At 40.0% G+C, this 122,430-nt stretch overlaps 2 long non-coding RNA genes, 1 other non-coding gene and 1 pseudogene across 3 annotated transcripts; 2 read left to right on the forward strand and 2 right to left on the reverse strand.

Moving 5' to 3' along the window:
- Positions 1–29,393: 29,393 nt before the first annotated feature.
- LOC135969247 (uncharacterized) lies at positions 29,394–30,187 on the forward strand. The gene is made up of 2 exons (XR_010584394.2): positions 29,394–29,528; positions 29,813–30,187. It is a non-coding gene; the product is annotated as an uncharacterized lncRNA (long non-coding RNA).
- A 13,761-nt stretch (positions 30,188–43,948) lies between these two features.
- LOC135969329 (uncharacterized) lies at positions 43,949–114,707 on the reverse strand. The gene is made up of 3 exons (XR_010584511.1): positions 114,484–114,707; positions 95,447–95,627; positions 43,949–44,531 (listed from the first exon to the last, which is right to left on the reverse strand). It is a non-coding gene; the product is annotated as an uncharacterized lncRNA (long non-coding RNA).
- Positions 71,247–72,122, reverse strand: LOC102144176 (calponin-2 pseudogene; annotated as a pseudogene).
- Positions 112,623–112,729, forward strand: LOC123571562 (U6 spliceosomal RNA). The gene has a single exon (XR_006695698.1). It is a non-coding gene; the product is annotated as a U6 spliceosomal RNA (small nuclear RNA).
- Positions 114,708–122,430: the final 7,723 nt, after the last annotated feature.

A 122,430-nucleotide genomic window follows, 5' to 3' on the forward strand; every position in this document is an offset into this window, starting at 1 on the left:
ACATATGTATATATGTTTATTCAGATTATCTTTTTTATATCTGTAGATTCTGGAGTGATGCCCCTTCTGTTATTCCTGATATTGGTGATTTGCATCTTCTTTTTTTCCTGGTCGGTATGGCTAGGTTTATCAGTTACACTGATGTTCTCAAAAACTAGCTTTTGAATTTATTAGTTGTCTCTATTGCTTTTGTGTTTTTCATTTTATTGATTTCCACTCTGGTTTTTCATTATTTCCTTCCTTAGCTTACTTTTGGTTTTATTTGCTCTCCTTTTTCTGGTTATTTAGTGTAGAACTTTAGAAACTTCTAATAAAGATCTTTACTTGTATTAATATCCCTCTGAATATTGCTTTATTGCCATCTCATAAATTTTGCTATAATGTATTTACATTTTTCCTTTTATTTAGACAATTATCTTTTGAAAGGATTTAAGTAATTTAAGAATGATATGTATTTATGCACATAATTACTATTTCTAGTGCTCTTCATTTCTACATGTAGATCCGTATTTGCATCTGGTATCATTTTCCTTCAGTCTAAAGGACGTCCTTTACTGTTCCTTATAATGTTCTTTTGATTTTTGTATGTCTGAAGAGCTCTTTATTTTACCCTTATTTTTGAAAGAAATTTTCACTGGATACAGAATTATAGGATGACAGTTATGTTTTTTTCTCAAGATTTTATAGTTTAAAGCTTCACTGATGTCTTGTTTCCAATGAGAAATCTGCTGCCTTTGTTTTTCTTTATTGTATTTTTTCCCCTTTGTTTTCTTCCTCTGTGCATAACATGTCTTTTGTTGTCCTCTGGCTGCATTTAGGATTTTTCTCTTTTTTTTTTTTTTTTTGTTTTTTTGTTTTGTTTTTTTTTTTTTTTTGAGATGGAGTCTCACTCTGTTGCCCAGGCTGGGGTGCAGTGGCGCAATCTCAGCTCACTGCAAGCTCCATCTCCCGGGTTCACGCCATTCTCCTGCCTCAGCCTCCCGAGTAGCTGGGACTACAGGTGCCCACCACCACACCTGGCTAATTTTTTTGTATTTTCAGTAGAGACGGGGTTTCACCGTGTTCGCCAGGATGGTCTCGATCTCCTGACCTCGTGATCCACCTGCCTCGGCCTCTCAAAGTGCTGGGATTACAGGCGTGAGCCACTGCGCCCGGCCAGGATTTTTCTCTTTATCAGTTGTTTTGAGCAACTGGTTTGTCTGTGTATAGTTTTCTTCATGTTTCTTGAACTTGGGCTCAATTAAGCTTCTTGGTTCTATGGGTGTATAGTTTCATCAAATTTGGAAAATGTTTGGTCATTATCCCCTCAAATATTTTTTCTGTTCCCTCCATCTCCTGTGGACTCCATTCTACATATATTAGGCTGCTTGAAGTTGTCTGAGAGTTCACTGGTTATTTGTTCTTTTTCTTTTCTTTCTTTTAGTCCTTTTTTCTCTGTGTTTTAGTTTTGAATAGTATTTATTCCCATGTCTTCCAATCTTCTGCAATTTCTACTCTGCCATCAGTTTTTTTCAGTGTGTTTTTCATCTCTGACACTGTAGTTTTCATCTCTAGAAATTCAATTTAGGTCTTCTTTTATATCTGTCATGTCATTACACAATGTGTTTGTTCTTATCTGTACCTTTTTGAATATATAGAATACTGTTATAATAACTTTTATTCTCTTTGTCTGATAATTTTAACATCTGTTTCAGTTTGGAGTTGGGTTTGGTTAATTTTTCTCCTCATTCTGAGTCTTTTTTTTATTGTTTCTTTGCATGCCTGGTAATATTTGATTGGATGCCCTACATAGTGTGTTTTATCTTGTTGTGTGCTACATATTTTTAAAAAACAGCTTATTGAAGTATAATTCACATACCATATAATTCATCAATTTAGAGTATGCAATTAAATGGTTTTTAGTCTATTCACAGATATGTGCAACACAACCATAGCCAATTTTAGTACATTTTCATCATTGTAAAAAGAAGCCTTATATCCTTTAGCTATCACCTCCTATCTTCCCATTACTACTCCGCTTCCCCCCAGGCCATAAGCAACCACTAATCTACTTTCTGTCTCCATAGACTTACCAATTCTGTGCTTTCAAATGACTGAAATCACATAATGTGTGGACTTTTGTGACTGGTTTCTTTCACTTAGTATATTTCATTGTATAGATATAACATATTTTGTTTATCCATTCATCCATTGGGTTGTTTTCACTTTTTGGCTATTGTAAATAATACCACTGTAAACATTCCTGTACAAGTTTTGTTTGAGTATATATTTCATTTCTCCTGGATATGTACCTAGGAATACAATTACTGGGTCATATAGTACCTCTATGGTTTATTGTTTGAGGAACTGCCAGACTGTTTTTGAAAGTGGCTCCCCATTTTCTATTAACATCTGCAGTATGTGAGGGTTCAGATTTGTCTGCCTTCTTGCCTGTAACATTCTTGTTGTTCTCTGACGTTTATTCTAACTATCCTAGTGGGTATAAAGTGGTATCTCATTGTGGCTGTGATGTACATTTCCTTGATGACCAATGACGCCGAACATCCTTTTATGTGATTATTAGTCATTTGTATACCTTCCTTAGAGAAATGTCTATTCAGATCATTTGTCTAGTTTTAAATTGTGCTGTATGTCTTTGTAAAAGTTATTTATGTGTTCTAGATACAAGTCTTTTACCAGTATATAATTTACAAATATTTGCTCCCATTCTGTGAGTTATCCTTTCGCTTTCTTGATTGTATTTTTTGAAGCAAAAAAGTTTTTAATTGTAATGAAATCCAATTAATCTATATATTTTTGTTGTTAATACTTTTGTTGTTGTATTAGTCCATTCTCACACTGCTGGAAAGATACTGCCTGAGACTGGGTAATTTACAAAGAAAGGACGTTTTATTGATTCACAGTTTCACATCGCTGGGGAGGCCTCAGGAAACTTACAATCATGGCGACAGGCAAGACAGAGCAAAAGAGCGAGGAAGTGCCACACTTAAAACCACCAGCTCTCATGAGAACAGCATGGGGGAAACTAACCCCATGATCCAATCACCTCCCACCAGGTCCCTCCCTCGAAACATGGGGATTACAATTTGAGATGAGATTTGTAATCTCAAACCATAGCCAAACAATATTATTCCACCTCTGGACCCTCCCAAATCCCATGTCATTTTCACATTACAAGACTAATCATGCCTTCCCGACAGTCCCTCAACCTCTTAACTCATCGCAGCATCAACTCAAAAGTCCAGGTTCAAAGTCTTATCTGAGACAAGGTAAGTCTCTTCTATCTATGAGCCTATAAAATCAAAAGCAAATTAGTTACTTCTAAGATACAATGGGAGTTCAGGCATTGGGTAAATGTTCCCATTCCAAGTGGGAGAAATTGCCCAAAACAAAGGGGCCACAGGCCCCATGCAATCCCAAAACCCAGCCAGGCAGTCATTAAATCTTAAAGCTCCAAAATCTCCTTTGACTCCACCCAGAGCACACTGATAGAAGGGATGGGCTCCCAAGGCCTTGGGCAGCTCCACCCCTGTGGCTTTGGAGGGTACAGACCCTGTAGCTGCTTTCATGGGCTGACGTTGAGTGCCTGGAGCTTTTCCAGGTGCAAGGTACAAGCTAATGTTGGATCTACCATTCCGGGGTCTTGAGGATGGTGGCCCTTTTTTCACAGCTCCACTAGGCGGTTCCCCAGTGGAGACTCTGTGTGGGGGCTCCAATCCCACATTTCCTTTCTGCGCTGCCCTAGCAGAGGTTCTCCATGAGGAGCCCCTGCAGCAGAACATCTGCCTGGACATCCAAGTGTTTCCATACATCCTCTAAAATCTAGGCGGAGGTTCCCAAACCTCAACTCTTGTCTTCTGTGCACCTGCAGGGCCAACACCACATGGAAGCTGCCAAGGTTTGGGGCTTGCAACCTCTGAAGCTATGGCCCAAGCTGTACCTTGGTCCCTTTTAAGCACAGCTGGAGCTGGAGCGGCTGGGATGCAGCTCATCATGTCTCAAGGCTGCATATAGCAACTATTTTTCCCTCCTAGGCTTCTGGGCTTGTTATGGGAGACACTGTCTTGAAAATCTCTGAAATGCCCTGGAGGCATTTTCTCCATTGTCTTGGCTATTAACATTTGGCTCCTTGTTACTTATGTAAATTTTTGCAGCTGGCTTTAATTTCTCCTCAGAAAATGGGTTTTTCTTTTCTACCACATGGCCAGGCTGCAAATTTTTCAAACTTTTACACTCTGCTTCCCCTTTAAACATAAGTTCCAATTTCAAGCAATCTCTTTGTGAGTATATATAACTATACACTTTCTGGAAAAAACAGGTCACCCCTTGAATGCTTTGCTGCTTAGAAATTTCTTCTGCCAGAAATCCTAAATCATTTCTCTCAAGTTCAAAGTTCCACAGATTTCTAGGGCAGGGGCAAAATGTTGCCAGTATCTTTTCTAAAGCACAATTATGAGTGGCCTTGGCTTCAGTTCCCTTTAAGTTCCTCATCTCCATCTGAGACCACCTCAGCCTGGACTTCATTGTCCCTATCACTATGAGGATTTTGGTTACAACAAGTCTCTAGGAAGTTCCAACTTTCACTCCTCTTCCTGTCTTTTTCGAATCCCTGCAAACTCTTCCAACGTCTGCCAGTTACCCATTTCCAAAGTCACTCCCACATTTTCAGGTTATATTTATAGCAGTACCCCACTACTTTGGTACCAATTCTGTGTATTAGTCTTTTCTTACACTGCTATAAGGATACTACCTGAGACTGAGTAATTTATAAAGAAAGTATGTTTAATTGACTCACAGTTCCTCATGGCTGGGGAGGCCTAAGGAAATTTACAATCATGGTGGCAGCGAGAGAGAGTGAAAGAGTGAGGAAGTGCCACACTTAAAACTTTCAGCTCTCATGAGAACTTTCTCACTATTAGGAGAATGGCATGGGGGAAACTGCCCCCCATGATCCAGTCATTTCCCACCAGGTCCCTCCCTTGACAGATGGGGATTACAATTCGAGATGCGATTTGGGTGGGGACACAAAGCCAAACCATATCAGGTGTCATACCTAAAACTGCTTTGCCAAATAAATCTAAGATCATGAAGATTTACCTGTATGTTTTCTTGTACATATTTCATATTTTTAGCTCTTACATGTAGGCTTTTGATCCATTTTGAGTTGAACATGCTTTATATGGTATGAAGTAAGTATACAACTTCATTCTTTTGCATGTGACTATCCAGTTGTCTGAGCAACATTTGTTGAAAATACTATTGTTTCCCTACTGGATAATTTTGGCACCATTGTTGAAAATCAGTTGACCATAGATAGATATATAGGCTTATTTCATGACTGTCAATTCTATTGCATTGACCTGTATGTCTATCCTTGTGCCACTACCATACTGTATTGATTACCATTGCTTTGTAGTATATTTTGTAATTGAGATGTGCATTTTACTTGGTTATTTCTTTTCAAAACTGTTTTGACTATTTTGGATTTCTTGCAATTCCATATGATTTTAAAATCAGTTTGTTAATTTCCACAAATAAGTCAACTGGGATTCTGATAAGGATTGCTTTGAATCTGTAGATCAAATAGAGATCATTGCCTTCTTAACACTGTTGTCTTCTGATTCATGAACATGGAATGTTTTCCCATTTATTTATATCTTTAATTTGTTTCCACAATGTTTTGTAGTTTTTAGAGTATAAGTTTTGCGGTTGTTTTGTTAAATTTTTTCCTAAGCATTTTATTTTATTGATGCTATTGTGAATGGAATTACTTACTTAATTTTATTTTTGGATTGTTGTTTACAAATATATAGAAATACAATTGGTTTTTGTATACTGATCTTATATCTACAATCTTGTTGAACTTGTTTATTAGTTCTAATAGTTTTTTAGTGCATCCCTTAGAATATTCTATATATAAGATGATATAATTGGTGAATACAGGTGGTTTTATTCTTTCTTCTCCAATCTTAATGCCTTTTATTTCTTTTTTTTGCTTAACTTCCCTGGATAGCACCTCTAGTGGAATGTTGAATAGAAGTGGTAAGAGCAGACATCCTTGTCTTGATCCTGATCTTAGGAGGGAAACATTTATTAAGTATGATGTTAGCTATTTTTTTTTTAAAAAAACTTTATTTTTAGAGCAGTTTTAGGTTCACAGCAAAATTGAAAGTACAGAGAATTCTCGTATACCCCCTGCTCTCATACATGCACAGCCTCCCCCACTATCAACATTCCCCACTAGAATAGTACATATGTTACAAGCAATGAATACATTGACACATCATTATCACCCGAAGTCTGTCATTTACATTAGAGTTCACTCTTGCATTGTATATCCTGTGGGTTTTGACAAATACATAAAGCCACATATCTACCATTATACTGTCACACAAAGAGTTCCACTGCCATAAAATTTATCTGTGCTCTGCTTATTCATCCCTTTCTCTCCCCTAAGCACTGACAACCACTGATCTTTTTATTTTCTTCATAATATTGCCTTTTCCAGAGCGTCATATAGTTGGAATCATATAGTAGCTATCCTTTTCAGATTGGCTTCTTTCACTCAGCAATATGCATTTAAGTTTATTCCACATTTTTTTCATGGCTTGATAGCTCATTTCTTTTTGGTGCTGAATGATATTCCATTGTCTGGATGTCCACAGTTTATTTATTCATTTATCTACTGAAGGACATCTTGGTTGCTTCCAAGTTTTTGGTAATAGTGAATAAAGATGCTATAAACATTTACTTGAAGGTTTTTGTGTGGGCACAGGTTTTCAATTCATTTGGGTAAATACCCATGAGCACAATTTCTGGATCATAGGGTAAGAATATGTTTAACTTTGTAAGGAACTGTCAACTGTCTTTCAAAGTGGATGTTCCATTTTGCACTTCCATCAGCAATGAATGAGAGTTCTTGTTGCTCCACATCCTTGCCAGCATTTGGTGTCATCAGTGTTCTTGTCATTATAGTGGTGTACAGTGGTATCTCATTGTAGTTTTGATTTGCAATACTCTAATGACATATGATGTTAAGCATCTTTTCACATGCTTATTTGTCATCTTCTTTGGATATAACTTCTTCTTCTTCTTTTTTTTTTTCTGTTGAGATGGAGTCTCGCTCTATTGCCTAGGCTGCAGTGCAGTGACATGGGGTCGGCTAACTGCAACCTCCACCTCCCAGGTTCAAGTGATTCTCCTGCCTCAGCCTCCTGAGTAGCTGGGATTACAGGCGCCCACCACCATGCCTGGCTAATTTTTGTATTTTTAGTAGAGACAGGGTTTCACCATCTTGGCCAGGCTGGTCTTGAACTCCTGACCTCGTTATCTGCCTGCCTCGGCCTCCCAAAGTGCTGGGATTACAGGCGTGAGCCACCACGCCCGGCCTAGATATACCTTCTTTATGTATCTTCTTTGATGAGGTGTCTATTCAGGTATTTTGCTCATTTTTAAATTGCATTGTTCATTTTCTTATTGTTAAATTTTTAGAGTTCTTTGTACAAGTGCAATGTGTTACCTGGATATATTGCGTGATGCTGAGGTTTGGGGTACAAATGATCCTATCACCCAGGTGCTGAACATGGTACCCAATAGGTAGCTTTTCAACTCTTAACTCTCTCCCTCCCCCAAGTAGTCTCCAGTGTCCATTGTTGCCATCTTTATGTCCATGAGTACCCAAATGTTTAGCTCCCACTTATAAGTGACAGCATGCACTATTTGATTTTCTGTCCCTGCATTAATTCACTTGGGATAATGGCCTCTAGCTGCATCCATGTTGCTGCAAAGGACATAATCTCATTCCTTTTTATGGTTACCTAGTATTCCATGGTATATGTGTGCCACATTTTCTCCTGGATAACATTTTCTCTTTCTTTATCAGATATGTCTTTGCAAATATTTTCTCCCAGTCTGTGGCTTTTCTTCTCAGCTATGGATTTTTTTGTAGATGCTCTTTATCAGGTTAAAGAAGTTTTCTTCTATTCTTAGTTAGATGTGTTTTTATCATGAAAGGGTGTTAGAATTGTCACGTTTTTCTGGATGTATGAAGATAATCTTGTGATGTCTTTTATTCCATTGGTGTGATATGTTACTGTGATGGTTAATTTTATATGTTCATTTGGCTGGCTTAAGGGATACCCATATAGCTGGTAAAACATTATTTCTGAGTGTGTCTGTGAGGGTGTTTCCAGAAGAGAGATTAATATTTAAATCAATAGACTGAGTAAAGAAGAATCATCCTCAGCAATGGGAGTGGGCATCATCCAATCATTTGAAGAACTGCATAGAACAAAAACATGGAGGAAGAGTCAACTGGCTGTCTTTGAGCTGGGCCATATATTTTCATTGGCCCTTAGACATGAGAGCTCCTGTGTTTTTGGCCTTTGAACTCCAGCTCTTATACCAGTGCCCCTTACCTCCTCAGGCCTTTGGCCTCAGACTGAGGGTTATATCATTGACTTCCTAGTTTTCAGGCCTTCAGACTCAGACTCAATTATACCACTAGCTTTCCTAGTTCTCTAGCTTGCAGATGGCATATCATGGGACTTTTCAGCCTCCATAATTATGTGAGCCAATTCCCATAATAAATCTCCTCTTACATATATGTGTTGATATGGTTTGGCTGTGTCCCTACCCAAATCTCATCTTGAATTGTACTCCTATAATATCCACATGTTGTGGGAGGGACCTGGTGGGAGATGGTTGAATCATGGGGACGGTTTCCCCCACACTGTTCTTGTGGTGGTGAATGGATCTCACAAGATCTGATGGTTTTGTAAAGGGTTTCCACTTTTGCATCTTCCTCATTCTCTCTTTGCCTGCTGCCATCCATGTAAGACAGGACGTGCTCCCCCTTGCCTTCTGCCATGATTGTGAGGCTATACTAATTTTCAGTTAGTGAACCAACTTTGCATTCCTGGGATAAATCCTACTTGGTCATGGTAAATGTATATGTTGCTGGATTCAGTTTGCCTATATTTTATTGAGTGTGCTGGATATTTTTTCCATTCTTGTAAATGATCTTGAACTTTTTTCATAGTAAACAGTTCTATCCTTTCAGATCTTTCTTTAATATTTTAGGAAGGAACAGGGCAGCATTTATTGTAGGGTTAGTTATTTCCTACTACTGAGGCAAAGCCCTTCAGGATACCATATGCCCTGTGAATCATGAGATTTCCAGGCTGGCTGGTGGGAACTAGCTCTATTCCCAGCCCTATGTGAATTCCAAGAACAGATTCCTTGAATTCTTTGAGAGATTCCTTCTCTAGCCTTAGTTAGTTTTATTATGTGCATATGTTGATTAGTACTCTGCCAAATGCTCAAGAGAGACTCTCTAAGAATCTCCCTAATTCTCTCTGTGCATGTCTTTCTTCTTTGGTGCTCTGTAAGGCTAACTCCAGCTGCCTTGGCCTCCTCACATTCTCGGCATCTTTCCTCATTTTTAGGGAAACACAAAACAATTGTGGTGTAATGAAAAAAGAACTGGGCTGACAGTGAAGAGACCTGGTCTCTCTAGGCTCTGCCATACCATTACCTTATTGTGTGACTTGCCCCTCTCTGAGCCTCAGGATTCCTGTGTTTAACAAGAGGAAGGCTTTAGATGATGCTTCAGCTCTAAAATGCCTAACAACTTACATGTGTCACATGCTTCACAATTTACAAATAACTCTCATGTATTTTCTCCTTTGTTCCTCCTTTAGATAAGTCTGCATGGTAGTCAGGGTAAGGGTCTCGCTCTTTTACAGGGAAGGAAACTGAATCTCAAGGATGTGGTATCACAAGCCTAATAAATAGTGGTATTTGGACTCAAATTCAGGCTTGTCTCCTGAAATCCAATGATATTTCCACTTCATACCCTAGATCTGATGATACTGGAGTTTCATTTGTTCACTCAACTAATACTAATTGATCATATATTATGTGTTCTAGGCTCTGCACTTTTGGGGCACTAGGCAATTTCAAGAATATCCCAGTAGGCCGGGCGCGGTGGCTCACACCTGTAATCCCAGCACTTTGGGAGGGTGAGGCAGGTGGATCACCTGAGGTTAGGTGTTTGAGACCAGCCCGGGCAACATGGTGAAACCTCCATCTATACTAAAGATACAAAAATTTGCCAGGTGTGATGTCACGAACCTGTAGTTCCAGCTACTTGGGAGGCTAAGGTGGGAGGATCACTTGAACCTGGGAGGCAGAGGTTGCAGTGAGCCGAGATCGTGCCACTACACTCCAGCCTGGGCGAGAGTCAGACTCTATCTCACACACACACATAAAAGTCCCAATACTCACCAGAAAATAGCACCAACAACATGAGCCAATTCTTGAGAAGGATGTTTTTGAATTAACAGACAGATGGTCAGGAGAGTTTATTCAGTGTACAAAGCCCCTCTTTTTTTTTCTTTCCCATTTCAACTACGATATCAGCAGAACTAGCCCAACCCAAATAGGCTTTTTTTTTTTTTTTGGAGGGGGTTTTTTGGAGGGTTATTTTCCAGTTCTGAGCTTGCTCAGTATGGTATTTCTTCCCCCCTCTTGGAGGCTCTGCATATGCTGAGCAGTTTTCTTATTTTCAGTTACTATTTGGAAAACATTTGATGTTGCAGCACAAATATGTCACTGGTATTACAGAGAGCCACTGTTGGCAGCAGCGGGGCTAGATCTTGATGTAAATCAGCCAAATGTCCCTGGGTCTGCCACTGTGATTCAGAGACCTTTCTGATATTCTCTTACAGGCTTTGCAGCAGTAGATTTGTGGCGGTGCTTTTTCCCAACTCTCCAAATTGCACAGTTCCTCCTTCCATGGCACTCAGGCTGCCACAGCTCATAAGAGCCTTTATAAAGACCATCTGGGAATCTGGCATTAGGAAGCTTCACACAAAGGATTGTTCTTGCAGGAGTTCATTCAATTATTCAGCAAGCATTTGTTGAGTACCTATTTTGTTCCAGGTAGTATTCTAGGTAATTGAGATATATCAGTGAATAAAGTAAAGGTCCTGGCCTCATGAAACTTACATAATAACAAGAAAAAACAGATATCAAACCTCATCCTGGCCAGGTGTGTTAGTTCATGCCTGTAATCCCAGCACTTTGGGAGGCCAAGGTGGGCAGATCACTTAAGTTCAGGAGTTTGAGACCAGACTGGGCAACCTGGTGAAACCCCGACCCTACGAAATATACAGAAAAATTAGCCAGGTGTGGTGGTGCATGCCTGTAGTCCTAGCTACTCAGGAGGCTAAGGTAGGAAGATCACCTGAGGTTAGGACTGTTCAAGGCTGCAGTATTCTATGATAGTGCCACTGCACTTCAACCTCAGTGATTGAGTGAGACCCTGTCTCAAAAAAAGCCCCCCTCAAACCCCAAAACCTGATTCATATATGAATTTTGTGATACTATGTTAGAAGGCCATAGTGTTTATAAAAATGAAAAAGTAGAACAGGGCAAGGTAAATTGAGAGTACAATGTATGTGGTGAGGGGGATGTGGTGAAGTTGGGACAGGATGCTGTATTAAGTAGGATAGTCAGGATAGGTCCTATTGAGAAAGTGACATTTAAACAAAGACTTGAGGAAGTTACCCTTAGGAAATTCTCAGGGAAGAGGGCAACATCAGTGCAAAGGTTCTGAGGCAAGAGTGAGACTCACATGTTTGAGGAACAGCAAGGATACCAGTGTGGCTAGAACAGAGAAATCAAGGTAAAGTGGTAGAAGAGGATTAGACAGGTAACTGGAAAAGGGATAATATAAGGCTTTACAGGACATTTGAAGGACTTGGGCCTTTTCCTTTGAGTGAAATGGGAAGCAAAGGAATGACATGATCTGATTTAACATGTTAGAATGATGTATTTGGCTGCAGCATTGAGAATATACTATAGGGGCCAAGGGCTGAAGCAGCGAGACCCTTTAGAATGTGAATGCAGTAGTCCGAGTAATAGATGAAAGTGGCTTGGACCAGGGTGGTAGCACTGGAGTTGGTGAATAGTGGTAAGATTCCGGATATATTCTGAAAGTAGAACCATCAGGATTTGCTGACAGATTGTTGTCAAGTGAGAGAGGTGGCAAGTTTGATGCCAATGTTTTTGGCCTAACCAACTCTAAGAACAGAATTGCATCCAATGAGAAAGGGAAGGCCATGGGTAAGGCAGATCAGAGGAAAAGGTTAATAATTTAGTTATAGACTTGTTTAGTTTGAGATACCTACTTGATCTCCAAATGGAGACATCAAGTTAGCAGTTAGGTAAGTCTGGAGAATGGAAAATAAATCTTGGCTGGAGGTGATTGAGAATTAGTAGTGGGTAGGTAGTATTTAAACCCATGAGACAGAATGAGATTACAAAGGTAGTGAAAGTAGAGAAGAGGTTCAAAGACGTTTTCCTGGGGCACCAAAAGATAAGAAGATGAAGATAAACTGAATAGTCCTATATTTATTAAAGGCACTTTCATATTGGAAAGAAGAAGTAAAACTGTCACTATTCACAGATGACATTGTTATCTACATAGAGAGCCCTTAAAAACATCTATTAAAAAACCTACTAGATCAAATGGTATTTCTATCTTTAGGTCTTTGAAGAATGGCCATACTGTCTTCCACAATGGCTGAACTAATTTACACTCCCACCAATAGTGTATAAGCATTCCTTTTTCTCTATGACCTAGCCAGCATGTAATTTTTTGACTTTGTAACAGTAGCCATTCTGACTGGTGTTAGATGGTAACTCATTGTACCATTAGACCCAGCTATCCCATTACTGGGTATATACCCAAAGGAATATAAATCATTCTAACTGGGTATATACCCAAAGGAATATAAATCATTCTATTATAAAGACACATGCAAGTGTAAGTTCACTGCAGCACTATTCACAATAGCAAAAACATGGAATCAACCTAAATGCCTACCAGCGATAGACTGGATAAAGAAAATGTGGTACATATACACCATGGAATACTATGCAGCCATAAGAAGAATGAGATCATTTCCTTTTCAGGGACATGGATGGAGCTGGATGTCATTATCCTTAGCAAACGAATGCAGGAACAGAAAACCAAATACCGCATGTTCTCACTTAGGAGTGGGAGTTAAATGATGAGAACACATGGACACATCGAGGGAAAGAACACACACTGGGGTGTTTTGGAGGGTAGAGGTTAGGAGGAGGGAGAGGATCAGGAAAAATAACAAATGGGTACTAGGCTTAATACCTTAGTGATGAAATAATCTATATAACGAGTCCCTATGACACAAGTTTACCTATATAACAAACCTGCACTTGTACCCCTGAACTTAAAATAAAAGTTAAAAAAAAATACTAGAACAAATTTAACAAAGTTGTAAGATCAAAGATCAATATACAAAATGAATTGCATATGTATAGACTAGCAATGAATGAAAACAAGTTAACAAAAATAGTATGATTTATAGCAGCACTCAAAAACACAGGAAATATTTATATATAAATCTAACAAAATATGTACAAAATATGGTAAAAACTATACAATATTGAGAAATAAATAAAACATCTAAATAAATGAAGAGATATGCTTTGTTCATGAATTGGAAGACTCAATATTGTTAAGATGTTAATTCTACCTCAATTTATGTATAGATTCAACACAATCCCGATAAAAATCTCAGAAGGATTTTGTCTTTTTTTTTTTTTTTAAAAAGGAATGACCAAACTGATACTAAAATGTATATGAAAAGGCAAAGACTCTAGAACAGTCACATGTTTTTTGAGAATGAACTAATTTGGTAGAATCACACTAACTGGCTTTAAGGCTTACAATAAAGCTGCAATAATCAAGACAATATAGCATTAGTAAAAGATAGCATTGATCAGTGGACCAAGATATAGTCAATAATGGACACACACATATAACCATTTATTTTCAAAAATGGTTCAAAAAGAATGTAATGGAAAATAATAATGTATTTAACACTTGCTGAAACCACTGAATATTCGTGTGCATAAATATTCACTTCAACCTCAAAACATAAACAAAAAATAAGACAAATTGATTATAGACCTAAATGTAACAGCTATAAGAATGAAATTTCTCGAAGAGAACCTGATATGGTTTGGCTGTGTCCCCACCATGTCTCATCTTGAATTCCCACATGAGAGGGACCAGATGGGAGGTAATTAAATCACAGGAGTAGGTCTTTCCCATGCTGTTTTTGGGGTAGTGATTAAGTCTCGCAAGATCTGATGGTTATTATAAGGGGTCGTTTTCCTGCACAAGCTCTCTTCTCTTGTCTGCTGCCATGTGGGACCTGCCTTTCACCTTCTGCCATGATAGTGAGGCTTCCCCAGCCATGTGAAACTGTGAGTTCTCCACTAAACCTCTTGCCTTTGTAAACTGCCCAGTCTCGGGTGTGTCTTTATCAACAGCATGAAAACGGACTACTGCAGAACCTAAGCTAAAATCTTTGTAACCCTGAGTTAGGCAAAAATGTCTTATATATGACACCAAAATCATAATACTTTTACGGAAAAAAAAATTTGATAAATTAGACCTCATCAAAATTTAAAACTCTATGAAACACACTGTTAAGAGAATGAAAAGACAAACTATAGATTTGGAGAAAATATTTCAAGACACATACCTGATAAAGGATTTGTAACCATAATATATTTTTTAAAACTCTCAAAGCCGGATAATAAGAAAACAAACATCCCAATAAAATATTCAAAAATGTTTGCAGAGACACTTCATCAAAGAAGATATTCGGATGGCAAATTAGCACATGAAATGATGTGCTCAGCATCATTACTCATTAGGGAATTGCAAATTAAAGCCACAACGAGATACACACCTATACTAGTGGTTAATAAACTATAATTCTACATCTTGAAAAGGAAGCAGAGCAACTGGAAATCTCACATATTGCTGGTGGGAATGCAAAATGGTACCAACACTTTGAAAAACATTTTGGCAGTTTCTTGTATAGTTCAATCTGCAGTACCTATACAACCCAACAATCCCACTCCCAGGTATTTGCTAAAGAGAACTTAAAACTTATGTTCACACAAAACCCTGTATGTGAATGTTTGTAAAGACTTTATATATAATTTTCAAAACTAGAAACAACACAAGTAGTCTTCAACAGATGAAAGGATAAGCACATTGTAGTACTTTCATACAGTGGAACGCTCTACCAAACTATCAAGGAATGAACTACTGATATACACAACCACATTGATGATTCTCAAATGCATTATGCTATGTGAAAGAAGCCAGATACAAATGGCTACATACTGTATAGTTTAATCTACATAACATTCTGCAAGAAGAAAAACTAAAGGGACAGAAAACAGACCAACAATTGTCAAAGGGTGGGAATACTGAAAGGGTTTGACTACAAAGGGGCACGAGAGTATTTTTAGGACTGCTTGAACTGTTTCATATCTTGATTGTAATAGTAGTTACACAACTATGTGTTCATCAGATATCAGGGCTATACACTAAAAAGGATGAATTTTATCACATGTAAATTATACTTCTGAGTTGAAATACGATATAGCCTATTCTTCAGGTTGCTGGAGTTAAATGAACATAAATGAAGTCAATGAACGTGAAGCAGTGTTTGTAGTAGGAAAGACCAATTGCCTTTTTTGCATTGGGTTTCTGTTCCTGGGTGTCTTACACAGCAGTAAAAACCCTGTATTTCAATTCCAAGTGCTAGTACTTCAAAGTGGTCACCAATCCTGACCACCACTGTTAAATGTACAATGTAAAATTGTCCCGGATTCTGATGGTCTTGGTGAGGAAATAGAATGTGGATTAAAGCAGTCACACAAAGTGTTTGGCAGTATAGGTATACTTGAAGTCCTGATAAATGTTTCTTGGGTTATTCGTTTCTTTCTCATAGGGTTTGCACCTCTGTTCCATCTGTAACAGAGGGCAGCTTTGAGCTGTGGCCCAATGGAAAATGGAAAATTCTGGAAGGATTTTTGAATGTGCCTATTGTACAAATTTAGCCAAACAGACTTTTCTTGACTTTTCTACATAGTTTGCTCCAGTTTGCCTCTGTGGGCTTTTGTTTAGATAGCAGCTTTAGAGAATTACAGCTTCCAGCCTCAGACCTCCAGATTCTATCTTTGCACATGCTGAAATTAGTCCCTGTTAATTTAGAGGCTTCAACTTGAAAAATTCCCTCAGACCTCTTATGGGGCCCACTGAAAGGAAGCAGCCTGCTTTGGCCTCTGCTCTCCTGCTGTCTCTTGAATTTACAAAGTTCCAAGCAAACAAAAGAATTATGGCACCTTGTCAGGCACAGAGGAAGGCTCTACATTTGTCCCAGGTCCTTGGAGCTCCCAGTTCTCATTATTGGCTTTGAGAGAAACTTTCAGTGGGGCCTAGCTAGACAATAGTCCCTAATCCATCATCATTAGATGGATTATAGTAGAAGAAATCAGCCTTAGACTCCAGAGTTGCCTGTAGCTTATCTTAATGGCACAAGAGCATTGAAATTTGTGTCTCTAATTAGCCAACCATATGGTTTTGCTGCATACATGAGCCCTACCAAATGGAGTCAATCAAAGTTTATGGGCTTGTTTCCATTCAGTCCCCAGCGTCATCTGCCCTTTCCCAACTCTGTACCATTGCTGTTGCTGTTCCCTCTACCTGCAATACTCCCTCACTCCCAACCTTCCTAGTTATGCCTGTTGAAATTTTCCTATTCTTTAAGGACAAATTTCCCACCCTTCTCTTCTAAGAAGTCACCCCAAGACTTTGCCCAGAAACACTCCCTTCACTGCCCTTCCTGAGTGATACATATGTTTCTGTCTTAATGTTCCATCTAGACCATGAGTGATGTGAGTAAAAAGACAAGGTTTTAGTCATGTCTATTCCTATCCATGCCTCCCCTTCCTCCACCTTCAACTCCACATTTCATCTTTGGGTCTACCACAGTGACCTGCTCAGAAAGGCCAATCAGAAAATGCTGACGTGGAAAGCCAGAATTCAGGATGAGCAAATGATTGAAATTCTACTTTCTGCATTAGCCCATGGGAAATTAGACAGGTTTGGAATGTGTGCCATGTGGCATCCAAGTATCTAATATTGTTTTGAAGTGTTTAGAAGTCTAATATATAAAGCTCAGTCATAATTAAGACTTCAAAACTCTATAGATTCATTCCATTTACACATAGAAATTTAAAAAAAAAATCACTTCAAACAAGCATGAATGTCTGCTTGAATTTGAGAAACTTGTGGATCCTGATTGTTTAAAGAAAACTTCAAAGCAGAAGGCAACTGATCAGTATTTAACTCAAAGAGTTCATTTGATTACAGGTGAGACACACAATTCCCTGTATAAATGGCAGCAAAAGCTTGCATTGTCAATTAGAGAAAGGAACACAAATCTGGAAGTTGAATTCATACCTTATCTGATTTGAAACCTGAATTATTTGCTGTTGAGATTTATATGAGATTAGATTTCTCTGCTTAAACACTAAATCAAACTTAACAGGAAGAGATATTGCAAATAAACAATGTTCTCTCAAACGGTGTTTTTAATATTTTCATTAAATGGAAATCTAGCTGAGCTTTTTATTGCAGACATTGATGGCTCTATAAATTTTTATGAGATATGCACTAGAATTCGTGCAACCTTATTAAGAGGGGGTGCTCCTTGCTGACTTAGGGATGCAGCATGGGTTACAAAGGTCTGAGTTAGCACCCAGGAAGGTCTGGATTCCAGTTCCAGCCCACTACTGACTTGAGCAAGTCTCTTCTCCTTCCTAGGTCTTGGTTTTTACATCCAGATATAATTGATTTATGTTTTTATTTTCTTTCAGCAGACCTTGGGCAATGAAGTAAAGATAGTTAAGTTGCAGTTCTCCCACTGTTTTTTTGTTTGTTTGCTTGCTTTTTGTTTTTCTGAGACAGAGTCTCAATCTGTTGCCCAGGCTGGAGTGCAGTGGCGCGATCTTGGCTCACAGCAACCTCCGCTTCCTGGGTTCAAGCGATTCTTCTGCCTCAGCTTCCCAAGTAGCTGGGACCACAGGCCCGCGCCACCACGCCCGGATAATTTTTATATTTCTAGTAGAGATGGAGTTTCACCATATTGGCCAGGCTGGTCTTGAACTCCTGACCTCATGATCCGCCCGCCTCGGCCTCCTGAAGTGCTGGGATTACAGGCGTGAGTCACCGCACCCGGCCTCTCCCAGTTTCATGTTATTACTCAGTATTTCGTTTGTTCTCAACCACACCCTATAGTTTTTAAGAATACTAAAAACTTAAAGACTGACACGGCATCAATACTTTTAAAATGTCTCTGGCATTTCCTCTCTCTGGATACATTAACTTTCGCATCATTGCGACTAATCAGTATTAAAGCCCAACAAGAACATGTCGGAATTCTCTCAATTTCCTCAGTTGCATTTGTTACTACGGAGAAACATCATTGAAAGTATTGTATTAAAGCAGCATGCTTTAACTTTCTCATTCTCCACCTGTGCCTTGAATTCACTGTTTAATGCATGCCTCTGCCATGTTGTGGCAGTGAGGAATCAAGAAGACGCAGGCATCAAAGCATGCTTGGAAATTGGATTGCCAGCACTCAGAATCTGGTGAATATGCCACTAACATCAGCAGAGATCTATTTCTGTGGGCCTTGACACGATATATGATGCCATCATGTCTTGGTACCCAGCGACCGTGGCCTGGTCACCGAGATTTGGAAAAATATCCAGTTTTGGCACATAGACAAGTCATCCAGATGTCAGCAGAAATTACTTACCTTTCATCCAGATGGTTTGACTTCATGTATCTGGGCCTTATTGAAGTGAGGTTTATTCAATTTGAAAGGACCATTTTGATGCTTTGTGTTGACTGGCTATCCAGAGACAGTTTCCTTTGTGGGTTTGAGTGCTGAGTTGGGAATCTCACTATAAGTGAATAACTTATGGAAACAGAAATCTCATGCCTAATGAGTTAGCCCTGCTGTTCAGAGACATGCTTCTCCATCTATCTCCTAAGCACTAACATTATTGCATTTACAGGATCTTAGTGAGATTCTCATCTGCTTCAAGAGGGGAGGTAAAGGTGAAATGATTTTCTTTTTAAAACCTGGTTTTAAAGTTGTCAAGTTGCTACAAAGTTGTCAAGGTTGGCCTGTAATATTAGCAATTTTGAGTACAAAAATAAGCAATGACATTTTATTTCCTGGAATTAGATTGACTTTGGTGACGATAAATGAACATTTTCTTTGGAATTACATATCTGCAGTTTAGACTTATAACTGTCCTTCCCCTCTAATATCTTTTCTTTTAATCAATGCTATTCTTTCAAGAACTATTAATACATTACTGAGAAAATGAGGGAATATATTCCACCTTCTCCATCTTAAAAACTTTCATGAAAAGGAGAATTTGTACCTGATACAAACACAATAAGAGAGATGACAGTCCATTTACGCTAGCCACTTCAGAAATCCGTGTTGGTTATTTTTTTGTCAGTACAGCTGAAACTGCTTACTGAAGTATTGATCTGATTATTCTTTTATGGAACTTTTTGTTCTTTTATGGAACAAAATCTAAAATGTTATCTATTTTTATGTTGGAAACTCACTTGAGCTTTGTTCTGTTTTGAACTTTATAACCTACTTTAAAAATTAAATTCCTTTCCTTCTATATGTCTTGATATGGTCTGAGGCTCAAACCAACTTGATACTTATTTTTACTTTGAACAATATGAATGCAAAGTGATATTACTGTTGGTGCTATTATTTTCTTTCACTGAATTCAACAAATACTTGTACTACTAGCAAGATACCAGGCACACTGTGTGTTGTCTATGGTCTGCTGCCATATCAGTCTTAAAAAGCAGTCAGGCTCCAAGAACCTCAGGTATAGCACTTTGACTTCTAGCTCCCACCATCCCTGGGATTTGAGCACCTCCATCAGGTGATCTTCTCTGCCTTTCTAAAGACTCAAAAACTCTTTGGTTTGGATTGATTACCTTGTAGGTTATCTACAGCAACCTTCCATGTGAATCTATATCTTCCTTCCACATCTCTGACACATCATAGCCTCTACTTATGAGATACAGAGGAACCAATGGGCCTTGGCTTTGCAGTCAGACAGACCTTGGGCTGAATCATAGACAGGCTACTCTACTTGTCTGAGCTTCAGTAAAAGAAGTATGATAACATCTTAATTCCAGGGTTGTCATGATGATTAAATGCACAATCAAGACGACTCTGGGTGAAGACTCAGGGGCCTCAGTGACAGTGCTGAGTTCTGTTCTTCCTGAAGGACAGTCTTCCTCTCCTCCTAGTTGAAGTCACTGGCTCCCAGATACTGGGACTCACCCTGTTACTTAGGAAGATTGGAGCGTCCTCAGATCAGGCTCTTAGCGTGCTCTGCTGCTAGTTAGTTTGGCTTCTGGTCTCATCTTCATCCTGCAGGACTTGCCTTTGTCTTCATAACTTGCCTTGCATTTTAGTGTCTCCAACCCTAACCCTGTCCTGGGGCAAAGTGGCTGAGAGCCTGCTTCCGCCCACCCTAATGCCCTCACACCAATTTCCCATTGGCCTGTGCCTTTTTGTGCCAACCTTCAGATGTCAGAGGCAAAATGCCCCACTAGCTCCCCAGACTCCCACATGCTAATTAGTCATATGTAGCAGTTCTCTGCTGCCACCCACCTCCCATTTTAAGTAGTCACCCCTTGAAAGGAGAGGTCAGAGCAAAGTTCCTCATTTCCCTCCCTTGTTCCAATACCATGGACTCCCTTAACTTTCAGGAAATATTGCTGCGACATTTCTCAGAATTAAGTTTGGGAAATATATTCATGTATTTTCAGAATAAAAGGAAACTCTGCAAAGTTAAATTGAGTATTATAAAGTGATAAGATTTTTTTTTTTCTTCCGAGGCTAAAAATACCTGATTTCTCTTTTATGTAGTCTAAAATCCAGTGAGCGTTCACACATGAGATAAAGACCTACTGTGTGCTGGAAATTGTGTCTGCCACAGTACATGCCATGCCACAGCAAGGCAGGGGCTCTGCTCTCCAGGACCTTATGTCTGGTTGGCGAGAAGGGTGACTATGTGGGAAAGTACTCAGAATCATCCCATATGTGATAGTAGAAGTCTGTCTCATTTGGGGAGGCAGGGAACAGGATTCAAAGGAGTGAGGGGTGACTTCCACATATGGGGATAAGAAAAGGCCTCACCCTGAACACTTGCACCAGAGGCCTTATGCACTGGACTTTGGCCCTAACCACACCTTGAACTCTGCTGGGAGGCTTTTGAAAAACTGTACCTTCTCTGCATCCAACTCTTCATAGGGTCATGGCTTCTATACATGCCCAAGTTTCTCAGCTTGTACAGCTGGATAGCCAGGGCTGTCCTTTAAATGGGGCAGCAAGTTTGTTCTTCAGAGAAACAGTATGTTTTGGGAATGGTCATTTCTGAAGTGCATCTAATGCAAGGAAACAGTGTTTTCTCCCTTTTGTTTCAAGATAGGAACTGGAAATGTCAAAATATATCAGGCTGATTTTTAGAAAAATCAGTACAGTGGGCTCTCTGTATCCATGGGTTCCTCATCTATTAATTCAATCAACCATGGAGTGGTTGTTATTTTTAAGAACAAAACATAACAATACAACAATAAAAATGAGACAAATTGGCCAAAGTGGATTATACCTGTAATCCCAGCACTTTAGGATGCCAAGGTGGGAGGACCTCAGGAGTCTGAGATTAGCCTGGGCAACATAGGGAGACCCTGTCTCTACACAGTAATAATAATAGCAATAATAATAATAATAATAATAATAATAAATTAGCTGAGTATAATGGTGCATGCCTGTGGTCCCAGCTACTCAGGACGCTGAGGTGGGAGGATCCCTTAAGCCTAGAAGGTCTGTGATTGCACCACTGCACTCCAGCCAGGGCAACAGAGTGAGACCTTGTCTCAAAAAAGTAAAATAAGGACATATTTTAAAATAATAAAATATATCAACTATTTACATAGCTTTACATTGTATTAGGTATTACAAATAATCTACAGATGATTTAAAGCAGGGGTGTCCAATCTTTTGGCTTCTCTGGGCCACATTGGAAGAAGAATTGTCTTGGGCCACACATAAAATACACTAACAGTAATTATAGCTGTTGAGGTAAAAATAAGAATCACACAAAAAAACCCTGAATGTTTTAAGAAAGTTTATGAATTTTTGTTGGGCTGCATTCAAAGCCATCCTGGGCCACAGGTTGGACATTCTTGATTTAAAGGATACAGGAGGGACTGAGCACAGTGCCTCATGCCTGTAATCCCAGCACTTCGGGAGGCTGAGGCGGGTGGATCATTTGAGGCCAGGAGTTCAAGACCACCCTGGCCAACATGGCAAAACCTGTCTCTACTAAAAATACAAAAATTAGTTGGGTGTGTAATCTCAGCTTCTAAGGTGGCTAAGGCAGGAGAATCACTTGAACCCGGGAAGCAGAGGTTGCAGTGAGCCGAGATAATGCCAGTGCACTCCAGACTGGGCGACAGAGCGAGACTCTGTCTCAACAAATAAATAAATAAATAATATACAGAAGGATGTGCATCGGTTATGTGCAAATACTATGCCATTTTGTATCAGGTACTTGAGCATCCCCATATTTTGGTATCTATGGGAATGCTGGAACCAATCCCCCACTGGTGCTGAGGGATCAGACTGTACATCTGATTACCCAGTGTCTCCACCATGCCATTGGAATCTGTTCCTCCTGTTACAGTTGAGAAACAAGTGAGTCTTATGGAAAGATGAGTCTGCTGTGGATATGTGTAAGAGAGGAAAAAGGCGTTCTGATGAGTGGGATAAAGATATGTGTTGGGGGCGGGGAGGTGGAAGAATGGAGAAGAAGAGGAGATAATGCAATGACAATAGCAATGAGCCCAGACTCAAACCATCTAGACTCAACTCTAGCCTCCCTATCTCTTACTATTGTGTAACCTTGGGTGAGTCTCTTAAGTTCTTTGAGTCTCAGATTCTTTTATTTAAAATGACAGAAGAAAAATTAAAGTCCTATCTCATAGGGAGGAGATGTGGAGTCATACATCTCGAGTTCCTGATACAGTACTGAGCACAATCTGTGCTCAAGAAACAGCATGGTGAGCTCTGGGACAGACAAGAAACAGCCCAGGTAGAAAAGGAGAATTTAACTTAAGTTCTCTCCAAACATTTTGGGTTTCAGAATAGCTGACAAAGTTAGAGGCAGGAAATCTAGGCAGGACAGTTAACCTCTCCTGTCCTTGGTTTTTTCATCTGCTAAATGAAGATTCTTTTTTAAAAATTGAGTTATAATTCACATACCACAAAACCCACCCTTTTGAAGTATATGATTCAGTGTTGACAGTATATTCACAGTTGGGCAATCATCCCCACAATCAATTTTAGAATATTTTCCTCAATCCAAAAGGAAATCTGTATCCATTGGCAGTCACTCCTCATTTCCACTCCCATCCCTGCAGCTCCTGGCAATCACTAATCTGCTTTCTGCCTCTATGAATTTGCCTATTCTGGACTTTTCATAGAAATGGAATTATACAATATGTGACCCTGTGTGCCTGGCTTCTTTCACTTAGCACAGTGTTTTTAGGTTGTAATATACATTATGTCATTCCTTTTTATGGCCAAATAGTATTCCATTTTATGGATATACTACATTTTGTTTATCTGTTTATCAATTGATGGGTATTTGGGTTATTTCCATCTTTTGGCAATTATGAGTAATGCTGCTATTAACATTCAGGTGCATGTTTTTGTGTGGACATTGCTGGGTCATTTGGTAATTCTATGTTTAAGTTTCTGAGGAACTGCCAAACTGTTTTCCAAAGCAACTGCAACATTTTACATTCCCACACTCAGTGTGTGAGGGTTGCAATTCTTCACCTCCTTACAACACTTTTTACTGTCAGTCTTATTTGATTATAGCAATCCTATTCTAGTGGGTATGAGGTAGCTAAATGGGGATTCTAATTCTTGTTCTTTTGTGAGAATTATAAAAAGATAATTATAAGGAAGATTTTAGAAAACCATAATGTGTTCACCAAGTAGAAGGTACTAGTAAGAAATAACTCTAACTTCATAGCTTGGGTTTTCCATGAATGTTCAGTTTGGGGATTTCTTTTGTGAATAGTAGGGAACTGGGTCAGGATTTAGAGGAAAGAAGTATTTTTAGGAAGATTCATTAGGCACTGGTGAAAAAAATTCTGTAGCTATTTGAGAACTCAAATAGCTTTACATCAGCTGTTTGTGCATGTCAGTGTAATTGGTAAGATTCTCAAAATGACTAAAACAAAAGTAGCTTAATTTTTCCAGTGTTGTTATGAAGTGAACAATATTTAAAATCATGTCCAAAACCAGGCCCTTAACTAAATTTTCTGCTCTAGGCCCTGCCAAGCAAGTCATTGGCATATGAGAAGGCTGTGGTTGTTTTTTTTTTTTTTTTTTTTTTTTTTTTTTAAGACAGAGTTTCGCCCTTGTCACCCAGGCTGGAGTGCAATGGCCTGATCTTGGCTCACTGCAACCTCCGCCTCCCGGGTTCAAGCAATTCTCCTGCCTCAGCCTCCTGAGTAGCTGGGATTACAGATGCCTGCCACCACACCTGGCTAATTTTTGTATTTTTAGTAGACACGGGGTTTCGCCATGTTGGCAAGGCTGGTCTCAAACTCCTGACCTCAGGTGATCCACCCGCCTCGGCCTCCCAAAGTGCTGGGATTACAGGTGTGAGCCACTGTGCCTGGCCGGCTTTGCTTTTTACACACTGACTGCATTGTTGGCATTGACTAGAAGTGAAGGGCTTTTGCAGCATGGTAAAGAGCTCTTCACTTTTTAAAAGCTATTCGACCTTAGGTAAGTCACTGACCCTTTTTCTTTCCACATACATTTGCTATGAACCTTAAATGAGATAATGCCTATGAAAGCACCCAGCACTAAGCCAGGGACAAAGTAAGCACTCAATAAAGGGAATAGTTTTCCTCTGGTCGTTATCAGCCTGACCAGTAGCCCATTTACCCCGGTGGACCTTGGTTAGGGCTAAACTTAGAAGGAAGGGTCTGGTCTGACAGAATATTATAATTTATTATTATATTCATTATTATTATTAATAGCTTTGTTGAGGTATAATTGACATACAGTAAACTGCACATATTTAAAGTGTACAGTTTGATAATTTTTGACACATTTATACATCCAGGAAACCATCATCACAATAAAGATAGTGAACATATCCTTCTTCTCAAATTTTCCTTGTGCCTCCTGGTCATCCTTCACTCTTCTCCTTCCCACCCCCAGTTCCCAGGTAACCACTACCTGCTTTCTGTCGCTATCCATTAGTTTGCATTTTCTAGACTATTATGTAAATAAAATCATACAGTGTGTACAATTTTTGGTCTGGTTTCTTTCACTCAGCATAATTGTTTTGAGATTCATTCATGTGGAACATATCAATAATGTGTTCCTTTTTGTTGCTTTTTTATTGTGGAGTAGTATTGTATGTTGTTTGAATGACCATACCACAATTTATTTATCCATTCATCTGTTAATGGACATCTGTAAATTTTTTAGTTTTGGACTATTACACATAAAGCTGTTACGAACATTTGTATACAAGTCCTTGTGTGAACATGTGCTTTCATTTCTTTTTGATAAATACATAGGAGTGGAATAGGTAAATCATATCATAGATGTATGTTTTTAACTTTAAGAAACTACCAAATTTTTCCAATGTGCCTGTGCCATTTTACAGGCCCACCAATTGTGTATGAGAGCTTCATTTCCTCTACATCTGTGTAGGCATATGATACGATCAGTCTTTTATTTTAGCCATTCTAATGATGGTGTAGTTTATGTCATTTTGGTTTTAGTTTACATTTCCCCAGTGATCTTGGGCATCTCTTCATGTGCTTATTAACCATTGATATATCTTCCTCGGTGAAGTGTCTGTTCAAATCTTTTGCCCAAGTTTTTAAAAACTGGGCTGTTTGGTTTTTGTTGCTGAGTTTTCAGGGCTCTTCATATGTTTAGATACAATTTCTCTACCATTTATATGGTTTTCTTCATATATATGGTTTTCTTCCCATCTGCTGCTTGTCCTTTACTTCCTTTAACAGTGTCTTTCAAAGAGTAAATGTTTCTAACTTAGATGAAGCCCAGTTTACCAATTTGATCTATTATGAATTGGGCTTTGGCGTCACATCTAACAAATCTTTGTCTAAACTGAAGTCCCGGTGGTTTTCTCCTTTAGTTTCTTCTAGAAGTTTTATATTTTTAGGTTTTACATTTAGGTCTGTGATCTATTTAATATTTGTATATAATGTGAGGTATGGGTAATCAGAGGTTTGGGGGATTTTTTGCATATCTATATCTGAGTTTTCTAGTACCATTTCTAGTACCTCTTGCTCCACTGAATTTTCTTTGCACTTTTAAAAAAATTCATTTGTCTATATATGTGTATCAGTCAGGGTTCCCCGTAGAAGCAGAACCAGTAGGATATAGATATAAAGATATTTATTATGACAGATTGGCTCACACAATCATGTAGGCTGAACAGTCCCATGCTCTGCCATCTGCAAGCTGGAGGCTCAGGGGGGCCAGTGGTGCAATTCTAGCTCAAGCCCAAAGGCGTGAGAATCAGGGGAGTCAATGAGGTAAGTCTCAGTCTGAGTCCAAAGGCCTGAGAACCGAGGATGGAGGGTCAATGGTGTAAGTCTCAGTACAAAATGAAGGTCCAAGAACCAAGAGTACTAACCTTCAAGGGCAAGAGAAGATGAATGGCCCAACTCAAGCAGAAAGAGCAAATTCTCCTTTTCTCTATCTTTTGTTCTATTCAGGCCCTCAAAAGATTGGATGATGCCCACCCACACTGGTGAGGGCAGATCTTCTTTACTCAGTCTACTGATTCAAATGCTAATCTCCCCTGGAAATATCCTCACAGACACATGCAGAAATAGTGTTTTACCAGCTATCTGGACATTCCTTAGCACAGTCAAGTTGACACATACAATTAACCATCACAGTATGTATCAGTGTATTTCTGGACTCTCCATTCTGTTCCACTGACCCTTACGCTGGTACTGCATTGCTTTGACTGTTGTAGCTTTATAATAACCTCAAATGAGGCCCTGTTCATCCTGTAAATTAATTTTTTTCTAAAGTTGCTCTGGTCTTTTGTATTTTCATTTGAATTTTAGGATCATATTGCCAATTTTTACAAAAACACTGATGGGATAATGATTGGGATGGTGTTGAATCTGTAGACCAATTTGAGAAGACTTGGCATCTTAACAGTATTGAGTCTTCTGACCTGTGAATGAGGGCTGTATCTCCATTTATTTAAACCTTCTTTATGTCAGCAACATTTTATACTTTTCAGTGCACAGATCCTTCACTATATTATTAAACTTTTGTCTAGGTATATCATTTTAGATGCTATTGTGAATTTTTAATTTCACCACTTGATTGGTCATTGATACCAATAGAAATAAAATTGATTTTTGTATATTGATTTTGTATTCTGCAACATTACTAAATTTACTAGTTTTAGTAGTGTGTCATCTGCAAATAAAGGCAATTTTACTTATATTTTTTTCCAATTTGGATGCCTTTCATTTGTTTCTTTCCTAATAATCCTGTTGAATAGAAGTGGTGAAAGCAGACATTCTTGTCTTATTCCCGATCTTAAGGAGAAAGCTTTGTCTTTCCCCTTTAAGTATGATGTTAGCTGTAGTGTTTTGTACATTGCCATCATCAGGTTGAGGAACACTTTCCTTCTATTCCTGATTTGAGTGCATCATGAAAAGATTTGCATTTTGTCATTTAGATGATTATATATATTTCCCTTTAATCAATGAATATGAGGGTATTACATTGATTTTTGGATATTAAACAAATATTGCACTTCTGAGATAAACTGCACTTGATCACGGGGTATAATACTTTTTACAGTTTGCTGGATTCAGTTTGCTAGTATTTTGTTGAGAGTATCTGAGCCTTTATTCATAAGGGCTCTTGGTCTGCAGTTTTTCTTTCCTGTGATGTCTTTGGTTTTGGTTTCAGGGTAATATTACCCTCAAAGAATAACTTTGGAAAGTGTTCCTTCCTTCCTTCTTTCCTTCCTTCCTTATTTATTTATTTATTTTTGGAAGAGTTTCTGAAGGATTGCTGTCAATTTTTCCTTAAACATTTGGTAGAATTGAGGAGTGAAGCCATCTGGCCTTGAAATTTTCTTCCTGAGAATACTTAAAACTGCAAGTTCAATTTCATTAATGGTAATAGGGTTATTTGGGTTATATATTTCTTCTTGAGTGAGCTTTGGTACTTTGTGTCTTTCAGGAGATTGTCTATTTCCTCTAAGTTGTCAAATTTATTGCTGCACATTGTTCCTATTATTTTCTTATAATTTCATTATCTTTAGAATCTGTAGTGATACCACCATTCTGATTTCTGCTATTGGTTAATTTGTATCTTTTATCTTTTTTTCTCATCTCTCTTGTTAGAAGTTTATCAATTTAATTGTTCTTCCCAAAGCATCCCCTTTTGGTTTCATTGATTGTCTCTACTGTTTTTCTATTTCATTGATGTTGCTGTGATCTTTATTTCCCTTTTTGTACTTTCTTTGGGTTTCATGGGCTCTTCTTTTCCTAGGTTCTTAAAGGAAAAGCTAAGGCTGTTGATTTGAGATATTTCTTTTCAAATATAAGCATTTAGTAATATAAATTTCCTTATAAGTGCTACTTTGGTATCATCACATAATTGTTATGTTTTATTCTCATTTTCATTCTGGTTAAAATATATGATCATTTTCCTTTGATTTCTTCTTTGCCCCATAAGTTACTTAGGAGTATATTACTTAGTTCTCCAAATATTTGGTTTTTTTCCAGATATGTTTCCCTTATTGATTTCAAATTCAATTTTATTGTGGTCAGAGAACAAACTTTGCATGACTTAGATTTTAATTTTATTGAGATTTTACTTATGACCCACAATATTATGTACCTTGATAAATATCTCATACGCATTTGAAAATAGTACAAATTCTGATGTTATTGGGATTATTCTGTAAATGTAAATTAGGTCAATTTAATGGCTAGTGCAGTTCAAATTTTCTATGTCTTTACTAATTTTCTGTCTACTTGTTTTTTCACTTATTGAGAGAAGGGTATTGAAATCTCTGACTATGATTATGGACTTGTCTACTTCTTCATGTAGTCCTATCATTGTTTATTTCATATATTTTGATCTTTTTGCGGGCATAAAAGTTTAGAGTATTTTGTTCTCTTGATTGGCAACTTTATTATGAAATGACTTATTTGTTTTTGATGATGTTTTTTCCTCTGAAATCTACTTTGTATGATATTAATACAGCGACTCTGGCCTGTGGCTAACTCTATCATTTCTTTCTTCCAGGGACAAAAACCTGAATGAGACGCCCTCTACCTAGGGAGGGACTGAAATTGATCACAAAGTGTCTCCTCCAAGAAGCTGGAAGCTTGTTAGAACTATTCATGAAAAATAATTCTATGAGTGTTTTCCCTTAAGGTAAGTTACATTTCTTCAGAAGGCCAAAAAAAAAAAAGAGGTGTGGAACAGGAAGGGCCCCCTCTCAACCAAGGTCCAGAAGCCCTCTGAAGGTGAGTGACCAACCCAGGCTCCTCCTCATCTACCCTTGATTCCTCCCGCCCAAGACGCCTTACCCTGTCCTCACCTGGCACAATCCCCACCCCAGCCTGCACCCTTTATCTATGAAACCCCCATTCCCACCCCTCTTCCATCCTCTTTCCCAAAACCAGTGCCCTTTTGTGATCTCCCTGTTGTCCTTCCAGGTTCCAAAGGCAACTTGGAAGGGAAAAGGGACCCTTCGAGAAAGTTCCAGGAAAAAGCCACTCCCAAAAAGCCTACCGCTTCAAGAAAACCTGAGAAAGGCAACGGGCCAACACTATCCAGCCACTATGACCAGCTGAATGGGAAACTCACTCAAAATGAGCCACAGCAGGACCAAATTAGCCAGGAGATCTCCACAATCTCCAGCGTCTCCCTGGACAGCCAGTGATTTCAAGGCAAGTTCAGAGGCCTAGATCTATCTGAGAGGTCTCCAGAGATCTGACCCCAGAGAAATAGCCAGCAGGGTCTAGAATACATTCTACACCCCACAGGGTACGCCCCATGGTGATGAAAATAAAATGAATCTGTTGTAAAATGATGTGAGTGTCTTCATGTTCTAGGATGGTGGGGAGGGAGGAAGGAGGGAAGAGGAGGTGTGTGGGAAGGGAGAGAGGTGGGGTTGCGGGGTTGGGGCCAGAAGGACAGGTCCACAGTTAACCAGACACTGAGGGATAAGGACTAGGTTAGCACTGAGCACTGAAAACAAATTTCTTCCTTATCACTGTCTCACTAGTAAGAAAATAAAAGGCCTGCTGGTTTCGCATTTATTTGTGGGGGGGCAGGGGTAGGTCAGCAATATCAGCATATAGATTGCCAGAACCTAGATGGTGTGATATATGTGGGATAATAGTATCAACTCTCTAAAAAGCGAGACAGATATATCACCTCTGAGCCACCTACCTCATAGTGACGTTTCTTGCATCCTGCCTATGCTGTAAACAACTAAAGGACCTTCAAAGGGTCCAAAAATCTCATTCTACTAAAAGCTGATGACAACACCCCCCCCACCCCAAGGACTGAAATAATGGTGTTTGGAGGCTACAGACCCAACACTGATTAGCCCACTTCATTGTCAAGAAAATTTGTGAAAGAATAGCTGGCTACTCAGGGCAGGGCAACAGAAGTAGCTTGCCCCTGGTGCTTTGGGGACAATTTAATAATATGTAATGCTTACGCTGGAAAAAAAGGGAAACCTGAAATCAGTGATATAAATTTCTATCTTGTGAACCTACAACTATAAAATGTAAATCCAAAGCAAACGGAATGCCAAAGTAAAGAAATACTAAAGAGCAGAAATCAGTGAAATTGAAAACAAAATTATTAGGGAAAAAAATCACTGCAACAAAAAACTCTTTCTTTCTTTTTTAGTGACAGGTTCTCACTCTGTCACCCAGGCTGGAGTACAGTGGTTTGATCATGATTCACTGCAGCCTTGAACTCCTGGGCTCAAGCAATCCTCCTTCCTCAGCCTCCTGAGTAGCAAGGACTACAAGTGCATGCCACCATGCCCAGCTAATTTTTTTTAAAAAATTCTGTACAGATGGCATATGTTACCCAGGCTGTCCCCAAACTCCTGGCCTTAAGCCATCCTCTCACCTCAGTTTCCAAAATGCTGGGATTGCAGGCATGCATCACCACATCTGGCCAAAAAGCCATTTCTTTATAAAAATCAATAAAATTGACAAACCTCTGGCCAGACCAATGGAGAGAAGACACAAATTACTGATATCTTGAATGAAAGGGAGGCTATCACTATAGATGCTATAGACATTAAAGGGATGATTAGGGAATAACATGGACAACTCGATGGTCATAAATATAGCAGTTTAGATAAAACAAACAAATTCTCTGAAAGATACAAACTTAGAGAAATCACTTAAGAAGAAACAGGCAACCTAAAAAGTCATATTTATATTAAAGAAATTGAATTCATAGTTTAAATCCTTCCACAAAATAAAACTTCAAGTTCAGATGGTCTCATTGCTAAATTCTCCCAAACATTCAAAGGAGAAATAATACTCGCTCCATCACACAAATTCTTCAGAAAATAGAAGAGGTGGAAATTCTTCCAAACTCATTTTATCGTCAGTACTAACCTAATTACCAAAACTAGACAGTCATTACAATAAAGGAAAACTACAGACCAGTATTCCTCATGAACATAAATGTAAAAGTTCTCACCAAAATACTGGCAAATTAAATTCAATGATATATTAAAAGGATAATGCATCATGACCAAGTGAGGTTTATCCTGGAAATACAAGGCTGCTTCAACATTCAAAAGTCAGCCAATATAACATACTAAAGAAAAAAAATCACACAGTCATATCAGTCGATGCAGAAAAAGTATTTGACAAAATCCAATACCCATTTATGATTTAAAAAAATCTTCGCAAACCAGGAATAAAAAGTAATTCCTACATCCTGATAAAGAGCATCTATAAAAATCCTAAAGTTAGTATCATACCTAATGGTGAAAGATTGAATGCTTTTCCTCTAGAATGAGAATAAGGTAAAGATGTCTGCTTTCGCCACTCCTATTCAATATCATACTTGAAATCATAGCAAGTGCAATAAGGGAAAAGAAAGAAAATGCACATACATTGGAAAAGAAGAACTAAAACGGTATTAGGAGACAGCATCACTATTGAAGTAAAAAATTCCAATGAAATCTAAAATACATCCAATGAAATCTTACACGTACTCAATTTGAGAGTCACAGTGCAAGGTCACAGTGTAAAAGGTCTTTATATAGAAATTAATTGTATTTCTATATATCAGCAATTAATATTTGAAAACTTACATTTTTATTAGCTTTACTAAAGTACAATTGACATACAAAAACTGCACATGTTTAATGTATACAATTTGACGAGTTTGAACACATGTATAAACCCATGAAACCATAACCATAATCAAGGTAATAAACATATTTATCACCTCCAAAAGTTTCCTTGTGTTCCATGTGTCTTTTCAATTAATGTGGTAAAATTGTCTCACATGAGAGCTATCCTCTTAAAAACTGTAAAGTGCACAAAAGGCACTATGTTGTGCAACAAATCTCTAGAACTTATTCATCTGCATAATTGAAACTTCATACCTATTGAGCAACAATACCACTTTTCCTCCTCCTTCGGCCCCTGGCAACCATCATTCTATTCTCTGCTTCTACGGGTTTGACTATTTCTAGTACTTAAAGACCTAAAAAATGTAAATACATTCGATAGTTATGAATTGGAAGACTCACTATCATTAAAATGTCAATTATCTGCAAACTGATCTATGGATACAGTCCCATCAAAATCACAGCGGTATTTTTTTTGTAGTTATCAACACATTGATTTTATAATTCATATAGAAAGACATAAGAAATTTTGGAAAAGAAGAACAAAGTTGGAAAAGTCATACTACCTGCTTGTAAGACTTATATAAAGCTAAAGTAAACAAACCAGTGTGATGTTGATGGAGGAACTGACCCATAGATCAACAGAAAAAAAAATAGGGAACCTATAAATAGATCCACACACATATGAATAATTGATTTTTGACAAAACTTCAATGGCAATTCAATGGAGAAAGAATAGTCTTTTCAACAAATAGTACTTAAACAATCAGACATCCATATGCAAAAAAAGAACTTTGACTTATACCTCAAATCTCATCACAAATTAGCTCAAAATGGATCACAGACATAAGTGAAAAGCATAAAATCATAAAATTCTAAATTAAAACATAGGGGAAAAATCCATGTGGTCTTTGGTTAGGCAGAAAGGTTTTAGATATGACAAAAGCATGATGCATAAAAGAAAAATATATATTGGCTTTATACAAATTAAAAACATTTCCTTTGCAAAAAATACTATTAAAAGAATAAAAGTATAAGCTATAGACTGGGAGAAATTATTTGTAGTCAGATATTTGGAAAAGGAACTGTATTTAGAATACATGAGAAACTCTCAAAACTCAACAATAAGATCAAACAATTCAATTAAGAAAATGGATAAAATATTTGAACAGATATTTCACCAAAAAAGATACATGATGGACCAAAGAGGATACACAGAACATATATACCTAAGACAAATAAGCACATGAAAAAATACCTAGCATCATTAGTTGTTTCGGAAATGCACTTTGAAACCATAATGAGACACTACTGCATATCTATTAGAACATTAAAAAATAAAGAAAACAGGAAAGAACTGACAAACCAAGTGCTGGTGAGGCTGTGGAGCTACTGGAACCCTCATCCAGTGCTGCTGGGAACGCAAAATGGTACTGTCATTTTGTAAGATATTTTGGCAGTATTTTTAATAAAGTTAAATATACACTTCTCATGTGACCCAGCAGTCCTATTCCTAGGTATTTACCCAAGTGAATGAAAGCACATGTTCATACAAAAATTTGTAGTCAATGTTTATATAGCTTTATTCATAATTGTCCAATAAAAACTGGAAACAACCCAAACATCCCTTAATTTAGAAACGGATAAACTCTGACCTATCCATCCAATGGAATACTTCTCAGTAACAAAAAGAACAAAATCTTGACAAACACAACATCATGGATGAATCACAACTGTATCATCCTGAGTGAAAGAAGCCCATCTGAAAAGGCTACACACTCTTATTTCATTGCTATGACATCCTAGAAATGGGAAACCAGTAGTGATGAAAAATAGATCAGTGGTTGCAAGGGATCATATGTGTGGGAAGGAGTTTTGATTACAAAGAGGTAGCATGAGAGAAGTTTTTTGGGGTAGTGATGGAACTGTTCTGTGTCTTAATTGTGGTAGTGGCTTTATAACTCTGCACATTGTTAAAACTCATCAAGCTGGACACCAGAAGAGTGAATTTTTCTGAATGTAAATGGAAAATAAATTTTAATTAAAACTTACAGATGAGTTGGGCATGGTGGCACATGCCTGTAATCCCAGCTATTTGGGATGCCAAGGCAGGAGGATCGCTTGAGCCCAGTTCAAAAATAGCCTGGGCAGCATGGTGAGACTCTCTGTCTCAAAAACAATTATAAATGAAAAAAAAAAATCTGCCTGGCTAATTTTGGATAAAAGTCTGTAGGGGAGCAAGAGTGGATTGAGCAGACCAGTTAGTAGGTTATTCCAATTTCCCATGAGAGATGTAGGGTTATAACAGAGAAAGTTGATCTGAGTGGACAGATTGAGAGCGATAAGGAAGTAGAAAAAACAGCGTGAGGTGATAGGTTGATTGTGTGGCTGAGAAAGTAGGACTAATCTAGAATTACTCTTAGGTTTCTAGGTTGTTAACCAGAGTCAGTATTGTCATTTACTAAAATACAGAAGAGAAGAGTAGGGCCAGATTTGGGAGAAAGATAATATGTTCATTTGGGGACATAGGACATTGTGCGTGGATGTCAACGTAAAGATGGCCAGCAATGACTCAGATATCCAAGTTTGGTGCTCATAAGGAAAATATCTGCATTAGAGATGAAGATTTAGGAGCCCATTGAATTGGAAGCATTCTATCAACAAGTAACACATTTCTTTATTTGGCCCCCTGTTGCATTTAACAGTTGTTCTCTACCTCCTTTTTGAAGTTCTCTATTCTCTTGACTTGTGTGCCACTGTACCATCCTGGTTTGTCTCACTTTTTTTTTTTTTTTTTTCTGAGACAGGGCCTCACTCTGTCACCAAGGGTGGAGTGCAATGGCATGATCTCGGCTTATTGCAGCCTCAACCTCCAGGGCTCAGGTGATCCTCCCACCTCAGACCCCCTGAGTAGCTGGGACTACAAGCGTGCACTGCTATGCCTGGCTAATTTTTGTATTTTTTGTAGAGATGGGGTTTCAGCCGTGCTGCCCAGGCTGGTCTTCAATCCACCTACCTCAGTCTCCCACAGTGGCAGGATTACAAACGTAAGCCACTGCACCCAGCTTTCCTCACATTTTTATGTCTTTTTTTTTTTTTCTACTTTCTTTGTGGACTCCTCTTTATCCATCCAATAAATATTTTTTCTAGAACCTACTAGGTGCAAGGTTACATACTAAGTGTTGAGGTAGCAATAGTAAGTAGGAACCAGTGCCTGCCCTCAGAATGCACAGCCTAGTGAACTCTTCCCTGGCCTTCCCTTTAAATGTTGGTATCCCCAGGCTTCTGCCTACTGCTCTTCCTGGTTTTTGTACACTGTCCTGTTGGAGCCTAGTCAAATAATTCTCCATGCTTACCTGCAGACTTCTCTTTAGTCTTTGATCAAGTGACCTATATTTATCCATGGAAGACTTGAACCTATGTTCAAGTGGTAGCCCAAGAAGCAGAATAGATGCATTTTAGCCCTGGCTCTGCCATTCAGTGGTTGTGTGACTTCAGTAAGTCCCTTGCTCCCTCTCTTGGCTTTGAGGTCCCATCTATACAAAAAGAGGATAGTATTCAGGCAATGTCTTTTTAAGACGGACTGTGATTCTGTTTCCTCAGGCTCTTCTCCAGATTTTTCTTCAGCTTGTTGTTACCCTCAAATTCTGTAAGCCTCACACCACCAATCATCTCAGAGGCTGAAGGGCACTTACAACTACGAAGTTATCTCCCAGATTTCGGGCCTCTGACCCAGTGTCTAATCTGTTAACCAATAGTCTGTTAACCAGATCATTCTTTAAGGAGATGTTGAGGCTCCTTCCTTACCACTACGTCGATGAGCATACCTTGAACCACTGATGCCAGCCAACCTGAAACATGCCTGCCTCTTCCTGCCTACCTGCTGCCTAAACCTATTCTGTTCCAGAGATACAAGTGTACATTGGGAAGGCAGCCCCATTCATCATCAAGGCTGATATGTCTGCTTCTCCCAGATTACAATCTGTGTCAAAACTAGCTATCCTGCCAAGGGGAAGCTTTCAGCCACCTGGATAAGGATATCTTTGGCCACTTGCTCCTCTGTCCGTGTGGTATTTAGCCTTTGTAACATCAGTTTTAATGCTCTACAAGCCATGCCTGCTTTTTCAGTAGGGATCCCAAGCAACCAAGAACTCCTCTTTTTTGGGGGGGTGGGGTGGGGGGAAATGATTATAAAGATTTATTTGCTATAGCATTATTTTTTTTCCATTTTTAAATTCTTTTTTTTATTATTATTATACTTAAAGGTATAGGATACATGTGCACAATGTGCAGGTTTGTTACATATGTATACATGTGCCATGTTGGTGTGCTGCACCCATTAACTCGTCATTTACATTAGGTATTTCTCCTAATGCTATCCCTCCCCCAGCCTCCCACCCCACAACAGGCCCTGGTGTGTGATGTTCCCCACCCTGTGTCCAAGTGTTCTCATTGTTCAGTTCCCACCTATGAGTGAGAACATGCGGTGTTTGGTTTTCTGTCCTTGTGATAGTTGCTCAGAATTCCAGAACATTTTCTGACAAAGACTTAAGATTTCCATTTTTGAGGACATCCAGCTGACTTTGTCCAGGATTTGAAGTTACCACCTCTAACAAGCTCCACCATTAATCCCTGGAGGGTAAAAATAAGGTGATTATTTTCTCATACAGGGATGAAGAAATTGGACTCATTTATTCAAGTAGTTTGGGTTCCCAACTGTGTACCACATTATCAACACTTCTCAAGGGCTTCAATTGGAAAGTACCTGCAATGCTGCCCTGTTACAAATGTATTCAGACTATCCAGTGGAGAGATGCAAGCTAATGAATACATTAACTCCCTCTTCATCAAGTTGTGCTTACTTATTCTGTTGCATTAAGCTCAGACATCAGAGAACAGATTGAACCTTGTTATCTTCCCAACTGGCAGAAATGCCTGCATCTCCCTCTTTCTGGAGGGTATAGTCCATTCTCCCAGGCTTGATGGTGCCATGAGCAGAAGCAAAGTTGCCATTCATTTGAGGCAGCACTTGCTGAAGTCATAGTACACTCTTATGCAGGTCCTAAGTGAAGACTTCTCAGTTTAACTGAGTTTCAGGACTCATTGGCCTTGGCTGCTGCTCAGTCAGCTTTTGCTTTAATTTTTTTGTTGCCAGAGAATAAACACCACAAAACCCAGTAAATTTCCCTTTGTGCCTTAGCTTCCAGAAAGCTGCCAGCCAAGGTCAATGCCCCATGCAACTCTCTAATACTCTGTCTCCACAGTAGGGAACACTCTCTGCCTTTCTTAGCCTTAATTGCCCCACTGGGCACTGTGTTTTGGCCTCTAGGTGGCCCCAGAGCATCTAAGATGAATGAGAAGAGGCTGAATAATAAATTCATAAGCATTCATAGGGTCTTCAGGAGTCTAGGTCCTACTCAAGTACATTCAAAGCAGACTTAAAAGGGGTTGTTCCCCAGCCTTTGTGATCTGGCTTCTGTTCACTCTCCAGGCTCATTTTTCTCCAACTTCCCCTTCACTTGTGCCACTTCAGCCACATAAGTCTCGTCTTTTTCCTGTAATACTCCAAGTTCTTTCCTATCCCAGGGCCTTCATTCATGCTGTTCCATTTGCTACCCCACCGCCCTCAACCAACATTGGGTAACTCCTACTCCATCCACTAGGAGTAGGAGTTGAATATGATTTCATTAGAGATGATTTAATCTTCTCTGATCTTCCCAAACTGGATGAAGTTCCCTTCTTATTCTGTTTCATAGAACCCTATACTCTTCTTTGATAGCATCTATCACAATTTGTCATTATTTCCGTAATTTTCAGTTCTTTGGATCTCTCCTCTACTAGGCTATAAGCTCTAGGAAGTCAGCAATCATGTTTGGCTTTGTTCTCTGCTAGATTTCTAGGGCCTGGAACATACTAAAGGCTCAATACATACATAGTGAGTGAATGAACAAATGAATGACTACCCTGGAGGACAGGCAGAAATGTCAGTCTTGAAGGTAGACAACTCAAGAGAAACTGTTTGAATTTGCCACTACATTAGCCAGACACCTGAGGTGGTCAGGGCTCTTGCCATTCCTTTTCAGTCGGAAGACAGATCATAGGAAACATTCCCTATTTGAGCTCTGGCACAGAGGCCTGAAATCTAGATTCTTCTTCAAGCTCTTCTACTTATTACTTTTGTGATCCTAATCAAGCTTTTTGCCTTCTGGGACCTCAGTCTCCTCCTATGACAATACTAATTCTTATCCTGCTGTGTTAGTCAGGGTTCTCTGGAGGGACACACACACACACACACACACACATCCATATGGAAGTTTATTAAGTATTAACTTCCACGATCACAAGGTTCCACAACAGGCTGTCTGCAAGTTGAAGAGCAAGGAGCGCCACTCTGAGTCCCAAAACTGAAGAACTTGGAGTCCAGTGTTCGAGGGATGGAAGCATCCAGCACAGGAGAAAGACGTAGGCTGGGAGGCTAAGCCAGTTTCTCCTTTTCACATTTTTCTGCCCGCATTATATTCGCTGGCAGCTGATTAGATTGCACTCACCAGATTAAGGGTGGATCTGCCTTCCCGAGCCCACTGACTCAAATGTTAATCTCTTTTGGCAACACCCTCACAGACACATCCAGGATCAATAATTTGTATCCTTCAATCCAATCAAGTTGACACTCAGTATTAACCATCACACCTGCTTATCACAAAATACTGATGTAATAAATAAGACAAGCTATATCCTGTTGCACTTTGTTAGCAGTGAAGCACTGTACATTTGTGAAGAATGGCTGCCACTATTGATGTCTCACCTGAATTGTCATTGCTATTGCCAGCAAAGGTTTCCTCAAGGCTCCCCCAAATCAAGGCGTTGTATAATGCTCTAGAACTTTCGAGTGAGCTGTTTGCTTCTTGTGGAGCCAAAAGAGGTATTCTTTGAGAAAGCACATGTATCAGCCCAATTCAGCTATCTGCAGTAGATTACAGGGTTTTTCTTTCCTGAAAAGTTAAATCACAGCAGCTCAATAGAAAAATGGGACATTTTGAGGCCACAGCTCACTGTTTCAATAGCAGTGTGCCTATAAAGAGCCGAGGGATGTCCCAGATGGACTGACAGCTCACCCTTCATATGCAGAAAGTTTGCAGTGGTCAAACTCCAAGGATGGGTCATGTCACAAGATGAGTAAGTGTTCATTTGCAAAACAGAACAGAGCCTCAAGGAGACATTCAATCCAGGAAGGGCTATACTCCACCAATCCTCAGAGTAAAGAAGGGTTTGCAACCCAGGTTTAAGGAGGCAAAAGTAAGAGAGCACCTAGCAGTTTTAAAGGAATAAAAGCACCCTTGTCCAGACACAATTCATTTCTAGGGCTTGAGAAAATTTTAGATATGTTAAGAAATACACTGTTTGGGCCAGGTGCGGTGGTTCACGCCTGTAATCCCAGCACTTTGGGAGGCCGTGGTGGGTGGATCACCTGAGGTCAGGAGTTCAAGACCAGCCTGGCCAACATGTTGAAACCCCGTCTCTACTAAAAAAAAAAAAAAAATTAGCCAGATGTGGTGATGGGCACCTGTAATCCCAGCTACTCAGGAGGCTGAGGCAAGGAGAATTGCTTGAACCTGGGAGGCAGAAGTTGCAGTGAGCTGAGATCACACCACTGCACTCCAGCCTAGGTGACACAGAGAGACTCTATCTCAAAAAAAAAAAATATATATATATATATATATATATATATATGTGTGTGTGTGTGTGTGTGTGTGTGTATGTGTGTGTGTGTCTATATTTTTTTACATATATACATACATTTTATATATATATACACACACACACACACACACATATACACACACACACACACACACACACACACACACACTATTTGTAACAGCAGTACCTGCTTGGCTTGTAGTGGTAATTAAATATGTGTTGAATAAAAAAGAAATTTCTTCGCAGAATCACAAAGAATGGAACTTCAAAGAAGTAAAAGTTACCCTGATTTTTCAAAAGCAGAAAGAGGAAAACTTCAGAAACTGAAGACTGCATAATTTTGAAGGCTGGTTGGACATCTGTTCCCCCCAAAATTGCTTTCAGACTGGAGGAGCATCTTTTAATGATATGCACCATAGGACTCAGCATCTGACACTGCTGTCACTATTATACCATAGGTGAAGACATATCCACCAGGCAGATCATATTTAAAGATTCTCTGCCTGGCCTCGTGGAAATAGGCTTATTCTTCTCCGGGGAGATGTCTAAGTATGAAGAAAGGTCTGGACAGTTCAAGCAGAGTGGCCGGGTAAAGATCCACGGAGTAAAGTGCCTGTGAATAATGGAAAAAGAACATTCAAATAAGCAGGGCAGAAGGCAAGAGCATAGCCAAGGTGAGCAGGAGAGATTATGCAGGATGCTTTGGAGGATAAGAGAGCAGGCCTGATGGGCAAAAATGAAGAATTTGTTTTGAGAAGAAGACTACAAGATGTTAACATTGGTAGGACAGGGTGCAGGGGCCAGATTAGGGAAGCCCAGAAAGCCTGGCTAAGAAGTTTGTGTTTTATAATTCTGGAAATGTGCAACAATTCATTGACCTATTCATTTACGTGGTCAGTATACAATTATAGAGACCCTACTTTATGCCAGACCCTGGCCCTGTTCCTGGCTAGGCATGCAGAGGTAAGGAAGATGGGATCCCTGCTTTCAAGATGCTCACTGTCTTGTAAGGCAGTCCAACTCCTCGATAAACATCTGACGACAAGAATGTGCCCAGAGAGCAGGGAGGAGGGTGTGTTAGGAGATTCACTGTGCAGTTGCTGGTGTGGAGCTTGAGGGGTGAGAGTGCGTTCAGATGTGTTCAGGAAAGCGCTTCCAAACTGCCTTCCCATGGGCCAGGACTTGCTGTGTGAATGTATACCCCAGGACAATAGGGAGAATTTTTCATAATGAAAAGGTGTTCAAAACATTTTCCTATCAGATTTTAAATTTCTTACTTTCTAGATAATAAATGTTCATTGTTTTTAAAACAGCAATGATTAAATAGACAGTAGCTGGAATTCTTCTATATGCATTTACTTGGAATAACAAGAAGTTGCACCTTACATCATTCCCTCCTCAGGTTGTTTCAAGTTATGCCAGTGGGAGCCTTTTAGGGTAGGGCAGATCCAACCTTGGAAAATACACAGCACAGCAGCAGAAGCAATAAGAATGGAAGTAAAAGACAGACAGTCTAGATAAAGATGGAAGGAAAGGGAACCAAATTGCAACAGGAATCAAGCTGACTAGAACAAGCTTGTGGCTCTCCTAGCACATGTCTCCATGACACACACAGGAAAAGAAGGTACAGAGACCTGTCCAGAGAGCACCCAGCATAAGAAAGTGGGCTCATTTAAAATGGAAGGGATTCATGTGGGTATCAAAAAGAATTCCAGACTGGAGAGACAATTGACAGAAAGGCAACACAAAGAGCTCTGATCCCTCTTCCTAGTGAAACAACCATAAATGGTGAATATTACTAAGGAACACAACAATTTAAAGTCTGGAAATTCAGAGAGTATTCAACAAATGGAGAAACATTTACTCAAAAAAATTTACTAAATCTCAGTAAGAGCAGCAACCAGCTCCCTCACCTGCCCCCCGCTTAGCTTGATGGCAGCTCTACTCATTCCAGCCACAGCTCAAACAGACAGATCCTTATACAGCCAGTTTCCTGACTAAGGTTCTGCCCCTAACCCCAGTGGCAGACTGCCAGCATTTTTCATCCCCTCACCCAGCCCCACATTGCAGAAGCTTTGCTCCAGGAAAGAGTATCTGAGAAATCTGATTCTGTCATTATCAGAGGAGAGGAGGAAACGGGGAGGGGAAAGGAGAGAGGGAGAAACGGAGAGAGGAAGGGTGAAAGAAAATATTCAAAGAAGCAGGTTCTAAGAAAAGATCAATAAAATTGACAAATGTTTATCTAGGTAGACAAAGAAAAAAATGTGAGAAGACTCAAATTACTAAAATCATGAATGAAAGAAGGGACATCATTGCCCATTGTAAAGAAATAAAAAGGATAATGAAGGAATACTATGAATAAGCATATACCAACAAATTAGATGATCAATTAGATAACCAAGAGGAGATAGAAAAATTCTTAGAAAGACACAAAATACCAAAACTGATAGGAAATATAAATAGGCATTAAGAAGTAAAGGGACTGAACTTAATAATTCTAGTAACCTCCCACAATGAATAGGCCAGGTCCACATGACTTCATGACTGAATTCTACCAAATGTTTAAAGGAGAATTAACACCAATCCTTCTCAAACTTCCAAAAACTAGAAGAGGAGAGAACACTTCCTAACACATTCTATGAAGCCAGTATTACCCTGATACCAAAACCAGACAAAATCATCACAAGAAAATAAAACTATACATCAAAATTCCTAATTAATATTGACACAAAAATCCTCAACAAAACGATAGCAAACCAAATCTGCCAACATATTATAAGGTTTATATAACATGACAAGTGGAATTTAGTCCAGAATTTGCAATGATTTTTTATATATATATATATATGGGGGTGTGTGTGTGTGTGTGTGTTGTGTGTGTATATATTGCCTACACTACCCTGACTTTACCTGTAGAGTATTTTGCAGACTTTTTTTTAGTCAATTATTATGAAAAACACTGTGATTTAGGAGCCAAATAACCACAGTCGACCTGGGACCAAATCCTGCTTCCAGTTGCCTGTTTTCATAAGGTTTTAATGGGACACATGGAACATAGCCACGCTTGATATTTACACATTGTTTATGGATGCTTTTGTGCTTTGATGGCAGAGTTGAGTAGTTGTGACAGAGACGATTTAATGTAGCTTGTGAAGTCTAAAATATTTACTATCTGGCCCTTTACAGAAAATATTTGCCAAGCTGATATTTTCCAGATGAGAAAAGTAAATATCCAAGTTCAATATCTTGTCCAACTTCATACTACTATGAATGTGGTAGGGTTGAGAAATGGATGCAAGTCACCTGGTTTTAAGGCCAGTGCTTATAACATATATCATACTACCTCATTATCTGATAGGACTCTTATCATCCCATCACTCCCAACAATGGTCCTCAGGCTTTAATATTTCCTTTCCAAGATACTGGCATTTTTTTCACTTTTTAAATGATAAAAATATTAAAAGGTATCTATTTACCTCTGAATACTTTAGATACATTTCATAGACTTGATATTCACTGTATTGCTTTTCATTATTTTATAGTCTAATATTTCATTTATTGCCTCTTTGATCTGTTGTTTGTGAGAAGTTTTTACTTCTTCAATTTTGAGGTGGTTGCAATTATTTTTTTAATTAAAATATAAGTTAGGTAACATTTTATTTTCCAGTATGAATAGATAGTTTTCCATGCATGCAGATTAAAGAATACTTTTCGTATTATATTGTAAACCAAAAAGTATCTGAGACAGGTCTCAATCAATTTAGAAGTTTATTTTACCAAGGTTAAGGACCCACCTGGGTGATATGTCTGTGCCTTTCTCCAAATATTATTTTGAGGGCTTCAGTATTTAATGGGGAAAAGCAGGCTGGAGGGGAAAGAGGTAGGGTATGGTCACATTACTGAATCCACATATTGCAAGAGAAAAGGAGCAGTTAGGGGAATGGTCAATTATGTATTCATCTCATACTCTGTAAATCAGCACTTCACATAAGATAAAGTGAACCTAGAGTAGCTACCTGTGGAGATATTTAACCTTTTATCTGTAGCTATTTGCTTAGGAACGAAAAGAAAGGCAGCTTCTTGCATTACTCAGCTTTCAGCTTAATTTTTTCCCTTTTGGCATAGTGAATTGGGGTCCCAAGTTTTTATTTTCTTTTTATATTTCTCTCCCGTTTTCTTCTTAAAATCTTTCAGACAAAGCATTTTAGAAGAAAATGAGTCTGTGGTCTTGGGTTTTGTCTGCTCTCTCGTGGCTAGGACAGTTTATTTTTAGACAAATAGGTCCCACGTTGTTAGGAAAGCTCATTTTTTAGCAGATTATGAAGTCTCAAGTCCTACAAAGAAAAAGTGAGGAGAGGAAAAGATAAGGGAAGCAACAATCAAATAAAAAAGAACAATCCTGGAAAATGACTATAGGTCATATTGCTCTGAAGTCCATACATCAGTAGGCAGGTATGAAAGTGGTTTATATACATAAATAGGTTATTGTTATTTTATTCCGAAGTTTAAGTTGTCTAGCTTCAGTTTACAGGGATTTAGGAAAAGCACAGCTTAATTTTTAGTGATTTCAAATCAGGACAAATGTGAGAAAAAAAGGAAAAGAAAGAAGGGAAAAAATGAAAATGTTATTTGAGACTTGCAGTCAGGAAAAATTTTAGAATTCAGTCCAAATAGTAGACAATAATAAAAATTGAAAAACATTAAGCAAGACTAGAATCATAAACAAGTATACTATAATTTATTTTGAAACATAATTTTTCTCTCTCCAATTCCTCAATTTTACTAAAGACAAAATCATAGTAATATCGGTTTATTTGTAAAATAAGTTTTAGTCCTATTAGACTTGGCTTGATTATTTGCATGAAGTGCAGCAAGAATAATCATTTTCTATACAGCCACTCTCACTCTCTTCTTTTTAGTTGGTCTTGCTTGAACGTTTTTCATAAGGAGTCTAAGATTAGGCTTTTTTAAGAGCCTTAAGCCAGGCCAAGGATTTATCTGTGCTTGCAAATACCTGTGTGAATTGCGTGAATTCCTCTCTTTTCCAGGTCCCAAGACAACTTGGGGTTCCTGGGCCTATCAGAAAGTGATCCCTTTTACTTACTACAGGTCAGGACGCTAGAAAGGACAAGATATGGGACTAGTTTTTCCAAGGGGCCTTTTATTGGCTCCATAGGTCAGGTCAGCTTCATTTTCTCAAGCCAGTCTGAAAATGTCATTCCAGTCAAAGCCTTGGTAAAATAACCAGTGTATCCAGTTATGCCTGTCATAAAAGAAAACAGATTCTTATTCAACTTGTGCAAATAACTATATTGTCATAAATTAAGAATACTCACAAAATAGTTTGCACATTTTGGAGAAATTGAGAAAAGGGGAATATGTTTTAAATTTTGCTCAGAAGGGTATAATTGACTCAGTTGTTAAAAGCTGTAAATAGCTTAAAAGAGGAGAAAGTTTTCTTGACTCTGAAAAACAAAACAAAATGAATCAGCAAATGTTTTAAACAAAAAGTCATAAAAGATTATTTCAGTCTTCTATTAGTTCAGTCCATGCAAATAACTCCCATCCTGCTCAATACTGGATCAGTAAACCTCATGAATATATCAGTTCTCCTTGAGAGTCCTGGAAGATTTTCTCTCTATTCCAATGGCTCAATCTCTAAAGTTATCAGAAACCTATATTTAAGAGTTCTCCTCAGAGTTCTATAGCTGATTACAAACCACTCTATAAAAGGATCAAAATAAAACAATTCTGGATGACAAAAGTCCTAGGACAGCCATGGTTTTTTTTGTTTTGTTTTGTTTTTGTTTTTTTGAGACGGAGTCTCGCTCTGTCGCCCAGGCTGGAGTGCAGTGGAGCGATCTCGGCTCACTGCAAGCTCCGCCTCCCGGGTTCACGCCATTCTCCTGCCTCAGCCTCCTGAGTAGCTGGGACTACAGGTGCCCGCCACGGCGCCCGGCTAATTTTTTGTATTTTTAGTAGAGACGGGGTTTCACCGTGGTCTCGATCTCCTGACCTTGTGATCCGCCCGCCTCGGCCTCCCAAAGTGCTGGGATTACAGGCGTGAGCCACCGTGCCCGGCTTAACAGCCATGGTTAAAGACACAATTGACAAGGAAATTTGGATACTTCTGTGGCATAAAACAATTTTACATAATAATCATAATTATTACTGATAACATATACTAAGACATCAAAATCACAGGAATTTCATATAATTATGGAACAAATAACTAATAGCACATTTATATAAATACAATGCAAAGAAGATTAGACAGCATTTCATATTTGACAATGCTTCCTGTATAATTTTATTATACCAAATAAGCTGAATATGTCTCTTTTGGACTTCAGGGGACCTAATATCAAAAAATTGATGACTGAATTTGGAATTTGGTTTTGGAAAGCATCAAATATAGAAAGTTTAAAACATTTGATATCACGAAATAGGATCACAGGTGATTGTTTAAAAAAAAAAAAAGTCATTCATGCAGCCATAGTAATAACAAAAAGATTTTAGGCCAGGCACGATGGCTCATGCCTCTAATCCCAGCAGTTTGGGAGGCTGAAGCAGGCCTTGAGGTCAGGAGTTTGAGACCAGCCTGGCCAACATGGTGAAACTCTGTCTCCACTAAAAATATAAAAATTAGGAAGGTGTGGTGGTGCATGCCTGTAATCCCAGCTACTCAGGAGGCTGAGGCAGAATAATCACTTGAACCAAGAAGGTGGAGGTTGCAGTGAGCCGAGATTGTGCCACTGCACTCCAGCCTGGGTGACAGAGACTCCATCTCAAAAAAAAAAAAAAAAAAAAAAAAGGAAAAATTTTATTCTTTGGAAGAGGAAACTTACTTTCCCGAACAATAAGCCCTAATAAAGAGCATGAGGTCAATTAAATCTGTCTTTCAAATCATATAAACAAATCTATTAGATTTTAATCATTTTGAACATAGGATATCATTTCTATAAACCGTCTTATAATCTTTTATATATATTTTTAAAACCTGGGTTAATACTCCAAGAAAACTTTGTTAATCTGACACAGGGGCCTAGATACTGGTCTTGCATCAGTGTGCCTTTGACATTCATAATTCGTTTATAGAGAAACTTAACTTATTTTATCTTTCAAAATTGGCCCTTAAAATCTCACACACTCATGTCTTCTGTGATCGTCCCTGGGCCTTGAGGAGTTGAATAGCTTTAATTTCTCGCCCTGTGTCTCAGGAAGACAGATTATTTTAATCTGTACCTGAAGATGAGGCTTTAATTGCTGTTAGTGTTTAAGATTTAGCAGGTCTTGGTGTTCTTTTTAGACCCCGGAGACAAAGCCCTGTTACTCAATGTCACAAGTACTTCAAAAGCATATACAGGAAGATACAAGGATATAATAACTTTAACTTTTAATCTCAGTTTTCCTAAGTGACTGAAATCTTAATAACAATGACATAGGAATTATTTTAATAAAATGTAAAATCTGTTTGTTAGTCCAGTTACCAAAAGCAAAATAAAGACTTTCTGCAGCATGGTTGCTTTTCCCTACAGTGAGTCCATTTAGATAACCTGCAGTCAAAACTAAGAAAACAGTACTTGAGTTAGTTAGTGTTAAATCAAGTTTAGCCTAAAGATGCCTCCTTACATATTTTAAGTTCAGCCTAAAGGTTTTTCTGTACTTTGTGAACTATAACAAGTGAAGGTATAAACAGACTGTAGTCTACACTTGTGCAGTCACCGAATTTTGGCCAATGAAATGTAGCCAACTGTTCAAACCATGTTCAAATAAGGCAAATGCCAACTTATAACCAATCCAGTTGTTTCTGTACCATGTTTCCATTTTCTGTATGTCACTTTCCTTTTTCTGTCCATAAGTCTTCTTCCACCACGTGGCTGCACTGGAGTCTCTGAGCCTACTTTGGCTTGGAAGACTGCCCGATTTGTGAATCATTCATTGCTCAATTAAACTCCTATAAATTTAATCTGGCTGAAGGTTTTATTTTATCGGATGACGTCAGAAGTGGAATCCAAAGTAGAGCTTCTAATGGCCACCAGTAGTGCCGACTGACCGAGTGAGATGCCCGCTGGACCCATTGTGTCAATTGAACTCTCAGAGCAGCTGAGGATTGTGGTAAGTTCTCTCTGGAGTTCTGAAGCTCCACTGATTTGTGTTTTGAGCTCTCCAAGTCTCTTTGAGCAAATTTCTGATCTAAACTGGGTTTGGAAGTTGCAACAAAAACTGGTCTGAGTCTGGGATCACATTGGATCTGGTTAGAGGCCTCTTACATCTGACTGGGTCAGAAGGAAACTGGAAGTAAATGGCAATAATGCAGGGGGTGTAAAATTTGGCTTTTGGACATTCACAGGGATTTTTGTGTTCTACCCCTTTGTTTCATTTTTCTTATGCACTTAAGTAAGAGAAACTTATTGGCTACATTGATCAAGGGACCCTGAGAACAAAGCCAATATGTGAGGCAAAAATGGGATCCTTAATTTCTAAAGAACTGAGTTTCTTATGGCTTATACATGCCTAAGTGTTATGCCCCGGAAGCAGCAAAGTCTTACAGAAATGGCAAAATCTTACTAAAGATAGCTTACAGTGGAACATTCCAAATGAACAACACTGCACTAAAACACATTTAAAAATGAAAGCTATTGATGCCTATTCATATCCAGAAGCTTCTAAAAATTTCAGTTTTTTAAATTTAAAGTCTTCACAAACGGCAAATAAAAAGCTCAAGCGACTGATTTAAAAAACATTAAATCTGCTAAACTTTTAGCTTATTTACTATCCCAATCCAAAGGAAATAGATAGAAGCACCAATTGGCAAATGTTGGGTAAGTAACGGGGTACATTTTACCTGGGCAAAGGATGGGATTGGGTTAAAGGCCCTCCCCTCAGTAAAGTCCATCTTGGTTAAAAATGGATTTGGCACTATGGGATGTTAACTGTTATTCTCTTACGATAAATCTACCTTGCACTATTTGCTGATGGCTGCGGGTGACAGGATCAGGCATGTACAGGATCACAGAACACAGGGAACTTTTTCCTCCCTAAGGGGAGAAACTAGAGAGCTGATCGGATTTCTGGAAAAGATCCTTTGCGACTGACAAGTGGCTGCCTGGAGTTTTGATTAAGTGTTGTTGCAGTGGGTGGGTCTTTCTGGCCTCCCTGAGCTCCTCACCTTTCCCACCCTGCTGCAGGCAATCCTATTCTAACTTCCCTTTCCTCTCTGTGCAAATTGATAATAGAGATGGTAAAAATCACTATCTCTTGCAAAGTTTTAATTAATGAGAATAATGATTCATGAGGTTAGTCTTAAGCTGTACCAAATCTGGGATCCTTTGTGCTACAAATTTACTTTTCTATATTATTCTATCATAAAGAGGAGTATCTCAGGATAGAACACAGACTTACGACCCCATAAGCCTGCTGTTCAAGATGGACCAGCAAGCTGATCAGTAACAAAACTGGATGAGGTTTTCATCTTGTCTTGTTTTATGTCCTTAGGAGCCTTGTAACCATGTGGCTGTGCTTTCTCTTGGTCTCCACCATCCAGGCAACAGGAATTTTAAGGTTTATATCATAGTTAGCTCTAAAAATTATCTTGAGCAGTTAAAAGTCATTGCAAGCTCAAAACTGGCTGCTCTAGACTCCTTCTGGGAAAAGCAATGGAAACTGCCCAGTGCTGTAGCTTAGTAGCTAGCTTTGTCTTTTCACAATGGCAGCCCAGGTTCAATCGTGGTTTAGGGAATGAGTACTTTCTGACTGATATCTGTGTGACCTTTACCATTTGTTGATTCTCTTCCCCTCTATGTACAACTTCTGGCTTCCCTTCTTGAATTCTCCTTTCTCTGAGGAAGGGAGATTACCTTTGGTAAAGTTCAAAAGCCAGAAATATTGGCCATTTGGCCTGGCTAAAGTTGGGTAATAAGAGATTTAAAAGGACATTTTTCTTAAGTTCTATGGTTAAAAGTCAGCATAATTAAAAGTGGATATTCAAACTCTAACAGCCTGGGACTCTGGGAAAAAACAGAGGAGGCACCACCGACCTCCTTTTGGGAAAAAAACTCTGTTTTCTTCATGGAACCCCAGAAATTGAAGGTGTATAGATCCCTCTCAAAATCTAAGGCTCTGTTCTGTTTTACATTGTGTTATCTGACATTTTTTACTTTTGGGGTATATCAGAAATTACTTTGCATGATGGGAGAGCTTTTAGCCTTGGTGCATAATAACTAGGCAGGAAATACCCTTTAAGGGCTGGCTAATGGCAGTTATGGAGGGATACTTGGTTCTTTGCATACTGGAATCAAAGAAGTATGCTCTTGGACAACTGGGAGGTAGGGAAAAATCCCCCTCCCAACTGAGAGGTGAGATTCCCATGGGGGATGGGCTGATTACAAAATGGGCTGATTGGATTTGGGTTGCCTTGCAATAAAATGCATTGTAAAAGCATTACACTGTCTTCTTCCATAGCATTTCTCACATTTTGGGGATTCAGGATGTGATTTAAAAATGGGATCCTTAATTTTAGGAATCTGTTTCTTCCTTCCAGGTGTGCCTGCTTATTAGACCTTAGAAACTGCATGTTTTCCTAGCCCTGCTCCTCAAAGAAATCCAGCCCAGAAGCCAGTAATCCAATTAAGAAACTTAAAAATTGCCAAATGAAAAATATTAGAACTGTTGGATCCTCTGTGTATTTATATATGTTGTGTGTGTAATTTTTACATAAAAGAGCTCTAATTAATTGGCTTAAAATAAGTGCTTAAATTGAATACATTGTCAGAGAAATTAAAACTAATGCCATCTAGTTCAAGTAAATTTAGTAATCTTTCATAAATAAAAACCGTTTTAAAGATTATTGGTAAAATAAAAATGTCTTAAAAATAAAGATATTTGGTCTAAATTAGGCAGGTCAGCTATTAGGTTTGCTAAATTCTTTAAGGTAATAATCTGCTTCTTTGACTTTTAAAAATTGTTCAACTTGCCTGCTTTGGAGCCATTAGATTCTGGGTAAGGCCTGGTGACATGTGTTGTTAGTCAAGTCCCCTGGCTATGCAGAAAGAGTCAGACTTTATCTGCACTTCTCTCTGGTGTCCTAGGCTCCACACCTAGTACATAATTAAAATCACTACCACGTTTTTCACCAAAAATAAAAATTAATAAGAGTTAACATTGTAACATGTAATTGAGACTACTGATCAGTTTTTACATGCAAGGTGTGTGAGGAAAGTGAAATGTGCTTTTACTAAAAAATTCTAAGAAGGCGTAGGAATGTAAATTTTTGCCTGGTTTAGAGGGTTAAAGGATTGTTTTAAATTAGATGGGATAAAGCTGAAGGTTTGAGCAAGTCGTGGAAGAGTTGTGAAAAGTTAATCTTGTAAAAAATATTCTTTGTATGAACATATTGGCTAAATATAAAGGGGCATTATTCAGTTTTTTTGTAAGTTGAACATTGAAATAAAAGCACAATACGGTTTTCTTAGAGCACTGATCTGCTCTTTAACAAACATTTGTAAAGGGTTATAAAAGGTTTATGAGAATCACCTTATGGTCAAACTGATTAACACTGGATAAATATGTCTATAAGGTTTTGTTAAAGATTAAGATAGACATTAATAGTTCACTAATGCAAGGGTGAAATTTGGCTTTCTCTCTTGAATAAGATTTTCAGGTAATATTAAAGGATAATGAAATATTTCTGTTTGCCTTTTGAATAAACTACAGGAAAAAGAAAGGAAAGACAAGAGACAGAATGTTTGGAAAGCAAAGTCTTCCCTCTATAAATGAGTACAGGTTTTTGCCTTTAAAAAATTTTTAAGTCATCATTTTGGCTAAATGAATGCCTTATGTTAACATGGAATTCTATTTTATAATATCAAATGTTTTAAACCTTTAACATATTTGACAGGTTTCCCAAAATCAAATTCCAGCTTCAAAATTATCTTTTCTGACCTTTAATTTTGGGATGCTACAAAGGGTCCCTGAAGCATCCAAAAGAGAGGTAAACAGGATTATTTGGCCTGTTAAGTTACATGGGAAGCATTGCCAAAATAAAAAAAAAATAATGTTTAACCTTTTAACCTTCTTCAGAGTTGGCAGAGAAAGAGACAGTCTTGCCCTGCCACCGAGGTTAGAGTGCAGTGGTGTGATTTCAGCTCATTGCAACCTCCACCTCCTGGGTTCAAGTGATTCTTGTGCCTCAGCCTCCGGAGTAGCTGGGATTACAGGTGTGCACCACCACGCCCAGCTTTTTTTTTTTTTTTTTTTTTTTTTTTTTTTTTTAGTAGAGATGGGATTTCACCATGCTGGCCAGGCTGGTCTCAAACTCCCAGCCTCAGGTGATCTGCCTGCTTCAGCCTCCTAAAGTGCTGCGATTACAGGTGTGAGTCACTATGCCCAGCCAGGTTATGTTTTAGTGAATGATATTAATATGTGTTCCACAAGTGTATGGATTTCTAGAATTCAAATATGTCCAAGGATATGCTATCAATCATAATTAGAGTTATATGTTATTGTAGACCACAGAAATAACCAAATTTCCTTGTCAATTGTGTCTTTAACTATGACTATTTAAAGCCATTTCCACAGCTAATTGTTTAATGCTGATACAGTTTCTGAAAACTTCACAAGCATGCAAAATCCTAGAATATGGTGTCTTTTAGGAAGTTCAGGAAAGGATGGAAACGACCCTGAAAAGCACTCTTGAATATAGGTTTTTGGTAACTTTAGAATCATATCATTTGGACTGGTTAAGAATTCCTGGAACTGGGTTCCAAGATGGTCAAATAGGAACAGCTCCAGTCTATAGCTCCCAGCATGAGCAACACAGAAGACGGGTGATTTCTGCATTTCCAACTGAGGTACCGGGTTCATCTCACTGGGGCTTGTCGGACAGTGGGTGCAGTCCACGGATGATGTTCGAACCCATCACAAAGAAGCTAAAATCCTTGAAAAAAGATTAGATGAATGTCTAACTAGAATAAACAGCATAGAGAAGACCTTAAATGACCTGATGGAGCTGAAAACCATGGCTCGAGAACTATGAGAACTACGTGATGCATGCATAAGCTTCAGTAGCCGATTCAATCAAGTGGAAGAAAGGGTATCAGTGATTGAAGATCAAATTAATGAAATGAAGTGAGAAGAGAAGTTTAGAGAAAAAAGAGTGAAAAGAAATGAACAAAGCCTCCAAGAAATATGGGACTATGGGAAAAGACCAAATCTACATCTGATTGGTATACCTGAAAGTGATGGGGAGAATGGAACCAAGTTGGAAAACACTCTTCAGGTTATTATCCAGGAGAACTTCCCCAACCTAGCAAGGCAGGCCAACATTCAAATTCAGGAAATACAGAGAATGCCACAAAGATACTCCTCAAGAAGAGCAACTCCAAGACACATAATTGTCAGATTCACCAAAGTTGAAATGAAGGAAAAAATGTTAAGGGCAGCCAGAGAAAAAGATCAGGTTACCCACAAAGGGAAGCCCATCAGACTAACAGCGGATCTCTCTGCAGAAACTCTACAAGCCAGAAGAGAGTGGGGGCCAATATTCAACATGCTTAAAGAAAAGAATTTTCAACCCAGAATTTCCTATCCAGCCAAACTATGCCTCATAAGTAAAGGAGAAATAAAATCCTTTACAGATAAGCAAATGCTGAGAGATTTTGTCACCACCAGGCCTGCCTTACAAGAGCTCCTGAAGGAAACACTAAACATAGAAAGTAGTAACCGGTACCAAACACTACAAACACATGCCAAATTGTAAAGACCACCGATGCTAGGAAGAAACTTCATCAACTAATGAGCAAAATAACCAGCTAACGTCATAATGATAGGATCAAATCCACACATAACAATATTAACCTTAAATGTAAATGGGTTAAATGCCCCAATTAAATGACACAGACTGGCAAATTGGATAGAGTCAAGACCCATCAGTGTGCTGTATTCAGGAGACCCATCCCACATGCAGAGACACACATAGGCTCAAACTAAAGGGATGGAGGAAGATCTACCAAGTACATGGGAAACAAAAGCAAGCAGGGGTTGCAATCCTAGTCTCCGATAAAACAGACTTTAAACCAACAAAGATCAAAAGAGACAAAGAAGGCCATTATATAATGGTAAAGGGATCAATTCAACAAGAAGAGCTAACTATCCTAAATATTGTGCACCCAATACAGGAGTGCCCAGATTCGTAAAGCAAGTCCTTAGAGACCTACAAAGAGACTTAGACTCCCACACAATAATAATGGGAGACTTTAACACCCCACTGTCAACATTAGACAGATCAACGAGACAGAAAGTTAGCAAGGATATCCAGGAATTGAAATCAGTTCTATATCAAGTGGACTTAATAAACTTCTATAGAACTCTCCACCCCAAATCAACAGAATATGCATTCTTCTCAGCACCACATCACACTTATTCCAAAATTGACCACATAATTGGAAGTAAAGCACTCCTCAGCAAATGTAAAATAATAGAAATTATAACAAACTGTCTCTCAGACCACAGTGCAATCAAACTAGAACTCAGGATTAAGAAACTCACTCAAAACCGCTCAAATACATGGAAACTGAACAACCTGCTCCTGAATGACTACTGGGTACATAACGAACTGAAGGCAGAAATAAACATGTTCTTTGAAACCAATGAAAACAAAGACATAACATACCAGTACCTCTGGGACACATTTGAAGTAATGTGTAGAGGGAAATTTATAGCACTAAATGCCCACAAGAGAAAGCAGGAAAGATCTCAAATTGATACCCTAACATCACAATTAAAAGAACTAGAGAAGCAAGAGCAAACACATTCAAAAGCTAGCAGAAGGCAAGAAATAACTGAGATCTGAGCAGAACTGAAGGAGATAGAGACACAAAAAAACCTCCAAAAAATCAATGAATCCAGGAGCTGGTTTTTTGAAAAGATCAACAAAATTGATAGACTGCTAGCAAGACTAATAAAGAAGAAAAGAAAGAAGAATCAAATAGACTCAATAAAAAATGATAAAGAGGATATCACCACTGATCCCACATAAATACAAACTACCATCAGAGAATACTAATAAACACCTCTATGCAAACAAACTAGGAAATCTAGAAGAAATGGATAAATTCCTGGACACATACATCTTCCTGAGACTAAACCAGGAAGAAGTTGAATCCCTGAATAGACCAATAACAGGCTCTGAAATTGAGGCAATAATTAATAGCCTACCAACCAAAAAAGTCCAGGACCAGATGGATTCACAGCTGAATTCTACTAGAGGTACAAAGAGGAGCTGGTACCATTCCTTCTGAAACTAATCTGATCAATGGAAAAAGAGGGAATACTCCGTAACTCATTTTATGAGGCCAGCATCTTCCTTATACCAAAGCCTGGCAGAGACACAACAAAAAAAGAGAATTTCAGACCAATATCCCTGATGAACATTGATGCAAAAATCCTCAATAAAATACTGGCAAACCAAATCCAGCAGCACATCAAAAAGCTTATTCACCACGATCAAGTTGGCTTCATCCCTGGTATGCAAGGCTGGTTCAACATACACAAATCAACAAACATAATACATCATATAAACAGAATCAAAGACAAAAACCACATGATTATCTCAATAGATGCAGAAAAGGCCTTAAACAAAATTCAACAGCCCTTCATGCTAAAAACTCTCAATAAACTAGGTATTGATGGGATGTATCTCAAAATAATAAGAACTATTTATGACAAACCCACAGCCAATATCATACTGAATGGGCAAAAACTGGAAGCATTTCCTTTGTAAACTGGCACAACACAGGAATGCCCTCTCTCACCACTCCTATTCAACATAGTGTTGGAATTTCTGGCCAGCACAATCAGGCAGGAGAAAGAAATAAAGAGCATTCAATTAGGAAAAGAGGAAGTCAAATTGTCCCTGTTTGCAGATGACATGATTGTATATTTAGAAAACCCCATCGTCTCAGCCCCAAATCTCCTTAAGCTGATAAGCAACTTCGGCAAAGTCTCAGGATACAAAATCAAGGTGCAAAAATTGCAAGCATTCCTATACACCAATAATAGACAAACAGAGAACCAAATCATGAGTGAACTCCCATTCACAATTGCTTCAAAGAGAATAAAATACCTAGGAATCCAACTTACAAGGGATGTGAAGGACCTCTTTGAGGAGAACTACAAACCACTGCTCAACAAAATAAAAGAGGACACAAACAAATGGAAGAACATTCCATGTTCATGGATAGGAAGAATCAACATCGTGAAAATGGCCAAGGCAATTTATAGAATCAATGTCATCCCCATCAAGCTACCCATGACTCTTCACAGAATTGGAAAAAACTACTTTAAAGTTCATATGGAACCAAAAATGAGCCCACTTTGCCAAGAAAATCCAAAGCCAAAAGAACAAAGCTGGAGGCATCACACTACCTGACTTCAAACTATACTACAAGGCTACAGTAACCAAAACAGCATGGTACTGGTATGAAAACAGAGATATAGACCAATGGTACAGAACAGAGCCCTCAGAAATAATACCACACATCTACAACCATCTGATCTTTGACAAACCTGACAAAAACAAGAAATGGGGAAAGGATTCCCTATTTAAGAAATGGTGCTGGGAAAATTGGCTAGCCATATGTAGAAAGCTGAAACTGGATCCCTTCCTTATACCTTATACAAAAATTAATTCTAGATGGATTAAAGACTTAAATGTTAGACCTAAAACCATAAAAACCCTGGAAGAAAACCTAGGCAATACCATTCAGGACATAGGCATGGGCAAGGTCTTCATGACTAAAACAGCAAAAGCAATGACAACAAAAGCCAAAATAGACAAATGGCATCTAATTAAACTAAGGAGCTTCTGCACAGCAAAAGAAACTACCATCAGAATGAACAGACAACCTACAGAATGGGAGAAAATTTTTTACAATCTACTCATCTGTCAAAGGGCTAATATCCAGAATCTACAAAGAACTTAAACAAATTTACAAGAAAAAATCAAACAACCCCATCAAAAAGTGGGCAAAGGATATGAACAGACACTTCTCAAAAGAAGACATTTATGCAGGCAACAAACACATGAAAAAGCTCATCATCACTGACCATCAGAGAAATGCAAATCAAAACCACAATGAGATACCATCTCACACCAGTTAGAATATGGCAATCATTAAAAAGTCAGGAAACAACAGGTGCTGGAGAGGATATGGAGAAATAGGAACATTTTTACACTGTTGGTGGGACTGTAAACTAGTTCAACCATTGTGGAAGACAGTGTGGTGATTCCTCAAGGATCTAGAACTAGAAATACCATTTCACCCAGCCATCTCATTACTGGGTATATACCTAAAGGATTATAAATCATGCTGCTATAAAGACACATGTAACACGTATGTTTTATGCACAATAGCAAAGACTTGGAACCAACCCAAATGTCCATCAGTGATAGACTGGATTAAGAAAATGTGGTACATATACACCATGGAATACTATGCAGCCATAAAAAAAGATGAGTTCATGTCCTTTGTAGGGACATGGATGAAGCTGGAAAACATCATTCTGAGCTAACTATCGCAAGTACAGAAAACCAAATACCACATGTTCTCACTCATAGGTGGGAATTGAACAATGAGAACACTTGGGTACAGGAAGGGGAACATCACACACCGGGGCCTGTCGTGGGGTTGGGGGATGGGGAGGGATAGCATTAGGAGATATACCTAATGTAAATGACGAGTTAATGGGTGCAGCACACCAACATGGCACATGTATACATATGTAACAAACCTGCACATTGTGCACATGTACCCTAGAACTTAAAGTATAATTTAAAAAAAAGAAGTTTAAAATTTTAAAATTAAATTAAAAAAAAAAAAAAGAATTCCTGGGACTTTAATGAAAAGACTGACTGGTTTATACAACTGCTAACCGAAGTAAAACAAAAATTAATTGCATACCAAGAAAATACTTTGCCAGATTTTCATGCTAAATCAGCCAGTATTAAAATTGTTTAGATAGCCAGGCACGGTGGCTCACGCCTGCAATCCCAGCACTTTGGGAGGTCGAGGCGGGTGAATCATGAGGTCAGGAGATCGAGACCATCCTGGCTAACACGGTGAAACCCCGTCTCTACTAATAATACCAAAAAAAAAAATCAGCCGGGCATGGTGGCGAGTGCCTGTAGTCCCAGCTACTCAGGAGGCTGAGGCAGGAGAATGGTGTGAACCCGGGAGGTGGAGCTTGCAGTGAGCCAAGATCGTGCCACTGCGTGAGACTCCGTCTCAAAAAAAACAAAATTGTTTAGATATACAATTTGATTGAACTCCATGGTCTAAGTCAAATTACCTGTGACAACCCATCAGTTATCAGTGCTATGCACCTAAATTGGAAAAACAACTGGTATTCAAGAGGACATAAGTCCAGTGGTAAGCATGAACTCATGGAGAACCATGATAGTTACATTGTCCTTCCAGGGTCCTTAAAGCTTTTGTTACTGAAAGTTCTGCACTTCATGACTCATCATGAAAAAGATAAAATGATCCAAATTAAATATATATTGATGTGGTGACTTCTATATTGCTAAAATAGTTTATGACTATAAACTAAATGTTTGGTTTGTCAAACCCATATTCCTGGAAAGAGGATCAAAGCTTCAGATAGATTCAGCAACCTGATGGGCCATTTAAACATTTACAGAGGGATTTCATTCAATTGTCATTTTCAATGCATGTTTTCTAGTTGTTTAATACAAGAGGTCTGATGTTATAACAGTAGATTATTATGCCACAGTGTATTTTCACCAGGTAAAGAAAGCTTTTTATGGTTCACTGATGGAGGACCATCAACCCTTTCACAGTCTAGAACCAGAAGACTGGATCTTCTGAGAACATCAGAGAAAGACTGCCCTTGCCATCCACACTACAGCAAAACTTTGGTACCTTGAACTTTGGATTCATACTCTCACAACTGAGAAGGTTCCCTCCACACTCTTGGAACTTCACATCCATTGGAACCCTTAAGGTAAAACTAACCAAGGTGGTTTCTCCCCAGAAGATGGCATCCTTGATGTGAACTCCTTTTCCCAAGATCCCAGATAACAACTTCTCTACTATTATGAGACTCTTACCTTTGAATACTTTTTCCCTTGCTTAATAAGTCTCTATGAACAATAGAAGTGAAAAGGGGTCTGTCGTGTGCATTTATGGACTATACTTTTATTTGTGAAGGATTTTGCAGCCAGTCTTATACATGGATAAATTTAGACCTTAATAGATGGAAGATGAAGGCCCAATGTGGGTAAGAAATTTTAATGGTACATATGTTGCCTCATAATCAGTCAGAAACAGAACATTGGTTCACTCGTCTTAACCCACATCATGGGTTGAAGAGAGCATTGCCAGGAAACCTTCAATACTCTAGAAGGGCATCATTTGTTAGGTCCTTTATACCATGGTTTGGAGTAAAAGAGGCAATGATTAAAAATGTATCCCTCATGATAGGCTCTATAGCAGATTCTATGGTAAAGACCATGGTTACACAGCAGACTTTACATTCTCTTGTGAAAGTTATGCTAGATAATAGAATTGCTCTAGATTACTTACTGGCTAAACAGAAGTATCTGTACAGCTGCTGGCACTTATGGCCTACAGAGAAAACATTGGTATTATAGAGATTCAGTTGCAGGGGATTAACGAAAAGACTGCTTAGTTAAGTGAGTTGACTCCTTAGTTCATTCTCGGATCTATTTAATTTTAGGTGGTTTGGTTTATGGAGACCCTGGGTAAAGAGCACACCCTAAACTCTTGGTATTATCCTCCTGACAGTCATAATAGCAGTCTCACTGGTGCAATGCATTCTCTCAAAAGTTTTAGATGTTTGCATGCAGCCATCTCTAGAATGTCAAATGATCTTTCTTCAGCTGGAATGACAAGAGCTGAAAGAAATGTGTGACCACGAGGGCACTGTAACCTATAAATGACATGCTGAGACTGGAAATCCAAAATGATGGCAACTGGTAACTGAGAGTGGTACTAAGGCCTTAAGTTTTGGTCACACTCTCATCTAAGTGAGAACATGACCAAGAAGAGGGAATTTTTAAACAAAATTAAGGGAGACCATTGTTTTGGACTGAGCTCATGCACTAGCTCCCAACAGACCAGACCAGTCTAAAATGGAGTCTCTCATGCTAAATGTCATGTAAAGTAAGACTCTAAAGAGAAACACAGATCCTAGAACAGATCAGGTTTTGTTTTTTTTTTTCTCCTGTAAACAGGACATTCTAGCATATGGAGGTACTTGCCATTCTAAGCCTGAAAAAAAAAATACCCGAAGTCCTTGTTCCCACCTTGCAAATCCCACTGTTCTACTGTTTACGAGTGTGTTTTAAGACCAAATAAGTACATTTATGATGGTGATAGTGATATCAATGACTAAAGTTTTGGTCAATCTCAAAATTGAGAAGATGACCAAAAGAGGAAAAATGTTAAATCAAGTTTAGCCTAAAGCTGCCTCCTTACATATTTTAAGCTCAGCCTAAAGTTTTCTCTGTACGTTGCAAACTATAACAAATGAAGGTGTAAACAGACCATAGCCTATGCTTGTGCCAATCACTGAGTTTTGGCCAGTCAAATTTAGCCAACTGTTCAAACTATTTTCAAATAAGGCAAATGTCGAGCTGTGGCCAATCCAGTTGTTTCTGTGCCTCACTTCCATTTTCTGTGGGTCACTTTCCTTTTTTGTCCATAAGTCTTCTTCCACCATGTGGCTGCACTGGAGTCTCTGAGCCTATTCTGTCTTGGAAGGCTGCCTGATTCATGAATTGTTCATTGCTCAGTTAAACTCCTTTAAATTTAATGTGGCTGTTTTTTCTTTTTATCATTAGACATAGGATGAGGGTGTCCTGGGTCATAAGTGAAAATTTTGGTTTCATAGGACAATTTAAAGCCAAGAGTACAGAATGCTATATTGGAAGAAAGCATCTCCTTTAGACCTTTAAGATGAAACACTGTTAGCATCGGGCCAAAACAATAGTTAGAACCTGAGCAAAGAAGTTACAGGAGCTGACTAAAAAGTTTACAGAGAGAGTTGTTATCTCAGACTTTCTCAAAGGGGAAAGAAAGCTGAAACTAGTGAGATGCAATAAAGGTTCAATTTTTGAGTTAAAAAAATTAAAATCTCTTGTATTATTATTAATTTGGTACCATAAAATGTTGTTGTTCTAACCAATTCTTTAGTGTATTAGTGTTTTTTTCATATCAAAGCCCAATCTCTAGAAAGACTATTATGAAGAATTTCCTTTTAATTATAGGCAAATTGATGACAAAGATTTTTTTCCTCATGAATTCTTTTTACAAATCTTATTATGACTTACACAAAACACTTGTGACATGCTTGGACTTCCTGTTTTATCCTAGATATCCCTCTTCCTTAAATAACCAGTCATTTTATTTTAGGACAAAAATTTCTGATATAAGATTCTTTTTCATATGAAATTATTTTCCTTTTAATCTTTCTTACCAAAAATACTGCTTTAGATCTGTAACTTTCTTTATATCTCTCCTATTTACTGGTTCCTTTTACCCTGTTTCACAAATAACTTTTGAATTTAGACAAAAATTATTTTTCTTTAAATAAGAACACTTTTAAGAAAAATATTTTCCTATAATTAAAAAAAAATTGGAAATGACTCAGACATTTAATGAATATATCTTCTTTAGTGTAATATAACTTTAGATTCTTAATTATATGACAAATTTATCTAAAGCATGTGTTCCATTACATTTATCTAATTATCTTTTTAAAAATAGTTTACCTAGATTACTTATGAGAACTGTGACAGTCATCATTTAAGGTTATTTCCCTGTTAACCATTTTTATAGCTTGTGAATTTCAGGCATTTACCTAAGTAAGAACCTTAAGGTTAAATAAATGGGTTCTTTTGCCAATAACTCTGGATTCAGCTATTTTCATTAAACTAAATAATATTAAACGCCTTAATAAAAAATTACACAAACAAAGATAATTCTCTTTTGGGCTGCAAGCTGTATAACCCTCATGCCAAGTTTTGACACCTTATACTATCTAGCAGAGATTAAATATTAGACTGCTTGACCAATAAATCTAAATAATAATGTACATTGACAATTCTGAGGACATTTCTAATTTTATTTTACCAATAATGTTAAAACCATCTTACTTATTAAGGACTTATTTAAGTCACATGAACTTTAAAAAGCATTTGGACTTAAAGTTTCTATTTTCCTGATAAATTATTTGTTTCAGTTTTTTTCTTTAAAGCTCTTTTATACTTTTTTGGTACTGATACATTATATACATGAAATAGATGTATTAGACATGCAGATAGACGTAGATTTTATAGATTCATAAGACCTCTTATTTTTTCTTCTATTTTAGACTTCCAATTTGTTGATAACCTGTTTCATTACCCTAGGTAATTGTCAGCTAGATAACTCTAAATTTGCGTACTAAAGGAACAACTCTTAGGTGAAAATCAGATAGTGAAATTTACATCTCAAGTCTCCTCTCCAGCCACACACACACATAGTCTGGTGTGCTGGAGGGAGATTAAAAATGGATGCCAAGTCAAACATAAAATTATAGAAATCTACCATAGCATTGTATAAGGAGACCAAGTTTATTTAGACAGGTAGTTTTTAATTTTAGTTTCTGTCTTTTAACTGGATCTCTGAACTCCTGGGTCTCCGAAAATATCATGGGACTGGGTCACATAATGCTTTTACAATGCACTTTGTTATAAAGACGTTTCTCTAAGTGTCTAAACCACACCCTTTCTTATCTTAAACTTCCAAGAGTAGCCCCTGTTGTAATAACTACTTTACTCAAAAAAATTACGTAACACAATACAAAAGCAAGCAGTTTAAGATATGAGAGAAACTGGTCTGTTTACATTCTTGAGGTTCCATAGGGAAAACAGATGTTTCTCCCCAAAAAGGAGTTTGGCACCTTCTGGGTTTTTTTAGGGAATCGCAGGCTGTTAGAAATTATTTTAGATCCTTAATGCAGCAGAGGGCGGCAAGAGTAAGGAGAGAGAGGCAGAAGTAAATGGAAAAAACATAATTCAGTCCACTGAAAAGAAAAGAAAAACTGCCATGCGCGTCCGTGTGAAGAGACCACCAAACAGGCTTTGTGTGAGCAATAAAGCTTTTTAATCACCTGGGTGCAGGTAGACTGAGTCCGAAAAGAAAGTCAGCGAAGGGAGATAAGGGTGGGGCCATTTTATAGGATTTGGGTAGGTAAAGGAAAATTACAGTCAAAGGGGGATTGTTCTCTGGCGGGCAGGAGTGGGGGTCACAAGGTGCTCAGTGGTGGAGCTTTTTGAGTCAGGATGAGCCAGGAAAAGGAATTTCACAAGGTAATGTCATCGCTTAAGGCAAGGACCGGCCATTTTCACTTCTTTTTGTGGTGGAATGTCATCAGTTAAGGTGGGGCAGGGCATCTGCACTTCTTTTGTGATTCTTCAGTTACTTCAGGCCATCTGGGCATATACATGCAAGTCACAGGGGATGAGATGGCTTGGCTTGGGCTCAGAGGCCTGACAAAAACTTTTTATAAAACAAGATCCTAGGATAAAAATAAGGCATAAAAGGCCTTTTATACACATATATATCTTGGATATTAGCTTTTAACTAAACTGACTCTTAACCACTACATGCTTTAAAAAATCCTTTTAAATCTCATTACCATATTTTAACTGGGACAAACTGGTGATATTTCAAAAGTAACAGAAATATCAAACCAGAAAGGACTTGATTTAGGAGGCCAACCCAGGCTGTCATGGTGAAAAAAGGGCAGAATCTTAGCTAGTGAACTACAGCCATTGCTCTTTCAGTATGGCTTGGCTACCAAAGATGACCTTGTTATGCAAATAAAGCATGTTAGATAGTAAAAATCTTCTTTTTCTTTTCAGCTGCAGGAATTCAGTCAATTCAGAGGGCTTGTTCCCCATGATTTGCAATTTTCCTTTGGATTTGACCAAGTCGGGTAGAGTTGGTCAAACCCAATGGAAAAAAGACTGAAATAACAACAAAACAGAAAACAAACAAATTAGCAAAAAATAGTTAAACAAAGCAAACAAACGGTCACACAGTTTACATAATTACTGAGCACTCTAACTGTAAGGAGAAATTAAGACCAGCTGGCTGTTATCTTAACTTTTAGTCATTAAGGAGAATTTCCAAGCCAAAATCCGAACTCAACTACTTACCTAGAAATGGGGTCCAGTTGAAGATTGCTCTCTACCATCCCAGAAGGAGAAAAAAATCTTAAACTGGACTTCCCCATTGGAAGCAAGCTGAAATTGTAGAAGGAAGTTACCTGCCTTCCATTGTCATGGAAGCAGGAAAACTTGCTTTCCTTGTTGGAAGCAAATAAATCTGTAGAAAAGGAGTTGTATAGCAAAATAAACTTTATATCTCGACCAAATTTTGGGAGATGAAAGATTCTCTGGAAGGGGAGCTCCTGGTCCCCAGCAAAGTATCCTGTTGGTTTTGTTAGAGTAGGTAGCTAAGCAGACATAAGCAGGGCAGGAGAGCCCCCATCCCCCACCCCAGGAATGTTAGACAACCACCAGATGAAGGTCAGGCAATTGTTAAACTGTCGCTCTAAAATAATATTTGGTCACAGCTGGGACCAGGGAAAGGCAGTCTCCCAATGGATAGGAACACCTGCAACTGGTGATCAGTAGCTTCCCAATAAGATCTCAGGAGTTGGTGAGCAGGCTCAAGCAAGTGCAATAAAAGGCAAAATTGCAGGGTTTAACTGGTAGATGACCTTCCTCTAGGAACACTCAACTGGTAATGGAAAAATGCCTCAAGTGAGCATGTGCATAACTTCAGTAAACACACTGTGCACACGACCCCTTCCAAGTGCTGGCAGGTCACTGCCCATGCGGACAGCCTGCCCCACCCCCTCCACACACACAAAAAAATAATAAAGGGAGAAGAAATGAAATCTTACAACCATACGAATGTATAAAAACCTGAACTCAAGGATGGGATGGGGCACTTGGATCTCTTAAGTCACCTGCTTGGCCCTCTTCCAAGTATACTTCCTTTCACTCCTGCTCTAAAACTTTTTAATAAACATTCACTCCTGCCCCAGTACTTGTCTCAATCTCTCACTCTGCCTTATGCCCCTCGGCCAAATTCTTTCCTCTGAGGAGGCAAGAATCAAATTTGCTGCAGACCCATCAGATTTGCCGCTACTAACAGTTTGAGCAATAAAGCTAGCCCAAGTTGGTACCAAGCACTCATAGATTTATCAAAGGCCAGGGCTACCCCCACTGACAATCCCATCCATTAGTCACCAATTTGTAAACGAGAAGGTATCTCAGACAAGTCTCTATCAGCTTAGAAGTTTATGCTGCCAAGGTTAAAGACACACCCAAGAGACAGGTCTGTGCCTTTCTCTAAAGATAATTTTGAGGGTTTCACTATTTAAAGGGGAAAAGCAGACTGGAGGGGAAAGAGGGATGATGTTATCACATTGCTGAATGCACATGTTTCAAGAGTAAAAGAAGCAAGTAGAAAAATAGTCAATTATGTATGCATCACTCACTCAGTAAATCGGCACTTACTTAAGTCAAGATGAACCTGCAGTAACTACCTGTGGGGATAGTTAAACTTTTATCTGTAGCTATCTGCTGAGGAAGAAAAGGAAAGGCAGCTTCTTGCATGACTCAGCTTTCAGCTTAATTTTTTTTCTTTTGGCATAGTCAGTTGGGGTCCCATGTTTTTATTTTCCTTTCACAGTATATGATTTATCGATTTGGATATTTCTTGCTTCTGTATAATATATGATACTTAAATGTATTCAACTGTAACACAGTTAGAGGAAGAGTGCACAAGTCATAAGATACAACTCAAAAAAAGTATCAGAAAGTGATCATGTATACCCTGCACTTATGATGAAAAATAGAAGCTTAACTATCACCCCAGGAGCACCATTTATTTTAACTTTTAATTTTTAATTTTTTTAGGCTAGTCACGTGAAACAGTTGGAGTGAAGAAGGAGCAAAGAAGTCTGTAAGTACTTATGACCAATTAGTTGTAAACACCACTGCACTTGTGTCAGAGGCGTGTGAATCAGAGCAATTCTATCTTAAATAGAAGCTGGGTAAAATGAGGCTGAAACCTACTAGGCTGCATTCACAGATGGTTAAGCCATTCTAAGTCACAGGATGAGATAGGTGGTCAGCACAAAATACAGATCATAAAGACCTTGCTGATAAAACAGGTTGCAGTAAAGGAGCCAGCCAAAACCCACCAAAACCAAAATGGTGACAACAGTGACCTCTAGTCGTCCTCACTGCTACAGTCCCACCAGCGTCATGATAGTTTACAAATACAGGGCAACATCAGGAAGTTACCCTATACGGTATGAAAATGGGAGGTATGAATAATCTACCCCTTGTTTAGCATATCATCAAGAAATAACCATAAAAATGGGCAACCAGCAGCCCTCAGGGCTGCTCTGTCTATGGAATAGCCATTCTTTTATTTCTTTACTTTCTTAATAAACTTGCTTTCGCTTTGCACTACGGACTCCCTAAATTCTTGTGCAAGACCCAAGAACACTCTCTTGGGGTCTGGATCAGGACCCCTTTTCTGTAACACTTGGACCAGCCAAAACACCATTTAGTTTTGTTTCCTACCACTGACCCAGTTTCTTCCTCAAAGATGACCACTGCCATGACTCCTAACATCACAAATAAGTTTTGTCTATTTTTGAACTTAAATATAACTGGAACTAAGCAGTATAACTTTTTAAACTAAACTTTTTATTTTGAGATAATTGTAGATTCACGTGCAGCTGTAAGAAATAATACAGAAAGCTTCCTTGTACCCTTTACTCAATTTTTCTCAATAGAAACATCTTGCGGAACTATGGTATATATCACAACCAGGACATTGACATTGAAAAGGTAAAGATACAGAACAGCTGCATCACCACAATAATTCCTATTGTTGCCTTCCACTTCTTATGCCACCCCCCACCCCATCCTGAACCCCTGACAATCACCATTTCTATAGCTTTGCCATTTCACGAATGTTATACAAATGGAATCATACAACATGAAAAATTTTGTAATTGGCATTGTTTTCACTCAGAATTTTTTGGAGATTCACCAAGTTTGTTGCATCCATCAATAATTCCTTCTTTTTTATTGCTAAGTAATATTCCATGGTATGCATGTTCCACAGTTTAACTATCTACCTATTAAACTACATTGGATCATTTGTAGTCTTTGGCTCTTATGAAAAAAGCTTCTATGCATACATGTATCATTGGTAACTTCATGTGTCAGCAGTGATTTCCACATTTCAAGAGTAGAACACATCTCTCTTGGCATGGGTTTTCATGGATGGTTCAAAAAATAAGCATATTGAATAACAATAAGTCTGGCCAGGCACGGTGGCTCACACCTATAATCCCAGCACTTTGGGAGGTCGAGGCTGATGGATCACTTGAGGTCAGGAGTTCAAGACCAGCCTGGCCAAGACAGTCAAACCCCCTCCCTACTAAAAATACAAAAAATTAGCTGGGCGTGGTGGCACATACCTACAATCCCAGTTTCTCAGGAGGCTGAGGCTGGGGAATAGCTTGAACCCAAGAGGTTCAGTGAGTTGCAGTGAGCCAAGATCGCACCCCTGCACTCCAGCCTGGGCGACAGGGCAAGACTCTGTTTCAAATAATAATAATAATAATAATAAGAAGAAGAAGAAGAAGAAGAAGTAGTTTGTGTATTTAAGAACATCCCCCAATCTCCCGTACCTTGCCTAAAGCCCCAAAACCTAACTTGCAGACTCTTTTTCCTTTTGTTGAATCCATGTAGGAATTCAAACATAGATGCCCCCTGGGATTATTCCCTCTAAGCCCTATCTGGCTCTCAGCTTCTGCCCAAGGCCTGGGCCACTGATCTCTCCTTTTCCTTTCCACACAGCACCAGTCTACCCCATGAAGGAAGTACTTGAGCTGACGCTCCTCTTGAGGTTTAGTTGCAAGCCTAGCCCCAATGGTGGCCTTCAGTTTTATTCCCTGTGAACCCACAAAATTCCAAATCCTCTCCTCACTCCCTTAACCCACAGAGGGAAGTCCTGGCTTTGGTCTTTGGACCTGGCCCTCTCCAGCCTCCAGCTCTTGGGAGGACCACTCCTTGGCTAGTTTATCCTTTTCCCTGAGCCTTGAGCCCTGATACTATATCAAGCCTAGGGCCTGAGTATTGGTCTCCATGGCTAAGTCTTCTGGATGCCTCCCACTTGCTCTTATGCCTTGGCTCTCCCCAAGACACTGGGAATGTTTTTGAAGATATTGATGGCGGCAGGAGAGAAAAGAGATAAATAAGGCAAGCAAATAAGGAGGCAATGAGTGCACAAGGGCCCTTAAAGGCCATCCATTTGAACTCCTCACTGGACAAATGAGGCAACTGAGGCCAAATGTGGGATCCAGCTTTTACGCAATTTTTTATTGTGCTCTTTTCAATCTTGAGAACTTTTCCACAGTATTAAATATTCATCATAAACATAGCTTTTAATGGCTACAAAGTATTTCATTCTATCACTGTACCATAATTTCTATCATCATTCCCACAATATTGGTTTGCTTTTCATTATCATAAACAATGTTAAAATTGACACGATCAATAAATATAAATGTATGACAATGTCTGATTATTTTTCTAGATTAGAGTCCAATGTGTGGAATTACTGTGTCAGTGAATATGAATGTTTTTATGGCTAATGATACATACTGCCAATTTACTTTCTGGAAAGTTTGCACAAACTTATATTCCTATTGACATAGCATGAGAGTGTTTATCTCAACATGTTTTTGTCAACACGTAAATTTTTTAAAATATTGGCTACTGATAATCATGAAAAATGGTAACACTTATTTTTATTTGCATTTTTGATTACAAATAGTGTTGAGCATTGTTATATGTTTATGAGCCATTTAAATATATTTTTCTATAAATTGTCTCTTATGTTCTTTGACCATATTGAAACTGAAATTCCAGTGTTTTGCAGTCAAGAAGGATGAACTTGAAGATTAAGCATGATAAGGTCAAAGGGCACAATTAACATAGAGCCATGACCTGGGAGGCAAAAGTACCAAGATCCAGTTTCAGATCAGCTACTTACTCACTGGGTTATTTAGGTAAAACCATTCTATGCCTTGGTCCTCAGTTTCCCAAATGAGCAAGTTGAGCTATATGAACTCTCAGTTAATGTAAGAGAAGGTCTTGAAAAGTTTACCTTTACTGAAATGAAAATGGTAGTATTTCCCACCAGGTGGCTATAAGAACTATTGCTTTTAACACATCTTGCTCTTTCCAGAGAAAAATGCTAAAGAAGTACAGATCACCCTGCTTTTGCTAGAGAAGATACTTCTCTAAGTTAGGGGTGACGCTGCTTCCCTACCTGCCAACTGGTGGCATTTCTTCCCTGAGGGGTTCGAAGAGTGGGTTGATGACTTCTATCAAGGTGGAAGAGGAACATTAAAGAGGTAAATTGAGTGTATCTTGACACCCCTCTATAAGATACCTGCACCTAGTATCAAGAGAGAACCATTTACAAATGTATTCAAAGGAAATCAAGGCTATTTGTTTCCAAATATCTTTCAGGAATGGGCTTTCTATAAGGCTCTCAGTTTGAAAATGAAGCAGAGACAGTATAATGTGAGGTTGCCTTGAAGTGCCTTCCTTTCTTTCTATCTGGCAACTATCTCTTTCTTTTTCTTTTAGAGATAGTGTTGTTCTGTCACCCAGGCTGGAGTGCAATGGCATAATCACAGCTCACATCAGCTTTGAATTCCTGGACTCAAATGATCCTCCTGTCACAGCCTCCTGAGTAGCTGAGACAACAGGCATGTACTACCCTGCCTGGCTATTATTTTTATTTATTTTTTGTTGATATGTGGTCTCACTATGTTGCCCAGGCTGATCTCTAACTCTGGAGCTCAAGCAATCCTTCCACCTCAGCCTTCCAAAGTGTTGGCATTACAGGCATGAGCCACCATGCCTAGCCTCCTCTACTTGGCAACTATTTCATCGCTGCATGCATAGGTTTCCATTATAATCCCTCTTGTTAAAAATACTAATCTTCAGAGACAAAAAAGGCAAGAAGCAAGGATAGTAGAATAGAAGGAGTAGCCACTGTTTTATTTTTGTCTTCCTGACAGCAGAAGTCTTTATTGTATTTGGTCCATAGTCAGTGTTTCACATTATTTCATGGTGTAGGTTCCCCAAGTGAAGGTCCCTGTGCAGTACTTGGAGGAGCATGTGGTAGGGGAAGATGAGCAGTACAGCTGGTCAGGCTTGGAAGGGGAAAAGGAGAGCTGGGGGCTCCTTAAAACCTATCGAGGGCCACAGTAAGGGATTGAGCATGGGGAGGGGGCTTAGCCCCAACAACTCAGAACTCCATTGTATTGTATGGGCTTCAGTTTCCCTACCAGGCCCCTGGACAGGGTCACGATTGTTGGTTGGAAATCCAGTCACTCACGAGCCTAAAATATTTTAGGACTATGGCCTGGCCCTCTCACAGAGGACCCATTTCTCCCCCATTTCCTGGAAAAAAAAATTTCTTTCATGAAACTTCCTGAAACTTCTGTGGGTACAGAAACCCACAAATTGATCAGCTAACAAAAGGGAAGGGGAGAGGAAACCAGAAACATTTTAGGGCCTGTTTCCCTCCCTACCCAGGTGTCTTCTCCCCCACACAGCTTGGCCCACAGCCTGGATGTCCCTGCCAGGGACTGCGACCCCACAAGCATCTGGATATGGTCTTGACCCCTTTCCCCACCCTGGTGGCTTAGTCCTATAAAGGAGCCAAGGCAGGAGGGAAAAACACTTGCTGCCTAATCCCATGCAGCTGCCCACAGACCCTCAGTTAGCAGCACTGAACAGGTTAAAAAAACACATGAAAACACAGAAAATCCTAAAAACCCAGATAGAGCAATGATGTGGGGAGATAGTGTGGTTGGGAGCCTTAGTAGCTCACCTCCTTCTGCTAGGTGGGGGATACTTGGGGGCCTCCCTTGGGCCTGGGAAGTAGCCACTGGGCCTCACAGGTGTACTTGGGATCATATATCTGTTGACCCAGGCCAAAGACCTGGCTGCTCTGGTTGGCACCCTGTGTGTAGCCCATCTGCAGGGACATGGAGTTGTCTCAATTATCGGTTCCCAGCTTGTTGTCATAGATGTGCCTCCAGGTCCCAGAAGCTGTCATGCCCACCTGGCTGGCATACTTGTTTGTACCCATCTGGAGACTAATGGTCAGTTGATCCATGGGGGGCAGATATGGTTCTTGGGGTCAAAGAGATGCCCCTTCATGCTGTAAGCTGTCATGCTGGACTGGCTGGCACATTTATTTGTGCCTGTTTGGAGCCCAGTGATGTACTGGTCAGCCTTCATGGTGGTATCGTACAAGTTCTGCTCCTGCTTCTCTGAGTGTTTGATGCTAATGTCCACACCATTCTGTAGCCCCTTTGTCTTGGTCTTCCCCACCAGGCCTAGAAGAGACACCTGCACATGTGTCATGTTCACACTCTCAAATAGGTCATTGGCCTTAAACAGGTCCACAGGGTTCATGCCATAGCTAACTATGGTCTTGAGGAAGTTGGAGAGGTTTTCCAGCTGGTGCCAGTTCTGCATAGAGTGGTTGATTTTGGAGACTGAGCCTGTTGGAGCTTGTTCATGAGTGTGCATGAAATAATCCCGTCCTTCAGATCCTTCTGGAAGTTAGGGCCAATAGAGAAGCCCATGAGTCCCTCGATCCAGCTGGGGAGCTCAGCCTCCTTCTGAGGGATGTATTTCGACAGAAGCTCATTCTTGACCTTGGCCAAGAGCTATACAAGGGACCCTTGTTGAATTGTGTGGAGCTCATGGCTGGCAGGAGTGACTGGCAGGATGGGATGGGACAGCCAGGTAGGTGTGGGGCTGGGATGCTCTGGGCTCTGCCACTGTTTAATTTGTACCATTCTCTTAGCTGAAGCCTTGTTTGGGTTACAAAACATTAATGGTCTCACACTCAAAATCAAAACTGCAGAATGTGCCCGAACATATTTTCTTAGAGTAGGCCAGATTTTTGTTCAATTGGTCAAGCTCTTGTGGTAGAAGGAGCCCCATATTGTAGCAATACCCACCGTGAAACATTAGCAGAGATACTGACAAAACACAGTTTCAAGGAAGAGTGTTAACATGTGCTATAATTTGGCTATTTGACCCTCCAAGTCTCATGTTGAAATTTGATCCCCTATGATGGAGGTGGAGCCTAATGGGAGGTGTTTGTGTCATGGAAGGTGGATCCCCTATCAGTGTCTTAGTACTGTCCTCCAGGTATTGAGTGAGTTCTTACTCTACTAGTTCCAGCAAGAACTGGATGTTAAAAAGAGCCTGGCACTTCCTCCTTTTTCTTTTTCTTTTTCTTTTCTTTTCTTTTTTTTTTTTTTTTTTGAGACAGAGTCTTGCTCTGTCACCCAGGCTAGAGTGCAGTGGCATGATCTTGGCTGACTGCAACCTCTGCCTCCCAGGTTCAAGCCATTCTCCTGCCTCAGCCTCCCAAGTAGGTGGGATTATAGGCACCCACCACCATGCCTGGCTAATTTTTGTATTTTGTAGATATGGGATTTCACCATGTTGGACAGGCTGGTCTCGAACACTTGAACTCAAATGGTTCACCTGCCTCAGCCTCCCAAAGTGCTAGGATTACAGGCATGAGCCACCATGCCCTTTTTCTCTTCTTGCTTCCTCTCTCACCATGTGGTCTGCACACACTGGCTCCCTTTCTCCTCCCATCATGAGTGGAAGAATTCTGAGGCCCTCACCAGACACAGATGTTGGCACCATGCTTCTTGTACAGCCTGCAGAACTGTGAGCCAAATAAACCTCTTTTCTTTATAAATTACTCAGCCCAGGGTATTCCTTTATAGCAAGACAAATGGACAAGGACAACATGCTACTCCTTTTGAGGGAGGCCATGAAGCATAAGCAATGTTTTTTTCTGTCTTCTTGGAATAGAACTAGATGTCAATTCATGTCCAATTTCTTCTTGGATATACATTTTTGTATCTCTGATGATTTATGGTATTTTAATGCCTGTTTAATGAGCATCTAGAATGCAAACAGTCATGAATTTGATTAAAAAGACACAGTACCTGCCTTCTAGAAGCTTATAGTTCAGATCTTTACTGGATCCTTAACACCCTGGCCTGAACTACTCCTCCCAAGTGGGGTGAGGTGCCTTTTTCTGGACTTACCTAGCTCCTGGACATGTATATGCTACATTATTGTCATTGTCATGTTATATATCTCTACACTGAACTTTTTTTTTTTGAGACGGGGTCTTGCTCTGTTGCCCAGGCTGGAGTGCAGTGGCATGATCTTGACTCACTGCAACCTCTGCCTCCCGGGTTCAAGTGATTCTCCTGCATCAGCCTCCTGAGTAGCATGCCACCATGCCCGACTAATTTTTGTATTTTTAGTAGAGACGAGGTTTCACCATGTTAGCCAGGCTGGTCTCAAAACTCCTGACCTCAAATGATTTGCCCACCTTGGCCTCCCAAAATGCTGGAATTACAGGCATGAGCCACTGCACCCAGCCTCTACACTGAACGTTCCAAAGGCAGAAATTGTACCTTGTTTACTCTCAGATACTTGGCAACTATTTTAGAGGCTACCATGGAGACTAGCCATGAATGAATGATCGAGTGCTCTTGTGAAGAAAGCAGGACAGACATTTTTATTCTCATTTTGCAGATGGGGAAACTGGGTTCCAGAGAGAGATTGACTTGTTCAAGGTCATAGAGAAAATTAGTAGCAGAATCAAAATTTGAACCAAGAACTTGACTCCTACCCAAGCTTCTTCCAGTAAGAATTGAAGTTTTAGAGGGGGAAAAACATAAACAACCCAAGAGAATGTTAGTTGTGTACATGGCATGGGAAAAAGTGGTAACTTTCCCAATCTCAGTGGTTACAATGGAAAACTTCAGGGAAATTTTCAAGCGTCTTTGCACTGTATACTGGGACATTTTTTCATCATCAGATACCTACACTGTCATAATTTATTTCGCTCATGACTTATTTTCCCCTAACTTCCTGCCATCTCTGCTTTCCCTTCAGTTCATCCAAGAAATATTAGAGTTTTTCAAAGGGACTCACTTGGAAATGTGCGGGAAACAGAAGAATGAAGAAAAAAAGACAAGAAATCATAATGCAAAATGCCAAGAACCTGCACAGCCCAGAAGCCCTATGCTTAGAAGACTGGTATCGAGCCCTAAGACTTTGTACTTAGAATTTACATTGTACTTACATTACTATGGCTATGTAAATGTTACTCACAGCTATGCCACATAATATATAATTATTACCTTTCCTTTCTTATAGCACCTTGGGTTTTTCCTGGAAGTAATAGCCATCATGATTTCATTTGGTTCATTTCATGTCTACCTATCTGATATGATTTGACTCTGTGTCCCCACCCAAATCTCATGTTAAATTGTAATTCCCCATGTTGTCAGCTTCCATGCGGTGTTGGGCCTGTGGGTGCACAGAAGGCAAGAACTGAGGGTTGGGAGCCTCTATCTACATTTCAGAGGATGTATGGAAACACTTGGATGTCTAAGCAGAAGTCTCCTGCAGAGGCAGAGCCCTCATGGAGAACCTCTACTAGAGCAGTGTGGAGGGGAAAATGTGGGATTGGAGCCTCCACACCGAATCCCCACTGGGCCACTGCTTAGGGGAACTGTGAGAACAGAGCCACTGTCCTTCAAACCCCAGAACTGTAGATCCACTGACAGCTTGCACCATGCACATGGAAAAGCCTTAGGCACTGAACACCAGCTTGTGAGAGCAGCCATGGGAGCTGAGCTCTGCAGAGCCGCAATGGTGGAGCTGCCCAAGGCCTTGGGAGCCCATTCTTTGCATCAGAGTGGCCTGGATGTGAGAAATGGAGTCAAAACAGATTATTTTGGAGTTTTAAGATTTAATGACTGCCTTTCTGGGGTTTCGACTTGCATGGGACCTGTATTCCCTTTGTTTTGACCAATTTCTCCCTTTGGAAATAGGAGCATTTACCCAATGCTTGTACCCCCATTGCATCTTGAAAGTAACTAACTTGTTTTTTATTTTACAGGCTCATAGACAGAAGGGACTTGCCTTGTCTCAAGAGAGACTTTGGACTTGGACTTTTGGGTTAACGGTGGAATGAGTTAAGACTTTGGGGCACTGTTGGGAATGCATGATTGTGTTTTGAAATGTGAGAAGGACAAGAGATTTGGGAGAGACCAGGGGAAGAATGATAGGGTTTGGCTCTGTGTCTCCACCCAAATCTCAATTTGAACTGTAATTCCCAATGTTAGGGGAGGAACTTTGTGGGAGGTGATTGGATCATGGGGATGGATTTGCCTTTTGCTGGTCTTGTGATAGTGAGCGAGTTCTCACAAGATCTCATTTTTTAAAAATGTGTAGCACTTTCCCCTTCACTTTCTCTCTCCTGCTCCAATGATGGTAAGACATGCTTACTTCCCCTCCACCTTCCACCATGACTGTAAGTTTCCTGAGGCCTCCTAGCCATGCTTCCTGTACAGCCTGCAGAACTGTGGGTCACTTAAACTTCTTTTCTTCGTAAATTACCCAGACTCAGGTAATTTTTTATAGCAGCGTGAGAACTGACCAATATACTTCACTAATTATTCCCCCCAATTTCTTCCAGAACTGTAAATTTATGTTGTGTATTGACATGTATTTCTTTGAGTTTTATTATCTGTATTGGCATAGTTCTTTTTTAGCTTTATCCTATTGGAGTTTTCCATAGGTTCTTGAATCTGTAGGTTTATGTCTTCTGCCACTTTTGAGTTTTCACCCACTATTTCTTTGGGTATGCTTTTAGCCCCACTCTTTCTCTTCTGAAATTCTTGTGATACAAATATCGGGTCTTTAGTTGTTGTCCCTAAGGCTCTGTTAATTTTTTTTTCAGCCTATTTTCTCTCTGCTGTTTAGACTGAGGAAATTCGATTGATCTGTCCCCAAGTTCACTGATTCTATATTCTGTTATGTCCACTCTTCTATTAAGCCTATCCAGCAAGGTTTTTATCTGTTATTTTATTTTTAATTTCTATAGTTTTCCTTTGGTCATTTTGTATAACTTCTACTTCTTTGCTGAGCTTTTCTACTTTTTCATTTGTTTCATGAGAATCTGTAATTACTTATTGGACTATTTTTCTGATGTTGCTTATTGTGTTAGTATGCCCTTGTCAGTTCTGCTGGATCACCTGGTGTTTTTGGTAGAGGAAAGGATTCTCTGGCCTGAAGTGACAGAGACCATTTCCTGAGCTGGATCACTTGTTGTGGCAGGGACACCCTTGGCTTTTGCTCTGGGACTCCTAGAGTCTCTAGGGAGAGGGTGAGTCTCATGCACAATGGTGAAGAAGAACATTTCTCTTGGCTGCAAGTTGTCAAAGGAGCTTCAGATTAATCCCATCTGGTGATGCTGCTAACCTCCCCAGTGTTGTTGATTGAGCTCCCATTTAATCCTAGGGAGGAATAGGCTGCCTTCTGTTGTTAGATTAGGGGTTGGGAAACACATGTCTAGATGCCTTTTTCATTATATATTATGTCATTATCCTTATATTGACATATTACTATATTACATTAATTATATTAATATAATCTTCCCTTAATTACATTAGATTTTGTATATTAATGCAGTCACTTCAGCCTGTGGGTAACTCTATCATCCCTTTCTTCCAGGGACAAAAACCTGAATGAGAGGTCCTGTACTTAGGGAGGTGAATGAACTGAAATTGATCACATAGTGTCTCCTCCAAGAAGCTGGGGCTTGTTATAACTGTTCATGAAAAATAATTCCATGAGTGTTTACACTTAAGGTAAGCTCTATTTCTTCAGAAGGCCTCAGGAGAAGAAAGGAAAGTAGGATGTTAAGAGATAGCAGTAAAATAAGATAAGAAAATTATCTGGTGGATGAGGGCACATTTTGAGAAGAGCTTTTCACATAAGATGTGCATGACTCTGGTTAAGCCAAGCTCCTTCCTGTATGCATTCATCAGTTTGAGGTTGTGATTTTCTGCATGCAAACACCCAGCACAACTTGGAGCATGTATAAATCTGCCTCATCCCCCTAACACTGTTAAAGCTCAAGTCTGAGTATTATACTTGTTGAGCTAAGCAGAGTTGAAACAAGAATAGGATACCCAGAAGAGCAAGTCTATTCAAGGAAGTCCCTCCCCTCCCCTTCCCTCCCATCCCCTTCCCATTCTTTTTTCTTTCTTTTCCTTTCTCTTTTCTTTTCTTTCTTTTTTTCACTCATTCGTTCTTTCTCTCTTTCTCTCTTCTTTCTTTCACAGGGTCTTGCTCTATCACCCAGGCTGGAGTGCACTGGCATGTTCATGGCTCACTGCAGCCTTGACCTCCTGAGTTCAAGGGATCCTCCCACCTCAGTCTCCCAAGTAGCTCGCACTACAGGCACGCACTACCATGCCCAACTAATTTACTTTTTGTGGAGATGGGGTATTGCTATGTTGTCAAGGCTGGTCTTGAACTCCTTGGCTCAAGCAATCCTCCTGCCTCAGCCTCCCAAAGTACTGGGATTATAGGTGTGAGCCATCACGTACAGCCCTTCACTGAAGTCTTCATAGTCTGAAGGCAGTGGTTTGAGACTGGAGATCAGAAAACTGAGGAGAGTTACATGGACACTAGAAAAGGTACATGGAATAAAGAAGTTTCTTGGTAGTAAGTCAAGAAGTTAATGGTTTTCAAAATGCTTAGAACATTTGTAGGTGGGAAATGGATGATTGACATCTCCACAGACACTTACATATGGCCATGATATATCAGCATAAATTTTTACCGTGAATAGATTGTAGGTAAGACATGCAACAACTAGATAAAGCTCAAAGGTGGAAGAAAACAGGATGTACCACTGAATGGGTTGGCAGTGGAGAAAGGCTTTCGAAGACACACCCTATCCTTGCCATGTGACTCACCAGAACTGACACGAGAAGATGAGGAGGGTGCCAGGTCAGTTTGGTAAAGTTTTTAGGGGTGCTAAAGAAATGCCCCTTTTTTTCAACCAGCCTGGCCTCTTTATAAGACTCCCCACTCTTCCCCTTGTCCCCTCCTCTTCCCTATACTTGGCCCCTCCTCCTACTCTCCACTACCCTATGACAATGTCCTGATGGGATTTTGTGATGTCTAAGCCCCTCCCAACAGGCCTACCATTGGCTGGGTAGTGGCTTGCTGGCCAATGAAAGCTTAGGGGTGTGGCTCATCATTGTCCTGGAAGGGTTATATATAGTGAGGCCAGGTGCCCTGGAGAAGACAGTTGAGAGAGGCTGATGTGGTGAAGATGGCCAGCAAAGCACAAGCCTCCAACCCAGTTGTTGAGGGACAACCACCCACAACACGAAAGAGGTGAGGAAGAGGAAGGCCCCCTCTCAACCAAGGTTCAGAAGCCCTCTGAAGGTGAGTGGTGCACCCAAGCTCCTCCTTGTCTTCCCCTTGACTCTTCCCTGTCTTCCCCTTTACTCCTCCCTCCCAAGACACCTTACCCTGTCCTCGCCTGGCACAACCCCCACCTCAGCCTGCACCCTTCTCATGAAGCCCCTGTTCCCACTCCTCCCCCATCCTCTTCCGCCAAACCAGTGCCCTTCTGTGAGCTCCCTGTTGTCCTTCCAGATTCCAAGACAACCCGGAAGGGAAAAGAGACTCTTTGAGGGAGTTCCAGGAAAAAAGCCACTCCCAAAAGACCGCCGCTTCAAGAAAACCTAAGGAAGGGAGAGGGCCAACACTATCCAGCCACTCTGACCAGCTGAACAAGGAACTCAATCAAAAGGAGCCACAGCAGGACCAAGAAAGCGAGGAGACTTCCACCATCTCCAGCATCTCCCTGGACAGCCAGTAATTTCAGGGCAAGTTCAGAGGCCTAGATCTATCTGAGAGGTCTCCAGAGGTCTAACCCCAGAGAAATAGCCAAAAGGGTCTATGGTACATTTTACACACCACAGGGCACCCCCCATAGTGATGAAAATAAAATGAACCTGTTGTAAAATGATTTGAGTGCCCGCATGTTCTAGGATGGTGGGGAGGGAAGGAGGGAAGAGGTGGTGTGTGAGAAGGGAGGGAGGTGTGTTTTGCGGGATTGGGGTCAGATTGACAGGTCCACAGTTAATCAGACAAGCAGGATAAGGACTGTGTCAGGACCGAGCACTGGAGACAAATTTCCACTTAAGAGGCTGGCTCTGCTTCTTGTGAGGTTTCTTTCACAAGGCCAAAGGTCAGCTCAGCACTCCTGGGCTACATGCTTTAACCCTGAGGGACTGGGACCAGGCTTGCAACTTTGTTCTCTGGCCCGTTGAGGTTAAGCACCCGCTGTGATGGAGAGGCCAGAGTGTTTGTGTTGTGTCCATGGCAACAACACTGTGATGGGGGCTGCTGGCAAAAGTGCTCCAGTAGGGCAGCAGAGGCCCCCGTGTGTGAGCACATGCAGAGTGGCAGGGGACCCCATGTACGTGTGTAGGCGGGACAGTGTGGGAGGCTGCAGGTGAGTGCATGGTGGTGAGGCAAGGCTGCAGGTGCAAGGTGGTAGGGGTCCATCTGCAAAAGTTCTCTGACAGTTGGGCAGGGTCTGCCAGCAAAAGAGCTATGGCAGTGGCTGCTGGGAAGCTGAGGCTGCGCTGCAAACGGGTGTGGCCAGGCAGGGACCTTGGTAGATGTCAGCAGACAGGGGGGCACTCAGATCATACTGGCCCCATCCCACGGCTAAGACAGCCTTGCTCTGTCCAGGTCCAGCAGCTAACAAAGGCTAGAGCCAACTAGAGGAGTATGGAGAATCTTGAGAAGTGGGCATCCATGGCCATGTTCCACTGCAGCCGTTCCTGCACCAAACCCTCCGGGCTCCATGCAGGCTGGAGTTGTGTCTCTGCCAATTATCCAGGAAGTTCTCCCTGCCAGTTCAGATGACCATGGTGGTTGTGGGGTCTCCCACAGCTAGAGTATCAGGGGTTTGTGGCAAAAGTGGGCTACTCCATGCCCATTTCACTCACCCCTTCCCTAAGAGCTGCTCAGGGACAGGAACTAAATACCGCTTCTTGGCGACCCTGTGCAGGGTTCCCAGCTTCCTTCTCTTTCAGCTGGGGGTCTGCCTCTTCCCTCTGTTCACTCTCAGTGCCTTCTTTCTGAAGATCTGTTTGGAGTGTGCTGGTCTACTTGATGATGTCTGGTCTCTCTCAGTGAGAGAAACTCTTCCTGGCTGTATCTATTGGCCATCATGGCTCTCCCCATCTCCCTTCATATTTTGAATGTCCAAGATATTATTCTTCATTTCTAAATGCTGCTTTTTATGCCTTCCTTGTCCTAATTTATACATGAATATTATCTTGTGTCTTTGATGACATTATTTGTAGATTTCTTTGAAGTTTTATTTTGTTCCCTGCTGTGTCTCTATTTCATTCAATTTTCCTTTTTCTGTTGGTTACTATGTTTGCTTTTGGTCTTGTTTTTCATGTAAGCAACTTTCCTTAAATATCTCATAATTCTTGGCCCACTGTCCAAGAAATTGCAGTGGAATTGGTGGATCATATAGTTACTCTATTTGTAGTATTCTGAGAAGCCTCCAAACTGTTCTCCATAGTGATTGTACTAACTTACATTCCCACCAACAGTGTATGAGGGTGTTCTTTTCTCTACATCTGCACCAGCATTTGTTGTTGCCTGTCTTCTGGATAAGCCATTTTAGCTGGGGTGAGAAGATATCTCATTATAGTTCTGATTTGCATTTCTCTGATGATCAATGACGTTGAACACCTTTTCATGTGCCTGTTTGCCATTTGTGTGTCTTCTTTTGAGAAATGTTTATTAAAATATTTTGCCCATTTTTTGTTGGATTATGAGATTATTTTCCTATAGAGTTGTTTGAGCTCCTTATCTATTCTGTTTATTAATCCCTCATCCTCAGAGGGGTAGTTTGCAAATATTTTCTCCCATTCTGCAGATTGTATCTTCACTTTGTTGATTGTTTCCCTTGCTGTGTAAAATCCTTTTAACTCAATGTGATCTCATCTGTCCATTTTTGCTTTGGTTGCCTGTGCTTGTGAGGTATTACTAGACATTTAACTTTCAAACTTTTGTTCTTACATTTCTGTTCCAGACCCGTAGTTCTATAAAATCTTTGGTTAATAGTAATAAAAATATCTGGCTTCCTGTATAAAGTGATTATAATGGATTGGCTTGACCAAAGTTTAAAATATCCCATCATAGGGATTTCTAATGTTTAAAAAAACCCTGCAAGGCAGTATAGTGCAATGAGAAGAGTACTAGGTTGTGAGTCAGTAGACACGTAGCTTAGTTTTAGCCAAAAATCCCTGTGTCACCTGGGGCATGTCCCACGCCCTCCTTGCTTCTGAAGTCCCTTCTGTAAAAGGAGTTGAAAGTAGATGCTTACCAAGATACCTCAGTGCTCAGAGACATTCAGAATTCTATTAATAGAAACACTTTTATATGTGTTAGGTTACTGGCTATTTGGTATTCGATAGTCTGGGACTAAAATGTAAAACCAAAGGTACACTGTAAGTAAATCTGGCCCATTTTAAAGTTAAGTTATATTTAAAACTTGGTCAGACAATAACTTAAACTGAAGAATTTAGTGGTTGTGAAAAGTAATTTTTAAAGTAGAAAAGTGCCACGTTTTACTATCCTCTGGCACAATCAGAAAAATGATACCTAGAAGTGGAAATTGATTTGTTTAAAATTGAGATAAATACAAAATTGCCAGAGCCATAGAGAGACCCAGCATCCAAATAATAAATCCAGTACTTCAGAATATACCAATTAGACTGTATTCGGAGCTCTGCACTCTCTAGTTATAGAATAAAATAATCTCCACATTCACCTGTGGATATATCAATACATGTGTTAAAATTGATGTGGCTATGTAATTTAAAAGTCTGAAGTCTTTTTGGTCTCTAATCTTATTTTCGTGCTCATTTACAGACACTCTCAAAGTCAGATTTTAATTCTGTTCTGTTTCTTCTATTTCAACTATTTTACTAGCTGCAAAGAAGCTTCTTCAGAGGAAGGATAATGTAATTCTTACATATTGCTAAAATGAAGAATTCAACATTACTTTAGAACTTCTGTGTATGATTGATTCTGAGGAAAATATTAGGAGTCAAGTGAAGGTGATATTTTTCAAGAGAGTGATTATGACAAATTTAATATAGTATTAAAATATCAGAGAAAAGGGAACATTCTGTCTTTTTTAAGGAGTAGATCCTAAATTCATTTCACAACAAAGAAATGCGTGACTTGATCAGAAATGTTAATATAAAAAGTTGTAGAATTTACTAAATGATGTTTGTTTTCTCCAGTCTTCATAGTCAGACTCTAAATTATCTATATGGATAACTTCTGTAATCAATCAACTTATTCAGCAAAAATAATTTTTAAAGGGTTTGTGTTGGACTATTTTATCTTCAGATTCTATAAATATCATAGTGCCTAACACAGGTATGGTCAACTAGGTGGTTACTTTGAATCCAGATAAAAGGAGAGTTCAATCCTTAAAATGTAAAAATAAACTGTAAGATGGGCATAGTAATATCACTGTTATTTCTGGGTGAGTCAGTATCATTTTCTTACTATATCATGCTCATCATATGTAAAAGTGTATCTCCTATATCTAATCTGAGGTCTCCCAGACTGTATTTCTGGTTTATTAGCAGGCATGAGACAACAGTGTTTTTTGTCCATAATAATGTCTGAATGATTCCACATGAAAATATAACCCAATATGGTGTTTTTACGTGAAGTAGGATTTTAGAAATCTGACCTAATGTCTTATTTTACAGATTTGGAAATTTGAAGTCCAAAGAAATTTAGAGACCAGAGTGAGTTTCCATAGTAATTAGTAACTAATCTGTACTCCTCCCTCCCAAGCTAGGATCTGTTCTACTACATGTCAAAAATAAGAACTTTTCAGATAAAATTACAAATATCTCTAAGTTTTTCTTAACAATTTCTTTTCAATTCTACTCTCTTTTCTATCAGAAACTATGCTGGACTGCATCTTTTCCACAAAAACTTTGTAGATAGTTAGCTCATAGAGGCTTGTACCATGAAGTAAATCCAGTGCCTAATGGAAATGATTGGCTATAGAAGGCACTTAGTTGTGTTTTATTGTTGTTGTTTTGTTTTGTTTTTTGAGACAGGGTCTCGCTCTGTTGCCAGGGTGGAGTGCAGTGGTGTGATCTCAGCTCACTGCAACCTCCGCCTCCCAGGTTCAAGTGATTCTCCTGCCTCAGCCTCCTGAGTAGCTGGGACTACAGGCTTGTGCCACCATGCCCAGCTAATTTTTGTATTTTTAGTAGAGACGAGGTTTCACCATGTTGGCCAGTATGATCTCAATCTCTTGACCTCGTGATCCGCCCACCTCGGCATCCCAAAGTGCTGGGATTACAGGTGTGAGCCACCACGCCCGGACAATTTTCTTTTTTAATATAGCAAACATATTGTTTTTTAATATAGCAAACAAACAGGTAATTGTCATTATTTTCAAATAATGCATGACAGCTGGGAGAAATCACCTGCTTTTTAATTTGAAAAGTAATTTTTTTAGTCATTTTCAGTTAACAATTTGGCAATGTGTATTAAGGAACATAAGATTTTTCCTGACTTAATAATTCCATTTTTTGACTCTAAGGAAATAGTATTATGCATACCATTTCTTTGACACTATTCTAAAGCAATAGTTTTATGCACAAAGATGGTTAAAACATCATCCTTAATTATAAAAAGAACATAGGGAGCGAATATGCAAGATTTACCTACTTCCATCCACATGGCTGGACAAACAGCACCTACTGCCTATGATTCAGCAATAATTTGATGTATTTAGGGCCTTTTGAGCATTCATTTCCATTCTCATCTCCTGTGGAACAACTCAAAAAGGACCCTTGCCCCTTTGTTCATTTCAAAATAGATTGATCTGCATTTGAGAGAAGATGCAGAAACAACTTAAAAGTACAATAGTAGAGCTATTTTAACATAAATTATTGAATCTCCACATAACTTGTTATTATGCAGCCATTAAAATCAGGTTGTATAATTTTATTTAATAACACGAAGAACTTTATTATAATGGTAACTTCTAAAATCAGAAGATAAAATTGTATGTACGATATGGTCTCAATCATGTAAAACAAATATAAATAAAAGGGAACATGCCAAGATAGTATTGATGATTACCTCTGCTTAATGAGATTTTTTTGGAAACTTGTTTTTCAAATTTTTTATTTTTCTACAATAAGTATGTATTGCTTTTATAATCATAAAAAGAGACAAGATGATGTATGTTCAATTGTTCCAAAATGATTAGAATAAAGTACTTGAAAAATAATAGTGAAAAAGACTTTGTTTTCTTTCTCATGCATTATTTATAAGGAAAATAATTCCTATCAGTCTCTGTTTTCAAAAAGCACAATGTGTACTCTTCACACAGTTGCCAATACAATGCTGGCGTAATATTGGTAAAAAGCACAAATGATAACTCCAGAGACCTCTCTGTTGATTAACTGATCCTTCGAAATTGCTAAGTTCTAATGAAAGGGTCACTTACTCTCCAACAAAAACAACATTTTGTCTATGTCCTCTAATTTCACACAATGAGAGTGTAATTTAAATATACATGGTTTTGACATTTTCAATCTAGTTTGAAGAAGTACTATGTAAATATTTTGAATATTCAATTTAAATTTCAACATAATGGAGTAGCACCTATTTAACAACCGTACTGTTCCACATAGGGACAAAGACAACTTTCACAAGTTTTAATTGGTAGGTACCATTTTGTACAGAAAGGTTACCTTCATTTGAATAGTCTTTGTATTTATGTGGTACTGGCTGCCTTAATAACTCACGAATCAGCAGATGGATCATCTGTTCCCATTTGATAGATACTTCTCCCAGATGCAGATTAAGATTAATCTATTTTGAAATGAACAAAGGGGCAAGGGTGCTTTTTGAGTTGTTCCACAGGAAATGAGAATGGAAATGAACGCTCAAAAGGCTCTTTATACATCATGTTGCTGCTGAATCTTAGGCAGTAGGTGCTGTCTGTCCAACCATGTGGATGGAGGTAGGTAATTCAACCTTGCATATTTTCTCCCTAAATTCTTTTTGTGATTAAGGAGATGCATTTCCAAAATGGCAGATTGACAGTGTCTGGGTAGCAATAACTGGCAGAGAAATAGTACACACATCCTACTTCCTGCACCTCATTCTACCTCATTCTTATAGAAGGCACCAACTAATCATCAGGCTTGATCTAGCCCTGTTCTGGCCCTTCCATTCTATAAGTTGTCATTTTAGCATCTCTTTGCCCTCAGCTGCCCAGTCTTTATCTTCATGCATCATCTCCTCCCTCTATGTTCTATTCCAACCTTGTAACTGCTCATATAATATCTTTCTTTCTCATTTCCCAGGATGAGACCCTTCCAGGTCTCTGATTTGCTTCTGCTTTCATTCCTTGGAAACTGGTATTGATTTACCTATGACCCTGACCTCTAGCCCCTTCCCCCTCACCCGACACAGGGCTCTTGTGTAGAGGCTCCCTACAGAGCTTTAGACAGAGCTGGCTTCAAACATCTGCTGAAATTAGCCCTTCACATTTTACCATTGACCAGAGCTAAGATTAGTTCAAATAAACAAATAATTAGAGTTAAAAGAGATATGTGGATGTTCAACAACAAACCAACATGCAACGTTATCCAGAGGGGCCGTCTAAATTAAAGCTTATTTTACCACACCAGTAGGGAAGTATATAATTTGAAAACATTCAGAGGGAATCATTTTCTGCTCTTGTGCCCGACGCTAAACATTATCCAGTCCCCCAGTCCAATGTTGCAATATTAACCCATTTTCAAGTATTAGGTGTGAATAAATACTGCTTTCAGGTAAGTGAAGGACACAAAACTCCATTTCCTGTAAGGCAAAGCTGATTGCACTCCTTTCAATGTAAAGTCAGGAGGTTTTAGGAAATCGGGCTCGAACATTTTGTTAAGTCTTGCACATTTTTGTTAAGGCGCTGTTTTTAGGGTCCTATTGCTTGCATGCACAGGACAGCTTATAGCTTTTGAGATGCATGTTAAAATCGGATATTCTCTCTCTGGTAGATCATTAAGTGATTTATTACTGGAGGGGTTCAGAAATACTGAAACAGCATCACCGAGAGTTTCCACCCCTCACAATATAGATGTGGGGCTTGAGGAGTAAGCAAATTACTCAGCAGACAGTGAATATTAGCAAGTTCATTAACTATTTTCTCCTAGCCCCAAAAGCCAAGAAGCTAATCCCTTGTTTGCCAGGCAGGGTGGGCCTTACTCTCTGGTTCTTAGTGATTGAGATAACTAAAATTTGTTTGTATTTTCCAGCCAGAAGTCATTCCACTTAATGCTTTCAATATGGAAACACTCTGGTTAAGGCACTGAGCAAAATTTAAAATAATTGTTGAGTCTTCAAAATTAAAGTATAAACAAAAAAGCAATTTTAAGAATTTTTAAATCCTTCTTCCTGGTTCTGAAGGCTTTCCCTGAGGCTGACATTAGGCAGGGCTTGGTCATTTTCCTTCAGGGAAGAACCACTAAGTCAAGCTCCCCAGGAGATTTTTTGTTTGTTTTGGCTTGAACAGCCATGAGTTTCCTCCACAGTCAAACATTACAGATTCTTAATTTTAAAATTATAAAGTAATGATAAATCAGGCTAAGAAAGGCTGAAGTTTCACATTTGGGAGCTAGCAAGGTGACCTTTGCTAAGTAATGTATGTGAATAAGTTGAAGGAGGTAAGGTAGACAAGAAACAGGTGAACCATGGAGACCTGGTTCTCAGGTAAATTTACCTCATCCATTTCAGGTGAGTAGTATCCTGTTTGCATATCATTCACATCTCTTCCTTGGCACAGACTTCTGGTAAGTGTTTTCCCATCTTCATATGTGTTGGTAAATGAAATAATGAAAGTATTTCATTGGAATGGAAATAACGAAAATGCCTGTCTTTTGAAATATTCTTTAAACTTAACTTCTGAATGTTTCAGAATAACTCTTAGCCTCTTCTAGGATTTCTGAGACTTGACTACATTTTTGAACAACTGATTACAGGTTTTCCAGAATTTTAGGGAGTTAATATGTACATCAATTGCCTAGAGTATATTTGCAGATAATACTGCAGCATTGTCAAGCAATCAATCCACATTTACTGATATTCTCACAGCATGCCCAACAGTAGGATAGCATTGAAAAATAACAGGCCTTATCCCCATTTCTTGCAAAATGAAATTACAATCTGGCTGGAGAAGTCAGTCTTAGAGAAGGTTTATAACCATGAATAGCTAATTCAATACAAAAAAAGATATACAACACAGGATTGATATTAAAGGTAACCAGAGAAGGGCAAAAATCAGGGGTAGGCAAAATGAGTCAGGGTTTAATTAAAGAGGTGAAGCCTGAGTGGGATTTAAATGAAGCTGAGATATAGACACAGAAAGAACACAGTTATATCAATAATCTGAAAACAATGATGCTCCCTCCTTTTTACAAAAGCTTCTTTCTATGATCGCACCACTGCATTCCAGCCTGGGAGACAGAATAAGACCCCATTTTAAAAATAAATAAATAGGCCGGGAGCAGTGGCTCATGCCTGTAATCCCAGCACTTTGGGAGGCCAAGGCGGGCAGATCACCTGAGGTCTGGAGTTTGAGATCAGTTGGCCAACATGGTGAAACCCTGTCTTTACTAAAAATACAAAAATTAGCCAGGTGTGGCGGCGGGTGACTGTAATTCCAGCTACTCGGGAGGATAAGGCAGAAGAATCACTTGAACCTGGAGGTGGAGGCTGCAGTGAGCCGAGATCGTGCCATTGCACTCCAGCCTGGGCAACAAGAGTGAAACTCTGTCTCAATAATAATAATAATAAATAAATAAATAAATAAAGCTTCTTCTGACTCGAAACTGGAAGGTAGAAAAAAAGATAGTTAAAGAATGGTGCATTTTGGCCAGGTGCAGTGGCTTGCCCCTGTAATCTCAGCACTCTCGGAGGCCGAGGCTGGCAGATCGCTTGACCCCAGGAGTTTGAGACCAGCCTGGCCACATGACAAAACCCCATCTCTACAAGAAATAAAAAAAAAATAGTAGTCCGGCATGGTGGCACATGCCTGTAATCCCAGCTACTTGGGAGGCTGAGATGGGAGGATCACCTGAGCCTAGGAGGTCAAGGCTGCAGTGAGCCATGATTATGCCATTGCATACCAGCCTGTGCAACAGAGTGAGAGCCTCTCTCAACAACAACAACAAATACAACAACAACAACAACAAATACAACAACAAACAGAAAAGAAGAAAAAAACAATGGTGCATTTAATTTGATTAATGTGTAAACACCAACTTCCCCAGCCCAAACCATGAATTTCTTTTATCATATAGCTCTGAAATGTTGCTGCTGAAATATTTCTGATGAAATGTTGCTAATAAAATATAGTTTTGTGTATAGTAGATATTCAAAGTGTTTTTATAGAATTAAATTGAGAAGTAAAGACATTAGCTTAATTCCTCTGGTTAAGAATAATTTAGTGGAGGCCATGTGCAGTAGCTCATGCCTGTAATCCCAGCACTTTGGGAGGCTGAGGTGGGTGGATCACTTGAGGTCGGGAGTTTGAGACCAACCTGGTCAACATGGTGAAACCCTGTCTCTACTAAAAATACAAACATTAGCTAGGTGTGGTGGTGGACGCCTGTAATCCCAGCTACTCAGGAGGCTGAGGGAGAATGGCTTGAACCCAGGAGGTTGAGGTTGCAATGAGCTGAGATCACACCACTGCACTCCAGCCTGGAAGACAGAGTGAGACTCCATCTCAAAAAAAAAAAAAAAAAAAAAAAAAGAATAATTTAGTGGAGAAGGGACTCAACTTCACAAATATTCAGTAAATAATGCAAGAGCACAAATTTATTGATAGTGATATAGTTGTTTTTCAGTTGCTAATAGATATAGATAATGTATATATAACATTTTTAAAAAATTAGACTTTTATTTAACAGATAAACTGTGCCCCAAATATATGACTTGTATAAAATATAGTAGAATTTAAAAGGATCATCTGCATGCTGTCTTAAAAATCACATATTAACAAATATATTTGGTTAAACTTCATTCAAAATATTTGAAACTATGTAGCCGAATTAATGCTGATTAACAAGTTTATTGACCATAAGCAGCAAAATCACCATGACAAAAAACTGCCAAAAATATGTCTTTTCTCCAACCAAGGTGTTTAATAACTCTTGTTCCTCTTACATCTAAGTAGAAAATTCAGCATGAAAAAATGATATAAAGTTTTAAATTGGCTTTTAACTGCTTTCTGACAAAAACACAGACGTGATAGTGAATGAGGCAGCCTTTTAATTTTCCTCATTTGTTAAAATCTCCATAAAGTCATCTCTTTATTTTATAATATTCATTTTACTATGCTCTATTCATTCCCAGAATAATTCATATGGTGTGTAAAACTGTAACAAGTAGCTTTATGCATAGGCTCACCACCCCCACCCCGCTTTGGAGATTATGATCAGGAAGGAGGTCGCTGTGTCAAAGGTTGTGCTCACATGTGTCCGCACTGTTTTCCAAGGACTGACTGGCCTTCTAATAGAATTAGTCATTCAATGTGTAACTGTAACATAGAGAATCAAGATATTTTATTTCCCTCAATGTTGCATCCCTAGGGCTTCCAAATTCTTACTTGAGTTCCACAGTTTTCCTTAGCTCCCTTTGTTAACCTGTCTTTGTTTTGGTCCTTCCTCATTTATGCCTTCATGATATATAGAACCACTGGACAATGCATTCATTTACTTCACTTTTTTTTCTGTTGTTTGCTTTTCATAAATGTTTTCGATCTTCTCCCATTGAATTTTGTCAATATTATAGAATCTGTTAACTGCAACAATAAACACAGTCCTAAACTTCACTTCATCTGTTCTCATTAATTAGTGTTCTAATTAGATTTTACTCCACATAGTATTCCTCTCCATGTTTTACAAAATCATGTTTTAACCTTTTGCTTATATGCACTCTTCTTTCAAATTTAGAAAAAAAATTTATTAAAAAAGATGGAATCTCTTTTGAATATATAACAAATTCAGATGCTGCTAAACCTACAATTAGGTAATTGTGAGCAAAATTAGCTACCAGCTGTTCGTTCTAAAGTAACAAGTGTTTGCCTGTGTCAGTAATTATTTCTACATAAAATTTTGCACTTTTGCATTTTGACGATTAATTAAATCATGCAGTTAAATTATACGTGATAATTAGTCATGAAAGAACAAAATGCAAATAAAGAAAACTTAGAAAAAGCAGCCCTCATAAAGAGTAAGCCACATATGAAGATAAGCCTATTGAGCAACCATCTAAAATACCTTTTTACAGAACTAGTTATACAGTTAAGGTGAGAGATATACTGAGAATTGTCTGCCTTTGTGCTGCATATTCTGGCATCCCTCAAGAATCCCAAGAATCCCTGGTGATGCGACAGGTTTGGAGCTCCCTGAATGCGCAACTGTTTCTCTCTGGATGCTTTCTGCCCCTTTCTGCTTCAAAATACAACGCCTCTGGGAAGTGACTTGTCATCTCTCCCAATACCCTCTCCTCCCTGATCTGGCCATAGGTTCCAGGCACTGTTCTAGGCACTGGAGATATAACAGTGAACAAAAGAAAGCCCCTGCCCTCATGGAACTGACTTTCTATAGGGAGGAGACAGAACAAATACACAAGTAAGTACGTGCAATTTTAGGTAGTGATAAATTCTATCATGAAAAATAAAGAGAAGGGAATTGAGATTGAGAATTGAAGCTTACTGTAGTGGTTGTTGGAAAAGGCCTCTTTAAGGAGATAGTATTTTATCAGAGACTTGTAAGAAGTGAGGTAGTGAGTTATTTAAACGTCTTGCAGGGATTACCTTTCCAATGAGAAACCAAAAGGTGAAGCCACCAAAGTGAAAACATATTTGTTTCAATGACCAGAAAGGATACCAGTGTGTCTAGGGAAGAGAGGGTGAAGGGAGAGTAGGATGAGTCCAGAAAGGTATCAGGGACCAGATCATGTAAGATTTTGTAGGCTACAGTAAAGACTTATTTCGGATTTTACTCTGAGGGTACTGGGAAGCCAAGGGTGTTTTTTTGTTTTTGTTTTTGTTTTTGAGACAAGGTCTTACTCTGTTGCCCAGGCTGGTATGCAGTGGCACGATTACGGCTTACTGCAGCCTTAATCTCCCAGGCTCAGGCGATCCTCCCACCTCAGGGAGGGTGAGACTACAGGCACGTGTCACTATGCCTAGTTATTTTTTTAAAATTTAATTTTGTAGAGATGGGGTCTTACTATGTTGCCCAGACTGGTCTCAAACACCTGGGTTCAAGCAATTCTCTTGTCTCAGCCTCACAAAATGCTGGGATTACAGGCATGAGCCGCTATGCCCCGTCCAAGGGTGGGTTTGGAACTGTAAAAACAAATCACCAAATTGAGAGGTTTTTATGGGCCAGGCACTTAACCCCATCCAACTGCAAGAGAAGCTTAGTTCCAAAGTTCTGGTGACAAAGAAGGAGCATATTTAATATGCTTTGTCCTCTGTATTCGTTGTCTACCTCTCTACTGTGGCATAAACAGTTATCCCAAAACTTAATGTCTTAACACATATTTATTATCTCACAGTTTCCATGGATCAGTTGTTCTGGTGTGATTTAGATGAGTTGTCTGATTTTAGAATCTCTAACAAGGCTGCACTCGAGGTGTCAGCTAAGGCTGCAGTTTCATCTGAAGATTCAGCTTTGGGAGGATACACTTCCAAGACAACTTACATGGTACATGGCAAAATTCAGTTCCTTAAAGGTTTTTAGTCCTCGGTTCCTCATCACCTCTTGATCAGAGGCACTTCTTGTGTTTCTTTTTGCCATGTATGCCTCTCCATAAATTATCTTACAACATAACAGCAAGCAAGCTAGAGAACAAGAGACAGTAACAATAAAAGAGACAGAGAGACACATACAGAGAGAGACAGCAAAATGAAATTCAGTCCTTTGTAATCTTATCATAAAATTGTAATTCCATCACTTTTGCCATATTCTGTTAGATAGAAGGAAGTTACTAAGTCCAGCCCACACTTAAGGGGGAGGGGATAACCCAAGGTCATGAATTCTAGGAGGCGGAAATCGCTGAGAGCCATGTCAGAAGTTGTCTACCATATCCTCTATCTGCACCAGGCTCTACTTAGCCTACAATATCTGAAGCATGGTTCAGACCAAGGCCCAACCCAGGCCCAGAATGTGAAGAGCTGAGGACCTGGGACAAGGTGAGCAGGAGAAAGTCAAAAAAGAATATCATATGTTTCAGAAATCTACAATGTCCAGGAAGATCAGCAAAGTCAGAAAAAAAGAGGCAGGTACCACTGGAGCAGAGGATTGAATTAATCACACTCTTTTGTTATGGGCACATTCTTATCATAAGTCCATGCAAACCCTGCTTATGTTTTTGTTTACTATTGCATGCATTCATTCATTCCTTTTTTAATAACAATTTTATTGTATTATAATTCATATACTATAAAATTCACCCATTTGAAGTATACAATTCAATGGTTTTAGTATACTCACAGAGTTTTGCAAATTTTACTATGGTCTAACTTTAGAACATTTTTATCATCCAAAAAAGAAATAACAAATCTATTGTTAGTGAAGTTCCATGTCCCCAACTTCCAGCACCTGGCAACCATAAATCCACTTTCTGTCCTTATGGGTTTGCCTATTCTAGATATCTCATCTACGTAGAATCATATAACATGTGTCCATTTGTGTCTGGCTTATTTCGCTGAGCATAATGAACCTTTTCAAGGTTCATTCATGTTATAGCCTATATCAGTACTTCATTTCCCTTTCTTTTCTTTTCTTTCCTTTTCTTTCTTTTTCTTTCTTTCTTTCCTTCTTTCTTTCAGACAGAGTCTTTCTCTGTCACCCAGGCTGGAGTGCAGTGGTACAATCTCGGCTCACTGCAACCTCCGCCCACCAGGTTCAAGCGATTCTCCTGGCTCAGCCTCCTGAGTAGCTGGGATTACAGGTGCCCGCCACCATGCCCGGCTAATTTTTGTATTTTTAGTAGAGACTGGGTTTCACCATCTTGGCCAGGCTGGTCTTGAACTCCTGACCTTGTGATCCACCCGCCTCATCCTCCCAAAGTGTTGGGATTACAGGCATGAGCCACCGCACCTGCCACTTTATTTCTTTTTATTGCCAAATTGCATTTTGTTGTATGAGTGTATTTTATTTATCAATTCATCAGTTGATGAACATTTGGCTTGTTTTCATTTTTTGGCTATTATGAATAATGCTGCTATGAACATGTGTCTATTAGTTAATATTATATATATACACATACTCCTATATATACATACACCCGTACATACATATATGCACACATACATACAAAAGCAAAATTGCTGAACCATGGAGACTGTGTATACTTAATTTAACTGAGCAGTATTTGCTTAATTTCTTTCCAATTGGCTGGCCCTGTCTATGTTCCCACAACAAAGCATGTGAATTCCTATAATACCTCAGCTCTGTTAATACTTGGTAATCTCCAGCTTTCTACTTTTTCCTGTCTAGCAGGTATAAGGTGATATTACATAGTTGCTTTAATTTACATTTCTGTGATTATAATGAATTGGAGCATCTCCTCATATGTGTGTTTGCTTTTGGGGTTAACTCCTTTATAAATTACGTGCTTGTATTTTCCATTTTCACACTGCTATCAAAATCCTACCCAAGACTGGATAATTTATAAACAAAAGAGGTTTAATTTATAAACAAAAGAGGTTTTATAAACAAAAGAGGCCTACCTCGTGGCTTGGTAGGCCTCAGGAAACTTACAATCATGGCGGAAGGTGAAGGGGAAGCAAGGCACCTTCTTCACAAGGTGGCAGGAAGGAGAAGTGCCTAGTGAAGGGAGAAGATCCCCTTATAAAACCATCAGATATTGTGAGAACTCACTCACTATCACGAGAACAGCGTGGGGGAAAATGCCCCCACAATCCAGTCACCTCCCTCCACACGTGGGGATTACAGGTTGAGATGAGATTTGAGTGAGGACACAGAGCCAAATCATATCACTGCTCCTTTATACTTTAACAATTTTTCTATTACGCTTTCTGTCTTTTTTTGTGTTGCTTTTTAGAAGTCTTATCTAGCTTAAAGTTAGTTCCTCTTGGTTTTAAATATTGCAAATATTTTCTCCCATCCTGCCATCCATCTTGAATTTTGTTCATAGTGTCCTTCATTGAACATAAATCCTTAATTGTAATGCAATCAAATCAATTAGCATAGACTTCACATTTTTGGTTTTAGAGTCTTAAGAAATCCTTTCCCATTCCAAGACAAAAACAGTATTTCACAATTTCTTTTTTGTTGTTACCATTTTTTCCTTTCATAATTATTCTTTGTTTGTTTGTTTGTTTTGAGATGGAGTCTTGCCCTGTCTCCCTGGCTGGAGTGCAGTGGCACTATCTCGGCTTACTGCAACCTCCACCTCTCGGGTTCAAGTGATCTTCTTGTCTCAGTCTCCCAAGTGTCTGGGACTACAGGTGCATGCCACCATGCCCGACTAATTTTTGTATTTTTAGTAGAGATGGGGTTTCACTATGTTGGCCAGTCTGGTCTCGAACTCCTCACCTCAGGTGAGGAGGTCACCCACATCAGCCTCCCAAAGTGCTGGGATTACAGGCATAAGTCACCATGCCCGGCCCATGATTATCCTTGAAATCATCTGGAATCCATCTTCATATAGGTTGTTAGACAGGAACCTAGTTTGATTGTTCTCACATAATAAGACAATTTTCCCAGCACTGTCTACTAACTGATCCATGCTTTTCTGTAACCTGTGATACCACATTTATTGTATCCTATATTCCCATGCATAGCTGGATCTTGCTGGGTCTCTGAGCTCTTCATTCTGTACTGTGGTCTACTTAAATTTGACAATATCTCTAGCATGACTTTAGCTTCATTCTGTATGCATTCACTTTGGTCATTTTATTCATTGCCAGGAATAGAATAACTTACTTGAAAAAGGAAAAGCAAAGAAGCCAATCTTGCAAGATGAACCTGAGAGGAGGCTCACCTGCTGGATTCAGTGGTACTTAGGTACAGAGCTTTCACTTCAGTATGCCAAGAGTGCTGAGGGTCCCTTGCAGAGTTAAAAGCTCAGTCCACTTTCCAAGAACCTTCTCACTTTTCTTCATTCTATAAGGGCTTCCGGCAATTTCCTTCCTTATGGGGCAGCCAGGAACTCACACCCTACACTGTTATAAATCAAGAGGTTTGATGTACTTCTAACAAGTCCAGTAGGAACCAGACTTTCTCAAATAGCTTAATGGCTATTGTTAATTTACTCTAGTATCCTATTAGCTGTCCAAAGAGATTTCTATTATCCAACAACAGTAGTGAGAATGAGGCAGACATTATTAGAAAAGCATGAAATTAGGACATATAAGTGCCATTAGGCTGTATTCAAATAGAATATTAGTATCTATTCATATTATAATTATTTTTTGTATCTTCAAGTTAGTTAGCCACTGACCAGCCATTAGGAGTGGTTATCAATTGGGTTTCATGGCAATCTTGTGTTACGTTTAAAATAATCATAATGGATATGTATTTTGCGTTATTTTATCTCCAGCCATGAAGCCCACTCTTGGTTTGAGCTAACTGGTGTATGATTGTCTGCACCTGCAGACAATGAGATGTTTGTGAGCAGGGAAGCAATGTGTTGCTTTTGCATGGTTTCTCATAATCATCAATTTCCTGTTTTTCCTTTTCCTTTCATCTCTGACATACACTCCAGCTCCTACTTCCAGATTCTTTTATTTTCTTGTATCAAAATTTTGAGATAAAATTTACCCTTTTAAAGCATACAATTCAGTGTTTTTTCAATGTATTCACAAGGTTGTGCAAATATCACCATTATGTAATTCCAGAACATATTCATCACCACCAAGAGAAACCCCATGCATTAGCAGTCACTTCCCAGTCTCCCTCCTTCCAGCTCCTGGCAACCACTAATCTACTTTCTGTCACTCTGGATTTGCCCATTCTGGACATTTCGTATAAACAGAACCTATTTTTTTTGTTATGGTAAACACATATCACATGAAATTTACCATATTAATCATGTTTAAGTGTACACTTCAGTAGTGTTAAGTACATTCACATTGTTTTGCAACCAATCTCCAGAAGTCTTTATATCTCGCAAAACTGAAATTCTGTCCCATTAAACACTAACTCCCCATTCCTCCCTTGCCCAGCCCCTGGCCACTACCATTCTACCTTCAGTCTATTTGAATGTGACTAATCTAGGAACCTCAGACAAGCTAATCATATAGTTTTTGTGTTTTTGTGACTGGTTTATTTCACTTAGCATATGTTTTCAAGGTTTATTCATATTGTAGCATCAATCAGTACTTCATTTTTGTGACTGAATAGTATTCTATTGTATGGATATACCATATTTTGTTTATCCATTCTTCAGTTGATGGACATTTGGGTTGTTTCCACTTATCGGCTATTATGAATAATTTGAATTAGGAGCATTCATATGCAAGTATTTCTTTGGATGTAAATTTTTAAATTTTCTTTGTCATATACCTAGGAATGGAATTGCAGGGTCCTATTGTATCTCTGTGTTTAACCTTTTGAAGGACCACAAGACTATTTTCCACAGCAGCTGCATCATTTTACATATCCACATAGCAGTGTGTGAGAGGTCCAATATCTCCACATCCTCATCAACACTTGTTATTATTTGTCCTTTTGATAGCCATTCTTGTGGGTTGCAGCAGGGGTTCCTTGCCTCCCTAACCCTGCAATTTCTGATCTGACTTAGGGCAGAGGGAGCCAGGTGAGAGGGGATTATAGTTGTTCCAAAGGTATACTGACAGGAAGACTAGTAACTGGATCAATTTTATTTTTTAACAAAAACTCTTAGTTTTCTATTTGAAAAAGATCATTCTGAACGCTCAGTTTTTGCTTGATTATAATAATTAGGTGACCAGACTGCTTAAATAAACAATGTTGTGATAAGCCAGAAGAGAATGATCACTGGAGCAGGTCTGCCCTGGGTTAGCCCTGCCTCTTTGGACGAGTGATTGAACTTCTGAGTGTTCTTCTCTTCTGTAAAATGAGGTAAAATCATGATAAAATGAAACATTGTATGTAAAAGAACCTGTACACATCTTCAGAATATGTCCATGATAAATCTCTAGTTTGTCATCCTTTGATTTTTCATGACCTGGCTTTTTATGAAAATTTCATTTGATTTTAGCCCTTGGGTATTCCTTGTTGAAGTCTTCCGGCTTTCTGTGACAAGTAACACAGAGAAAGTGGAGAATAGTGAGACAGCTTTTCTAAAGAGAAGAAAATTTTGTTGATTTTTTTTTTTTTTTAAAAAGGAGGCATAGTAGAGTCCTACATATTTCAGTATTTTTGAAGCTTCATTTTATTGAGACAAAACTGTTATAGTTGTCATGGTAAGTGGTTTTTTTTTTTTTTAAATAGCAACTGAAGACACAAATAATTACACAAATGCTGGAAAACAAAACACAACAAAACAAAATAAAAATGACCAGAGGGCAAAAACATGGCTTGCTCACAATCTTTAAGTGAAGACATTTTCTCCTATAAAAACATTTTAAAGTTCTGTGCCTATAGCCTGTGCTTTTGATTTAAGCTACCCTAAGATTGCTTAGGCAATAGTAACTGCTTCAGAATGGAAAGAGTTAGTGCCCCAAGGCTCTTTACTTGGGCTGGCTAGGGCAGTTCTAGGGTCTTATGTAAACCAATTTAAAAAGATGGACACAGTTCATCAAACTGGATACCAGTTTTAAAAGATGGACAAGATGGCATAAATTGCATGGAGCCAGACGGCTCTCTGGTTGACTTGAACCAGGATGTTTCCTATTGCAGAGGCCCAGAAACACAATTTAGAGATGGCCCAACTTGCCTGAGATCCCACATAAAAAGAGAATTGGCAACCAATGCTGGAACTAAGAAGTAGCAAGTGGAGTGCCCAGGGCACAACATTTAAGGAGGCATTTACTCTCAGGGTCATGCAACATTACATGGGCTACTTGGAAATGTAAAATGTGTGATACTAAGGCAGCTCAAAGGAGAAATTTATCTGGGCTACTGTAGCACTAAATCACAATATTAAATTGATCCTTACCCTGCTCCCTTTCCTATTCGTCCACCAAACCAGGCTCTGACGCTGTGGTAGGGGCTTGGGAAGACAGGGAATCCCCCATATGGTCCCTGCCCTCTGTGAGCTACCAGATAGTGGTACACATAATTCTGAACCCAGATCAAAGAGATGTAGAAGTGCTTCCCAGTTGAGAAGTCTTGGGCAGGTGAGAAATGTGGCATGGTTAGCACAGAAGCTGTACTTTAGGAGGCAGGAGACATGAAATGGGAAAGAAGCCCTGGATTAGTTCAGGAAGGCTAAGAGGAACTAACACCTATAGTGTCCACTATTTGCCAAGCAAAGCAAAGGCCCCTTGGGTTTTGATGACCAGATTGGGTAGAGAAAGCCAGAACAGTTAAAGGACCATTGCCACAGTCTAGCCCAGAGATATACACTAGGAGTCCAGGCCAGGGACTGGATCTCCCACCTGAAACTCACTGGGATGTAGTGTCCATATGGAAGGATTATTGTGCCCTGTACATTCCTCATTTTCTTACTAAAGAACTGCATAGAGTTTGGAAGATATATTTGGCCAAAATAATTTCTTTTTAGAAAAATTAATGTTCATGTCTATTTTTTGGCACCTTTATAAAAATAGTAAACTTGGTCATGGGAAATTAGGATCAAGACTCATTCTGCCTCTCCTGTGATGTGCGGCAAGACCCATCTGGAACTTCCTAGAAACTCTGACTGCCTGGTTGTGGCAGTCATGAGCATGCATGTACTAAGTACCCATGAGAGAGACGTCTTTGATGTGTAATAAGAGGACAAGATGGCATAAATGGCATGGAGCCAGCAGGCTCTCTGGTCAACTTGAACCAGGATGTTTCCTATTGCAGAGGTTCCAGGAACACTCCCTTCTGTCCTTTCTCACTGGAGACACCACACTAATCTGTAGCCTGGAGCTGCCTGCTGCTGGCCAGGCTTTCCTGACAGTCTTTTATTCATTCCCATTCATTCATTCATTTTGCATCTACTTGTTGATTTTAATAAACTCGCATGGAGCCCCTCACTTATGCAAACCTTTGCCTGGTATGTCCACCTCTTCCTGAAGGTGTAATAATCTCCAACTTACTAGCTATACTGTATGACCACCTAAGTAGGGTTTAGTTTTGCCCATTTTTGAAATTTATGTAAATGAATCATGGAATGTGTACACATGAGTGTGTACTAAAATGGGTTTAGTTTTGCCCATTTTTGAAATTTATGTAAATAGAATCATGCAGTGTGTACTTTTTGGGGCCTGGTGAATTTCTCTCAGAACTGTGTCCACAAGATTCATCTAGGTTGATGTGTGTAGCAGTAGTTTGTTCATTTTTGATGCTGTATGGAATTCTGTTGTATGAACATAGCACAATTTCTTTCTCTTTTCTGTTGTTGATGGACATTTGGGTTGTTTCAAGTTTGAGGGTATGATGAACAATGCTGCCATGAACATTCCTTGTGCTTGTCTCTTGGGGCACAGGTGCACACAACTCTGTAGGGTAAATACGTGGTAGTGGAATTGCTGGGTCACAAAAGTATGGATATCTTCAACTTTATTAGATGAAGTCAAACTATTTTCCAAAGTGCTGCAACAGTTTTTACTCCCACCAGTGTATGAGTGTTTCAGTTGTTCTGTATTCTCACTGATACCTGGTATTATCAGTCTTTTAATTTGAACTCATTCTAGTTAGTATGTAGTGGTATCTCAGTGTGGTTTTAATACACAATTTTAGTATGTTTATGTTATACGGAGGGGAAGGGAGTGAGGATGACAGTGATGTTGTAGAAAAAAAGGTTCTTGTCACATGACCAGGAAGGACTAGGTGCATAGACACATTGAAGGGTAATTAGAGAGGAATTTATTGGGTGAAAAGGAAAAAAGGAAAAAAAAAAAAAACCTCTCAGCAAAATGAGATGGAGTCCTGCTAACAGCCCCACAGACCCTCCACCTCACAGATTGATTTCCAGGTCACCACATGAGCTGAAGAGAGCAGGCTCCTCCCCTGCATAAGGTGTGAATTCCCTGTGGCTCCATCCAATTCCCCCAGTGCACACGTTGGGCTCTAGTCCACTGTGGGCATGCCCAAGCCCTGGGCAGGTTTCCTCATAGCACAAAAGCATCTGATATAAACACTTGTTAGGGGTGGGTTGGAGATTCTCCAGGGACCCCCTTTTTATCTGCCTAGGCATTGGCTGTCTCATTTCCCCTTATAAAGAAGTACATCTAATTGCTGTCAGAATAAGGATAAGGACAAAGAGTGATCTTAACTGCTTCCTGCTGACAGCAGGTGCTGTTTTGGGAAAATGACAGTCAGAGCTCCCTCAGAGGCCTATCAAAGGGTCCCTGGAAAAAGGGATCATTGTTTGAGGCTCTGGTTGCATGCCAGTTTGGAGTTTGCTGGCCTGAAGGCAAGAAAAGACAAATTGGTTATTAGAAAACATGTATTAAAACAAAACAAGGGTCAGGGGTAAGGACAGTTCAAAAATTCCAAGGCCTTTTACCAGTTTACACAGGGAGAGGGAGGCCAAAAGACTGGCAGGCAAAAACAAAACAAAACAAAACAAAAAACTGTTTAAAGTGTAGGAAATTAACTCTTCCCAGTTTGGATGATGCATCCGAAGGAAGTGTCCCATAGTATGGAGATACAATTACCTATCAGTGAAGAGAAAACAGAGGAGGAAAGAAAAGAAGGTATTTTTTTCAGAGGACTCCCAGGGTTCAGGGTGCATTCGAAAAGGGTACAGGCTGAAGATGAATGGTTACTCATCTAGAAAGAGGAGAACAGGTGTTATGCCCAGACCGTTTATTCCCTGAAGAAGACCACCAGAGTCCAGAGTCAAAGCTAAGCAGCAAGGATCTTTATTACAGGTTCGAACCTGGAACTCTCCCTCGCTCGTGAAACGAGACGGGCAGGAGAGCTCCCCCACTGAGCTCCGAGCAGTGTTATATAGTCTAAGAAAAGTGGGCATAGAGTTATTATACAAATCAGATATATGATTGGCTAGTGTTTGAACAAGGCGATTTGGCTAACTATGATTGGTTCCTGCCATTTCTGATATTTTGGTTCAAACTTTGAGGCGGGAGAGCAGGTTTATGGCAGCAAGAGTTTATCTTACTTAAACACGTCTTGTGACCTTGCCTCAGAACTTACAAAATCTCTGGTATGTGCAAAACAAAATCTCTGGTACGTGCAGAAAACCAGGTACTCACAGAACTTACGAAATCTCTGGTATGTGCAAAGATTAGAGAGCAGAACAAGGGTGTAGCGGGTGGGGGGCGGGCACATATCTATCTTTGTGTCCTTTCATTTCCCCCTTCTCATAAGTAACTGGATGTCCAATCTTGGATTTCCAGAGTCTTATAATATAGCCTCACTTTCTGGGTGCAGGAGAGGCTGGTGATGGCTACGGAGGACCATTAGTTGGATGGTATCAAACCTTTCTCTGACAAATTGTAAAATTTTATTTACCACACAGGGGCCTATAGTGAATAGAAGTAGTAAAGACATTAGGGGGCCTAAAAGGGGTGCCAGAAGGGAAAACATTGAAGAGCTCCACCAATTGTTAGCAGCTGTAGTGAATTGTTGCTTTTTCATTTCTAAGCTTAGTTCGTGTAGGCATTGGACTCTTTCCTCAACTAACCCTGACTTATTTAGATAGAAACAGCATTCTTCTTTGAGGAACATACAGGTACCTCCTTTCTCAGCTGTGAGTAAGTCTAAGGCTCTGCGGTTTTGAAGGGTGACCTGTGCTAGGGAGGTGAGCTGCCGCTGAAGGGAGGCTAGGGAATAGGCGGAGTCTTCCATAGCAACAGAGAACTGTTGTAACAGCTTGTCGTTTTCTATCATGGAGTGTTGTAGGGCCCCTCCTGCTAACCCCGCTGCGACGACAGAGGTGGTTAAGGATATTCCGGCAATTAGTGGTAGAAAAACTGCTCGTCTATGTCGCGCAGTTTCAGTTGGGGCAGTCCCTGCCCAGCCTATGAACTCTGCCGGGGTCAGCAGGGTCAGTCGGGGAACTAGTGTAACAGGGATGCACAACTGTCCGTCAGAGATGCTTTTGGACAGAGTTTTTAACAGAGTCATATTACACCAGAAGAACACACCAGGGGGAGCACGTATGGGGCTATTAGGGTATGTAGCCGTCTGGTTGCAGAGGCTGCTACTAAATGCTGAATAACAGTAGGGGTATTTCTCTTGGTATGGGTCACGGTACAGGGCTACATCAGGTATTGCAACTGTTGATGAATTAGAATCTGGCATATAGTTTGTGGGTGGGGAGGAAAGGGGAACAGCGGTTAATGGTGGTCTTCCTAAGGTTGCACACATAAAGCAAGAGGACAGGTTGCCTAAACCGGTGAGGTTGGCGAATGCTAGCCCTTCTTGTAATAGGGTTAGCCAGGAGAAGGGCTGCAAGTCTTGTGATAGCTTGGTTTCCTGTCTGTGGATTTGTGTATGGATTAAGGGTCGAATCTGGACTAGACTCTGCCACAAGTACAGGTGGCTACTAGGCCAGCTACTACTGGCATCGTAGTAGACTGCCCCATGTTGGGGCGATGTCCACCGGGAGTGCCCTGGATCTGTTATTATCCAAGTGAATATGTTGGGAGTCCCTGTCGGGTAGCGAGTCCTGAGGAGGTTAGACTTTCTCGGGTATTCGTCCCATACCCTGGCTGAGTGCAATTTACAATAGTGGTATGGGCAACCTGCATTCTGGTGCCACCAATAATTCTTACAATTATATTCAGTCTGATCATATTCAAAACAAATCATGGGTATCCCCGGTTGGGCAATTTGGAAATTAGTGAAATTGAGGTAAATTGGAGTATTGCACCCGGAGGGGGGGCACTCTGCACTAGCTAGCAGTTTACCCGCTTGGGGGGTTTCCCCGGGGTGAGTTTTGTTCTCATAGAGCCAGAACCTCCAGACATAGGGATTAGATGGCGTAGCAGTTAGGAGAGTCAGATGTATAAGGCATAAAAGCATAGGCAAGCTAGACATGGTTACGGCTATGTGGGTGACGGCGCAGGGTTAGCTTTAAGGGATTGTTCTTAGCTTTGTCTACAGTCCATGTAACCGGTGCTCCAGACGGCTCGAGAAGGTCGGATGTTGGGTCCACTGGTTTGACGTGTGTGTAGTGGATCCACGAAGCGATGCCTTCTACTTTGAGAGCGGTGGGAGTAGTCAGGAGTACTTGCAGTGGTCCTTTCCACCTGGGTTGAAGAGTTTCTTGCCGGTGGCGCTTGACTAGGACCCAGTCTCCCGGCTGGAACGGATGAGGCGTCGGCAGAGGTCCTGCCTCGTACAGTTCTCGTAGTCTGGGCCAAATTTCCTGGTGAATTTTCTGTAAGGCTTGTAAGGAGAACAGGAGCTCAGAGACATTTTCAGTTTCAGGTTTGAGTAAGTCATCTTTTAGACTGGGGACCAGGGGTGGGGGTCTGCCATACATGATTTCATATGGTGTGAGGCCCAGTCTGTAAGGGGTATTTCGGGCCCGGAACAGAGCGTAGGGGAGAAGTACTACCCAATTAGCGCCAGTCTCCATGGTCAATTTAGTTAAGGTCTCCTTCAGAGTCCGATTCATCCTTTCTACCTGTCCTGAGCTTTGGGGCCTATAAGCACAATGTAATTTCCAATTTGCCCCAAGAATGGAAGCCAAATCCTGACTTACCTTAGCAACGAAGGCTGGTTCATTGTCTGACCCTATTTGGACGGGAAAGCCATACCTGGGGAGGATTTCTTCCAAAATTTTCTTTGCTACAATCTGAGCAGTTTCTCTCTCAGTTGGGAATGCTTCTGTCCATCCTGAAAAAGTATCTCAGTCTCTGACGTTACAGCCGCTCCTGCATACCGCTGGCCTTGGTGGCCGTAGCTGCTGCCATCAGTGAACCAGGTGAGTTCTGTGTCGGGGAGCAGACGATCTTGCAGGTCCTCCCGCACCCCATGCACCTGAGCCAGTATCTCAGTGCACTCATGGAACGGGGCGTCCAAGTCTGGATTTGGCAGCAGTGAAGCAGGGTTTAAAGAGGTTGGGGGCAGAAAAGTTATTCTGAGGGGGTTTAACAGCAGTCCTTGATAGTGGGTGAGCCGGGCGTTACTCATTCATCGGTCCGGCGGCTGCAGGAGGACGCCTTCAATGGCATGCGGGGTTATAACGCGCAACTCTTGCCCCATGATAAGTTTATCAGCGTCTCGGACCATTAGGGCAGTCGCCGCAATTATCCGCAGGCAGGGTGGCCAGCCAGCAGCCACTGAATCTAATTTTTTTGACAAATAGGCAACTGGCCTCTGCCAGGGGCCTAGGTACTGTGTTAACATGGCTTTTGCAACACCCTTACTTTCATCTACGTATAAGTGGAAGGGCTTGGAGACATCAGGGAGCCCCAGTGCGGGGGCTGATAACAAGGCAGTTTTGATTTGTTGAAAGGCCATCTCAGCCTCTTCCGTCCAATTGAAGGGCTGCCGTTCCTTTGTTGCCTGGTATAGGGGCTTGGCTAACTCAGCAAATCCGGGTATCCATAACCTACAGAACCCTGCCGACCCCAGGAATTATCTCACTTGCCGTGTCGACTGGGGTCTAGGGATGCATAGGACTGTTTCCTTTCGGGCTTTGGTTAGCCAGTGTTGCCCCCCTTTTAATAGGTACCCCAGATAAGTTACCTCCGACTTGCAGATCTGAGCCTTTGTTGCTGAGGCTCGGTAGCCTAGCTCCCCTAGAGTCTTCAAGAGGTCCTCAGTCCCTTGAACACAAGTTTCCGGGGATCTGGCTGCTATTAAGAGATCATCAACATATTGCAAAAGAGTTATTTCAGGGTGTTGCCGCCGGTACTCACCCAGATCTTCATGAAGGGCTTCATCAAACAGGGTTGGCGAGTTCTTGAACCCTTGTGGCAGCCTGGTCCATGTTAGCTGACCGTTGATGCCCCTCTCAGGATCCGTCCATTGAAATGCAAAGAGTCCTTGACTTTTGGGAGCCAGAGGAAGGCTGAAGAAAGCATCTTTTAGATCAAGAACGGTATACCACTGTTTTTCGGGATGTAAAGCACTCAGAAGGGTGTATGGATTGGGCACAGTGGGATGTATGTCCATGACCTTTTTATTAACTTCTCTTAAATCCTGTACTGGCCTGTAGTCCGTACTGTTGGGTTTACGAACAGGTAACAGTGGAGTATTCCAGGATGAGTGGCAAGCCCGTAGGACTCCCTGGTCTAGGAGTCGGCGGATATGGGGTGTAATTCCTTCTTTTGCCTCCAGGGGCATAGGATATTGCCGAACCCGAACCGGGTCCGTCCCTGGCTTAACTTCCACAAATATGGCAGGTCGATGTTTAGCTAGCCTTAAGCCCCCAGTTTCTGCCCACACTTCAGGGAAACGCTGGAGCCAAGAGTCAATTTCCTGATCGGGGGGCTTTTGCTCTTGATGGAGTCTGTACTCATCTTCTAAGGTGACAGTCAGGATAGATATTGGCCTGTTTTGGGAATCAGTTATCTTGGGCCCTTCTGGCTCAAAGTGGATTTGGGCCCCCATTTTTGTCAGCAAGTCCCTCCCTAGTAGAGGGCAGGGGCTCTCTGGGATGACTAGGAAGGAATGGGAGACTTTTCCCGTTCCTAAGTCTACAGTCCTCTGGGTTGTCCAGGGGTATTTTTTGATGCCTGTGGCCCCGTGCACCCAGGATGTTTTCTTAGACATTTTTCCAATTGGTTTGGTTAGGACTGAGCGTTCCGCCCCAGTATTGACCAAGAAGCGAACTGGGGACCCCTCCACTTGCAAAGTTACCCTGGGTTCGGGGAGGGGGTCCGAACCCCGTCTTCCTTAGTCAGAGTCCTGGGTAACGAGTACGGAGGTAGGGTTAGCTGGTCTCCGTTTCTTTGGGCAGTCTTTAATCCAGTGACCATGTTCCTTGCAATAAGCACACTGATCCTTTTCTAATCCTTGCCTAGAGCCTTGCTTTGTCTGCTTTCTGCTTTGGCCATTCCCTGCCTGGGGGAAAGCTGCTACTAAAACTTTGGTCATTTCTTTGGTTGCCTTGAACTGTTTTTCTTCTGGAGTATCCCTATTATTATAAACTCGCTGGGCCATCTGAAGGAGGTCCTGAATCTGCTTTCCCTCTAAACCTTCTAATTTCTGGAGTTTTCTTCTAATATCTGATGCTGCCTGGTTTACAAAGGACATTACTACCGCAGCCTGATTTTCTGGTGCTTCCGGGTCCATCGGGGTATACTGTCTGAAAGCTTCCATTAATCTCTCTAAATACACAGTGGGGCTTTCTGTCTTACCTTGTAACACAGAATATACTTTAGCCAAATTGGTGGGCTTGTGAGCTGCAGCCCGGAGACCTGCCATTAGAGTCTGGCGATAAATGAGCAGTCGTCCCCTACCTTCTGCTGTGTTGTAGTCCCATCTGGGCCGGGTCAAAGGAAAAGCCGCGTTAATGAGGTCAGGATTTGCAGTTGGCTGGCCGTCATCTCCTGGAACCAGCTTTCTGGCCTCAACTTGGATTCTTTCCCGCTCCTCCGTTGTGAACAGGATTCGGAGGAGCTGTTGACAGTCATCCCAGGTTGGCTGGTGAGTAAACATGACACTGTCTAACAATGAGGTTAGATCTTTGGGATTATCGGAGAACCGAGCATTTTGGGACTTCCAATTGTATAAATCACTGGTGAAAAAAGGCCAATACATGAGACGGGAGAGCCCGGTATCATCGAGCGATCCTATTTCTCTGAGAGGCAGGGCTACGGTGGAGTCAGGGAGTCGGGAAGCTTGGTCCCACAGTGTGCGGCCTCGCGTTTGGCCGGCCGGCCCCCCCGGGTTACTTTCGCTCTCGGCTGCTTCCGCTTCTCGGTTTCCTTCTTCGGAAGCACCACCCTGGGGGACTGGGTCCTGCGGGATAAGGTGCGGATATGGTGGGGGAAGTGTGGGTTCTAACGTTAGGGGGTCCTGGCTGTCTGGCAGCACAGGGGCCGAGGGAGCAGAGGGAGTCCTTTGTCTTGTAGGTCGCATTACTAGGACCTTGCAAGGCTCAAGGATGAATGGAGTTATCCAGGGCGGTGGGTCTTCCACGAGATTTTGCCACACTAGAATATAAGGAACTTGACCAGGATGTCCTGACTGCCCTGGCAGGAAAATCTTAGTTTTTACCTTAGTAATAATAGAGAGACAGAAAGTTCCTTCGGAGGGCCACCCTACGCCGAAAGAGGGCCACTCCGAACGGCAGAAAGTAACTAGCTTTCCCTTCTTTAGTTCTACGCTTAAGTTACGCCCCCGAGCCTTCACATCCTTAAAATTGGTAACAAGGAGTGAGAGCGGCGTGCTCTGGTTGTTGCCCATCTTTGGACTGCTCCTACAAAGAGAAGGAGGGACGAAAATGAGTGTGAAGCAGAGGGGAGTATCCGACAGGTCCGGTCCTGGAAGGGGAAGAAAAGGTTTTATGTTTCGTTTTGGACTTACACTTAACACTTAACAATAACGGACAGACAGTGAGAAACGATGAGCCTTCGCGAGCGCGTGTCGGACTTCCGACCTGAGTCAGACGGGGCAACCAAGGATGGAGGCCCCCAGATGGGCACTGGGGGACGTCTCCCACCAGTCCCGAGTGGCTGTCTTTTAGCGCGTCCGCCAAGACCATGCCACTTATAAAACAGACCAATACAGATTACAGATTACGGATTTCACGAAATTTCAGGGAGACAGACAGAGACAAAGACAGAGACAGTGACAAAGCCGGCTTACCTACAGATTAAGATCCATTGACTTGGGGGTCTGGTGGGCTTGGGGGAAATCCCGGACGAGCCCCATTTGTTATGCCCAGACCGTTTATTCCCCGAAGAAGACCACCAGAGTCCAGAGTCAAAGCTAAGCAGCCAGGATCTTTATTACAGGTTCGAACCTGGAACTCTCCCTCGCTCGTGAAACGAGACGGGCAGGAGAGATCCCCAACTGAGCTCCGAGCAGTGTTATATAGTCTAAGAAAAGTGGGCATAGAGTTATTATACAAATCAGATATATGATTGGCTAGTGTTTGAACAAGGCGATTTGGCTAACTATGATTGGTTCCCGCCATTTCTGATATTTTGGTTCAAACTTTGAGGCGGGAGAGCAGGTTTATGGCAGCAAGAGTTTATCTTACTTAAACACGTCTTGTGACCTTGCCTCAGAACTTACAAAATCTCTGGTATGTGCAAAACAAAATCTCTGGTACGTGCAGAAAACCAGGTACTCACAGAACTTACGAAATCTCTGGTATGTGCAAAGATTAGAGAGCAGAACAAGGGTGTAGCGGGTGGGGGGCGGGTACATATCTATCTTTGTGTCCTTTCAAGGCATCCCTGGTTCCTTTCTCTAACTAGCAAATACCTGGGGTATATGAGACAGGGAAAGCAAGGCATTCCTCTTTCTTTCCTTCATCTTTGTATCCCTGAGTCCTGGCGACTGGGACAGGGTGTCACCCATGGGTGTCAAAGTGGCTTTCACCCATGTTAACAAAGGGGCCCGGAGGTGGGAGTACCTGTTCTTACCCACGTATGCCCTATCTCCCCTACTGTCAGTAGCCTTTGAATTCTCTAAACCTCATTTATGCCATGGATACTAGCATGGCCTTTATCTGTAAAACAGGAAGCTTGGCTTAATTGGCAGGAATTAGCCATGCTCACCTGCACTGGGCTGTTTAACTCCCATTATCATCTGCCTCTGGATCCCTCAGATCCAGTTTTCTTTCCTAATGCTTTGACCTGAAGCTTGGAATTGAGTCTGAGACAAAACTGTGTCTTGTGGGGGTGGGGGTGGGGGGGTTGCATGGACTCCTTATAAGCCTATTGCTAAGGTGAAGCTGTGGAATTGAGTCTTCCTCCAACAAGGGAGAGAAAAAGATGTTTTGTAACATGCTCAGATAACTGGTGGCTATAGTTTGGCTTTGGGTGCATGTGGCTTGGCTTTGGTTAGCTCCCTTGGTCCTACTTTCCCCCAAAGGAAACCTCCAAGTGATGGGAATCCTATTTATTCCCATCCCCTGGAAGGATTTGCAGGATAATTGCTCAGAACTAGAATGTTGAACCAGATTTCTACATCACCTATCCCTTTTGTTCTTTCTGAGCTGCAGCTGGAGATTGCTGCTTGGTTCACATGAATAAGCAGGGTTAGTCTAAAATGTAGGCAAAAACTTAAAAACAACTAATGATTCTAGAATTTAATGACAAATGTATGATAAGTTTTATAACATAATTTCTCTCTCTCCAGTCCTCATTTTTGTTAAAAAACAGATAGTGATAGGACTAAGTTGTTTGCAAAATAGACTTGAGGTTTATATTTGGCCTAATTATTTGCATAAAGTACAGCAAGAATTATTATTTCTACATAGGCCTTTTAGATCAGCCTTGATGGAACTTTGTTCCACAAGGAATCTCAGATAAGACCTTTTAAAGCCGAGCCCAATAATGGGTTTGTATCCTCAAATACCCGTGAGTTGGCTGATCCTCTCATCTTAAGGTCCCAAGATAAACTCAGAGCTCCTGGGCCTGTCAGAAAGTGACATTCTTTACACCACAGGTCAGGAACCCTGTACAAGGACTGTGTAGACAAGAGTATGAGGCCAGTTTTCCCAAGGGGCTTTTATCAGCTCTGCAAGTCGAGCTTGACTCCTTAAAGGAAAGCATACCCTTCCAGTCAAAGCCTTGGTAAAACAACCAGTTTCTCCAATTGCATCCTGTTGCAAAAGAAAATGGATTCTTATTGCACTGATGCAAACAATTATATTACCATGAGTTAAGAATACTCACAACTAGTTTCCAAATTCTGGAGAAGCCAGGCAGAGAGAGACAAATGTGCTCCAAATTTTGTACACAGGAGTATATCTTACTCAATTATTAAAGGCCTTAAATTGTTCAAAGTAAATTTCCTTGACTCTCAAAAACAAAACAAGCATCAGCAATCTTTCAAGCAAAAGTCAAAAAGACTACCCCAGTTTTCTATTAGCTCAGTCCATTCAACTAACTCTTGTTTTGTTTGATATTTGTGAACATTTCACCTCTTTATTAGTCCTGTACATTTTTCTTTTATTCCAATGTCACAGTCTCCAAAGTTATCAGAAACCTGCATTTGAGAGCACCTGTCAAAGATCTATAGATTATAAATCATCTTTTGAAAAGGATCAAAACAAGACAACAATTGTCTGGGAATAACAAAATATCCAGGATAGTTTCAGTTAGAAACACAATTGACAAAAAGTTTGGTCATCTCTGTGGTTTACAATAACTTAACATAGACACCTTAATTGTGATTGATAGCATATGCTTTAGACATTAGAATTTTAGAAATCCCATATAATTTTGGAACATATATTAGTACTATTCACCAAAATATAACCTAAGGAATACCAAACATGATTTTAGAAATCCCATGTAACTCAACATATCAAATAATCCTGTTTACTTCTTTTTTTAGATACTCCAGGGGCCCTCTGTTGTATTCAAAAGCCAGGCATCAGGAAAGACAATTTTGAAACTAAAGTTTGATTTTTGGAAGCCTGTTAAATATGTTAGAGGTTTACAACACTTGATGTTATGAAATAGAAATCCAAATTACCACGTTATTTTGCCAAAATGATGACTTAGAAATTTGAAAAAGCAAAAACCTTCTACAACCCTTTACAAATTTTGCTAAAGAGCAGATTAGTGCCTTAACAGTACCTTGTTGTGCTTTTATTTCAATGATCAATTTACAGAAAAACCATATAATATCCTTTTGAATTTAGTCAATAAGTTAACACACAGAATTTCTTTGGCAATATTAATTTTTACAATCCTGGCCGGGCGCGGTGGCTCACGCCTGTAATCCCAGCACTTTGGAAGGCCGAGGCGGGCGGATCACAAGGTCAGGAGATCGAGACCATGGTGAAACCCCGTCTCTACTAAAAATAGAAAAAAATTAGCCGGGCGCAGTGGCGGGCGCCTGTAGTCCCAGCTACTCGGGAGGCTGAGGCCGGAGAATGGCGTGAACCCGGGAGGCGGAGCTTGCAGTGAGCCGAGATTGCGCCACTGCACTCCAGCCTGGGTGACAGAGCGAGACTCCATCTCAAAAAAAAAAAAAAAATTTTTACAATCCTTTCACAACATATTTGACCTTTTGTCTTTATCTTATCTAACTCAAAACAATCCTTTAACCCTAGGCAAGAATTTACATTTCCACACCTTCTTATAATCTTGTATTAAGAACACACCTTACTGTTCTTACACACCTTGCATGTAAATTTATTTCTAGTAGTTTCAATTACATGTTATAATGGTAGCTCCTAGAAATTTTTAACTTTAATGTAAAACCCGGTAAGTCGTTTTAATTATGTGCTAGGTACAGCCAAGTTTGACTCCTTTCAGCATAATTAAGGGTGTGGTTAGTTCCATATGTCCCCAGGCCTTACCAATTGTGAAGCGGGCCAGTTAAATAGTTCTCAAAAACCAAAAAATCAATTATAACCTTAAAACATTTAGCAAACCTAGAATCTGACCTGCATAATTTAGTTCACCTATTAATATTCTGACAACATCTGCACTTTACCAATAACCTTTAAGGCTGTTTTTATTTCTCAAAGATTACAGTCATGTGAACTAAAAGGTACCAGAGCTTTATCTTCCCTTTAAAAAATATCTGATCCAAGCACTTATCTTCCTTTAGGCCAATTAATTAGAACTCTTTTTCATAGACACCACACATACAACACATATATGGCTACACAGACAGGTAGAAGAAAACCCAGTTGCCATAAGATTTTTTGTTTGCCAATCTCCTAATTGGATTATTGGCCTCCAGGTGGAGTCCTTTTAAGAGACAGGGCTCAGAAAACTTGTAGCTTCTAAGGCCTAGTAAACAGACATAGGTGGGGCGAAAACAGATTTTGAGAGGGATCTATCTGTTTTTAATTCCTGGGGTTCCATGAGGAAAACAGAGGTCTCCCCATTCTCATGTGTGTATTAAGAGTGACAAGGCAAAATGGAGAAAAAGAATTCAATCAACTGAGAAAACACCTTTTTCCAGCAAAACAAGGTCCAAGAAAAGAAAAACATAAAGGCCTTTTAAATATACCTATAACTGTGCTCGCTTTGGCAGCACATATACTAAAATTGGAACGATACAGAGAAGATTAGCATGGCCCCTGCACAAGAATGACATGCAAATTCATGAAGCATTCCATATTTTTTTGCAATCTCCTCATCTGACAAAGGGCTAATATCCAGAACCTATAAAGAACTCAAACAAATTTACAAGAAAAAAACAACCCCATCAAAAAGTGGGCAAAGGATATGAACAGACACTTCTCAAAAGAAGACACTTATGCAGCCAACAGACACAAGAAAAAATGCTCATCATCGCTTGCCATCAGAGAAATGCAAATCAAAACCACAATGAGATACCATCTCACACCAGTTAGAATGGCAATTATTAAAAAGTCAGAAACAACAGGTGCTGGAGAGGATGTGGAGACATAGGAACACTTTTACACTGTTGGTGGGATTGTAAACTAGTTCAACCATTGTGGAAAACAGTGTGGTGATGCCTCAAGGATCTAGAACTAGAAATACCATTTGACCCAGCCATCCCATTACTGGGGATATACCCAAAGGATTAGAAATCATGCTGCTATAAAGACACATGCACACGTATGTTTACTGTGGCACTATTCACAGTAGCAAAGACTTGTAATCAACCCAAATGTCCATCAGTGACAGACTGGATTAAGAAAATGTGGCACTTATACACCATGGAATACTATGCAGCCATAAAAAAGGATGAGTTTGTGTCTTTTGTAGAGACATGGATGCAGCTGGAAACCATCATTTTCAGCAAACTATCACAAGAACAGAAAACCAAACACCACATGTTCTCACTCATAGGTGGGAATTGAACAATGAGATCACTTGGACATAGGAAGGGGAACATCACACACCGGGGCCTATTGTGGGGAGGGGTGAGGGGGGAAGGATAGCATTAGGAGATATACCTAATGTAAATGACGAGTTAATGGGTGCAGCACACCAACATGGCACATGTATACATATGTAACAAACCTGCACGTTGTGCACATGTACCCTAGAACTTAAAAGCTGAGCGCTCTTTAAGAAAATCATTTTAACTCCCTTATTATCCAACTTTAGCCATGCCAAGTGGCCAATATTTCTGACTTTCAAACCTCACTAAAGGCTCAGAGAAAGGACAATCCAAGGATTAGTGGAGGGAAAGATAATCAACAAATAGCAAAGGATGCAAATATATCAAACTAGAAAGGACTCATTCCCTAAGCCAGGATTGAATCGGGGCTACCACTGTAAAATGGCAGAGGCTAAACGAAGCATTGCTATGTGGTTACAGGTCATGCTCCCAAGGAGGTAAAACAAGATGGAGGCCTGCCACAAAGTTTGCTATGTACCATATAGAAAGACACACAAAGCATTGGCTTTGGCTACAGCTCAAGACCACCCTCACAAATCCTTTTTCATAATTAAAACTTTACAGAGAATATAAACAGTGAACTTTATCATTACTGGCCTAGTAAAACACTTTTTTGAAAAGAAAAAAAAAAAAAACTTCACTTAAAAGTTAACTCATGACCTACTAGAGAAAGAAAGAAAACTTAAAGTACAGGGCTGTGTTAACTGCTGACAAGGTAGAGAAAAGGAAAAACAGTTTAACGTGAGGGGTTGGAAAGATGCCTGGGGAAAGAACCTCTTATTCTTATGCCAATGGGCTCCTAAGGGAGAGAAACTTAAGACAGGAGCTGGGGAGCTGTGGGTTCGCCGTCCATCCTGAAGAAAGAAGGAAAAAGCTGACATTCCCAACCCCTAGGAGCAACGTGAATGGGGGAAACATAATTTTCTCTACCCTCAGAAGAAGTCTGAGGACAAAAAGGCTTAGAAGTGAAAGGAAGAAATATTTTTTGGTTTGCATGTTACTAACCTTTTCTCATGTCCCCATACAGGCCACCAAAAATGTAGAAAAACCAAGTTCTTGTCACACGATCAGGAAGGATTGGGTGCACAGACACATTGAAGGGTGATTAGAGAGGAATTTACTGGGTGAAAATGAAAAAAAAAAAACCTCTCAGCAAAGTGATATGGAGTCTTGCTAACAGGCCCTCCACCTCACAGATTGTTTCCCAGGTCATCACACAAGCTGAAGAGAGCAGAGTCCTCCTCTGCTTAAGATGTGAATTCCCTGTGGCTCCACCCACTTCTCCCAGTGTATATGTTGGACTCCAGTCCACTGTGGGCATGCCCAGACAAGCCCTGGGCAGATTTCTTCATCTGCACACAAGCATTTGATGTAAACACTTGTGGGGCAGGTAGGAGATTCTCTCCAGGGACCCCTTTTTATCTGCCTAGGCATTTGGCTGTCTTAGTGAAAAGAAAAGTGTTGCAGTTCTAAGGTCAACAAGCCGACCACCACAGGGTAGGAGGAAGGAGACTTAAGGAACAGGAGCAGGAAATAAACTTGGTCAGCTTTGCCATGTTTACAGTTTGCCAAAGAGGCTTTACCCACCATCATGAGTCATACCACTCGGGAGGAGGTGGGAAGCATCATCAGTCCTGTTAGCTCAGGTTCTTGGCAGCCCACTTAAATCAGGAAAGTCAAGATATGCCTAAGGAATCCATTTCTGTTCTCATTACACACCCAGTTAGAAAACAGTCCACCCTCTACAAAAGGCAGAAGTAGGGCAATGTCAGCCAAGATGGAAGATGGTTGACCTCAGAGCTTAGTTTGTTGCATTCTGTTGAAATGTCTTGAGTTTCAAGTTACAATGAAAAAACCATAGTCTTCTTTGGTTGTGTTACCATCCTGTCCCTAGGTAAAAGAGTTCTGGCTGTTCCTGCAAGTCTGAAAATGTTTAAGGGCAATCTTGTTCATGTTTGTTACCAAGATTTTCAGTCTCAAGGCTTTATACGTTCCCTAGTAGTACTGGCTATGAAGTTAAGGGCCTTGTCCTGATGCTGTGCAGGTAGGGTGCATGTAGCCTTCCTTTCTGCTGTTTTTTCTAGTATATCCCATCTGACTACATCTTTCTCACTATATTTCAGTGGCTCCTGAAAGACTTGAGGATTGAACCTCAAAACAGCTTGAAGTTAATTGATTGTTTATCCCATTAAGACTTTTATTTATTCTTTCACCAAATATTTATTGAGTCAACTACATGCAAGATTTCAAGGTCTTGTATGATCTGGCCCCTCCTTACATGTCTAGATTCATCTTCTTCCACCTGCCCTTCATACTGTATGCTCCAGGCCAAAAGAATGATACCCAATTTCATCAGTAGGATGTTTTTTTTTTTTTGAGACAGAGTCTTGCTTTGTTGCCCAGGCTGGAGTGCAGTGGCGCAATCTCGGCTCACTGCAAGCTCCGCCTCCCGGGTTCACGCCATTCTCCTGCCTCAGCCTCACGAGTACAGTAGGATGTTTAATGTCTTAGTGACTTGCATATGCTATTTTTTTCCTGCTTGGAAAGCACTTTCATCACTTTTTTGTTTGGCTTGCTACTTGAGACTCATCAGGACTCAGCTCTGCAATCACCATCACCCTCTCTGAGAAGCATTACTAGAATTGTTGCCTTCCTCCCCATCTCTGTGGTGTTACAGTCCCTCCCCGGTGCAAGTATAGCGCCCTGTGCCTTCTTTCACCACAGCCTTCCCCTATTACATTGCACTGTAACTTGTTAAATCAACTGTCAACCCTTACTTCCAAGTCTATGAACCCCTAGAAGGCAGAGATTGGGATTTCCTCATTTATGAATCCCCAAGGCCCAGGCCAGAGTATTGGCCACTATCTCTGAATGCTGAGTGAGTGAATGGATGAGGCTAGACTTCCCTCAAAGGGCCTGCCAGGCAGGTCACAGGAGCTGTCATCATGGAGAGGGGAAGGGACAGGACCCTGTTTCCAGTGAGCTATGGTGGAAGTTCCTACTTGGTGTTTTCTGGCCCTGGCTTGAAAGAGAGATTGGGGTGCCTTTGCTGGCTGGAATGAAGGTGGGGTCACAGTAATTTTTCTATGGTATTTAGCTGAATTAGAGAAGTTATTGTCCAAATGTTTTCTGTCCTAGGCACCCCTTTCCTGGTCCTTTGGCTGGAGAGAGCAAGTTTTTGTTGGAGTATTTTTGTCCGTACCCATTGGTGTTTACAGATTGCTAGTTTCTTCAGCTCCAAGTTTGGGATCTGTGAGGCAGAAAGAAAACCCACAGAAGTCACCATGGAGTAGTTCCATGGGTCCTGAAGTCCCTAAAGAGTCAATTTTCTTCTTTCTACCTTTCAGTGTCTACTTCTGTTTGTTTTATACCTATTGTCCAGGGGTTTTAGTTGTACTTAGTGGAAGGAACAGGGAGAAGTATGTCAACTCCATCTTCCCAAAAGTGGAAGTCCCATAATTGATTTTTTCCCCAGCTTCAGTGAGGCATAATTGGTAAGTAAAAATTGTATATATTTAAGGTGTACAACTGGATATTTTGACATATGTATATACTGTGAAATATTAAATGATTTACACATCCATCACCTCACATAGTTACCATTTCCTTTCACTTTTTGTTTATTTATTTATTTTGGTTAGTTAAGATCTACGCACAATTGATTTTTGTACATTGACTTTGTAACTTTTGACTCTCCTGTATTAACACCTTAAATCTAGCAGATTTTTTGTGGATTCCATAGATTTTCTATGTGCATATATATGTCATCTGAATAGTTTTGCTTCTTACATTCTAATATCTTTGTCTTATATTTCTTTATTATTATTTTACTGAATAGGCCCTCTGGTATAATGTTGAATAAAACTGGAAAGAGAGGACATATTTGAATAGTTCCCACTCACAGAAAAAGTAGTTAGTCTTTTATAATTGAGTCTTACTTCTGATCTTAGGAGGAAAGCTTTCAATTTTTCATCAAGTGTGATGTTAACTGTAGGTCTTTTTTGGATGCCCTTTGTCAGGTTGAGGAAATTTTCTTCTATTCCTGGATTGTTGAATATATATTTATATTTATATAAGGAATGGGTGTTGAATGTTGTCCATTTTTATATCTCTGTCAATGATCCTCTGGGTTTTCTCCTTTATTCTGGTAACTTAATTGATTTTCAAATGTTAAACCAACCTTGTGTTTATGGGATGAATTCTATATGGTCATAATGTAGTATCCTTACTTTTTAATTCTAAAATTCATTTTATTGTGGTAAAATATACATAACAAAAAATTTAGCACTTTAACCAGTTTTAAGTGTTAAGTTTGGGGTGATAACTACATTCACATTGTTGTGCAGCCATCACTGTCAACCATCTCCAGAACTTTTTCATCTTCCTAAAGTGAAACTCTGTACCCATTAAATAAGAACTCCTCATATATCCTCCCCCAGCCCTCATTTCTATGTGTTTGACTACTCTAGATACCTCCTATAAGTGGATTCAACTTATATAATGCTTTTGTGACTGGTTTACTTCACATAGCATAATGTCCTCAAGATTCATTCATGTTGTAGCATGTGTCAAAATGTTTTTCCTTTGAAGGCTGAATAATAATTCATTGTCTTTTTTTTTAAGAGACGGAGTCTCACTCTGTTGCCCAGGGTGGAATGCAGTGGTGCAATCATAGCTTACTTAGCTCACTGCAACCTCAAACTCCTGGGCTCGAGCAATCCCCCCACCTCAGTCTCCCAAGTAGCTAAAACCAGAACTATGTGCCACCACAGCTTGCTGATTTAAAAATTACTTTGGTAAAGGTGGAGTTCTCACTATGTTGTCCAGGCTGGTCTTAAACTCCTGAGCTCAAGCTCTCCTCCCACTTCAGCCTCCCAAAGTGCTGGGACTATAGGTGTGAGCCACCATGCTTAGCTGATCTGTTTTCTTTATATATCACATTTTGTTTGGCCATTAATCTGTTGTTGCTTCCACTTTTTGGTTACTGTAAATAATGCTGCTATGAATATGGGTATACAAATATCTGTTCAGTCCCTGCTTTCAATTTTTTGTGTATGTACTCAGAAGTGGAATTACTAAATTATGTGACAATTCTATGTTTAGCTCTCTAGGGCACCAGCATACTACATATATATGTATTTTTTAACAGCTGCTGCACCATTTTATATTCCCACCAGTAATGCATAAGGGTTCCAATTTCTCAGTATCCTCACCAATGCTTGTTATTTTCTGTTTTTAAAATAATAATGATTCTAATGGATGTGAAATGTTATCTTATTGTGGTTTTGATTTCCATTTTCCTAATGATTAGTGATGTTGAGCATCTTTTCATATGTTTATCAGTCATTTGTATAGCTTCTCTAGAGAAATGTTTATTCCAGTCCTTTTCCTTTCGTTTTGTTATTTCTGTTGAGTTGTAGAAGTTCTTTATATAATCTAGATTTTAATCCCTTATCAGATATATGATTTACAAATATTTTCTACCATTTCATGAGCTGCCTTTCACTCTGTTGATAGTGTCCTTTAATGCATAAATTTTAAAAAATTTTGATGAAAGCCAATTTATTCATTTTTTCTTTTGTTGTGTATGCTTTTAGTGCCATATTTAAGAAATCATTGCTAAGTCTAATATCATGAGGCTTTTCCCTTATGTTTTCTTCTAAGAGTTCTGTAGTTTTAGCAATTGCATTTATGTCTTTGATTAACTTTGAGTTAATTTTTGTATATGGTATAAGATAAGGTTCCAACTTCATTTAAAACTTTTTTGCATGTGGATACCAAGTTTTCCCAGCATCATTTGTTGTAAAGACTGCCCTTTCCTCATTGAATGGTCTAGGTACATTTGTTGAAAATCATTTGACTATATATGCGAACTTTTATCTCTGGGCCGTCTAGTTTATTCTTTTTTTTTTTTTTTTTTTAAGATGGAGTCTAGCCCTGTTGCCCAGGCTGTAGTGCAGTGGCACGATCTTGGCTCTCTGCAACTTCTGCCTCCCGGGTTCAAGCGATTCTCTTGCCTCAGCCTCCGAGTAGCTGGGACTACAGGTGCCCGCCGCCGTGCCCAGCTAATTTTTTGTATTTTAGTAGAGATGGGGTTTCACCGTGTTGCCCAGGCTGGTCTTGAACGCCTGAGTTCAGGCAATCTGCCTGCCCTGGCCTCCCAAAGTGTAATGATTACAGGCGTGAACCACTGCGCCTGGCCTAGTTTATTCTTTATATGTCTGTCTTTATGCCAGGGCTACACTTTTGATTCGTGTAGCTTTGTTGTAAGTTTTGGAATCAGGAAGTGTGAGACCTTCAACTTTGTTCTTTTTAAAGATTATTTTGGTTATTCAATGTCTCTTGAGATTCCATATATATATTTAAGGACAGATTTTTATATTTCTGCAAATTGCCATCAGGGTTTTGATAAGGATTGGGATGAATCTGTAGATTGCTCTAGATAGTACTGACATATTAACAACATTAAATCTTCCAATCCATGAACTTGGGGATGCCTTTCCGTTTTCTGTGTCTTCTTGCATTTATTTTAGCATTTTGTACTTTTTAGTGCACAAATCTTTAACCTCCTTGGTTAAGTTTATTCCTAAGCATTTTGTTCTTTTTGATGCTATTATGCCTTCTTCAATTGACTCTTTTATTACTATGAAATGTTATTCTTATTCCTGGTAAGATTACTTATCCTGCAGTCCATTTTATCTAGTATTAACAGAGCTACTCCATCTGTTTTATAATTAATATTTGTGGGATACCTGTTTTTCATCCTACTTTTAACCTCTCTTCATCTTTGTATTTAAAGGCATTTCCTATAGGCTGGATGTGATGGCTCACACCTATAATCCAAGCAGTTTTGGAGGCAGAGATGGGAGAATTGCTTAAGTCCAGGAGTTCAAGACGCCTGGACGATGAAGTGAGACCCTGTCTCTACAAAAAAATCAAAAAAGTATCCGGTGTGGTGGAGCACACCTGTATGTAGTTCCAGCTACACTGGAGGCTGAGGTGGGACAATGCTTGAGCCCAGGAGGTCAAGGCAGCAGTGAGCTGTGACTGCACCTCTGTACTCCAGCCTGGGTGACAAAAGGAGACCCTGTCTCAAAAAAAGAGGTGTTTCCTATATATGAGATTACAGTTCAGATTGCTTTATTTTCCCAGTCTGTTCAGTTTTGTCTTTTAATTGAGGTTTTCATACTATTATTTTCTTTTAATCTAATTATTGATGTGTCTGGGTTTAAGTCTACCATCTTACCATTTGTTGGAAATTTAGGAACAACTTTAGAGCCTGTTCATGCTCTGTTTCAAAGCAACCTTTTTGTGGGAGCAAAATACATGTGGGCATGATAAAGTGGGAGCATCCAGGGCTTCTCATCAGGGTACAACTAATCTCTAGCCCTGGGATTTGATAATTCTCCCCAAAGAACTCCCTGGGCTTCACTGTCCTCCATTAGAAAGTGAGGGGCTTGGACGAGACCATCCATAATGGCCATCTTGGCTATGCCAGGATCACTAAGGCAAGACCCCAAGTAAATTTCCTACTTTTGCCCTTCTCTCATCCTTGTGAGAGACTCTTCATAGGTTCATCAACACTCTGTAGGTTAGAGGACATAGGTATTTTCAATGGTTTTGATTATTGTTTTTGTTTTTGTTTTTTTTTTTTTTTTTTTTTTGATGAAGTCTTGCTCTGTCACCCAGGCTGGAGTGCAGTGGCGCGATCTCGGCTCACTGCAACCTCCACCTCCTGGGTTCAAGCCATGCTCCTGCCTCAGCCTCCCTGAGCAGCTGGGATTACAGGCACACACCACCATATCCAGCTAATTTTTGTATTTTTGTAGAGACGGGGTTTTACCATATTGACCAGGCTGGTCTCGAACTCTCCTGACCTCAAGTAATCCACTTACCTTGGCCTCCCAAAGTGCTGGGATTACAGGCATGAGCCACCTCGCCTGCCTTAAACTTGTTCTTGATAAATTGAGAGCAGAGGAAGAAGAAATCATAGAGGTTTTGGCTCTCTAAGAACATATTTTAACATTTTTTTTTCTTTTTAGTTAGTGCTGTTTCTGAAAGGCATTATTTTTTTTTTCCTGGATTCCAATGCCAGAACATGTTTCTTCCATAGTTGGTCACATCAAAACATTTAGTAAGAACTCTAGGAGTGAAGACAAGATAGCCAAATAGTAACAGCTCCATTCTGCAGCTCCCAGCAAGACCAACGCAGAAGGTGGATAATTTCTCCACTTCCAACTGAGGTACCCAGTTCATCTGATTGGGACTGGTTAGGCAGTGGGCACAACTCAAGGAGAGCAAGCAGAAGCAGGGTGGGGTGTCACTTCATACGAGAAGCGCAAGGAGCTGGGCGACCTGCCTGCCCCACCAGCCAAGGGAAGCCGTGAGGGACTGTGCTACCCAGACTGGGTACTATATTTTTCCCATGGTTTTTGCAATCCACAGACCAGGAGATTCCCTCGTGTGTCTACACTACCAGGACTCTGGGTTTCTAGCACAAAGCTAGGTGGCTGTTTGGGCTGACGCCGAGCTAGCAGCAAGAATTTTTTCATACCCCAGTGGCACCTGGAACACCAGTGAGACAAAACAGTTCACTCCCCTGGAAAGGGGGGCTTAAGCCAGGGAGTCAAGAGGTCTTCCTCTGTGGGTCCCACTCCCACGGAGCCCAGCAAGCTGAGAACCACTGGCTTGAAATTCTCACTGTCAGCAGAGCAATCTGGAGGCAACTTGGGAGGATGGAGCTTGGTGGGGGGAGGGGCATCTGCCACTACTGAGGCTTTAGTAGGCAGTTTTCCCTTGACAGTGCTAAGGAGACTGGGAGGTCTGAACTGGGAGGAATTCACCACAGTGTGGCAAAGCGACTATGGCCAGAGCGCTTCTCTAGATTCCGCCTCACTGGGAAGGGCATCTCTGAAGGAAAGGCAGCAGCCCCAGTCAGGGGCTTACAGATAA

This window comes from Macaca fascicularis, chromosome X (genome assembly GCF_037993035.2).
Source record: "Macaca fascicularis isolate 582-1 chromosome X, T2T-MFA8v1.1".
NCBI lineage: Eukaryota > Metazoa > Chordata > Mammalia > Primates > Cercopithecidae > Macaca > Macaca fascicularis.